Source organism: Coregonus clupeaformis, chromosome 29 (genome assembly GCF_020615455.1).
Source record: "Coregonus clupeaformis isolate EN_2021a chromosome 29, ASM2061545v1, whole genome shotgun sequence".
Taxonomy (NCBI): Eukaryota; Metazoa; Chordata; class Actinopteri; order Salmoniformes; family Salmonidae; genus Coregonus; species Coregonus clupeaformis.
In genome coordinates, this window is record NC_059220.1 from 44,861,952 (window position 1) to 45,006,130 (window position 144,179).

Below are 144,179 nucleotides of genomic sequence, written 5' to 3' on the forward strand. Positions count from 1 at the left end.
ATTCCACTGATTCCGCTCCAGCCATTACCACAAGCCCGTCCTCCCCAATGAAGGTGGCGCCAACCTCCTGTGGTGCAGGGGTACTGGAGTGGCTGGATGTCCTTTGCATGGTGGACCATTCTTGATACACACGGGAAACTGTTGAGTGTGAAAAACCTTGCAGCGTTCCAGTTCTTTACTAAAACCGGTGCGCTTGGCACCTACTATCATACCCCGTTCAAAAGCACTTCGTTTTTGTCTTGCCCATTCACCCTGTGAATGGCACACACAATCCATGTTTCAATTGTCTCAAGGCTTAAAAATATTTTTTTAAGCTGTCTCCTCCCCTTCATCTACACTGATTGAAGTGGATTTAACAAGTGACATCCATATGGGATCATAGCTTTCACCTGGATTCACCTGGTCAGTCTGTCATGGAAAGAGCAGGTGTTCTTAATGCTTTGTACACTGTGTTTACATGTAAACAGGAGTAATAGTGGATAAATAGATACTAATGGTAATGACAATCAATGGACAGCAGTGTAATGGAGTAATACATCTAATCAATAATCCTTTTAGCAGCAGCATGGGTTGTGTCTGAGTGAGTAGAGACATGTGGATGGGCCTAGAGTCAGTGTGGATAGTCTGTGGGAGAGGGAGAGCAGTAGCTTAGCCATAACAGTCTTATGGCCAGGGGAAGCTGTGTAGAAGTCTGTTTGTTCAGCCTTGATGCACCAGTGTCGCCTGCCAGATGAGAGCATGGAGAACAGTCCTGTCTTCAGGCCTTTCTCAGACACCGCCTGGCATGTAGGTATATCCCGGATCAACCTGGTCTCAGAGCATTTCGTATTATTCTGTACGTAAAACCGAGATACTATTTAGTATGATATGTTACGTTTCGTATGGTATGTATCGTGAATTAATCGTGAATAATGAGTGAGAAAGTTAGACGCACAAATATCGTACCCCCAAGACATGCTAACCTCTCACCATTACAATAACAGGGGAGGTTAGCATTTTTGGGGGGGTATGATATTTATGCCTCTAACTTTCTCAATCATCATTATTCCCGATTCATTCAGGATTATCCGTAACATTCTATTCTCATTTACAATAAAAGTGACTCCAAAATGACACAATACAATATATACCATTCATTTCTATTGGGCAAAAAATAATCTGAAACACAACCAAAACAAACAGCAAATGCATCCAACACATTTGTAGAGTCACAAGCTTAACGTAATGATTGTGTGATATGAATATGGGTCCAAATAACTTTTTACTACTTTAATACAAGTGAATTTGTCCCAATACTTTTGGTCCCCTAAAATGGAGGGGAGGGGGGGCTTTGTTAAACGGTTCACCTGATATGGATGAAAATACCCTCAAATTAAAGCTGCCCTCAAATCCAGAATACCCTCAAATCGATTAGTTACCGGAGTGTAACTCCGGTTCTATGAGCTCTGCTCCTAATGGTTTACCCTCTGCCCTAAGGCAGCAGCAGCCTGAGACAAAATTATGCACACACCTACAGCCAATAGGAGTACAGGTGTCCCTATAAGAGGGGGTGCCTCCCCTCAATCAGCCTCCCGAGATATTTTTCTTCAGCGAGACTAGAGAGGGTCAGCAGGGCCTTAAGTCCTATGGGGCTCCGCTCCACTCATAGAAATGGAGTTACACTCCGGTAACTAATTGTTCTATATCGTGGAGCTCCGCCCCATAGGGGAGCTCTGCTCCTAATGGTTTAAGGCGGAGCGTAGCGCTCCAAAATGTACTCCCTGCCGAGCCTAACACTTCCCATCGAAACGAGAAAGTCAAGCCTAGCAATGGCTGCAACCGAGTCCCGCAGTACTGCAACTAAAAACCCATACGGGCGTCACAATATACCGCGTCATCGGTTAAAAAACCCGCCCCACCTAGTCCAATGGCAATGCCAATGACTAGTGGGCAGATCACCAGAATAGAAGCCATACTAATCTGTACTAGCAGATAGATGTGCCTCAATATCCTGTGAAAACACTACCGACCACTAATGGAATGACATCAAGTGTCACTCTACATTATGAACGCGGTAGACCGCCTCACTCACTCAATGGAATCCCAGAGATTAGTGGGCAGGAACAAAAACATGAGTCATACTAACTGAACAAGCAGATAGATGACCTCATATTCTGTTAATCAACGCATGCCTCTACTGTACTGATCCTGTCAGTCAGGATTCATGTCACAAAATATGTTTTCTTATCCAAAGCGGACCTGATGGAAACCCAGTCCATATTCCTGCTTTTCCCTCTCTTCCTAGCTCCAGATCTCCCTTCAGCTATGCTGAGTACAGACCGAGCCAAAGAGTTAGAAAACACATCTGTCAAAAACACGTCTTCCTAACCAAAGCGGACCTGATGGAAACCTGTGTCCACAGTCCTGCTTCTCCTCTCTTTCTTGCTCAAGATCTCCCTTCAGCCACGCTGAGTACAGATCGAGCCAGAGAATTAGAAGACATATCTAAGAGATAGAAACGGATAAATGGAGATGGCGTCGACCAGGATGCTGCTCTACAGATATCCTCTACTCCTGTTCCTCTAAAAAGGGCAGTAGAAGCCGCTACTCCACGAGTGGAGTGAGCTCTGATACCCTGAGGCAATTGCCGCCCTGCTACCTCATAAGCTGTCTCAATGCCTTCACAAAGCCAGTGAGACAGCCTCTGTTTTGAAAGTGGTCTACCTAGTGCAGCCGCACCGTGACACACAAACAACTGAGGCGATTACCTAATCGCTGCTGTGCGCTCGACGTAACACGCCAAAGCGCGTACCGGGCACAGGCGATGGAGCTTCTCCTCACTCCTCTCTCTATGAGGAGGAGGAGAAAAAGCCCACAGCTCCACGGTCTGTGACCTATATGAACTCTTAATAACCTTAGGCACAAATGCCGGGTTAGGACGTAACACTGCTCTGGTCACCATTGATGGCCAGGCAGTCAGGTCTCGTCGAAAGAGCACACAAATCACTGACCCGCTTAGCTGTAGTCAAAGCGAGCAACAGTGCTGTCTTGATAGACAGCATCTTGAGGGGTATTTGATTCAATGGCTCGAACGGCGACTTACATAGCGCTTCGAGTACCAAAGCCAAATCCCACTGAGGAAGCGTGACTCTAGGTGTTGGCCTATGTCGCCGCGTTCCTAATAGGAAGCGTTTCACTAGAGGGTGACTAAAGACATTGTCTCTGCCAAAACCCTCATGACAAGCTGAAATCGCTGCTGCAAACACTCTAATCGTGGCAGGCGATTTTTGCTTATCAAACATGAGCTGCAGAAAAGAGAGAATACTCTTCACCTGACAGCTCATGGGGTCCACACCATGTGTGACACACCATCGTGAAAACACGTTCCATCTATTGGCATACATCTTAGAAGTGGAACTGGCACGTGAACCCTGTATGGTCCTGATCACTGCATCAGATAACCCACGGCGCTCTAGCCTGTCCCTCTCAGCAGCCAGGCCTTCAGTGGTTGGCCGATTATGGGCAATTTCCCTATCGTGCCAGCCGCCTGAGACAACGCGCCCCGTCGATGTGGAATTGGCCAAGGTGGCGCAATCAACATCTGACTCATCTCCGCAAACCACGGAGCCCCCGGGCGATCGGGCGCTATCAGTATCACTGACAGCCCCCCTGACCTCACCCTGGCTAGCAGTGGGAGAATGCAGGACAGCGGAGGAAATGCATACAGGAGAACTCTCGGCCACGGTTGGTGCGCAAAGGCGTCCCTTCCCAGTGGCGGTTCGTCCTGTTCCCTCAGAGAGAACCACAGAGGACATTGCGCGTTCACGCGTGACGCGAAATAGGTCCACCTCGGCTCTCCCGAATTGTTCCCAAATCTGGAGAACAATGTCTGGATGCAGACACCACTCGTCGTCTCGAGGACCCCCCTCTTGACATGAGGTCTGCTCCTACGTTCAAGTAGCCCGGAATGTGTGCTGCTCTCAATGAGCGAAGGTGCTCGTGAGCCCACAGCCACAATTCCTCTGACGCCCGATGGAGAGCAGGAGACCTGACTCCACCCTGGCGATTTATGTGGGCTACTGTGGTCCGGTTGTCTGACCAGACCAGCACATCGCGACCCCGAAGGGTAGACGCGAAGTGGGTCAGAACCAGTCGAACCGTTTCCAACTCCAGGAGGTTGATGTGACGACCTGATTGAGGCCACACACCTCCTATCGCTTGTGTCTGACATGTCCCTCCCCATCCCGTCAGGGACGCATCCGTGAATACTGGGATGTGAGAGGACACCTTTCTATCGGGACTCCGTGCGTGAGAACGCCGCAAGTTTCTCCAATAGTTTAGGTCTGCACTGAGCGAGAGGGGGAACCACCACCAACCGATGACGTTGACGCAATGGGTCTAGTCTTAGTTGGGCGAACCATCGCTGCGTCCCTGCGCATGTGCAGGAGTCCCAGCGGAACCACAGAGTGGGCTGACGACATGAGACCCAAAAGTGACATGATCGACAGCGCCGTCACCGTGTGATTCGGACGACACTTCCTTAGGGCTAGCAACAAGGCTACCCTTCGGGGGGTCCGAAATTCGAGCCCTCATCCTCACAGTGTCTAGCTGTATCCCCAGGTAGACAATCTGATGAGTGGGCCAGGGCGCGCTCTTTTTCAATTCACAGCGAACCCCAGACTTGTGAGATGCATCACTGTCTGTGTTGTGTGAGTGATCGCCAGCTCTGCTGACGGGCGAGAACCAGTAGGTCGTCCAGGTAGGCTAGTAGCCGTATTCCCTGACGACGCAACAGTTCCAATGCCGCCTCCACACACTTGGAAAATGTGCGAGGTGCCAGGGCGTACCCAAATGGCATCCTCGTGTATTCGTACGCCACCCCTTGAAAGGCGAACCGCAGAAACTTCCTGTGACGCGGCTGAACCGGCACATGAAAGTACGCGTCCTTTAGGTCTATGCTCGTACAAAAGTCCCCTCTCTGGACACATTCCAGCAGACGTTTTGTCGTTAGCATTCGGAAGGGCCGTTTGGTTATGCTCGTTGAGAATGCGTGAATCCAAAATCGGCCTCACTCCCCCCGTCTTTTTGGGCACTAGGAAATAAGGCGAATATAGCCCTTTGTTCCTTTGCTCCCGGGGAACTACTGTCACCGCCTCCTTCGCCAAAAGTTCCGTAATCTCTGTCATCAGAGCGGCCACTTTGTCTGGCGTTTTCATCACCCGTCTCCACCACTCCCCTGAACGGGGTGGGGTCCGGTGGAATTGGAGAGCATAACCCTTCTGCAACGTCTGTTCTAGCCAGCGTGAGAGGGTGCAGCTTCTTCGCCACTGCCAGCAATGCAGAGAAAGTGGCTGGGCGCGAAGCTGTGGTGCATCCAGTAGGAAGGACCTGTATTCCTCTATGGCCCTTACCGCCACTGTTCCCCAACATTGAAGTGGTGGAACAGCCCAAGGTGGGCCTCCCGTGAAAGGGAGAGGAAATGCGTTCTGAGAAAGAAAGAGGAGGAAGGACGTCGGTTAAACCCGTAACCGTCGTATTCCTGCCCTCCTTGAACGCATCGTGGGTCTGAATTGCGCTGACCGAGGCCACAGCCTGCGGCAGGGCACCATCCCCAGCAAGCGATTGCTTCATCTTAGGTGACTGCAATTCGCTATCAGAGCCCTTCACTACAGTACTCCTAGAAGTCTGTAGTATGAGGTCTCTATGAGGTAAAACAAGGCGGCGCCTTGATACCTTCTTAACTTTCACCTTCTGTGTGTGTTCAACTCTGCACCCCTGGTGGGTTGATTCACGCTCAGTGTGGTGAGTACTGGCTCGTTCTGTCAGGGGAGCTGATACTTTGTTTATACCCATAACGCTAGTAATCCTGCCCTCCGTGAACGTAGCATGGGTCTGAATCGCATTAACCGAGACCTTGGTCTGCGATAATGCGCCGTCCCCAGATAGCTGCTGTGTTACAATGCCTGGGGGCGCCGATACTCTGGGCACCTTGGTGACCGCGGTAATCGGGCCCTCCGTGAACGCAGCATGGGTCTCGCTCGTACTAGTGGAGACCTTAGTCTGTACTAGTGCGCCATCCCCAAATAGCGGCTGCATCCTCATGTCAGAATCTGACCGGGACTGCTGCCTTCTATGTAAAGCACTTCTTATACGTGAAGTGTGATGTGACGACCTGATTGAGGTCTTCTGGATACCTACTCTTAGTGCCTGTTCAGCAACGCACCCTCGGTGGGCTGAACGGCTCTTAGAGTGGTAAGGAAGAGAGGGTGAGATTTGAACGCTCTCGGACGTATTATGGAAAAGAGGCTATTTTTTGACAAAGTCAGGTGGAGCCAACTCTTTATTAAACACATCAACAAAAGCATTTACATCAGCACCCGTCCCTTCAACCGAAGGGTGGGGGGGAACAGTGGGCACGTTCGACACCATCAATGCGTCCTCCATCCTCTCCCCCGCGTCCCGTCACGTACGCCTCCTCTTGCCTCCCTTGGAGGGCCAGGTCGGCGTCCTCGTCACCTCCCTCGCCGGCTGTAGTGGGGCTACCGTAGCTGCTGGGAGGGCCGAGCCCACTCCCTTGCTGCTCGTGGCCGCCGGATGACGCCGATTACGCCGCCTCGTCGTAGACCCCGGTCTACTTAGAGGGGCGGAGGTAGATGGCCTTTGGGGAGGAGGGGGCCGAGTCGCCCTGCCAGCGGCAGGTGCTTGGCCAACTGCTTCTTCTCCTCCTCCAACTTCGAAAAACGCTCCGTCGCCTCTTTGACTGTGACCCCAAAGAGGCCGTCGCCAGAGAGGGGGCGTTCAAGAGAGACGTCCTGTCTGCCTCTTTCATGGAAGTCAAAGACAACCAGAGGTGTCGTTCCCCGACCACCGAAGTGGCCATGGATCTCCCCGCGCAGACTGCGGACGCCTGTGTAAGGTGGAGTATGGCGCCAGAAATTCTGGACGCCTCCTCCACCTCCTCCGGTGCCATCTCTGTCTTACCCGTGGTTAAACGGGACAGAGAGGCCGCCAAGAGGGCAATGTTGTTAGCTGCTGCTACAGCTTGGGCTCCCAACCCAAAAGACTTATCTAACAGCGACGCTGTGAGTCGGTCCTTCTGGGATGGCAACGTGGCCTTCTTGGAAGAGGGCCAAGGGCTCGAACCCGGTACGAGATACGCCGCCATGGCGCTCTCTAACCTGGGGATTCCCTGACCCTGAAGCCTTCCTTCCACTCTCGTGAATGGGAGATACGCTTTTACAGGTGAACGCGCCGCTAAAGGTGCCTCCCACGAGCCTCCAACGTACCTAGCCAAAGAAGGCATGGCAGGAGCCACTGGCTCTGCCGCCTTCCTTGGCCTGGAATAAGGACCGCCCTCCATCATATCAACCTCCGGTGCGGAGGGGAAGAGGGGGCAGCTTTATTGCCAGCCGTTGAGCAGCTCTCTCAATGAGACCCGGAAAATCCGCTCTCAGAGAGGCTGCAGCGAAAGAGAGAGCTTCTGATCTCTCAGAGCTCGTATCCCCTTCGCTATAGGGACTACAAGCCCTCTCGCTCTCCAAAGGAAAGGGGGGCTTGAAAGTATGAGGGACGGGGTCCGACTGTTCCATTGGAATGCCAGACCCTTCCTCAAAATCCCTATCTTCCCCCGAGTCTGCGCCGTCGGACGACGCCTCTGAAGCAGAGGCTAGTATCGACAACACATCCTCAAGGGGGGATGTCCTCCCTGAAAACGCCTAACGCTGCTTCCTCTCCTTTAAAGAAAGGAGGGCGCAGGAGGCGCAATCGGGGACTGCAGACGCCTTCCTTGGCATGCTGGGATCCCAAACACACGAAACATAAGTCGTGGTGGTCACCGGCCGCCATGGAAGCGCATCTGCACTGAGCTCTGAAAAGAGCTTTTGGGGGTGGAAAATCTCCCGGTGTGCTCATTTAGACGACGTTGATGACTGGAATATCAACGGTGTTTTCGTCCTGAGTCTTCGTGCTTCGTCTCTTCTTGGCTCTTCAGTCTAGTCATCCAGTCGCTGAAGAAAAAGGGAGGCTGATTGAGGGGAGGCACCCCCTCTTATAGGGACACCTGTACTCCTATTGGCTGTAGGTGTGTGCATAATTTTGTCTCAGGCTGCTGCTGCCTTAGGGCAGAGGGTAAACCATTAGGAGCAGAGCTCCCCTATGGGGCGGAGCTCCACGATATAGAACCAAAGTGCTGGAGTACAGAACCAAAACAAAAACAAAAAATGTCACTGTCCCAATACTTTTGGAGCTCACATGACTCACTACCATTGCAAAGGTGAGACACAAATAGGAAATAAGACAGCTGCTGTGAGGGACTTTATTCACAATATTGCAAGAAAAGTACTGTATGTCCTATATCAAACCAAACACTTGAGTTATGTGATGTGATGTGAGGTGACTTACAGCCACCCCAGTCCCCCAGCCAAGACTGGGTTCACGATCAAACCTCGCACACAGGCACCAGAAGTAGAGAACTAAACAATAACAGAAGATTCCAAACCACATTCAAATATGCCAAAAGTTTGCATTCACTTTTTTCTCCTTTTGCCAAGCTAATCGCTAATCAATTATTTACAAGTACAGTAAGGTCAGACCCTTGTTTATAAACAAGTGCATAAAAAAAAAAAAAAAAAACGAAATTGTGTCAAAAAGAAATGCAGAGAAATGTAACCTAAATTGTTAATTCCTCTGTTCGGTCACAGCCTAGGCAGCAGTATATACTAATAATTAATTGTTGGCCCATTCTCTGTACAAGCAATACATCCTATTGACACTTGATAATCAGGGAGCACAGTTTCTTTTTCAAACCCCTCTAAAAATGGATTGGACCGGGATCGTTACGCTACAGTACAATTTGAGGTTTTATGAGAAAACACTTGGAATGACAAATTCTTAGGGAAGTAAATAAAATTCAAATAAAACTGAGTAAGAAATAAAAACCTTGCCGAAATATAATGAGCAATCCTTGATAAATGTGACCTGTACTAGTGGCAAGTGCTTAAAATAACATTTTAGGGCAATTATTTATGCCCACAATGGTTTTGTGTTTATGACATCTGTTCCTTCATGTTTGCCTAGAATAAGCATAGACGAGATCTCTTCGTCTCACCAAAACCAAACCATTTTGGTATTGTTTAAGTTTGAAATTGAAAAAAGGAACCTAATGGTAAAGATAAAGGATAACAAAAACAAGGAAACAGCGAGAAAGATAGGGGTGGGGAGGACATCAGAGGGCCAGAAGTGGCTTGCGGAGGCCTTTGGGTAGAGGCAGCAGACGTGGCTCTCCCTTCGGGGCCCGTCAGTCCTGCTTCGTGCCTCCCAGGGCCCGTAGGCGCTCCAGAAGGGGAGGGTGGGAGTAGTGCCACATGGAGAAGAGCCAGTCGGCCACAGGGAAGCCCAGGTTGTCTTTGTTGAGCTTGATGAGGGCGGAGTAGAGCTCTGAGGCTCGGCCCATGCCCCGCGCAAAGGCATCCGCCTGGAACTCAAACCTGCGGCTCAGGACCGTCAGACAGAAGGACAGGACCTGGAGGTAAGAAGGGGAAACAATTTCAGTTTTCCTCAGTGAAGTGTCAGAGGTACTCTTAGCATCCCGTCCCCATTGTAACAACCTTTTCTGTTTAAAGCCGACTTAAAGGAGACCACCTGCTCTGATTCTCTGCACATATCAGAACTGCTGATTCCAGACTCTTATTATACTGCTAAATGTATACACTTCACCCCCCATCCCCAAAACACGTGTAAATATTGTACTATAAATAGTGCCTTCCTGTATACTTATACTCAAACATTTTTTCTATTCTACTGCCATTTACTTTAAGTTCGTATTCTTCTTTATTTACTATTTCTTTTTGTTGTTGCATTGTCGAGAAGGAACCTGCAAGTAAGCATTTTGTTGGACGATGTATACCATGTACATACAGTACAACTAATAAAACTTCAACTTTGCTTTTTTACAACCAAATATCTATTTTCTATGTAAATGTCATGTTTTTTTTATAAACTTACCCCAACCAGCGGTTCACTTCCTCATCCTTGTTGTGCAGTACGGGACTCGGAAAGAGCATGAACAAATGCTCCAAAACCATCAAAATTAGTCCTTTTAGAAATGGAAATGTTCTCAGTATAGTGATGCAGGTCTTTAGATGTTGTACACATGAAATTGTGTCATTCCAAACTTTATCCATAACGTTATACTCCATTTTTTGCCACTCCAGCTGTTTCCCCTATCCAGCTGTTCCATTCTCTGTATAGCCTGCTGCTAGAATGGATGGAGAGGTATCACTCGTGTCGCAAACAAAATGGAATATAACGGTGCGGATAACGTTTGGAATGACAATTTCATGTGTACAACATCTAAAGACCTGCATCACTATACTGAGCGCTTTTCCATTTCGAAAAGGTAGTGCTGAGCGATTAACCGAAATGTGTTATTTTCATTGGTTCAATTATTTGAATTCCCGAACTGTGCGATGTAGTTTCCAACAGACCATTATTCAACATAGTTTAGTGCAGAAAAATGTGGTAATGAACTACAATGACCATAATCCATTGCGCGCCTACTTGTCCTGTCTGTGTTTCTTTTACGCCTGCTACGTAAGAATATGTGATTGAGAGGGATAGAGAGCAGTTGGTTCGCGAGGTCTCTCTACCTGAAAGTACATGATCTAAGTGTTGAGAGTTGGTAATCAGCCGTCATAAAAGTATGCCTTACTTCCTTTGAACCACTAAAATTGTGATTTTGTTAGACAGCATAGCCAGCAGCTCTATAGAGATAAGATGACTAAGAAATGTAATATACACAACTGAAATATTTTATTAAAGTAAAGTAATGTGAATAAAGGATGGTTAATAAGTGATAAGCAGTAAATGGGCAGTCACTACCATCATGGGACTTTTATTAATTGTTTTATCTGTGTTGTTACAGCATTCAACCCACACAATACATAGTGCATAAACCGAAAACAGCCATTCTTTTTTAAATAATCAAACCGAAACAATCTCAAAAAGCACTCGGCATTACTAAAAGGACGTATTTGTGTGTTTTTGGGGCATTTGTAAAAACAAAAATAATTATCTGAGCCTTCCTTACTGCACAACGAGGATGAGAAAGTGAATCGCTTGTTCTCAAAAACAACAGAAATCGCTAAAAAGTGTCTCCATCAAAAATAGATTTGGTTGTACATAAAACATTTAATTGTTTTATCCTTTAATAGATACTCTATATTGTAGCTTTAGCTGTATATTTATTTTGATAATATTTACTACTGTGCCCAAGGTATTTTCGCAACAAACTCTGCACAACACTTGCAGTGCCAACAGCTAAGGCCTACATAAAAGTGTATTAAGATGTTAGATATAAATGCATTGTTTAGGCGATGGAGTCACTCACCTCATTATATGGGGAGAAGATGAACTGGAATATGATCATCAACCCAATCAACGTGGGCTGGCTGTCATAGAAACCAAAGGCCATGAACAGCTCCTTCCGTCCAATTAACACAGCAAAGAGGAAAAAGCACAAGAAGGAGTTCATCTGCAAGGACAGAGGCAGGGGAGATTTTTTTTTAACCATTACATAGGTTTCCATCCAATTGGCGACAGATTTTCATGCGAAAATATTCAACAAATCTGCATAAAGAGAATATCACACTCTCACCAGTGGTGTTTTTCCACCAATTATTATTATTTTTTATTTTATTTAACCTTTATTTAACCAGGTAGGCCAGTTGAGAACAAGTTCTTATTTACAACTGCGACCTGGCCAAGATAAAGCAAAGCAGTGTGATAAAAACAACAACAGAGTTACATATGGGGTAAAACAAAACAAAGTCAAAAATACAACAGAAAATATATATAGTGTGTGCAAATGTAGTAAGTTATGGAGGTAAGGCAATAAATAGGCCATAGTGCAAAATAATTACGTATTTAGTATTAACACTGGAGTGATAGATGTGCAGAAGATGATGTGCAAATAGAGATACTGTGGTGCAAATGAGCAAAATAAATAACAATATGGGGATGAGGTAGTTGGGTGGGCTAATTACAGATGGGCTGTGTACAGGTGCAGTGATCGGTAAGCTGATCTGACAACTGATGCTTAAAGTTAGTGAGGGAGATAAGAGTCTCCAGCTTCAGAGAATTTTGCAGTTCGTTCCAGTCATTGGCAGCAGAGAACTGGAAGGAATGGCGGCCAAAGGAGGTGTTGGCTTTGGGGATGACCAGTGAGATATACCTGCTGGAGCGCAGACTACGGGTGGGTGCTGCTATGGTGACCAATGAGCTAAGATAAGGCGGGGATTTGCCTAGCAGAGATTTATAGATGATGGACTTGTTGCGGATGGACTTGTAGTGCACACAAAATGTAATTTTTCGCTTAAGTTGTTATGTACCTAATAAAAATCTAAAGTTGAATGCGTGTCCATCGCATTTTCAAGTCTACTGATAGTTGTCACAAAAACTGTTGCGTTATATAGCAAATGTGCCCACTCTGGTCTTGGCACATGCGCTCTAGCCAACAGCTCGCAGATACAATGAGGGTTGGCTGTGAGGGTAGACTACCGGTAGTCTACATAATGAGATAATTATGGATAAGTGCGAGAATATTTGTATTTGTCAAATGGCAGTCAAGCATCGATCATCAGGTCACCAGAATAAGACCCTCGATATTTATTGGAAAGGAGCATCAAGATCACCGTTTACTTTCACTACAATTTATTTAATCTGTAGCCTAATAAACTGCATGGTTTCCCGAGTCATAGCGTGACTCCAAGTTTACTTTGTTATGGTTATTATATCATTATTTGCGCATAAAAACGTTTTCACCACCACTTCTCGCATAATTAATTTTACCGACACAAAAATATCCCACCATGTCGAACGAACACATTATCTGTCGGCATTTATAAAACTGTACCAAAACTTCCTGTTTCCAACACAGCTGTCGGGATTTATTTTAATTTTTTTACAGTATGACTTTACTCGCATAAAAACTGTGGATGGAAACATGGTTATTGACATTTCTACATCAACATGTGAATTTACAGGACCTGCTAGAGAGTGGCCTATGACATGCAAACACATATCAAGGGAATTCCCAAACAAACCTGACTGATGACAATGTTCTTCACAGTGTGGCCCAACTTCCAGTGGCCCAGCTCGTGGCCCAACACGGCCAAGACCTCTGGGTTGTTGCAGCCTTGCTTCTTGTTCTGAAAAGAGTTAGAACATCAATGGCTTGATTTTAAGGAATGATGTATGAAACACTGACTACAAATACTAGTACACCATCTTATAGGTTTCTATGATAGGACCACCTCAACAAATTAGATTCATAACATGAAAGTTGAAGTGTGCTTGCAGCGCTCTAACCAAGATTCCAAAAATATTCTGTCACGCTGAAGGCGTGCTCTGTAATACTGGACTGCTTTGAAGAAGAAGCTTGCTTCGAAATGCTTCAGCAATAAATATAATTGAAGGAAATCAAGTTGCTGTCCTGAACCTTCTTTCAGTATTTTAGATGAATAACATGTTGACACAGTTCTCTGTGTAAAGGAGTAAGTCTGACCTTGGGCTTGGCTTTGGCCTCGGTTGGTGTGTCAGTCTCCTCTGCTGGCACAGTCTCTGGCTCTCCGTCCTTGTTGAGGGGGGAGTAGTCCTCCATCAGGGTGTCGAACAACACTATGCGCTTGTTCTTGAAGAACCCATAGAAGTAAGCGTTACTGTGGGAGGAGCGCTTGGAACCTGGAAGAGTAGGTCAAAACAGATTAGGGCTGTCAGAGTAATAAATCAGTTAACCTTTTGAAATTTTAGTGCACAAAATCTTTTTTTTTTTCATCGTGATTAATCGCATTGTCTGAAAGCATTCAAAATACACTGAAAACATCCCAAATACATAATCTATAAAGCTAAAAACAATGCAATGTAAAAACAAGTTGATATTGAGGTTAAAGAAAGTGTGCTTTCTCAATTTACCTAACCGTTACTTTAGACAAATCAAGATGTCAATATTCTTGTAATGTTTTTTGTATGAAAAATCGTAGATTACAGCTTAATTTGAGCAAATTCGATTACATTGTTTTAGTGCTTGACAGCCCTAATTACAATACAACTTTATTGTCCATATATGTTACAGCGAAAATGTGTACCCCCCCCACTTATGCCTTGGTCTCCTCAGTGCCCATTATAACTTGGTCTCCTCTGATAAACAATTATAGATACAGTGGAAGCTGTCACATCTTTTGGACAAAACTAGTTGTTGAGTTCATGCATTGTGCCTTACCTTCTACTACATAGACCTTAGTGAGGGGGAAACTGATAGACTTGGACATGCTCTCAATCTCTTCCTTCAGCTCGCCCTCTGGCAAAGGGGTGAACTTGTCAAATAGGGGAGCAATGTAGTCAGCATAGATGGTCACCAGCACCTAAGAGAGGAAGAATGATCAGAATGAAATACATTAGACTAACTTGACTATAGCTTAACTCATTAAGCATCATTTAATCGCTTGAGCCTATAATACAACTGCTTTTTCAAGGTAGCCGCCACACCGGCGGTCACGAGTCATGACAGCAGTCAAATTCCACTTGACCGTTTAGTCACGGTAACTTGGTTTCTCCAAGCTCTGATGCTGCTGATGGTCATTAGGAGCCTACCAAACTTGCTAACTGCCTGGTACTCAGCACTCTATTGTCCCTCTAATCACTCTGACATCAATGCAAATGTTTTTGAAAATCAAATCAAACACTTAGTGAGAGCCCATGAGCTCTTGTTGCGCAACATTTCTATAGGCTATGCAATTGCATGAGAAAACATAGTTTTGATGGCCTCTATTAAAAGAGGATCCCATTAGCTTTCTATAGGCTAGGCCTACTATATTTATGTATCAACTTTCCTAATATTAAGCACATTGATTCGCTTTACAACAGGAGTATAACCTACCTGGCTGCCATGAAAATGAACCACGGGAAAAGCGTCCTCCATTCGCTATTTAAGTGCAATAGATTTCATGTATTTTATTTCCCCCATGCACCTGTTCCGAGACAGGTGCATGATAATGGTCAATTCTAAATCCAAACTAATTTCACAAATATATTATTTAGTATATGTAAAGACAACATTCAATTAAGAATCGTCTGATGGGTGACAATATTAGCCTATTACTTGTGAATGATATATTATCACTTGTGAATGATGCCCAGCGCGTGCAGTAAGGCAAGAAACAGCACGCCTTTTTTTGGCGACTTTTTCAAATCACAGTTGCACACATAATGTAGCCTAGCCCATAGGCCTATATGTATCATAACTAAAGTGGCCAAATAACTTTTAAAATTAAGCACATGAATCCGCTTTACAACCGATGTAGAGGCTAACTGGCATACATAGGCGGCACGTGAGTTTCAAGTTTGGGGAAGATCATTTTCACCATAAAAATGCACCTTTATAATAAAGCATTACATGCATAATCGCATTTGCGGTCACCTTTGAGAACAGTGTTTTCCCGCTATTTGATTGTATTTTGGAACAGTCGCTGTGTGTGCATTGCTGTGAAGAAATAGTTGATCAAATAGTTTATCAACATTTTAAGCTAAACATTCTGATCCAGTTGCATCAGCTTCATTGCTTTTTAAAGTTTGTTTTTTATGCGAGTGGTTGTATTAATTTGGGATCTATAGCATTCCACAACTGTCCCAGAGTATGTTTGGAATATTTATTAGAATAGGTACACTTTTGTATTATGGGGGATAGTAGATTGACATAGGCTAGTGCAGGGATCATCAACTAGATTCAGGCGCGGGCCGATTTGTACTTGAGTGGATGGTCGGGGGGCCGGAACATAATTACGTATAATTTGTAGACTGCAAATTGACCGCAAGAAGGCCAAACAGATATAATAATTTCAAACCTTGCTTATATTTGTATATGATCGTGTGTCTCTATTATGGTGGAAATAATTTACATGGGAACAGATTTCCTAAATTAAAACCACTTGGAGCTGATTCCTGGTGTTTTTACATTTTTTTTTTACGTCCAACAATGAAAATGCTCAGAAAACATGGGGGGCCAAATAAGGCCCACGGGCCGCCAGTTGGGGAACCGTGGGCTAGTGCTTTTGCTGTTCGTTAAGCCTACTCAGCTTGTTGGCTGACGAAAAGTATGCTAAATGTGGACAGTTCTTCTAACATCTTCAATATGCCCCTCGGAATTCGATACGAATCTTCACTTGTAGCCTACTTCTTAGCTGAGATGTCTGTGAGAAGGACCCGATCACATGATGGGCATTGGCTAATAAGAATTGAGATATCTGAGAGAGCCATGTGAGTGAGAGGTGCTTCGGAGCACGGCAGCCGGGAGAAGGGAATTATAATTATTATATTCAGCCCAAGTGCACAACAAGTGGCCGCAAAAGGCATACATTTTTACAGTACTCCTGAGTGGCGCAGTGGTCTAAGGCACTGCATCGCAGTGCTAACTGTGCCACTAGAGATCCTGGTTCGAATCCAGGCTCTGTCGCAGCCGGCCGCGACCGGGAGACTAATGGGCGGCGCACAATTGGCCCAGCGTCGTCCAGGGTAGGGGAGGGAATGGCCGGCAGGGATGTAGCTCAGTTGATAGAGCATGGCGTTTGCAACGCCAGGGTTGTGGGTTCGATTCCCACGGGTGGCCAGTATAAAAAAATATGTATTCACTAACTGTAAGTCGCTCTGGATAAGAGCGTCTGCTAAATTACTAAAATGTAAATGTAATTTTTTAGGGGGCATTATGGTCACACAAGGGGGCCTCCGCCGGGAAATTCAAGGCCTGGTGAGAAAATGATCAAGTGCTTGTCAAATTGTGAATGAGTGACTGATGAAGTGTGTTCAGCCTGCACAAGAAACAAATCATAGCTCATGCCTTTCATGCAACTTTTCTGTTCTTCTGAAATAGACTACATTTTCTTCATATCATGTTTCTTTAGACCAGTCTAAAATAAATAATGGATTTATTGTGATGGTGTAGGCTATATTAAAATGGATTTAGACTTTTTTTTAAATGTAGATGTTCCAAAGGTCTGCATCAGTGGCTTGTAGGCTATGCATGGAAGCCAGGAGATGCTAAACGTGTTTATGTTAATTAACGGTCAATTACCGTGAGACCGGCAGTTATTTGCTTGACAATCACCAGCTGACAAAATGTCATGACTGCCACAGCCCTAGGTAAAATGACTAACCAGAGAGACCCCCAGTGTGAAGAGCCAGGCGTAGATGAAGAAGAAGTCTCCACCAATCTTGATGATGTAGAGGAGCAGTGAGGTCACTGGCAACAAGATACACTGGGTCACAATAAACTTCTTCACAGCATCCTTCAGGAAGAACCCCAGCGTCTGGAAGGAGAACCATAGATGCCAACAAAAAGCATAGAGACTGGGTGTTTAAAACCATGCCAGTGAAAAAGTGTAATTGATTCAAACTACGAAACGTTTGTCTGTATAATAAGGATGTCGCCAGAGAGTTTGGACAATGTACCTGCTGGTTGAAGCCATGCTTCTCCTCAATGACAAAGGTGTTGTAGATACTCCAGGGAAGGCCAGTGAAGGCACTGAACAGAGTCGCAAGCATCAGAAACGAAAGAGACTGGAAGATCTAAAAGAAAAAGAACCATTGAAATATATGGAATGATTCAAGAAAATAAACATTTGTAATACTGGACCGATAATTTTAACCGTGGAGCATGCACACACTTCATACTCTGGACCCAATCCAAAACGAGCAGTCACAGTCCCAGCAACTTTCCAAAGAAAAGGGATTCCACCAAGGAGCAGGATCAGCTATGAGACAACACAACAGTGTTAAAAACACACAATTCACTCTGTGTGGTGATACGCTCTGTAAGCAGATAAATAGGAGGCAGCTACGTTCTAATATAACAAAGTAGGTCCTAACAAACCAATGGATCTTTTAGTTGTACCCACCGTCCCCTCAGTTTCTGAATACAGTCCAGACCAGAAACTGAAGTTGCTCTTGTCCAGTTGATAAAGACGTGACTTCTCAAAGGTGTCCGTGTCCATGATCTTCCCCAACTCTTGTGGCACGTGCATGGTCGACCTGTATATCCTCCGCTGTGTGGTTAGAAGACAACTTATCCATATTATTTTTCCATTCATATAGCTCATCCAAAAGGCAATTTCCATGTTACAGAATGACTCGTGGGGTCTCAAGTTGCAGTACAAAGATGAGATAGCCTCTACAAATCCAAGTGTGGATTGGACAAGCCTCCACTCCAGTCTCTAGCTTTTAGATAAAACAATTCCAAACAGTCCTTTACAAGCCAGAATGTTGACTAAACTGCAATTGAACTTACTCTGCCAATTGTCAGTGTGGTTGGTCCTTCAGCTGGTCGAAATTTGAGAAATATCAACAGGAAAGTATTATTAAACCGACTCAAAGACGCAGGTCTCTGTGGCTATCACGATTTACTTGCTCATCAACAAAGGCACGTGCACAAGACAGAAGGAAGTACATGCAAGCAAATTCTTGCAGGCACTTAACTACAATATTTTGCTAATATAATAGGTGATAGATATTTGGCAGTACCGGCGCTCTAAAAAGTTGGGTAAATAATACTTTCCTGTGGATATTTTGTCTCAAATTTCAACCAGCTGAAGGACCAACTGCACAGACAACCCGTAGAGTAGCTAAATTCAAATGTAATTGTATTCATCATTCTGGCTAGCAGTGCTTTGTTTCAGACTGTATATCAACAATTGGTATCACAGTCTGATTTATTAGGCAATCCCGAAGACAGCTTCGTTCTTGGCAAAATATTGAGACTGGCAAACACAGATTTTCATGCGAATATTCCAAAAAACGAAACGAAAATATGCACATTTTCCCACCAGTAGTGTTTCCACCAAAATGACTTGTTGTGGATAAAAATCACTTCGTGTTGATTTTTTCGCTTACGTTTTCATATACCGAATAAAAATCTAAAGTTCAATGTGTTTCCATCGCATTTTCAACTCTACCGATAGTTGTGTCACAAAAACTGTGTTAAATAGCAAATGTGCCTACTTTGGTCTTGGCACATGCACTCTAGCCAACAGCTTGCAAATACAGTGCGGGTAGTCTAGTCTACATGATTAGATTATTATGGATAGCCTAAGAGCGAGAATATTTGTATTTGTCAAACGGAAGTCAAGCATCGATTATCATGTCACTAAAATAAGGGCCTAGATATTTATTGAAAAAGAGCATCAAGATCACCGTGCACTTTCACCACCCTGTGAAGTTCATAACTTATTTCATCTGTAGCCTAATAAACTGCATGCTTTCCCGAGTCGTAGTGGGAGGACCACACACCATATCATTGCGTGACTCCAAGTTATTTCGATATGGTTATGATATCAAAGTTATTTCGATATGGTTATGATATCAATATTTCCGCATAAAGGTGTTTCCACCTCTATTTCTCACATAATACATTTTAGACACAAAAAGACCCCACCATGTCGAAGAAACAAATGATCTGTCAGCAATTTAAAAATAGTACCGACACTTCCCGTTTCTAGCACAGCTGGCCTGATTTTTTTTTTATATGGTATGACTTTACTCATAAAAACTGTGGACAGAAACGTGGTTATTTAAACAATATAAATGAAACTGAGTCAGCATGCTGCTATCTAGCTCTCGAAAACCCTTCTCAGTGTGTTGGGTTTTCAGCCATTACATTCGCCCACATTTGGCTCCTTGTAAACTACAACTCCGACACTGTAGTAGTTTTGCACAGATCCATACACTGTGTCTCCAGATGACAAACTACACTTCCTCCCCAGTTATCTTACACACAGCGGTGTTCAGAGCATGCTAGATAGCTAATTGGCAATGGTGGCGGCCTGTGTTCCATAATCAAGTGCTGTAACATGGAGATATGGCAGTGTGGGAACACTAACCCTAAAAAACCTAGCTAGTAATTTACCTTTTGTTTTTTTATTTAAGTATTTATGGCTGATAACAAAGACACGTTCCTTATGTTTCCAAAACAGTTCCGAGCAAAGCAATGCGTGTTAATGTTTAGAACAAGCGTCGGGGCTCTTAACAAACATCCCCGGTCAGAAGGTACTATTGTCAAGAGGCGCTAAAGTAGTTAGCTAGTAGCGTCTATGAATGGGCAGCGGCTAGCTAGCCAGCTGTGCAATGCAGTAATGGTAGCCTTGTGCGGTATAGACAGAGAGACAGTTACAAAACAAAGTAAACAATTACCTGTCTGTACGCAAGGTAGGCCTCCCATAGATAAACCGTCCACGAGAACACCAGAACAGCATAAAATATCTTATTTTCAATTGGTAGGTCAAGTATCGTTTCCATCTTTATTCTGGCCTGTCTCTATTTGAAGTTACCAAGGTAGCTAGTTTGACTGCCGCCCGTTGTTCATACGCCTTCCGGTCTTTATTCAGAAGATAATACTTTTTATATTTAAATAACTTAGTTATGTTTATATACGCAGTTTAAATTGACTAGCATTCACCAAACCACTCAAAATGATGGCTAGCTCATTCGCTTCCAAATTCCATTCATTCATGCAATGGTATGCTCAGTGCAGCAGTTCATTTTGTTCCCCGTAAAACAAATGGTTGCAATAACTAGTTCCATGCTTATAGTGAGCAATAGTAATAGCAAAGATTTCTATAACTAAACCAAGATAGACCACAGCCTGTCGTTTTAAATGTGAACAAAGAGTAAATGTGGGCAGAACAAGCAAGGAGGTTGGCAGAGCCAAGCACGAGCTAGTGAGATCATATTGGCTCGTTCTATAATATATTTGCATATTTGCGTTAGGGAACGCCTACTGTGTGCCCCTGTGCAATAACTAAATTCGCCCATTTTTAGATTTTACATTTTAGTCATTTAGCAGACGCTCTTATCCAGAGCGACTTACAGTTAGTGAATACATATATATATTTTTTAAATACTGGCCCCTCGTGGGAATCGAACCCACAACCCTGGCGTTGCAAACGCCATGCTCTATCAACTGAGCTACATCCCTGCCGGCCATTCCCTCCCGTCTCCCGGTCGCTGCGACAGAGCCTGGATTCGAACCAGGATCTCTAGTGGCACAGTTAGCACTGCGATGCAGTGCCTTAGACCACTGCGCCACTCAGGAGACCACTGCGCCCTTGCCACTGCGCCCTTGCACTCCTTCTAAACAAAACAATTTATTTTAAACTTTGGCAAAGGGTAAAATCGACCACTGCGCCCTTTCACTCCTTCTAAACAAAACAATTTATTTTAAACTTTGGCAAAGGGTAAAATCTACAAAACTTAGTCCACTCTGTTCCACTCATATTCTAGTTTTGGGAAAGGCAAACTGTACTGAGATCAAATGTTTCATCGATGAGAACATTTGCATAATGTTGGCCAAAATCAATCTCGCTCCATCTTCTCCCACTGCAGGCCACTGGGCTTCCTCTCATCACCATATGTGGTAGTGAGTAGAAACGCAAAACGGATGATTCACACTTATACATCTGGTGAAATATCTGCCACATTGTTCTATCTGTGCTACAAGTGTAGGTAGCTGCGTCCTGGACCAAGTATGTCTCGGAGTAGTGGGTGTGTCGAAAGGAGTGCGTGTGTCAAAAGCACTCTGCTATAGGTTAGACGCTCTTGATTGAACGGTGTTGTCTATGCCATTAAAAGTGTTCCCATTTGTCAATTCCAGACCGTTCTCTACCTGATGTTGCAAAGACTTCTGACAAGAAGGGGGTAGCTGCAGCTCAATATGGCGACCAGAGTATGGGTGAGTGGGTGTGTCGAAGGGCAAGTAGTGGGCGTGTGGAAAGGAGTGGGTTTGTCGACAGCGCTCTGCTATAGGTTAGGGTTAGGTGGTTTTGATTGAGCGTTGGTTTTTTTTTCTACCATTTCTTACCACGGAACTACACAACCATACCGCAAGTGTTTGGACTTCTGTTTTGAAGCCAGAGGATGAGTCTGAGTCATATTTCATTGTTAGTTTTACACAAATAATTGTACATTCTCAGTTATAAAACTGACAATTGTTTATTTTTTGACTAAAAAGTACTCATGATGGCTGGGTGTTGCTTCATGTGTTGTATGCGTGTGCTTATTGTGACTGTTACCAGGTAGATACAGTGGGGGGAAAAAGTATTTAGTCAGCCACCAATTGTGCAAGTTCTACCACTTAGAAAGATGAGAGAGGCCTGTAATTTTCATCATAGGTACACGCAGGGGCGGTGTGTTCATTAGGGCGATATGGGCGACGCACTGCCAAACGGGAAAAGGAAGGGATTTTTTTTCTAATCAATTATATCACGGCAACAGTAGTTATCAGTGTTCTAATCTAGACGTCTGATCTGCCACTAAATGTCCAATCAGGCTAAAGTCGTGCTTCAAATGGCCCCGCCCCTTTTGGGGCGATTTCAGTCAGGTTGAAAATCGCCCAGGGGTCTCTCATAGACTATCATGTAAAATCTTTTTTTTTCAAATATCAGAGCTTTCAATACAATCTCTATGGGTTTCTGAGGGCTTGCACTTACGCGCTTTCGTCATACGTAACATAACCATGAACGTAACTAAGAAAAGAGCGGGTAGCAGCGTCAATCAATTCACGTACTACTATCAACATGGCTAGCGTTCAGTGCAACTCAATTGTCTCTTTGAAAGAAGTTCACATCAAAGACTATTCAAAACGAGCTACTGGAGTGTATGCTAGCGGTCATGAGGGAACATATTGTGGAGGAGGTGAAGTCGGCGAACTTCGTAGCTATCCAAGCTGACGAGACCACGGACGTTTCTACACAGACACAGCTGGTGCTTGTGCTGAGGTACATAGATAGCAACCACAAAGTGCAGGAGCGCTTTTTTGAGTTCCTTCCCATCTCGGAATCAACCTCAGTCTCAATCGCCAGTGTGCTTTTGGAGAGACTGAACGGTCTTTTTGCCGACGACGTGAAAGTCAAACTGTGGTGCACTGGCACTGTACCAGGTTCTCATGAGCTACAACCTCCAGGAGACGTTCTCTGAGACTGTGACTCTGTTGAACATCCTCATAACTACTCCCATGACAACAGCTGAAGCTGAGAGATGTTTCTCAACTTTGACACGAGTTAAGACATTCCCTGCGAAATTCAATGGGCCAGGAACGTCTGAATGCACTGGCCATGCTTTCCATGGAGAGGGAACTAGTCCTCAGCATGCCTGATTTCAATGAGAAAGTCATTGACCGCTTTGCTGCATTGAAAGAGAGAAGAGAACAGTTTCAGTACAAGTAATGTAGCCTCTCTCTCTCTTTGTCCCTCCCTGTCGGTCTCTTTAACACACACACGCCCAAATCAGTTCACAGTTGATGTTGTTTAAAATAGTTATTTTTCATTTAAAAAAAAGTAAAAAAATAATAATAATCTGTTCATGTTCATTTTTACAAATCTATACAATTGGCCAGAATATGGTTGTTCATATTTACAAATCTATACAATTGGCCAGAATATGGTTGTTCATTTTTACAAAGCCATACAGATAGCTGTGTTTACCTTTTCTAGAAATTATTTTCAAATTCTGTTTTCAGGCAAAATGTCTATCACTGTTCATTTTCACAAATCTATACAAGAGGGCAGAATATGGAAGTCTATAAAAATGTCTTATTACCAATAACTTGCATCAATGTTTTCAGTAGCCTCTATCAAAAGCTCCTGCTTGCTTGTTGTGAATTATGCTCATGTGCACATATTTCCAATTCAACCATGAGGCAAAAAATGTGGTAAAAGCTCTTGTTGATCCTGCAATCTGAACAAATACCAAGATGCTGTATTTTCAGCTGATATTTCATTTGTTTATGGAAATGCATATTGTTTATGCAGTGTTGAGGAATGTGAAAGAACACCCTTGATTATTTTTACTGTGATAACTTATTTTGCTTTTGTAAGCCAACACTTTTGAGATCAGTCAATAAATGCTTCTGGCATTGACTTATATGCTGCCCCTGTCTTCATGTTGTTGCTGGACATATCTTTTTTTAAATGTGTGTAGGTCACCTAAATCATCAGAAAAATTGCCCCCCCTGAGAATTTTTTCAGGAGCCGCCACTGGGTACACGTCAACTATGACAGACAAAATGAGGAAAAAAAATCCAGAAAATCAAATTGTAGGATTTTTAATGAATTTATTTGCAAATTATGGTGGAAAATAAGTATTTGGTCAATAACAAAAGTTTCTCAATACTTTGTTATATACCCTTTGTTGGCAATGACACAGGTCAAACGTTTTCTGTAAGTCTTCACAAGGTTTTCACACACTGTTGCTGGTATTTTGGCCCATTCCTCCATGCAGATCTCCTCTAGAGCAGTGATGTTTTGGGGCTGTCGCTGGGCAACACGGACTTTCAACTCCCTCCAAAGATTTTCTATGGGGTTGAGATCTGGAGACTGGCTAGGCCACTCCAGGACCTTGAAATGCTTCTACGAAGCCACTCCTTCGTTGCCCGGGCGGTGTGTTTGGGATCATTGTCATGCTGAAAGACCCAGCCACGTTTCATCTTCAATGCCCTTGCTGATGGAAGGAGGTTTTCACTCAAAATCTCACGATACATGGCCCCATTCATTCTTTCCTTTACACGGATCAGTCGTCCTGGTCCCTTTGCAGAAAAACAGCCCCAAAGCATGATGTTTCCACCCCCCATGCTTCACAGTAGGTATGGTGTTCTTTGGATGCAACTCAGCATTCTTTGTCCTCCAAACACGACGAGTTGAGTTTTTACCAAAAAGTTCTATTTTGGTTTCATCTGACCATATGACATTCTCCCAATCCTCTTCTGGATCATCCAAATGCACTCTAGCAAACTTCAGACGGGCCTGGACATGTACTGGCTTAAGCAGGGGGACACGTCTGGCACTGCAGGATTTGAGTCCCTGACGGCGTAGTGTGTTACTGATGGTAGGCTTTGTTACTTTGGTCCCAGCTCTCTGCAGGTCATTCACTAGGTCCCCCCCATGTGGTTCTGGGATTTTTGCTCACTGTTCTTGTGATCATTTTGACCCCACGGGGTGAGATCTTGCGTGGAGCCCCAGATCGAGGGAGATTATCAGTGGTCTTGTATGTCTTCCATTTCCTAATAATTGCTCCCACAGTTGATTTCTTCAAACCAAGCTGCTTACCTATTGCAGATTCAGTCTTCCCAGCCTGGTGCATGTCTACAATTTTGTTTCTGGTGTCCTTTGACAGCTCTTTGGTCTTGGCCATAGTGGAGTTTGGAGTGTGACTGTTTGAGGTTGTGGACAGGTGTATTTTATACTGATAACAAGTTCAAACAGGTGCCATTAATACAGGTAACGAGTGGAGGACAGAGGAGCCTCTTAAAGAAGAAGCTACAGGTCTGTGAGAGCCAGAAATCTTGCTTGTTTGTAGGTGACCAAATACTTATTTTCCACCATAATTTGCAAATAAATTCATTAAAAATCCTACAATGTGATTTTCTGGATTTTCTTTTCTCATTTTGTCTGTCATAGTTGACGTGTACCTATGATGAAAATTACAGGCCTCTCTCATCTTTTTAAGTGGGAGAACTTGCACAATTGGTGGCTGACTACTTTTTCCCCCCACTGTATACTGTAGATACAATCATCACACTCTCACTCTAAAAAAAAGGGGTACAATGTGAAGGTACATTTCTGTTTCCCAGGGTACAAATGTATTTTGTGTACCCTCAATACCCTTAATACCCACCATAAGGTACAATTATTCATTTTTGTTACCTAAAACTAATGGCTTTATCACTGGGGTGGTACCCTAAAAAGGCACATTTGTAAGTGGGAGAACTTGCACAATTGGTGGCTGACTAAATACTTTTTTTCCACTGTATGTGTTGTGTTAATTGCGTTGTTTGCTCTATAACCTGTTAGTTCATATGCCTTGCGACCATGATATATACAGTTGAAGTCGGAAGTTTACATACATTTAGGTTGGAGTCATTAAAACTTGTTCTTCAACCACTCCACAAATTTCTTGTTAACTAACTATAGTTTTGGCAAGTCGGTTAGGACATCTACTTTGTGCATGACAAGTAATTTTTCCAACAATTGTTTACAGACAGATTATTTCACTTATAATTCACTGTATCACCATTCCAGTGACTCAGAAGTTTACATACACTAAGTTGACTGTGCCTTTAAACAGCTTGGAAAATTCCAGAAAATGATGTCATGGCTTTAGAAGCTTCTGGTAGGCTAATTGACATCATTTAAGTCAATTGGAGGTGTACCTGTGGATGTATTTCAAGGCCTACCTTCAAACTCAGTGCCTCTTTGCTTGACATCATGGGAAAATCAAAAGAAATCAGCCAAGACCTCAGAAAAACAATTTTAGACCTCCACAACTCTGGTTCATCCTTGGGAGCAATTTCCAAATGCCTGAAGGTACCACGTTCATCTGTACAAACAATAGTATGCAAGTATAAACACCATGGGACCACGCAGCCGTCATATCGCTCAGGAAGGAGACGTGTTCTGTCTCCTAGAGATGAACATACTTTTGTGTGAAAAGTGCAAATCAATTCCAGGTCAACAGCAAAGGACCTTGTGAAGATGCTGGAGGAAACAGGTACAAAAGTATCTATATCCACAGCAAAACAAGTCCTATATCGACATAACCTGAAAGGCCGCTCAGCAATGAAGAAGCAACTGCTCCAAAACCGCCATAAAAAAGCCAGACTACGGTTTGCAACTGCACATGGGGACAAAGATAATACTTTTTGGAGAAATGTCCTCTGGTCTGATGAAACAAAAATAGAACTGTTTGGCCATAATGACAATCGTTATGTTTGGAGGAAAAAGGGGAATGCTTGCAAGCCGAAGAACACCATCCCAACCGTGAAGCACGGGGGTGGCAGCATCATGCTGTGGGGGTGCTTTGCTGCAGGAGGGACTGGTGCACTTCACAAAATAGATGGCATCATGAGGAAGGAAAATTATGTGGATATATTGAAGCAACATCTCAAGACATCAGTCAGGAAGTTAAAGCTTGGTCGCAGATGGGTCTTCCAAATGGACAATGACCCCAAGCATACGTCCAAAGTTGTGGCAAAATGGCTTAAGGACAACAAAGGCAAGGTATTGGAGTGGCCATCACAAAGCCCTGACCTCAATCCTATAGAAAATATGTGGGCAGAAATGAAAAAGCGTGTGCGAGCAAGGAGGCCTACAAACCTGACTCAGTTACACCAGTTCTGTCAGGAGGAATGGGCCAAAATTCACCCAACTTATTGTGGGAAGCTTGTGGAAGGCTACCCGAAACGTTTGACCCAAGTTAAACAATTTAAAGGCAATGCTACCAAATACTACTTGAGTGTATGTAAACTTCTGACCCACTGGGACTGTGATGAAAGAAATAAAAGCTGAAATAAATCACTCTACTATTATTTTGACATTTCACATTCTTAACATAAAGTGGTGATCCTAACTGACCTAAGACAGGGAGTTTTTACTAGGATTAAATGTCAGGAATTGTGAAAAACTGAGTTTAAATGTATTTGGCTAAGGTGTATGTAAACTTCCGACTTGTAGGACTAAAGGCCGAGACACAGTGGCAGAATAAGTTCAACCACACCTTTGTTTCATCACAAAACCGGTGAAGTCCACAAAGCATATTGCATGTGACAAACACATGACCTACAGCATGATCAAACAAGTTAATGTTTCCGACATTTTCGGACTACTAAACAACTATTGATTTAGAACCACAGAGAGTTACCGCAAGTCACAAAGAAAACAGGAGCTTCCTTTACTATTCCAGCACCATTTCAACTTCAACATTTCAACATCAACAAATCACCTATGCTTAGTCTAATATAGTGACAACTAAATGATACCCAAAACTATTTAGTCCAATCAACGTAAGCTAAATATGATGTGTCTGTCCATTGTTCTGATTTCTCTGTGTGTGTGTGTGTGTGTGTGTGTGTGTGTGTGTGTGTGTGCGTGCGTGCGTGCGCATTCGTGCAAGTAATAAACACATGTTAAATCACCCTACTTGTAGAGAAACGCCAATGCCATCCTCCTCTCTCTCATGTTGACGAAATGGTCTATCACACTGTCATACAGTACACACTTTTATTTTTTTGTTGTCCTAGGCTACCTGGCTAAAATGCTTGCTAGACATTCATCCATATAATATAAATAATATAAATAAATAATCCATGTTTCTCAAACGTCAAATTTCGAAGTTGTTGCAAACGTAACTGTGATGAGGTGGTGTTGAAGGAGTCAGGCGCAGGAGGGTAAATCACAGAATAACAGGCTTTAATCTGCAAAATACAGGTTTACGCAGAAATGCGTCAAACACACTCCAGGGCACAAAACATGCGCACTGGAAAATACAAGGCACACAGGAAATACTCCCGTCGATACAAAATACACGAGCTCCACCAAGCTTCACTAACCTCCACAATAAACAATCACCCACACAGACAAGGAAGCAGAGGGAACACTTATACAATGACTAATGAGGGAATAAGGACCAGGTGTGTGTGATTTGAAGACAAGACAAATGGAGTGATGATAAATGGATCGGCAGTAGCTAGTAAGCCGGTGACGCCGAACGCCAAAACCTGCCCGAACAAGGAGGGAAGGCAGCCTCGGCGGAAGTCGTGACAGTATCCCCCCTTGACCGCGCGCCGACCCCGGCCTCGAGGACGGCCAGGAGGAAGCGGAGCAGGGCGAGCCGGATGGCGACGGTGGAAATCCCGTAACATGGAGGGATCGAAGATATCCCTCACCGGGACCCAGCACCGTTCCTCCGGACTGTACCCCTCCCACTCCACAAGGAACTGAAGACCCCCACCCGACGCCTCGATTCCAGGATGGAACGGACAGAGTACGCCGGGGCCCCCTCGATGTCCAGAGGAGGTGGAGGGACCTCCCGCACCTCAGGCTCCTGGAGTGGACCAGCTTCCACCGGCCTGAGGAGAGACACATGAAACGAGGTGTTAATACGGTAATCAGGGGGAAGTAATAACCTATAAGTGACCTCGTTGACTCTCCTCAGGACTTTGAACGGCCCCACAAACCGCAGGCTCAGCTTCCGGCAGGGCAGGCGGAGGGGCAGATTCCGGGTCGAGAGCCAGACCCGATCCCCTGGTACAAAGACGGGGGCCTCACTGCGGTGGCAGTCAGCGTTGGCCTTCTGACGACGCACAGCGCGTTGGAGGTGAACGCGGGCAGCATCCCACGTCTCCTCCGCGGGCCGAAACCAATCATCCACCGCAGGAGCCTCGGTCTGGCTCTGGTGCCACGGTGCCAGAACCGGTTGGTATCCTAGAACACACTGGAAAGGCGTTAGGTTATTGGAAGAGTGGCTGAGAAAGTTCTGGGCATATTCTGCCCATGGCAAGAACACCGACCACTCCCCCGGCCGGTCCTGGCATTAGGACCGCAGGAACCTACCCACGTCCTGATTTACCCGTTCCACCTGCCCATTACTTTCGGGGTGGAACCCAGAGGTCAGGCTGACCGAGACCCCCAGACGTTCCATGAACGCCTTCCAGACCTTGGACGTGAACTGGGGACCTCGGTCAGACACTATATCCTCTGGTACCCAGTAGTGCCGGAAGACGTGTGTAAACAGGGCCTCCGCAGTTTGCAGAGCCGTGGGGAGACCGGGCAGAGGAAGGAGGTGGCAGGCTTTAGAAAAGCGGTCCACAACGACCAGGATGGTGGTGTTACCTTGGGAGAGTGGAAGATCAGTTAGAAAATCAACACTTAGGTGAGACCATGGTCGTTGTGGAACTGGTAAAGGTTGTAACTTACCAGCTGGGAGGTGCCTAGGTGCCTTACTCTGGGCGCACACCGAGCAGGAGGAGACATACACCCTCACGTCCTTAGCCAAGGTAGGTCACCAGTATTTTCCGGTCAGGCAGCGCACTGTACGGCCGATACCTGGGTGACCAGAGGAGGGTGACGTGTGTGTGCCCAGTAGATCAGACGATCACAGATAAGAGCAGGCACGTACTGTAGCCCATCTGGACACTGAGGTGGAGAGGGATCCGTGCGTAATGCCTGCTCTATATCCACGTCCATCGCCCATACTACCAGCGCCACAATGCAGGAGGCCAGCAGTATGGGGGTGTTGTCGCTGGGCCTCTCCTCTGTGTCATACAGCCGGGACAGTGCGTCTGCCTTCACGTTCTTCGTACCCGGGATGTATGATAGAGTGAAGTCAAACGGGGTGAAGAATAGGGCCCACCTGGCCTGGTGAGGATTCAGCCTCCTCGCTGCCCGGATGTACTCCAGGTTACGGTGGTCCGTCCATACGAGGAAAGGGTGTTTCGCCCCATCGAGCCAATGCCTCCACACGGTCAAGGCTCGGACGACAGCCAACAGCTCCCGATCACCAACGCCGTAGTTCTGCTCCGCCAGGCTGAGCTTCTTCGAGAAGAACGCACAGGGGCGGAGCTTGCGTGGCGTACCCGAGTGTTGAGACAGGACAGCTCCTATCCCAATCTCAGATAGTAGTTGGCAAAGCCAAGGAAGCGCTGCACCTCCTTAACCGGGGTTGGAGTCGGCCAATTACGCACGGCTGAAATGCATTCTCCCTCCATCTCCACACCTGAGGTGGAAATGCGGTATCCAAGGAAGGAGACGGACTGCTGGAAAAACATATACTTCTCTGCCTTAGCATGAAGGTCATTTTCCAACAGTCGGGCCAGCACCTTGCGAACCAGGGACACATGCTCGGCGCGCGTAGCGGAATACCCCAGGATGTCATCGATGTAGACCCCTACACCGCGACCAAGCATGTCCCGAAACACAACGTTCACAAAGGACTGGAAAACTGAGGGAGCATTCATCAAACCATAGGGCATCACCAGGTATTCATAATGCCCGGTGAGGTGGTAACTTAGTCGCTTGCGTTTTAGAGAATGCTTGCACCAGATCTAGGTATTCAGGGGGAATGCGCACGGTGGAGGTACTGTCTGGACTTTCCACGTGGTTGCACCAACGGAAACACCTAGACACCTACCCTGACACTCTAGCGACCACCCCGTGAGAACCCTCTGCGGCCATGAGAAGGTGGGGTTGTGGAGTGCTAGCCAAGGGATACCTAATACCACAGGGAAAGCAGGAGACTCAATAATGGAAAAAGGAACCTGCTCACAATGAGTCTCCTGGGTAATCATGGTGACTGGTGCAGTAACTTCCTTAACCAACCCGGACCCTAATGGTCGACTATCAAGTGCTCTGATGGGGCGTGGAATGGATAGGGGAATCAATGGAATGCCTATACGGTGTGCGAATGCCCTGTCCGTAAAGTTCCCAGCTGCGCCTGAATCGACTAGCACCTTACACTGGGGAACTACCATGTGCTCAGGAAAGGAGATGTGTATTTTACAGTGCGCTGCAGAGGGCTCTGAACGAGTGTGGGTGTTCGATACCTGGGGTGAACTCCAGTGGTCGGGATATCTGTATCCCTCCGGGATGTAGGTGGCGGGATCCGGTTGGCCAGCTGGTCTCGACGGATCGGGCTCTCTCCTCACCAGGCGTTGGACGACCTAAAGAACCCAACCCATCGCTTCACCCAAGCTGGCAAGCATAGTTGAATGCTCCTGGACCCGTTCCACGACTCCAGGCATTCATGTCTCTCCCGCTGACTCCATAGCGGGTGGGTGATTCTGTGATGAGGTGGTGTTGAAGGAGTCAGGTGCAGGAGGGTAAATCACAGAATAACAGGCTTTAATCCGCAAAATACAGGTTTACGCCGAAATGCATCAAACACACCCCAGGGCACAAAACAGGCGCACTGGAAAATACAAGGCACACGGGAAATACTCCCGTCGATACAAAATACACGAGCTCCACCGAGCTTCACTAACCTCCACAATAAACAATCACCCACACAAAGGAAGCAGAGGGAACACTTATACAATGACTAATGAGGGAATAAGGACCAGGTGTGTGTGATTGAAGACAAGACAAATGGAGTGATGATAAATGGATCGGCAGTAGCTAGTAAGCCGGTGACGCCGAACGCCGAAACCTGCCCGAACAAGGAGGGGAGGCTGCCTCGGCGGAAGTCGTGACAGTAACATTTCAAAGTGTTTATTGTTAAGTTTACACTTTAACTACAAATGTTTAAGGTTAGGGTTAAGTTTAGGCATTAACTCCGAAATCTTAAGGTTAGGTATTAACTCTGAATAGTTTGGGATAGGTTTGAAACAAAAATCTCAAAACAGCTTTCTATCGCTGGATTCGAACTTGCAACCTTTCGATTCGCCCTAGCAAAACCGAAACCTACTTGAAGGTAACAGCGCTCACTGCTGCCCCTAGTGGCCGGTATGGTATGTTGACTTGGTTCTCATCTCGTGCCATAGCCTGAGATGTAAGTCGCTCTGGATAAGAGCGTCTGCTAAATGACTAAAAATGTAAATTAGGTCCATCTTTGAGACTTTTGTGTCCAGTCCACATTCCTTAGTAAGTTGTCTCACGAGCTCAACCTGTTAATGTACACGTGGCAAAAATATTCTGATATGAAATGTAATATATGCCATTTAGCCAAAGCAACGTACAGTACAGTGCGTCGACCCTACAACCTTATCGTTGCTAGCGCCATGCTCTACCAACTGAGCCACAGAGGACCACATGTGAGGTGTCCAGACATGTAGATTATGAGCTGGACCATAATGAAAAAAAGTCTAATGACGATAGCATTAACAATTAATTGCTTTCTAATTGTATTTCTTCTGAATAACACAACTATACAGTACCTTTTGTTTCATCAGGTAATTTGTGAGCCTGTCCTGTCACCTCTAGCTGTGATGTTTCTGTCTGATGTTCATGCCTGTCAGTGGGAACTTTACTCCATTCGGTGTTGAGGACTATGGTTGATTTACATGTGTTTGGGCCAATCCAGGGGGCCAAAGATGATAGTTTGGTTTGACTTTAAACTGATTTTGATCACCTCCTATGATCAAATGGTAACAACACATTTTGAAGGTTTCCATCCAATTGGCGACATATTTTCATGTGAATATTTAAGAATCTGCATAAAGAAAATATGCGCATTTTCCCACCAGTGGTGTGTTTCCACCAAACTGACTTGATGCAGATAAAAATCAGTGTGTGATGATGTAGTGTACACAAAATGTACTTTTTCGCTTAAGTTTTCATGTACCGAATAAAAATCAAATGTTCAATGCAACTCTACTGATATATATATATATACCTACTCTGGTCTTGGCACGTGTGCTCTAGCCAACAACTCGCAGATACAGTGTGGGTAGGCTGTGCGGGTTGCCTAGTCTACATGATGAGATTATGGATGAGAGAGAGAATGTTTTTATTTGTCAAAACGGCAGTCAAGTGTCAATCATCATGTCACCAGAATAAGACCCTCGACATTTATTGGAAAGGAGCATCAAGCTCATACCATGCACGTTCACCACCCTGTGAAGTTCATCATAACTTATTTCATCTGGAGCCTAATTTAAACTGCATGATTTCCCGATTAGTAATGGAAGGACCACACTACAAGGTCATTGCGTGACTCCAAGTTTACTTCGATATGATGGTTATTATATAAATATTTGCACATAAAGGCGTTTCCACCACCATTTCTCACATAATTAATTTTACAGACACAAAAAGAATGAAGAAATGATCTGTCAGCATTTATAAAATGGTACCGAAACTTCCTGTTTCCATCACAGCTGTCATTATGTTTTTTTATTTTTATGATAGGACTTTACTTGCATAAAAACTGTGGATGGAAACGTGGTTATAGTAACCTATTAACCAAATAGGTTAATGAAGCAAAGTTCACATATACTTACTTCAAATCAAACCACCTGCAACTCTTTCCAAAGACACAGATTTCCAAAAGTCCTCCACATTCACCTCTCTGTTGATGCTCTCTGGGGGTTCCTCGATTTCACTCACTGTGGAGAGACAATTGAGCAGCCAATACAGGCATTTAAAAAAAAAATAACAATGTTACATCCATACAGCACACTTAAAAATTCAATAATCCACAGTGGCATTAAATGTCAAAATATTTATTTATGACAGAGAGTGTATGGTGATAATTTTTATTTTGAGGACGAATAACACAGCTGCATGTGGACACAGTTGGTCAATTCAATACAACAGATTTCATGTTACAGTAAAAAAAGTAAGCACGTAAAACCCATTTTGTCTAGTTAAAAGCACCTACCTGGCATGTTAAACACCCCCTTTCTGTGAAGGTCCATAACCACTACTGGAGGATGTTGGCCACATTTATGGCATGAGAAGGAATAATCATTACTTGTAAGGGCCTCAAAATGGAGGTAACCCTGAAGCACTGTTGTTCCACATGGATACTTCACACCATTGGTCAATTCAAGTGCTCCTCCCACTCTCCCTACTGCAGTGTGAGTCTTGAAAAGGAAACAAAAAGCATGATGTTACTAACACCAGATGCAAAACAGTCTAATCCTAACAAATTACATTGTGAGATACAGTTTATAAATGTTCTATATAAATATATTTCATAAATGGTCTCAACAAGGATCTAACTACGATTACATTAGGGATTTGCATTGTAGTTATTTTCAGTCAATCTAGGAACCTTTGCTTTAGCAGTGATTAACAATGGTTTACCAAGTGGCACATATCCAAGCATTCTCTGCAAAAGATCTCCTCTGGCACTAGTTCTTTGGGGACTTCTATTTCCCTAAGATGGTCCAAAGCGTCTTCTGGCAGCACAGATGGTAATTTCTTATATTCATAAATATAGTGCACCATCCTTGTCAGACCTTCATTCCTGGGTGGGTATTCAGTGCTTGTTTGTTCAAAATTGTCTTCACAAATGTTGTCTTGACATACATCACGTGGCAAGTGCTGTTTAACATTCTCAGTGCTGGTCACTGTGTGAAAGAGGCCTCTATTCATTTCGTATGATACCATTTTCTGATCCAACTCTGGCCTTGGAGCAAGGGCAGTGCCACGTGTTTTCCTTTGAATTAAACCACCATTACTCTGCCTAATCAGCTGTTATAAGACACTTTTCCTCCAGAGATTGAGAGGTAGTGTGCATATCCTGGCCCTCCCAGCTCAACAAGCGCTGCTAATGTTGTTCCATGGTCATCTGCCTCCTTCTGTTGTTTGAGGCACTGTTTTTTTCTTTCTTCACATAACCATTTACATTTACATTTTAGTCATTTAGCAGACACTCTTATCCAGAGCGACTTACAGGAGCAATTAGGGTTAAGTGCCTTGCTCAAGGGCACATCGACAGATTTTTCACCTAGTCGGCTCGGGGATTAGAACCAGCGACCTTTCGGTTACTAGCACAACACTCTTACCCACTAAACTACCTGCCGCCCCCAATTGCAGTAATCAATTGAGCGTGTTTGGGGACATTGATTAAACTTAAACCCACTTCTTAAAATCTGCCTGAGTATTACAGACACACAATTCACAGGCAATCTTTTGTGTTTGACCCCAACGTTTTTTTTATTACATGTATTGGGACACATATCCTCCGGAAAGATTTGCAGAAATCCCTTTTTGCTGGTCTATCCATTGGCTCTTCTGATTGGATTGTGCTGTGATGTCCTTTACAACGGGTGAATGCTTTCTAAAGTTATGTCTATTTAGATCATTTTTGTTTAGCCATAAACTGCATTTAGGACATATGGTCTTTGGCTTGCCTAGAGGTGCCACTGTTGAATGAGCTGGTCCTGGGAGTCTCATGGCGGGACGGGCTGGTCCCAGGGGTCCTGTGGCGGGAAGGGATGGTTCCCGAGGTCCCATGGCTATCAAGGTTGTTATTCTGGGGACATGATGATCGATGCTTGGCTGCCGTTTGACAAATACAAATAATATTGCTCTTATCCATAATAATTTCATAATGTAGGTAGCCCATCTGCACTGTATCTGCGAGCTGTTGGCTAGAGCGCCTGTGCCAAGACCAGAGTGTGCACATTTGCTATATAACGCAACAGTTTTTGTGACAAAACCATCAGTAGAGTTGAAAATGCGAAGGAAACCTATTTAACTTGTATTTTTCATTTGGTACATGGGAATCTAGCAGTAAAAGTTATTTTATGTACACTATGTCATCAAGCACAGCCTTTCATCTGCAAAAAGTCAGTTTGATGAAAACATCTTTAGTGGGAAAATGCGCATATTGTTTTATGCAGATTTTTGAATATTTGTATGGAAATCTGTCGCAAATTGGATGGAAACCTAGCTACTGTTAGTTTTAATGCAAGGAGATAAAGCATAACATCATTAGTAATCAAGCTGAATGATTTCAAACACTATTTAAAACAATTAAATTTGACAAAAGCAGAAGCTGTATTATACAGTGGTACAGTACCATTCAGGGCTATACAGCGCAACCATTTTACTCGCATATGCGGCAAAATATTTAACTATATGACCAGAAATCTTTATTTAGGAGCCACAGAGCGCCTATAAAAAAGAAGGATTCTAGCTTTAATATCGAAAATATTTTTCATTATGCTCCTAAATGTATTTTTGTGCGCCAACATTATTAACTGACTGATATTATCTCATAGAACATAAAGTATAAAATCTCCTAAACCTGTGTTAATCCCAGACCTTATTTTCGGCGTTTATCCCAAAACCCCCATTCTTTCCCCATTAATTTTGCCCTTAGGAATAGCTGAACGAACCAGAGGTAACTCATTTCCATTTTTTAGGACTACAAGCTGGCGAGCTCTATTTTTCCCTGATATTGGCCCTGAAGCAAGATATACGTATGCATTGTGATTCATAAAATATACCATGAATGTGAGTATAAATTGCTTTAAAAGTAGTTTCCTTTTTAAACCAATTTATAAAGATCATCCTGATATGTACCCTAGAGGTCAAAGGTCAAAGTTATGTTGACCTGAAAATTCCCCAAAATGTGTCTGATGGATAGCTGTGAATCTAAACTTTCCAATCATACATGATTAAAGGGTATAAGTGAGCAATAACTTGTTGTATACTGACATTGTTTGTCATAGGGTAAATTAATTGGATGGAGGGATGATTAATAAGTGATGCTGCACTGCTTTCATACATCTTCCAACTCTAGGGACATGAATCATCTTCACCCTAGCTGAGCCTGACCGACCCCCCTGTCTCATGGACTATGTGGGGAAAGCATTGTGAGATTTAGCAGATGTATTACGTATGGCTGTATGACTGTTTACTTAGCCTTTTTAAGTAGTTCCTATTTTACATTTACATTTTAGTCATTTAGCAGACGTTCTTATCCAGAGCGACTTACAGTTAGTGAGTGCATACATTATTATATTTTTTAATACTGGCCCCCCGTGGGAATCAAACCCACAACCCTGGCGTTGCAAACGCCATGCTCTACCAACTGAGCTACATCCCTGCCGGCCATTCCCTCCCCTAACCTGGACGACGCTGGGCCAATTGTGCGCCGCCCCATGGGTCTCCCGGTCGCGGCCAGCTACGACAGAGCCTGGATTTTTGTTCTTTTGTTTTGTTATTCCAATAATTAACGACAGACACCAGAGATATTATTGAAAGAAAATATATTTAGAAAACAAGTGTTTTCTCATGCCAATGCAATTCTGTATCAACACAGGCACTCTACAGTCTAAACAACAGGGTCAATAAATGAATCATTTAAATGTCTCTATTGGAGTGCAGTCCATTTCATCTTCTAAGACTATGGCCTATGCAGCACTCTCCCAGTCTGAGTAGCTGCTGATGTGTACAGAGCCCTTGGTCTGGAGAACGTGCTGAGAGCAGTGTGGGGAGGAACAAGATGGGGAGGTTCGATGTGAACCGTGCTTCTCCAAGGCTCTCTTCATAGCAGTCAGTTTCAATTCCAGCCGCTTGACTTTGATCAGCAGAGGGTTTAACCGCCTTTTTCTGGACTTTTGCCGCTCCACCTTCTCCGCTGAGTTCTTCCATCTAGCTGGACATTTTATCACCCAACTCCAGGCAGCCTTAATGAAAAATATTAGATTGTATTACATCAGTAGCCTATAAAATGATAATGACTAAATGTTAAATTAACCCAATCAATGGTCAAAACAGGGACATGCAATTATGGAGGCTGAAGCAAAGATAATTGGTTATAGAAAATGGGTTTATGGCCTCATCATGATCATGTGATAGCTATCATTCACTAATGGCATTTTTTAAAATTTATTAAACACGGCAGGCAACAAGCTGCCTAGTGTACTGCCACTCTGATGATGATTGTGGTGATGATAGTTAAGACAGGAATCAGGACCAAACTTACTTGTGAAGCAAGCTCTATTCTGTCCCAGTAGATGTAGCACAGGTAAGCGAGAGAAGCCATAAATAAAGCTGTGAAGCATTTCCATCCTTCAAAGACAGTCTGGGGCGACGGGACAACTGTATTGAAAGTTGCATGTCTGACTCTGTTGCTGCCAGTAAAGCCGCTGTTGCTGCCTCTAAAGCCTGTCAATAATGCAGAACGCATTCTTGCCCATTCGGATTGGGGTTCAGCTCCTGGAATCCAATCCATTTCAATCAATGTTTTCGCATATTTTAATTGGGTTAGATGGATGTAATGTGCTGCTAAAATGTGTCTTCCACAATTTTATTGGTCCACATTCTAGAATCTAAATTCTAATTTAGATTCTAATTGTTCTACAGGCATGTCACAAACAATGCAGACAGTTATGACAGGGCCTAAAATAGGTGGCTTTTCCCACAACATTCCAACTATCCACCTCATTTTCGACCGCTTTTAAAACACGGAAGCCAAACGTGGAAACTATGGATACAACTTTCTCCGTGCTCGTGCATTATCATAATTAATTATTCATATTAATCATTCAAATGACATATTCACTGCAGTTTACAGCCTAGACTAGCGTGGCCTGCTAATTTAGTACCTTTCTGGACCTAAACTGTGGGGAATAGGCTCAAACTGATCCAAATGGTTGCATAATCAGGCCCAGGCTGTAGGCCAGTTATTTCGGCATGAAACAAAACAGAATGTTTGAGTCTACATCACTGCAGTTTACAGCCTATGGACAATAATTGTGTACTCATTTAATAACAATAATACATTCCTAATTGCACTGTGTTGTTGTAGCCCAGGTATAATAATTTTCTTGTCAAAAAACTTAAGCCTAGGCCCAGCAGCAATGCGTGGGTAAAATCACTGGGGAAGCCAGAAAAAAAAGCCATATTACAACCTATGTGTTGTGATAATTGCGTTGTTTGCTCTATAACCTGTTAGTTCATATACCTTGCGACAGTGATATATGGGCCTAAAGGCCGGGACAATAAGAAGACACAGTGGCAGAATAAATTCAACCATACCTTTGTTTCATCACAAAACCAGAGAGCAACCTCTGTCCGGTGAAGTCCACAAAACATATTGCATGTAACAAACAGTTACCTGACCTACAGCATTGTCAAGGAAGTTAATGTTTCCGACATTTTCGGACCACTAAACAACTATTGATTTAGGACCATGGAGAGTTACCAAAAGTGGCAAAGAAAACAGGAGGTGCCCCCACTATTCCAGCACCATTTCAACTTCAACATTTCAACATCAAATCACATATGCTTAGTCTAATACAGTGACAATTAAATGATACCAAAACAATTGAGCCCAATAAATGTAAGCTAAATATGATGTGGCTGTCCATGGTTGATTTCTGTGTGCGTGCGTGTGTGTGTGTGTGTGAATGTGTGTGCATTCGTGCAAGTAGGAAAAACATGTTGACTCACACTACTTGTAGAAAAACGCCAATGCCATCCTCCTCTCTTTCATGTTGACGAAACAGTCTGTCATACAGTCAGTGGCGACCCGTCATTCAGGGCAGGTGGGGCAGTTTTGCATGTTATTTTGGCATTAATTTGTGTTACATATCAGTTCGCAAACAATGAAAAAATAATAGTAATTTAGTCAATAAAGCCGCATACTCACTTTCTTGAGAAAGGCCGCTACAAAATGCAGGTGTTTCAGCCTTTCTGTGGTGGAGAGGCAGCCAGCGAAAGCACAGAGCGTAGGCGTTGGTAATGTTCTCTAGTTGCGCCGTGATTGGCTCAGTGTTCTGTCATTCATGGGGACACTACATCACTGCAGAATCCACAGGGAGAGCTTGGCAGTTCAAGCCACCTTGGGTGCTGCCATGGATTTACATTAGAAGTGCCCGTCCAAGAAGGCTCAAGGTCATTGGCCACAGATAAAATGACGTCAAATCACGTTATATCTACCGTAGCTTTGATTGGACTGATAATGTCAACGTCATACATTCAAAATCTTACCTAGCAAGCTAGCAAGCTAGCTAACTGGACAAGCAGTCATCATGTAGACAATCTACTGGCAAATCCTTTTCGATCCCTGTCATATGAAGAGCAATTATAGATAAAACGTATCGATGCTCATCGGCCATTGGACATAAACATTACACAACAAGTAGGAAATCGCAAATTCAACAATGAGGGGTTTGGAAGGAATCAGTGGCTAACTGCAAGCAGGGGAGAGGGTGTGATAATGGATTATAATGATGACAGAACTACAAGTTTGTATTTTGAATTTTGTGGTCTCACATTGAGATTTGTGGTTGCAAGTACGATTCGCAAATGTGTAATTTAATTTTGCAAGCTTGTATCAACAATGGTCGCAAACTTAGAACTTGACATATGAATACATTCAATAAGATTTGCAAGTATAATATATTTTCAGATTTATTTTCAGATTTTGAATTCTGTCACTGTTGTCATATTACCAAGAGATTCATAAACTTGTAAAACGTTTTTTAAGTTTGTTGAAAGAGATTTGGAAGTGAAAATGTGATTTGCGCTTGGGGGGCAGGACCTTTTACTCCTGACCAATCAGTTCCCTCTGCCAAAACCACAACCGCCTAACCATTGGCTGGATTGTTCCATCAATCAAATCTCAGGAAGTGGCCCAGCGTTGTCCAGGGTAGGGGAGGGAATGGCCGGTAGGGATGTTGCTCAGTTGGTAGAGCATGGCGTTTGCAACGCCAGGGTTGTGGGTTCGATTCCCACGGGGGGTATAAAAAAATAATGTATGCACTAACTGTAAGTCGCTCTGGATAAGAGCGTCTGCTAAATGACTAAAATGTAAATGTAAGTAGCTCCCCACATGAGCAAGAGAGGATGAGGTAAATGAAATGAAAATGATCTACTTGAAAGTAATCGTCTCTTTTATCTGTGTTCATAGATTTATTTTGTGAAATTGCATGACAGTAGTTTGCTTATCATGTGAAATATAATGGTACATTTCAGAAAAACTCCAGACCAGCCATTGCATTGACAGCTGCTATTGCGTTAGCTAGCTGGCCTCTGACATTCATCCTAGCTTTACTATAAACTGGCTAGCTTTATCAGGCAGCTTTAGATGCGAGGGGAAAACAAATATATTTGCTGGTTAGTTAACCATCTGATTGATGAAGTTGATTATAAATGCCATTAGCTAGCTAGATAGCTCAATTGAAACTGCTGGGGGAAAGCTATATACCTAGATAACTCCCACCATCATCACTGCAGTGTAGCTAATGTTAGCTTTCTAGAAAATTAAAAAATATATATTTGAAGCTATGTTTTAAAGACTTACTGACTTTTGAACACTTGTCAAACTACTTTATTTCACTGCCTGTTTATTGATTAACTGGTGACAGAAAAAGTTGGCAAGAAAAAGGCCCCTCTCAATTTCACTGCAAATAGATTAGCTAGCTAAAAGTAAACTGGTGACAACTTGATCAAGCTTATGTAAATATGTAAAACTGTTTACAAAATGATGGCACATTAAAGGTAGTTGGGGTTCTCCGCACATCCCTAACACCCAGACAGATCTAAAGAACTTGGAAACCTCCCAGTCACCAGGAAAATCATCTTGTTCTTGGAGTTTATTCACAAGGTTAGATAGAGAATAACATGTGTGGATCTATTTGTATCATGCAGAATTGTCGCTAAACTTGTAACTTGGGAAGCTCATTCAATAATACAGATGTGGGTGATTTCAGTCCCAGGGGACTGAACTGTGTGCAAGTTTCTGTTCAATTTAGACCACAATTAGTTGAATGAGGTGTTAGTGAAGTGCTAGAACAAAAACCTCTACACTCCTGTGTAAAGAACATATGGCTGTAAGGACTTCAATTGACTAAATACAGTTACCATTTTCTTTTGTTAATCTATGCAGGTGTGTCATATGATTTCAAGGAGCCTGGTGGAGATGGATACAACCATAATACAAACCAGGACATGGAGCACTCCATGTTAGCAAGTCATGCATATTTTATATGTATATATACTGTAGCTAATACTCCACTGATATGCAGAGTGGAGAAGCCCTATGCACCATAAACCTGTCTACTCTGGGAGTAACTCTCTGTCAGAGAGACTGTGATTAGAGGGTTTTGCAGGAGGCCCTGGCCAATGGGAGGTCAGGGGTGAGGGTTTAGGGGTCAGAGGGAGTGAGAGCGAAGTAACAGACATGAAGATACAACTTGAACCTTCAAACCAAAATGCATGAAGCCAACACAACTGTTAGGTGGGGGAAAACAATGTTTTATGTTTTATAAAAGTTTCTTAAAGTTTTTTTTAAATATTGAATATTAAAACCAACAATCTACTTGCAGTGAAGCCGCTCAACATTTACATCACATTCAGTCATCTAACAGACTCCCATCCAGAGCGACCCACAGAAGCAACCAGGGTCAACGCCCTGCTCAAGGGCACGTCGACAGATCTCCCACAAGGTCAAAAACGGGGACCCGAACCGCCAGGCCACCAGCCCTCCAAGATCCCCCCCCCCCACCATGGTTCCCCGAGAGCTGCCCCTCAACCATCCGAGTCCACCCCCCCCGAGAAAAAAAACATCATAATATAATAAAAGAAAATCATTCTCCACCCCCAAAACATTCCCCCCAAGCTACCGTCCCCCTTTGTACCAACAACCAGAAAAATGAATAAAAGAGGAAAAAATAGAAAAATAAAGGAAAACACCAATGCAAAAACAAAAGACATCAACGACAACAAAAATCATAACAGCAACCAGTTTTGATCCTTTATATTGGACAGACAGACCAGTTCCCTACCTCCTCCCGCTGCCACCTGCCTCCTCCATTTTTGGGGTAATGCTGTAATCAATTGGTTGTAATCTTGGATTGAGCAGACCTTCCCATACAATTCTGATAACTCTATGAAAGACATAACTCTACCATTCCAATTTACAATATCATTTAAAAACAAAATACCCTTTTCAAACATATTTTCCATAAATACAGGTATTTTATCAACCAGCACATTTCCTAACCTCAGATACAGAGACCTGTGAAAGCTGATAAACCCTGTCTGCGGATGGTCCCAAAGAAAGTCCCAAGTCCTGGAGAGACTGAAGGGTATATCGTCAATGGGTTGTATATGTTACTGGTTTACTGTTAGAATTTGTTGTAGAACTACAAAAATACTGTTAAAAGTAACAATGTATAGACCTAGAACATGCATGGCGAACCTTGCTCCTAGAAATCTAGGAGTGTGCAGGTTGTGGCTGTGCAGGTTTCTGTTCCAGCCCAGTCCTGACATTCTGCTTATTATTTGTATTAGACACTATTCATTTAATTATTCAATCATCTCTTGTTTTGGAGTAAGGTGAATGTCTAAACCCACTAACCATTTACATAGTTGTTCTTTGTATGATATTAAATAAGGTGTTGATTCTTTGAATTAAGTATAGTGCATTTTTTGGTATTGAACATTCACTTTTTGTCTGTTCTATTTGGTTGTCAACCACTCTCATTTTGTCTGATGATATTGCACAGATTTGCACCTGCAGCTGATGTCCTTGATCATTGGTGTGGGTGTAACAATCCCTGTATGGCTGACCTAGGATGCAACCCCTGTCCACAACAGTACTTCATACCCACAAAGCAGCGTCCATTATCACACCAAAACCATGATCTTGGTTGGGCTAGGATGACAGTACTTTAGGTCTCAGGGCGGGTGGCATCACCACACGATGGCTACTAGGGCTTTCTCACTTTGTCTTTCCTTGATTACTCACATCCTGTCTCCTCACCTGTATTGTACTGCAACTGTGTCGGAGGAGAAGGTACAAGGTTCCTCCCCTCTGACCTTCTTCTCCAATGGGTTTTAAGAAGGAGGCGAGGAGAGGAATCGAGGAAGGATGAATTGAGAAAGAGCCTAGCACTCACCTGTCAACTAGCTCACATGTGTAACACACTCACCCCTCTGCTACACTCACTGACATCCTCCTTATCTGCATCAACCTCAGCAGCCAGCAGAGCAGACTGTGTGAACGGAGTCAATCTAGCACCCGCAGAATACATTTTGTGGGTATTTAATTCTGCCACATTGTCTCAGAACACACAGCGGCTGAGTTATAGTGTCGGTGGTGTAGGAGGAGAAAGGGGTGTGACTGTAGCAGAGGTGAGCTGCAGTCCACTCGTGGGCATGTCCAATGCACTTGTACATGTGGCTTGTCATTTCTATACTGAACCAGGATTCGCAAATCCTCACACACTGTTTACATTTTGCTGAGATGTTTTCTTCATTTGAAATGATACTATTAGAAATAGGAAAAGCACTCACATCTGATAACTTGTGTGTGTTAATAATATTCTAATAACTTGAAAGAAAAGACTGATTGATACTGGCAAGATCAGTGTGTGGGTTTTTATTTTTTCATTAGAAAAATAATGAGGCTAACCATGTTGATGGATACCAGATGACTTCGACAGCTACTGTACATGCCATCATGAAACAGATTAGTGCAATCCCTAGCCTTGTAATGAAGGTAGGCGCTAAGGATGACACCCTCAGGAGAGAGACATTATTAGCAAATACATGATCAAAAGCATGTGGAAACCTGCTCATCGAACATCTCATTCCAAAATCATGGGCATTAATATAGAGTTGGTCCCCCCTTTGCTGCTATAACAGCCTCCCATCTTCTGGGAAGGCTTTCCACTAGATGTTGGAACATTGCTGTGGGGACTTGCTTCCATTCAGCCACAAGAGCATTAGTGAGGTCGGGCACTGAAATTGGTCAATTAGGACTGGCTCGCAGTCGGCGTTCGATGGGGTTGAGGTCAGGGCTCTGTGCAGGCCAGTCAAGTTCTTCCACACCGATCTTGACAAACCATTTTTGTATGGACCTCGCTTTGTGCATGGGGGCATTGTCATGCACAAAACAGGAAAAGGCTTTCCCCAAACTGTTGCAACAAAGTTGGAAGCACAGAATCATCTAAAATGTCATTGTATGCTGTAGCGTTAAGATTTCCCTTCACTGGAACTAAGGGGCCTAGCCCGAACCATGAAAAACAGCCCCAGACCATTATTCCTCCTCCACCAAACTTTACAGTTTGGAACTCGGTTGTGAGTGTTGCAACCGAGGACAGACAATTTTTACGCGCTACACGCTTCAGCGGTCCAGTTCTGTGAGCTTGTGTGGCCTACCACTTCGCGGCTGAGCCGTTGTTGCTCCTAGATGTTTCCACTTCATTACAACAGCACTTACAGTTGACTGGGGCAGCTCTAGCAAAGCAGAAATTTGATGAACTGACTTGTTGGAAAGGTGGCATCTTATGACAGTGCCACGTTAAGTCACTTAGCTCTTCAGTAAGGCCATTCTACTGCCAATGTTTGTTTATGGAGATTGCATGGCTGTGTGCTCAATTTTATACACCTGTCAGCAACGGGTGTGGCTGAAATAGCCAAATCCACTAATTTGAAGGGGTGTCCACACATATATTATATGTAAATAAAATATCACTATCATGAGGGTGTGCAGTTATTAATATTTTAAGGTTCATTTGATTTAATTTCAAAATACATGTTGCTTGAAATAAAGTTGCAATTTGTTCGCTTCATGTAATGTATCATCCTGGTGTAATTAATATGCAGTTGAACATTATCACCACAAGATGTCAGCGCTAGCATTTGTATTATAAGCTTTACTACATGTAAACAAACCACTAGCTTGGTCTCGTAAAGTGATGTCGATAATACATGCCTAGCCCAAACTTGCGGTTCATTAAAACTACAGTATTGTAGCGACCCGCACAGACAGCTGTGTGTTATGTGTTAGGCTAGTAGATGGTTGTGTTGTACCTACCAGTACCCAGTGTTCGCGGGGTCCGACATGTCATTCAACCTGCTATCTGCCAATCACGGGAATGCCTGGAATGTTCTGATGCCGGGCATCCTGGCGGTTGGCGGAGTGGCGTGGAGGGGGTTGGGCAGGGGATGGAGCATTGGAAGTTAAGACCAGGTTTAGCCTTTGTTCTCTCTCTCTTTACGTCTGGGCTTCACAAGAGAAGGTCACGATTGGCTTGTGGGTTATCTTTCATTTATTTGGCGTGGGCTACGGCTAACAGTAGCCTGTGTAAAGTTGGTTTAATAAACCGTCCATTCGTAAACTCAATCCTCTGTCTGGGCAGTTGTTCTTTTATGATCTAGTCAGGTCATCACATTGGTGTCAGAAGTAAAAACGTTGGGATAAAAAGTTAGCCAGCTAGCTAGCTGACTTCTGTGGCTAGCTACCGTAGGTGAGAACGGGGGTTGAAGATGCTTCGAGGGAATCCGAAAGGAAGGTGGAGGTAGGGGACGATTATGGCCAAGGAGGTGCGTGTGCATGGACGTCGGGGGGTTCTGGCTGAGGAGATCGCCAGGGCAGCGGAGCCCAGAGGCCGCTGAGGGAGGACGTTAGGAGTGATGGCGGCTGAAGGGCATGAGTGCTTCGTCGACTGTGTTTCGCGCGGATTCTGGTGGGCGGACCGAAGGGGGTGACGCCGACGCGGGCGGGACGAGGAATCTGGGGGCTCAGGATGTAAACAAACATGGCGCGCCCAGTTCCCGGCTGCGTCCGTATCCGTTAAGACCCGAAGTATTCCGGTAAGGCGGATTGGGAAGCTTTTCATGCTCAGTTTGAACTGTTAGCTCATTTTAGGGGGGGTGGTCGGATGAAGATAGGGCACTGCAGTTGGCTTTATGCCTCACGATGAAGCTCTGGCCTGTTTGATATTGATTAGCCCCGAGGACAGACGTGATTATGGTGCTTTAGTGGGAGCACTGAGGAGGCGCTATGGACAGTGTGTACAGCCCGGGCTACTGCGCCCCCCGAACTGAGTAATAGACGCAGGCAGCCTGGAGAGCCTCTACGGGTGCTAGCTAATGACATTGAGAGCCTCTCTCGGCGGGCATATGCTCACATGCCCCCCCCTCCGTGCAGAGCGAGCTAGCACGGGACCAGTTCATACAGGCGCTCTCTCCTATGGAGCTGCGCATACAGACCCAGCTGGCTCATCCTGAGTCATTGCAGGTAGCCTTGGAGATGGCTTTGGAGAGGGAGCTGGTGTGGGCTGGGGCTTCAGCTGGGGCTTTGGTGGGGGTGCAGGGAGACAGACCTCTGTAGCGAGCTGAGGAAGCAGCCCTGAGCCGGAAAAGCTTGCATGGGTGGCTGAAATGACAGAACTCATTCGTGCTGTGTCGCTACAGGCGGCACGAAACTCACGCCCTGGTCCCAGGGTCTGCTGGGGTTGTGGCCAGCCAGGCCATCTGCGCCGAGATTGCCCCATGTCCCCAGAGCTCAGGGAACGGCCTCGGGTCCGCATAGACCGGGTAGTGCGGACCCCTGGCTTTCTATCCCAACCACCATCTTCTTCAGGAGGAGCCCACCGCACAGACGGGGAAGCAAGGCTCCACTTCCCCCAGAAGCAGACGAGGCAAGCGGATGGAGCCTGTTGTTGTGGTGGGCTGACCTGTGTTGGGGACTTTTGTCATGTCCCTGTCACTGTGGAGGGGGTGCCCTGCTCCGCCCTGGTGGACACTGGGTCCACAGTAACCCTGGTGAGGCCAGATATTGTGCCAGGTTGGACTCAGTGTGAGCCTACAACTGTGCAGCTCCGCACAGTCACAGGTGAGCTGGCACCCATGAAAGGGAAGGGAATAATGACTCTGACAGTAGGGGGCAGGACTGTGCGTCATCCTGTGTGGGTGGCGGCTGTGCAGGACCCTTGTATCCTGGGGTTGGACTTTCTTAGGAGCACAGGCTGCCAGTTAGACCTAAATAGGGGCACACTGAGCTTCCAGGGAGGGCCGGAGGTCACCATGGCCCCTAATGTCACATCCACTCAACCCAACAAACCCTTTACTCCAACAGTTAAAGCAGCAGAGACTCATGGCTGCCCCCCTCCCCCACATCTGGGTGTGACTTTTCCCCAGCCCCCTGTCACCTACGGCGTTGCGTTACATTCCCCCAGCTACCTCCACGACACAGTCCTCGAGCCCGGGGGCCGCGCCCCCCAGCCCAGCTACCCCAGATGGGAGGGGAGAGGACACTGTCTGCAGTGAGGGAGATATGGGGGAGGAACTGTGTTGGTCTTGACCCCGAGCAGCAGGAACGGTTGAGGCAGGTTGCTGTTTGAATTCAGAGCAGCTTTGCGCTGAGTGAGGAAGAGTTGGGTCAGACTCATCTGGTGCAGCATGAGATCGACACAGGTGATGCTCGACCTATCAAGATGCGTCCCCGCCGTATCCCGCTGGCACGCCAGGAGCGGCAGACAAGGCTGTGTTGGAGATGCAGCGGGCAGACTTCATTGAGCCCTCAGACAGCCCTGGGCGGCGCCAGTCGTCATGGTTCCGAAGAAGTGGGGCAAGCTGAGGTTCTGTGCGGACTACAGGCGGCTGAATGAGGTAACCAGGAAGGACTCATACCCCATATCGATGAGTCGCTGGACCTGGTTAGGGGTCCTCCTGGTTCTCCTCACTAGACCTCCGCAGTGGCTACTGGCAGGTGTCCCTCTCCCCAGAGGCCAGAGCCAAAACTGCGTTCTCTACTAACAGAGGACACTGGCAGTTCAAGGTCCTGTGCTTTGGCCTGTGCAACGCTCCAGCTACTTTTGAGCGTTTGATGGACAGGGTGCTGGATGGTATCCCCCGACAGCAGTGTCTGGTATACCTCGATGACATCCTGGCCCATGGCAGCCTCCTTCCAGTCAGCCCTGGGGGCGCTACGGTGTGTGCTGGAGAGGGTGGCTGCCGCAGGTCTGAAGCTCCACCCGAGAAGTGCCACTTCATGAGGAGAGAGGTGTCCTTCTTGGGCCACCGAGTGGGGAAGGAGGGGATCAGCACCATGGAGGACAAGGTAGCGGCTGTCAGAGACTGGCCCACCCCCACCGACCAGCGTCAGCTGAAGAGCTTCCTGTGCCTGGCCTCGTACTACAGGAGGTTTGTACGGGGCTTCTCAGCGTTGCTGCTCCACTGAACCGCCTGCTGCCGAAGGACAAGGCTTTCACTTGGACAGTGGAGTGTGAGGAGGCGTTCAACACCCTCAAACGTGCACTGATCGAGGCCCCCGTGCTCGCCTCCTGACCTCACATTGCCCTTTATCCTGGACACAGACGCGAGCAATGTGGGCATGGGTGGGGGTGCTGGCCCAGGTGGGGGCCAGAGGGGGAGAGAGACGGTGGCGTACTTCAGCAAAACATTTGACAAACATGAGCGCCGCTACTGTGTCACCCGCGGGAGCTCTTGGCTGTTGTGGCTTCCGTCAAACACTTCAAGTACTACCTGGGTGGTCTGCCCTTTACTGTAAGGGACTGACCACTCTGCTCTCCAGTGGCTCATGTCTTTCAGAGAGCCAGAGGGGCAGGTGGCACGCTGGTTGGAGGAGCTTCAGCCGTATGACTTCACGGTGGTGCACAGGGCAGGGGCACGCCACTCCAACGCCGACGCCATGTCCCGTTCGGCCCCTGTACTGCAGACGGCTGCCGCCACTGTGAACGGAGAGAGGGACGGGAGAGAGAGCTGTGTGCAGAGGAGGGGGTCTGTGCCACAGTGTGTCGGGCGAGCGGGCCTGTCTGCTGTGAGCTGCAGACTGTCGACGTGGTGAATGGGGGCAGCAGCAGGGACGGGACACAGACCTACAGCCAGTGCTACAGTGGGTAGAGGGCAGGTGAGGCCACCATGGGAAGAGGTGACAGCGCTCTCACTCGCGACCAAAGGGTTGTGGTCAAAGTTTGAGCGACTGCGGCTGGCTGATGGCGTGTTACAGCGGGCATGGAAGGAGTCAGCTACGGGGAGGAGAGGTGGCAGGTGGTGGTCCCAAAAGCATTGTGGAGGCTGTGCTCCAGAGTACTCATGGGGGGTGGGGACTGGACACTTTGGGGTCACAAAAACACTGCGCCGCCTCCGTCAGGGCTTTTACTGGGGGCAGCACAAGAGGGATGTGGAAGACTTTTGCCGCCGCTGTGACAACTGCACAGCGAGAAAGGGCTCCCAGGCCGCTCTCATGCTCAGCTCCAACAGTTCCCAGTGGGGGCTCCCATGGAGAGGGTGGGAGTGGATGTAGTTGGCCCTTTCTCCACCACAGACAGTGGAAACCGCTGGGTGCTCACGGCCATGGACTATTTCACAAAATGGCCCGAGGGCCCTATGCTCTGCCTGACCAGGAGGCAGAGACCATCGTCGACGCCCTGACAGCGGGGATGTTCAGCAGGTTTGGAGCTGCAGAGTCCATCCACAGCGACCAAGGCAGAAACTTTGAGTCCCGTGTGTTCGCCACCATGTGTGAGAGGCTGGGTATGCACAAACCCGCACTTACTCCTCTCCATCCTCAAAGTGATGGCCTTGTGGAGCGCTTCAACAAAACGCTTGGACAGCAGCTGGCCATCGTCTCCTTTCCAAACACCAGCGTGACTGGGACAAGCACCTGCCTATGGTCCTCATGGCATGCCGCTCCGCTGTCCAAGACTCCACCTCCTGCACGCCTGCCCTCCTCATGCTGGGGAGAGAGTCCGTACACCGGAGATGGCGTTGGTCGGCCCCCTGGATAGCCCCTCATGTTTCCCGGGGCCGGAGTAGCCCGAGACTCCAGGACCGCCTGGAGACAGCCCACACCTTCGCCAGAGCAGCTGCTGAATGCAGGTGTGAGGCAGAAGAGGAACTATGACGTGCACACCCGGGAAGGCACTTTTGTGGCTGGGGAGCTGGTCTGGGTCTACAGCCCGCTAAGGAAAAAGGCAGATGCCCCAAGTTGGACAGTCACTGGGTGTGGACCCTGCAGTGTCCTGGAGAGGGTAGGGGAGGTTGTTTACCGGGTGCAGCCCCCAGGGGGAGAAAGGTGACACTGCACCGGGACAGGTTAGCCCCATATGAGGGGCCTCTTCTCCCCAAACCCCAGGAACCCCCACAATTCCCCTCTCTGGCAATGACATTCTCCAGGCACCCACCCCCAGGTGCCGCAGACAAGGCTCCAGACAGCCCACTCCCCTGTGTCACCGCGTGGTTCCCCAGAGCCACGGACTGTTGCTCTCCGCTTCTTGTCTCCCATGTCCTTGCCTTCATCCCCTGGTTCCCAGAGGGCACTCTGCGGCCATCACAGCCACGCAGGCAAAGGAGACCTCCGGGTCGCTTCAGAGACTTTGTTTGTTCCTCGGGGACGAGGGACTTGTGGTGGGGGGCTGTGTAGCACCCGCACAGACAGCTGTGTGTTATGTGTTAGGCTAGTAGATGGTTGTGTTGTACCTACCAGTACCCAGTGTTCGCGGTCCGACATGTCAATCAACCTGCTATCTGCCAATCACGGGAATGCCTGGAATGTTCTGATGCCGGGCATCCTGGCGGTTGGCGGAGTGGCGTGGACGGGGTTGGGCAGGGGGATGGAGCATTGGAAGTTAAGACCAGGTTTAGCCTTTGTTCTCTCTCTCTTTACGTCTGGGCTTCACAAGAGAAGGTCACGATTGGCTTGTGGGTTATCTTTCATTTATTTGGCGTGGGCTACGGCCTAACAGTAGCCTGTGTAAAGTTGGTTTAATAAACCGTCCATTCGTAAACTCAATCCTCTGTCTGGACAGTTGTTCTTTTATGATCTAGTCAGGTAATCACAGTATGTTTATTAATTTAAACTAAGTGGGCAATGCACCTGGGTAAAATATAGTTGCGTTTTGGAGGAAGCAGACGAAGAGCTAGGAGAGACAGATTAGTGAGGGGGGAGAGAGGTTAATAGTGAGGTAATTACTGCTGCAAGGTAACTTTTGATGTACAGTGCCTTCGGAAAGTATTCAGACCCCTTGACCTTTTCCACATTTTGTTACGTTACAGCCTTATTCTAAAATGAATCCAAAAATAATAATATCCTCAGCAATCTACACACAATACCCCATAATAACAAAGCGAAAACAGGTTTTTAGAATGTTTTGCAAATGTATTAAAAATAAAAATAAAGATACCTTTATACCGGGGAGGTATGCTGATCACTGGGATGACGGCCCAATTTGGGATGGGGAGGGGTTTTAGCGGGGGAATTAGTGGAGAACAATTGGAGGGTTATTTAGTAACATTGCAAATATCATGGTATACAGTGGGGGAAAAAAGTATTTAGTCAGCCACCAATTGTGCAAGTTCTCCCACTTAAAAAGATGAGAGAGGCCTGTAATTTTCATCATAGGTACACGTCAACTATGACATACAAATTGAGAAAAGAAAATCCAGAAAATCACATTGTAGGATTTTTAATGAATTTATTTGCAAATTATGGAGGAAAATAAGTATTTGGTCAATAACAAAAGTTTCTCAATACTTTGTTATATACCCTTTGTTGGCAATGACACAGGTCAAACGTTTTCTGTAAGTCTTCACAAGGTTTTCACACACTGTTGCTGGTATTTTGGCCCATTCCGCCATGCAGATCTCCTCTAGAGCAGTGATGTTTTGGGGCTGTCGCTGGGCAACACGGACTTTCAACTCCCTCCAAAGATTTTCTATGGGGTTGAGATCTGGAGACTCCAGGACCTTGAAATGCTTCTCACGAAGCCACTCCTTCGTTGCCCGGGCGGTGTGTTTGGGATCATTGTCATGCTGAAAGACCCAGCCACGTTTCTTCTTCAATGCCCTTGCTGATGGAAGGAGGTTTTCACTCAAAATCTCACGATACATGGCCCCATTCATTCTTTCCTTTACACGGATCAGTCGTCCTGGTCCCTTTGCAGAAAAACAGCCCCAAAGTATGATGTTTTCCACCCCATGCTTCACAGTAGGTATGGTGTTATTTGGATGCAACTCAGCATTCTTTGTCCTCCAAACACGACGAGTTGAGTTTTTACCAAAAAGTTATATTTTGGTTTCATCTGACCATATGACATTCTCCCAATCCTCTTCTGGATGCACTCTAGCAAACTTCAGACGGGCCTGGACATGTACTGGCTTAAGCAGGGGGACACGTCTAGCACTGCAGGATTTGAATCCCTGGCGGCGTAGTGTGTTACTGATGGTAGGCTTTGTTACTTTGGTCCCAGCTCTCTGCAGGTCATTCACTAGGTCCCCCGTGTGGTTCTGGGATTTTTGCTCACCGTTCTTGTGATCATTTTGACCCCACGGGTGAGATCTGCGTGGAGCCCCAGATCGAGGGAGATTATCAGTGGTCTTGTATGTCTTCCATTTCCTAATAATTGCTCCCACAGTTGATTTCTTCAAACCAAGCTGCTTACCTATTGCAGATTCAGTCTTCCCAGCCTGGTGCAGGTCTACAATTTTGTTTCTGGTGTCCTTTGACAGCTCTTTGGTCTTGGCCATAGTGGAGTTTGGAGTGTGACTGTTTGAGGTAGTGGACAGGTGTCTTTTATACTGATAACAAGTTCAAATAGGTGCCATTAATACAGGTAACGAGTGGAGGCCAGAGGAGCCTCTTAAAAAAGAAGTTACAGGTCTGTGAGAGCCAGAAATCTTGCTTGTTTGTAGGTGACCAAATACTTATTTTCCACCATAATTTGCAAATAAATTCATTAAAAATCCTACAATGTGATTTTCTGGATTTTCTTTTCTCAATTTGTATGTCATAGTTGACGTGTACCTATGATGAAAATTACAGGCCTCTCTCATCTTTTTAAGTGGGAGAACTTGCACAATTGGTGGCTGACTAAATACTTTTTGCCCCACTGTAGCTATATGGACACTCAATCACTATGGTATTTTCTATTGGTATTCAGAACCTTTGCTATGAGACTCAAAATTGAGCTCAGGTGCATCCTGTTTCCATTGATCATCCTTTATGTTTTTTATACTTGATTGGAGTCCACCTGTGGTAAATTCAATTGATTGGACATGATTTGGAAAGGCACACACCTGACTTCAGTGCCTTGCAAAAGTATTCATCCCCCTTGGCGTTTTTCCTACATTGTTGCATTACAAGCTGTAATTTAAATGGATTTTTATTTGGATTTCATGTAATGGACATACACAAAATAGTCCACATTGTTGAAGTGAAACGAAAAAAATTACTTGTTTCCAGAAATTCAAAAAAAATTAAATAACGTTTGGTGATCGCCAAAAGCCATGTGGGAGACTCCCCAAACATATGGAAGAAGGTACTCTGGTCAGATGAGACTAAAATTGAGCTTTTTGGCCATCAAGGAAAACGCTATGTCTGGCGCAAACCCAACACCTCTCATCACCCCGAGAACACCATCCCCACAGTGAAGCATGGTGGTGGCAGCATCATGCTATGGGGATGTTTTTCCATCGGCAGGGACTGGGAAACTGGTCAGAATTGAAGGAATGATGGATGGCGCTAAATACAGGGAAATTCTTGAGGGAAACCTATTTCAGTCTTCCAGAGATTTGAGACTGGGATGGAGGAATAGTTATGCATGCTCAAGTTCTGTTTTTTGGTCATATTTCTTGTTTGTTTCACCAGAAAAAAATATTTTGCATCTTCAAAGTGGTAGGCATGTTGTGTAAATCAAATGATACAACCCCCCCAAAAAATCCATTTTAATTCCAGGTTGTAAGGCAACAAAATAGGAAAAATGCCAAGGGGGGTGAATACTTTCGCAAGCCACCGTGTAAGGTCTCACAGTTGACAGTGCATGTCAGAGCAAAAACCAACCCATGAGGTCGAAGGAATTGTCCGTGAAGCTCCGAGACAGGATTGTGTCGAGGCACAGATCTGGGGAAGGGTACCAACAAATGTCTGCAGTATTGAAGGTACCCAAGAACACAGTGGCCTCCATCATTCTTAAATGGAAGATGTTTGGAACCACCCAGACTCATTTTAGAGCTGGTCGCCCAGCCAAACTGAGCAATCAGGGGAGAAGGGCCTTGGTCAGTGAGGTGACCAAGAACCCGATGGTCACGCTGACAGAGCTCTAGAGTTCCTCTGTGGAGATGGGAGAACCTTCCAGAAGGACAACCATCTCTGCAGCACTCCACCAATCAGGACTTTACGGTAGAGTGGCCAGACGGAAGCAACTCCTCAGTAAAAGGCACATGACAGCCCACTTGGAGTTTGCCAAAAGGCACCTAAAGACTCTCAGACCATGAGAAACAAGATCATAACCTGTCAAGAGACAAGATGGCGTATTGAATAGACAGCGGTACAAATCACCTCAAGATAAAAACATAATATTCAAAATCAGTAAGTTAGACTAAATATTAGCATTTCATATATTCGCAGTTAATAAAATTAAATCTGGATAATAACACAAAACAAATCACAAGGCTAGAGAAATACAGTGGGGAGAACAAGTATTTGATAACCTGCAAAATCGGCAGTGTTTCCTACTTACAAAGCATGTAGAGGTCTGTAATTTTTATCATAGGTACACTTCAACTGTGAGAGACGGAATCTAAAACAAAAATCCAGAAAATCACATTGTATGATTTTTAAGTAATTCATTTGCATTTTATTGCATGACATAAGTATTTGATCACCTACCAACCAGAAAGAATTCCGGCTCTCACAGACCTGTTAGTTTTTCTTTAAGAAGCCCTCCTGTTCTCCACTCATTACCTGTATTAACTGCACCTGTTTGAACTCGTTACCTGTATAAAAGACACCTGTCCACACACTCAATCAAACAGACTCCAACCTCTCCACAATGGCCAAGACCAGAGAGCTGTGTAAGGACATCAGGGATACAATTGTAGACCTGCACAAGGTTGGGATGGGCTACAGGACAATAGGCAAGCAGCTTGGTGAGAAGGCAACAACTGTTGGCGCAATTATTAGAAAATGGAAGAAGTTCAAGATGACGGTCAATCACCCTCGGTCTGGGGCTCCATGCAAGATCTCACCTCGTTGGGCATCAATGATCATGAGGAAGGTGAGGATCAGCCCAGAACTACACGGCAGGACCTGGTCAATGACCTGAAGAGAGCTGGGACCACAGTCTCAAAGAAAACCATTAGTAACACACTACGCCGTCATGGATTAAAATCCTGCAGAGCACGCAAGGTCCCCCTGCTCAAGCCAGCGCATGTCCAGGCCCGTCTGAAGTTTACCAATGACTCTGGATCTGGATGATCCAGAGGAGGAATGGGAGAAGGTCATGTGGTCTGATGAGACAAAAATATAGCTTTTTGGTCTAAACTCCACTCGCCGTGTTTGGAGGAGGAAGAAGGATGAGTACAACCCCAAGAACACCATCCCAACCGTGAAGCATGGAGGTGGAAACATCATTCTTTGGGGATGCTTTTCTGTAAAGGGGACAGGACGACTGCACCGTATTGAGGGGGAGGATGGATGGGGCCATGTATCGCGAGATCTTGGCCAACAGCCTCCTTCCCTCAGTAAGAGCATTGAAGATGGTCGTGGCTGGGTCTTCCAGCATGACAACGACCGAAACACACAGCCAGGGCAACTAAGGAGTGGCTCCGTAAGAAGCATCTCAAGGTCCCTGGAGTGGCCTAGCCAGTCTCCAGACCTGAACCCAATAGAAAATCTTTGGAGGGAGCTGAAAGTCCGTATTTCCCAGCGACAGCCCCCGAAACCTGAAGGATCTGGAGAAGGTCTGTATGGAGGAGTGGGCCAAAATCCCTGCTGCAGTGTGTGCAAACCTGGTCAAGACCTACAGGAAACGTATGATCTCTGTAATTGCAAACAAAGGTTTCTGTACCAAATATTAAGTTCTGCTTTTCTGATGTATCAAATACTTATGTCATGCAATAAAATGCTAATTAATTACTTAAAAATCATACAATGTGATTTTCTGGATTTTTGTTTTAGATTCCATCTCTCACAGTTGAAGTGTACCTATGATAAAAATTAGACCTCTACATGCTTTGTAAGTAAGAAAACCTGCAAAATCGGCAGTGTATCAAATACTTGTTCTCCCCACTGTATATGTATATATGCGAGAAAATAAAAACATATGGGGGATTGGAAGTGATGCAGACAATTATATTGATGGAAGTTACAATCTGCAATATTAAAGCTGATCTACCCCCTAAAAAATATATACGATTCTCTAGTCTGAAACCAAGACTTTACTCTTTGGCCTGAATGCTAAGCGTCACGTCTGGAGGAAACCTGGTACCATCCCTACGGTGAAGCATGATGGTGGCAGCATCATGCTTTCGGGATGTTTTCAGCGCCAGGGACTGGGAGACTAGTCAGGATCGAGGCAAAGATGAACAGAGCAAAGTACAGAGAGATTCTTGATAAAAACCTGCTCAGGACCTCAGACTGGGGCGAAGGTTCACCTTCCAACAGGACAACGACCCTAAGCACACAGCCAAGATAATGCAGGAGTGGCTTCGGGACAAGTTTCTTTATTTTAATTTTATTTTAATTTCACCTTTATTTAACCAGGTAAGCCAGTTGAGAACAAGTTCTCATTTACAACTGCGACCTGGCCAAGATAAAGCAAAGCAGTGCGATAAAAACAACAACACAGAGTTACATATGGGGTAAACAAAACAAAGAAAATATATATACAGTGTGTGCAAATGTAGTAAGTTATGGAGGTAAGGCAATAAATAGGCCATTGTGCAAAATAGTTACAATTTCGTATTAACACTGGAATGATAGATGTACAAAAGATGATGTGCAAATAGAGATACTGGGGTGCAAATTAGCAAAATAAATAACAATATGGGGATGAGGTAGTTGGGTGGGCTAATTTCAGAATGGCTGTGTACAGGTGCAGTGATCGGTAAGCTGCTCTGACAACTGATGCTTAAAGTTAGCGAGGGAGATAAGTGTCTCCAGCTTCAGAGATTTTTGCAGTTCGTTCCAGTCATTGGTAGCAGAGAACTGGAAGGAATGGCAGCCAAAGGAGGTGTTGGCTTTGTGGATGACCAGTGAGATATACCTGCTGGAGCGCAGACTACGGGTGGGTGATGCTATGGTGACCAGTGAGCTAAGATAAGACGGGGATTTGCCTAGCAGTGATTTATAGATGACCTGGAGCCAGTGGGTTTGGCGACTAATATGTAGTGAGGGCCAGCCAACAAGAGCGTACAGGTCACAAGGGTGGGTAGTATATGGGGCTTTGGTGACAAAACGGATGCCACTGTGATAGACATCCAATTGGCTGAGTAGAGTGTTGGAGGCTATTTTGTAAATGACATCGCCAAAGTCAAGGATCGGTAGGATAGTCAGTTTTACGAGGGCATGTTTGGCAGCATGAGTGAAGGAGGCTTTGTTGTGAAATAGGAAGCCGATTCTAGATGTAACTTTGGATTGGAGATTCTTAATGTGAGTCTGGAAGGAGAGTTTACAGTCTAACCAGACACCTAGGTATTTGTAGTTGTCCACATAATCTAGGTCAGACCCGTCGAGAGTAGTGATTCTAGTCGGGCGGGCGGGTGCAAGCAGCGTTCGATTGAAGAGCATGCATTTAGTTTTACTAGTGTTTAAGAGCAGTTGGAGGCTACTGAAGGAGTGTTGTATGGCATTGAAGCTCGTTTGGAGGTTTGTTAACACAGTGTCCAATGAAGGGCCAGATGTATAGAAAATGGTGTCGTCTGCGTAGAGGTCGATCTGAGAGTCACCAGCAGCAAGAGCGAACAGCGCCGGAGAAGATGGCTGCCGTTTTACAGCCTTCTAACCAATTGTACTATTATGTGTGTTTTTCCGCGTTATTTGTAATTTATTTTGTACATAATGTTTCTGCCATCGTCTCTTATAACCAAAAAGAGCTTCTGGATATCAGGACAGCGATTACTCACCTCGTATTGGACGAAGATTTTTTCTTCAACGAGGCGGCCGCGAAGGATATCATACAGACACCCGACAAGGCCCAAATCCCCGTCATTCGCGTGAGGAAGAGACAGAGATATCGTGGACGTAGATCGGGGTGCCTTGTAAGGATCCGACGGCGAGCGAGTAAACTGCCTCTTCCATCAATCCCCTATTAGCCAACGTTCAATCATTTGAAAATAAATTGGACGAGTTAAGATTACGGTTATCCTACCAACGGGACATTAAAAACTGTAATATCTTATGTTTCACCGAGTCGTGGCTGAACGACGACAATGATAATATTCAGCTAGCAGGCTATACGCTACATCGGCAGGACAGAACGGCTGACTCGGTAAGACAAGGGGTGGCGGTCTGTGTATATTTGTAAACAACAGCTGGTGCACAAAATCAAATACTAAGGAAGTCTCGAGGTTTTGCTCGCTTGAGGTAGAGTATCTTATGATAAGCTGTAGACCACACTATTTACCAAGAGAGTTTTCATCTATATTTTTCATAGCTGTCTATTTACCACCACAAACCAATGCTGGCATTAAGATTGCACTGAATGAGTTGTACAAGGCCATTAATCAACAGGAAAACGCTCATCCAGATGCAGCGCTCCTAGTGGCCGGGGACTTTAATGCAGGGAAACTTAAATCCGTTCTACCTAATTTCTACCAGCATGTTAAATGTGCAACCAGAGGAAAAAAAACTCTAGACCACCTTTACTCCACACACAGAGACGCATACAAAGCTCTCCCTCGCCCTCCATTTGGCAAATCTGACCATAACTCTATCCTCCTGATTCCTGCTTATAAGCAAAAACTAAAGCAGGAAGCACCAGTGACTCGGTTAATAAAAAAGTGGTCAGATGACGCAGATGCTAAGCTACAGGACTGTTTTGCTAGCACAGACTGGAACATGTTCCGGGATTCTTCAGACAGCATTGAGGAGTACACCACATCAGTCACTGGCTTCATCAATAAGTGCATCGATGATGTCGCCCCCACAGTGACCGTACGTACATACCCCAACCAGAAGCCATGGATTACAGGAAACATCCGCACTGAGCTAGAGGGTAGAGCTGCCGCTTTCAAGGAACGGGACTCTAACCCGGACGCTTATAAGAAATCCCGCTATGACCTCCGACGAACCATCAAACAGGCAAAGAGTCAATACAGGACTAAGATTGAATCGTACTACACTGGCTCTGACGCTGGTCGGATGTGGAAGGGCTTGAAAACTATTACAGACTACAAAGGGAAGCACAGCCGCGAGCTGCCCAGTGACACAAGCCTACCAGACGAGCTAAACCACTTCTATGCTCGCTTCGAGGCAAGCAACACTGAAGCATGCATGAGAGCACCAGCTGTTCCGGATGACTATGTGATCACGCTCTCCGTAGCCGATGTGAGTAAGACTTTTAAGCAGGTCAACATTCACAAGGCCGCAGGGCCAGACGGATTACCAGGACGTGTACTCCGAGCATGTGCTGACCAACTGGCAAGTGTCTTCACTGACATTTTCAACATGTCCCTGACTGAGTCTGTAATACCAACATGTTTCAAGCAGACCACCATAGTCCCCGTGCCCAAGGACTCTAAGATAACCTGCCTAAATGACTACCGACCCGTAGCACTGACGTCTGTAGCCATGAAGTGCTTTGAAAGGCTGGTCATGGCTCACATCAACAGCATTATCCCAGAAACCCTAGACCCACTCCAATTTGCATACCGCCCCAACAGATCCACAGATGATGCAATCTCTATTGCACTCCACACTGCCCTTTCCCACCTGGACAAGAGGAACACCTACGTGAGAATGCTATTCATTGACTACAGCTCAGCATTCAACACCATAGTGCCCTCTAAGCTCATCACTAAGCTAAGGATCCTGGGACTAAACACCTCCCTCTGCAACTGGATCCTGGACTTCCTGACGGGCCGCCCCCAGGTGGTAAGGGTAGGTAACAACACATCTGCCACACTGATCCTCAACCCGGGGGCCCTCAGGGGTGCGTGCTCAGTCCCCTCCTGTACTCTCTGTTCACCCATGACTGCATGGCCAGGCACGACTCCAACACCATCATTAAGTTTGCCAACGACACAACAGTGGTAGGCCTGATCACCGACAACGATGAGACAGCCTATAGGGAGGAGGTCAGAGATCTGGCCTTGTGGTGCCAGGACAACAACCTCTCCCTCAACGTGACCAAGACAAAGGAGATGATTGTGGACTACAGGAAAAAAAAAGAGGACTGAGCACGCCCCCATTCTCATCGACGGGCTGTAGTGGAACAGGTTGAGAGCTTCAAGTTCCTTGGTGTCCACATCACCAACGAACTATCATGGTCCAAACACACCAAGACAGTCGTGAAGAGGGCACGACAAAGCCTATTCCCCTCAGGAGACTAAAAAGATTTGGCATGGGTCCTCAGATCCTCAAAAAATTCTACAGCTGCACCATCGAGAGCATCCTGACTGGTTGCATCACCGCCTGGTATGGCAACTGCTTGGCCTCCGACCGCAAGGCACTACAGAGGGTAGTGCGTACGGCCCAGTACATCACTGGGGCAAAGCTTCCTGCCATCCAGGACCTCTATACTCAGGCGGTGTCAGAGGAAGGCCCTCAAAATTGTCAAAGACTCCAGCCACCCTAGTCATAGACTGTTCTCTCTGCTACCGCACGGCAAGCGGTACCGGAGTGCCAAGTCTAGGTCAAAAGACTTCTCAACAGCTTCTACCCCCAAGCCATAAGACTCCTGAACAACTAATCATGGCTACCCGGACTATTTGCACTGCCCCCCCACCCCCATCCTTTTTACGCTGCTGCTACTCTGTTAAGTATTTATGCATAGTCACTTTAACTCTACCCACATGTACATATTACCTCTACCTCAACTAGCCGGTGCCCCCCGCACATTGACTCTGCAACGGTACCCCCTGTATATATAGCCTCCTACTGTCACTTTATTTTACTTCTGCTCTTTTTCTTCTCAACAATTTTTTTTGTTGTTGTTTTATTTTTACTTTTTTTGTTTAAAATAAATGCACTGTTGGTTAAGGGCTGTAAGTAAGCATTTCACTGTAATGTCTGCACCTGTTGTATTCGGCGCATGTGACCAATAAAATTTGATTTGATTTGATTTGACATCATTGATATACACGGAGAAAAGAGTCGGCCCAAGAATTGAACCCTGTGGCACCCCCATAGAGACTGCCATAGGTCCAGACAACAGGCCCTCCGATTTGACACATTGAACTCTATCTGAGAAGTAGTTGGTGAAACAGGCGAGGCAGTCATTTGAGAAACCAAGGCTATTTAGTCTGCCAATAAGAATGCGGTGGTTGAGTCGAAAACCTTGGCCAGGTCGATGAAGACGGCTGCGCAGTACTGTCTTTTATCGATCGCGGTTATACTATCGTGTAGGACCTTGAGCGTGGCTGAGGTGCACCCATGACCAGCTCGGAAACCGGATTGCATAGCGGAGAAGGTACGGTGGGATTCGAAATGGTCGGGGATCTGTTTGTTAACTTGGCATTCAAATACTGCAGGACAGGATGGATATAGGTCTGTAACAGTTTGGATCTACAGTGTCACCCCCTTCGAAGAGAGGGATGACCGCGGCAGCTTTCCAATCTCTGGGGATCTCAGACGTTACGAAAGAGAGGTTGAACAGGCTAGTAATACCAGCCCAGCTGATTTGTAGGGTTTGTGTGAAGAAGAAGCGGGGGGGGGTTGTTCGATGCTAATGCAGTACGCCAGAGGATGTTTTTGTGCTGGTCAAGGGCAGTCAAGTCTGAGGAGAACCAGGGGCTATATCTGTTCTTAGTTCTGAATTTTTTGAATGGGGCATGCTTATTTAAGATTGAGAGAAAAGCACTTTTAAAGAACAACCAGGCATCCTCTACTGATGGAATGAGGTCAATATCAATCCAGGATACCCGGGCCAGGTCAATTAGAAAGGCCTGCTCGCTAAAGTGTTTTAGGGAGCGTTTGACAGTGATGAGGGGTCGTCGTTTGACCGCGGACCCATTACGGACGCAGGCAATAAGGCAGTGATCGCTGAGATCCTGGTTGAAGACCACGGAGGTGTATTTAGAGGGTACATTTGTCAGGATGATATCTATGAGGGTGCCCATGTTTACAGATTTAGGGTTGTACCTGGTAGGTTCGTTGATAATTTGTGTGAGATTGAGGGCATCTAGTTTAGATTGTAGGTTGGCCGGGGTGTTAAGCATATCCCAGTTTAGGTCACCAAGCAGTACGAACTCTGAGGATAGATGGGGGGCAATCAGTTCACATATAGTGTCCAGGGCACAGCTGTGGGCTGAGGGGGGTCTGTAGCAAGCGGCAACAGTGAGAGACTTATTTCTGGAAAGGTGGAATTTTAGAAGTAGAAGCTCAAACTGTTTGGGCACAGACCTGGATAGTATGATAGAGCTCTGCAGGCTATCTCTACAGTAGATTGCAACCCCACCCCCTTTGGCAGTTCTATCGAGACGGAAAATGTTGTAGTTGGGGACGGACATTTCTGCATTTTTGGTGGCATTCCTAAGCCAGGATTCAGACACTGCTAGAACATCAGGGTTGGCGGAGTGTGCTAACGCAGTGAATAACTCAAATTTAGGGAGGAGGCTTCTGATGTTAACGTGCAAGAAACCAAGGCTTTGATGGTTACAGAAGTCAACAAATGATAACGCCTGGGGAGTAGGAGTGATACTGGGGACTACAGGGGTTAACTTCTACATCACTAGAGGAACAGAGGAGGAGTAGAATAAGGATATGGCTAAAGGCTTTAAGAACTGGTCTTTTAGTGCGTTGGGTACAGAGAATAAAAGGGGCAGATTTCCGGGCGTTGTAGAATAGATTCAGGGCATTATGACAAGGATATGGAAAGATATGAGTACAGTGGAGGTAAACCTAAGCGTTGGGTAACGATGAAAGAGATAGCATCACTGGAGGCACCGATTGAGTCGGTCTCCACGTGTATGGGGGTGGGACAAAGGAGCTATCTAAGGCAGGTTGAGCTGGACTGGGGGCTCGACAGTGAAATAGTACAATAAGAAATAACCGAAACAGCAATAAGCAAGGGATATTAACATGGGAGAGAGGCATAAAGCAATCACAGGTGGTATTCGAGAGAGCTAAGACAACAGCTGGTAATGGCGATAAAGTTTGGGCTGAGGCTAAACAAACAGGATGCGGTACCGTATAAAGGAACAGCCCAGCAGGCATCAGCTGTATAGCTGAGTTATCATAAGGTCCAGTGAACAGCAATAGGAGAGTTGAGGTAGTTCGGGGGCTGCTACAGCACTGGCGAGCAAGAGGCACGGCTTGCGTGTGCTAGCGGGCCGGGGCTAGCAGATGGATCTTCGTGGTCGACGTCGTAATGGGAAGCATGTTGAAACCACATCAGACGATTTCGTCGGCAGACCAGTCGTGTTGGATCAGCGGGGCTCCGTGTCAACACTAGGAGGTCCCGTCCGGTTGACAGAGAGGTAGATAGCCAGGAGATGGGCCTGGCTCGAGGCTAGCTCAAGGCTAACTGGTGCTTGCTAAGGGGCAATGGTAATTAGCCAACGACAACAGCCATTCTGGTTGCAGCTAGCTAGTTGCGATGATCCGGCGCTAGGGTCCAGTGATTCCGGCAGAAAATCCGATATGCTCTGGGTCGATAGCACGCTGTGCAGACTGGCCGACAAATTGTCCAGGCTAGAGCTAGAGCTGGCTGGTGGGTAGTGCAGGCCACGGACAATGGTGAAGACGCTAACGGTGGCTAATAGCAAGTAGCTAGCTAGCTGGCTACCACAGCCATTCAGTTGCAGCTAGACTAGTGTCAGCTTAAGGTTCTTGATAAAAGTTATAAAGAAATAATAGAATCCTTTCCACGTTGGGTGAGGCGGGTTGCAGGAAAGTATATTTAGTTAAAGAATGAAAAGTAAAATTGAGAAATCTATACAAAATAGACAAAAAACTAAAAAAACTGGCTATTACACAAGGACACTACAGAAAACACGACCGCACTGCTACGCCATCTTGGATCTAGAATGTCCTTAAATGGCCCAGCCAGAGCCCGGACTTGAACCCGATCGAACATCTCTGGAGAGACCTGAAAATAGCTGTGCAGCAAAGCTCCCCATCCAACCTGACAGAGCTTGAGAGGATCTGCAGAGAAGAATGGAAGAAACTCCCCAAATACAGGTGTGCCAAGTTTGTAGCGTTATACCCAAGAAGACTCGATGCTGTAATCGCTGCCAAAGGTGGTTCAACAAAGTACTGAGTAAAGGGTCTGAATATTTATGTAAATGTGATATTACAGTTTTTGTTTTTAGCAAAAACAATAACCTATTTTTGCTTTGTCATTATGGGGTATTGTGTGTAGATTGATGAGGATATAAAATTAAATAAATCAATTTTAGAATAGGGCTGTAACGTAACAGTGGAAAAAGTCAAGGGGTCTGAATACTTTCCGAAGGCACTGTATGTAGCCGTCAAACATTGGACTCGCATGCTAGCTACATTTTGTTTAGTTATATTGTTGGCAATGTTAACTTGGTCGGTCACTTCACCCCCTTCTCTCTTTTTTCAGACTGCATTTGTCATTAATATTACTACAATCATAAAAGACGTAAGTATTTGGGCAACTGGTGATATCACTACAATCAATGATACAGCACTCTGTAAAAACAAGTTTCTTTGCGATACGTACTGTACCTGTACTGTAAGCTTCAATGTCAAATGTAATGCAAGGACTGGCTTTAGAAGGAAAAGATGCAATCTCTTTCTGGGTCTGACTGTTGACTAGCAGTGGCCTCTAGGGACCAAACGGAGAGGCAAGTAGAGGTGTGTGGGGGGGGGTGCAGAGACTTGAAGCCCTGTCTTTTTTAAGGCTCATACAAGACATGATGAGATAGACTGACAGAGATACAGCCCTCGACAGAGCACTCTCACTTTTAAGAAACTGTGATTGCATGAAATCACCCCCACGACATGAGTTTGCACTGACTTCCTTCGACTGCACAATTAGGGCCCTATAAAATCCACGGGGAACGCAGACGGTATCACGTAATCCAGACATTACATCGGAATTTAACAAAATAAAAATATATATTTGATTTATTCGAAAATGTATACATTTGCCCAAGATTATCGTAAGACATTAACAAAATGCATCAGTGATTTGTATTTTCCTTAAACTTTCTGAAGAGGCACTGCAGAATGCCCCTGTCTGTGTGTGCATGTTTGTCTACCAGTTTATGTAGCCGTTAGCGATGAAGTCTTCTGGTAGATGGAAAGGCTTTCCCAAAAACCTTCTCAATTAAATGTTAACTACGAAGTAGCCAATGCCTACCTGGCAGAATGATATTGTGATTATTTGCATCAATCTAGTGGTGATTTAAGCTAACTCTGCAGTCACATGTGCTACAGAAACACCACTAACCTAACAAGTCTCGTGTGCACTTGAATTAACCTCTTAAGGATCGGACCCTTTTTCTTTCAATTTTCGCCTAAAATGACATACCCAAATCTAACTGCCTGTAGCTCAGGATCTGAAGCAAGGATATGCATATTCTTGATACCATTTGAAATGAAACACTTTGAAGTTTGTGGAAATGTGAAATTAATGTAGGAGAATATAACACATTAGATCTGGTAAAAGATAATACAAACAAAAAAACATGCTTTTTAATTAAAATTTATTTTTTTGCAAGAGAAAGGCCACAATATAATATTGCAGTTTAGGCACATTTTAGATTTTGGCCACTAGATGGCAGCAGTGTGTGCAAAGTTTCAGATTGATCCAGTGAAGCATTGCAATACTGGACTATTTTGTATCAAGTCTGCCCAAATGTGCCGAATTGGTCAATTGATACATTTTCAAGTACATAACTATAAAGAACATACAAAAATGATATGGTAATACAAAATGGAAGTTTACACACTCCCAGGAATGTCATTCATGATGGATCATTAACTTATACACTAACTTTCACACATCTAGATGGCCGGGCGGGGTGGGTGTAGAGCCAGAGACAGCAGGGGTTCAAACTGTAGAACCCTGTTCCTACGTTTGAATATACAAATTGATTTTATCAAACAAAACTATGCTACATTTTATCTCTGGGACCTTTAGGATGACAAATCAGAGCAAGATTACTGAATGTAAGTACATTATTTACCTTACATTTACGTTGACATTTTAGTCATTTAGCAGACGCTCTTATCCAGAGCGACTTACAGTTAGTGAGTGCATACATTATTTTTTTATTTTTTCATACTGGCCCCCCGTGGGAATCGAACCCACAACCCTGGCGTTGCAAACGCCATGCTCCAACTGAGCTACATCCCTGCCGGCCATTCCCTCCCCTACCCTGGACGACGCTGGGCCAATTGTGCACCGCCCCATGGGTCTCCCGGTCGCGGCCGGCTACGACAGAGCCTGGATTCGAACCAGGATCTCTAGTGGCACAGCTAGCACTGCGATGCAGTGCCTTAGACCACTGCGCCACTCGGGAGGCGAATGTGAATGTATCAAACCTTTAAAAAAAAGTTTTTTGTTGTTGTGCACTCTCCTCAAACAATAGCATGGTATTGTTCCACTGTAATAGCTACTGTAAATTGGACAGTGCAGTTAGATTAACAAGAATTTAAGCTTTCTGCCCATATAAGACATGTCTATGTCTATGTCCTGGAAGGTTTGCCGTTACTTACAACAGTCATGCTAATCACATTAGCTCAACCGTCCCGTATATGGGACATCGATCCCGTAGAGAATAAAGCTCAGCAATAATGCAAAGTTTATATACTACTTATGCCTCTTTACATTAAAGTCTATAAAACTATTTTTTATAAAGTGTTAGCAGGCAAAATAAATAGATAATCATTTAAAAATAAGAATCATCCATTGATATTTGACTGGTATCTTCCTGTATACAACGGCAATACTGTGTTACTGTAGTGCACACTACAGTCGTGGTCAAAGGTTTTGAGAATGACACAAATATTACATTTTCACAAAGTCTGCTGCCTCAGTTTTTATGATGGCAATTTGCATATACTCCAGAATGTTATGAAGAGTGATGAGATGAATTACAATTCATTGCAAAGTCCCTCTTTGCCATAAAAATGAACTTAATCCCCCCAAAACATTTCCACTGCATTTCAGCCCTGCCACAAAAGGACCAGCTGACATCATGTCAGTGATTCTCTCGTTAACACAGGTGAGAGTGTTGACGAGGACAAGGCTGGAGATCACTCTGTCATGCTGATTGAGTTAGAATAACAGACTGGAAGTTTTAAAAGGAGGGTGGTGCTTGAAATCATTGTTCTTCCTCTGTTAACCATGGTTACCTGCAAGGAAACGCGCCGTCATCATTGCTTTGCACAAAAAGGGCTTCACAGGCAAGGATATTGCTGCTAGTAAGATTGCACATAAATCAACCATTTATCAGATTATCAAGAACTTCAAGGAGAGAGATTCAATTGTTGTGAAGAAGGCTTCAGGGCACCCAAGAAAGTCCAGCAAGCGCCAGGACCGTCTCCTAAAGTTGATTCAGCTGCGGGATCGGGGCACCACCAGTGCAGAGCTTGCTCAGGAATGGCAGCAGGCAGGTGTGAGTGCATCTGCACGCACAGTGAGGCAAAGATTTTTGGAGGATGGTCTGATGTCAAGAAGGGCAGCGAGGAAGCCACTTCTCTCCAGGAAAAACCTCAGGGACAGACTGATATTCTGCAAAAGGTACAGGGATTGGACTGCTGAGGACTGGGGTAAAGTCATTTTCTCTGATGAATCCCCTTTCCAATTGTTTGGGGCATCCGGTAAAAAGACAAGGTGAGCGCTACCATCAGTCCTGTGTCATGCCAACAGTAAAGCATCCTGAGACCATTCATGTGTGGGGTTGCTTCTCAGCCAAGGGAGTGGGCTCACTCACAATTTTGCCTAATAACACAGCCATGAATAAAGAATGGTACAAACACATCCTCCGAGAGCAACTTCTCCCAACCATCCAAGAACAGTTTGATGACGAACAATGCCTTTTCCAACATGATGGAGCACCTTGCCATAAGGCAAAAGTGATAACTAAGTGGCTCGGGGAACAAAACATCGACATTTTGGGTCCATGGCCAGGAAACTCCCCAGACCTTAATCCCATTGAGAACTTGTGGTCAATCCTCAAGAGGCGGGTGGACAAACAAAAACCCACAAATTCTGACAAACTCCAAGCATTGATTATGCAAGAATGGGCTGCCATCAGTCAGGATGTGGCCCAGAAGTTAATTGACAGCATGCCAGGGAGGATTGCAGAGGTCTTGAAAAAGAAGGGTCAACACTGCAAATATTGACTCTTTGCATAAACGTAATGTAATTGTCAATAAAAGCCTTTGACACATATGGAATGCTTGTAATTATACTTCCGTATACCATAGTAACATCTGACAAAAATATCTAAAAACACTGAAGCAGCAAACTTTGTGAAGACCAATACTTGTGTCATTCTCAAAACTTTTGACCACGACTGTACAAATAATTCTGAATATGAGGTTTTATGGACATTCAGAAAATGGAAAATGACATCCTGGGGGGTGGGGCAAACAGGAGCTAATGTAAAATTGGTATATTTTCATAGACTGAAAATATAGCCCACTGTCACTTTCATAAGAAATACTGACTAGTTTCCTGAAGAGTTTACAGGCTAATCAATGTAAGGAATGAAAAGGAAAAGAAAAATACACAATGCAATTTCATATTTTTGAAAGGTCCTATTCAAACATTTATTAATCTTATAAAGCATTACATGTCTGCCTACTGTATTGAAGAAATGGTGTCTTGATACTCAGAGGGGACAAAAATGGCAAATTAGATGTTTCTGTCCCATGAAAGCTATATTCAGACAAATTAATAGCATTGGAATGGGCAAATGAGCTAAATCGTTCTTCTAAATAATATTTGAAAATGTTTTATAAAAGTTAATTGTGTAGTGAGAAGATACATATCCATTGGAACGTTCATCATCTGACAGAAATGTAATACACACTGAAGAGGTTTTTCAAAAAATCAGGGGGCCGTTTTTCTTAGGTTGAAACATGTATGTAAATTAGGTACTTGAGCTGATCAGTTTGGCAACTTAAAAGAGACTGATAATATCAGAGTAGTAATAACATTAGGAAAATAACACTGAGAAAATCTTTATATTGGACACAAAAGGGCTGGGCTCAGTTCTACGAACCTTCGAGAATTAGCTTATCATTCGTTTTTGTGGGGAAGAGGTCAAGCAAGGAAGTGGAAAACCTTGGCCTCTCAAGAACCACCACGGGCCTGAGGTGATGCAGCTGCTTAATGGCTAGGTCACCACAACCTGTAAGAGCCTTGTCTAAGATGACGCGCAAGTTCTGGACTGATGTGTATTCCCCTGTCCTGGGAAGAGGCTTAAGTGGGGAAGACTGAGCCCGCCTGCTATGGGTAGTAGTGAGGCCCACCTGGCTGTTCTCCTTTACAGAACAGCTATGTCTGTAGGAATCCCGCTGTCGAGCTGACACCACAGTTGGATCAGGCCTGTGGTTGTTGCAGTGAGAAGCCTGGGGCCTCTCAGCATCCTTATCCTTGGAGTTCTCCTGTATGAACTTCAGGAAAGACGACTCGAATCCCATAGGTTTGTAAGTAGCCAGGTCAAATGTGTGAGGGGGAGGGATTTGAGGCTGGGGGTCCTTTGAAATGGGTGGGTGGTCAGAGAGCGCGTTCTTACGTTTAAGTGGCTGGCGGGTTTGAGGAGAGGACAAGGACACAATGTTTGTTGGTTTGCCTGAACTGTCCATGAAGCCCTCATCAACACTGAATCTGAGGGAGGATGGTGGAGAGAGATCAAGAGCAGGCGGGTTTGAGGATTTTCGCCTTGGCCTTGCCTCTTGGCTGTGGCTGTTCTGAGTAGCAGGGTCCTCCGTGTGCCCAGTAGGTTCTCCATAAAGCAAGTCATCTGCACCAACCAAAACATTCCTCTCCGCAGGTGGCTCCTCTTTGAACCCCAGTGGGTCATGGTCATCAAGGGTTTCTGCTTTGATGGAGTGCAGACTCATAGGCACAGATGGACCACCAGGGTTCTCTGGCTCTGCTTGATACTCCATCTTCAGAACTCCGTTAGGTGCCCTCGTCATATCAGGCCAAGCAGATAATACAGTATTCCTCTGTATCAGCTCCTCCAGTTGCTCTGCACTAAACACAAGCTTATTCTCATTCAATTCAAAAGCCTGATTGGTTAATTTGTGGCAATTCAAATAGTGACGGCGCATACTACGTATCAATTTGACTACAGAATCACAACCCTGCACCATGCATGGGTAGGCTTCACGTTGACAGCGATCTTGGCACATCTGCAAGGCCTCCTCATGGGAACGGAAGACCATATCTTCAAACTTGTGTTTTGATTTGGACTCTACAATACTTTGGTCAACATTCAACATTTCACCATCATCTTCATCATGCTCTTCACTAGTTTTTTCAGCCTTAACATCTTCGGGAGACTTTGGGCAGTGTCTCAGAGATTGCCTGAGAGGTAGCTTGGTTGCATCTTTCTGTAGCGTAGATGATGTGAAGATCAACTTCTTTTGGCAACCAGTGACTGAAGTGTCGTTGTGAGTATTCTGGAGACGCAATACGAGTGAATCATAGTAATGGAGGTGGCTAGAGAGTACATGTTTTTTCAGACTACTGCTTTGGGTGAACACTTGGGTACAGCCCTCGTACTTGCAGCACATGGCCGCCTGGTAAGGATGATAACTCTTTCTGTGATGCTTTAGGCTACTCTTCGCCTGGTAAGGATGCTCACTCTCCAAGTGACGCACCAAGCTACTGTTCAGGAGGTAAGAGGCATTACAGTTGGCGTAGCTGCACCTAAACTTCTGTAAAGCTGGGTCTTCTGAAAGCACGGAAGGATGTCCCTCCACATGTCGCCTCCACATTACTTTCTTTTTCTGGTACTTCTGCTGCCAGGAGGGGTGTTGCCAGGTGAGGGTCTGAGATTTGTGTATAAGGGAGACTGTGGGCTTGGTGGGTTCTGGGGGTTTACCCTCAACCCACTTTTTAGACCAGCTCATTTTCTCCACAACTGCCTCGCTAAGTCTATGAGTCTGAAGATAATGAACCCTCAAGTCTGTCTTCTCTCTATGGCATTTGAAGCAGAGGTGGCACTTAAATGGCTTAAATGTCAGTGATTTGAGAATCTTCATTCCTTTCACCTTCTCCTCTGAGAAATGATGCTTGTTCATGTAGTGGCGCCTCAGGGTAGTGCTCATCACACATCTAAAGTTGCAGCCATTAAGATAACAGAAGTATGGCTTAGTAGACTCTAAGTGTTGCTCTGAGGGTAGACCGTGGGCTACTGATGGTTCAGCGTTTGATGTCAATTTCATCCTCTCACCAACAGCGGGTGGTGCTCTCTTTTGCAATAACACAACTGGGGACATGGTGCCAAGACCCTGATTGCAGGATATCTTTGATGTGGTGGACTCTGACATTGGGTGGGAGGGCTCACAATATCCATTTGTAGAGTTGGAGGGAGTCAGACTAAGCTGGCTAAGCCCAATCAAAATCTCTCTCAAAGGGTCATTATCATTGGCCAGGCATGAGGGAGATGTTGTGTTGTTCTTAATAAGGGAAGGGCAAGCAATTCCCTGGTTTGATCCCTTCATTAGCAGACAAGCTGCATGTTCATGTTTGTTCTTGTCATCATTGTTCTGCTCTGTTTTGACCTTTAGACCTTTAGATTTCAAGCCCTTCTCTTTGTCAAGATTTTTGCGTTCCTTATTCTCTGCCTTGAAATGCTCTGGATGAAAACCCATCAGGTGCTTGTGAACATCTCTAGCTTTGGAGAAGGTCAATCCACACCTCTCAAAACCACAAGTGAACTTTTTTCCATCAAAGCACACAGCAACCGATGTCATTGTGCCTTTGGGCTCCTTGCAGCTCGACACATGTGAAGAGGAGGCTCTGCATGTAGAGGAAGTAGCATTATTTCCCCCATTGACTACCTCCTCCAGTACAGTCTTTGTTTCACAATACTTTTTGGGGCTGGCTATGTCCTCAGTTATGGAGTCAAGATGTTTTCTTATGGCCTTCCTCTGTGCCTCAAAGTCTTCCTGAGAGAAGGTAATGCCGTGTGACGCTAAATGCCTGCTGAATTCCTTTTTAGAAAAGTAGAACTTCTTGCATTCAAGGCTTGCGCAGCTGTATGCAGCATCACGAAAGTGCTGTGCTTCATGGTGGTATACCTGCCCCAAGTCACAGAAAGAAAGACTACATCCTTTGAGCTCACACTGGTAGCTAAGTTCATAGCCATGGCTATGCTTATGTGCGAGAAGCTCATTGGAGGTGCTGAAACGAGCACCACAACCTGTGACCATACACATGTAAGGCAGGTCACCGTAGTGCAAACGCTGATGTCTTCGGTGGTGATAGGCAGACATGAAGTGGCGCTGGCAGTAAGTGCACTTTTCCCTACGGTCTTTCATTTCAAAATAATGTTTCACGTTCTGGTCCCTAACATGTTCAGATTTTAAGTGCACACCCAAGTACTTGGAATGCTTAAAAGTCTTTGTACAGTGAGTGGCAGGGCATGTGTATATGTCACGATTCTGCAATTCAAAATGAAAGTTAATGTAATCAAATGTGACATTATCCTCATGTCCAGGCTTCCTGGGTGCAGATGAAGCTTGTTCTAAAATGTGCTCCAGAACATCAGGATCATGTGTGGACTGGTAGTACAGCATTAAGGATGGATCAAGGGCAATCTCACCAGGCTCAAAGTCATCCTCCTCCATTTCTTTATCCCAATCAATCCTCTGTTTGTCCTTTTTCTTCTGCCGAGTGCTTCTGGATGGCATTCGAAGGTGTAGTTTAGTATGTGGGATAAAATCTTTTCTGCTCTTAAACTTCTTCAGGCAGACAGGGCAGGTGAAAACACCGTTTTTTTCATGCCTATTCGAGTGAAGAAGGATTCGCGTTTCAGTAAAATGTTTCTTACAAATCTTGCAGAACAACTTGTATTTCTTTGGCAGTGAGCCCTGCACTGAGGTACCCTCAGCATCTGGCTTTAAAGGTGGTTTACTGTCCCTCTCATTTTCCTCATGTCCATCAATTCCAACACTTGTCCCATTTAAGTATTCTCTTGGCATATCAACAAATCCCCTCTCCACCTCCTCCTTTACATCCTGCCCAAGACTAACCTCCTCCTGCCCCCCCTCTTCCTCTTCTTCCTCATCCTCCTCTGGCTCAGGCTCAAGCCCCAGCAGCCTGACGCACTGATGCTTGAGTGTTTTCCAGTCCCAGAATTCGGGGTCGAAAGGCCAGTGGGCTTTAAGTGCCAGGAGCAGTTCACACCGCAGGGAGTTGGGGATGATGGCGTTTTCCTGGTCATACTTCTGATCGGTCCGCAGAGAGAGCTCTTCAAGGGAGCTGAAGGCCACAAGAGAGAGGCCTAAAAGAAACTCTGTCAGCTGGCAAGCTCGCAACACCTCAAGATCATCTGCTAGGAGGCAGGCTACAGTCTTGCACACAGAAATCCTCGTCTCTGTGTCCTCTTTGTTTGGGAGCTGTAGTGCTTTAACACATAACTCCACAGACGAAGCCAGACCTAGCTCCTCTGCCTGTAGAAGAAACAGGGGAATCAGTGGCCTACAAATGTAGATTTATTTTCAAAACTAATATTTCACTAAAATAACAATTCAAAACTGCTTAACAATTTATTGCAATGACATTCAAAATCAGAGGGAGAAAAAGCTGTATTCTTCTACCTCTGTCCGAATGACGTGCACAAGGAAGAGCAGATGGTAAACGGTCTTAGCAATGGCACCTAGCTGCAGGCAACGCTCCAGCAGTGATTCCAAAGATGGGTCAATCCTTCTCTGAAGCTTACTCCACAACAGTGTGAGCTCCCTAAAGATGAAGCAGCACAGAGAAATATACATTAGAAAGACCAAAAACTGCACACCAGCCCAGAACTAAGATTGGGCTACGATTATTCAGGGTCCCTCTGCAAATGAGATCATTCATGTGCATAACATTCATTCACTTCAATTTATCCATATGCTTCCCAAGATTTGACATTGACCACTAAAAAACTCACCAGGAGCAGTACAGGCTCTGCTGCTGCAGCTGTTGAGTTAGGAAGGTGGTACACAGGATGAAGGCTGTGTTTTCCTCCCCCTCTGTCTCCAAACTGCATGTAATATCCAGCACATCCTTACAGTCTAGTCTGGATATCTGTGGGATAAATAATAAAGGCCAAATCATGCATAGAACTACAGTATTGTGGACCATTTCACTTACATCTCAAGGGCGAATGAGTTCATACTCTACTTGTGAAGATTGCACAACACACAACTGTCAGATTCACTGTGCCATCACATTTCCTTTCAGCTTTCTCTGAACGCTACTTAAATAGCAGTATAAATAACATAACTGAGCTGAGTTAAAAGACAAATGATGCTGTTCTCACAACAACACACTGACAGACCTCCATGATGGCCTCCTCACCGGGCAGCAGGTGGCAGAGGAGAGCGACGTAGGTCTGCCGGAAGGTGGTTTGGTTGGAGACGAGGTTGCATTCAGCACAGGACTTAGCCAGCACCACAGCCTTCGCCACCTCCCCCACTTTCTCCAGGTGTTTGACCCGCATCTCCATGAAGCCCTCCCCCTCCAAGGCAATGTACGCCTCAACTGAAGGACAATGACAGAGCTGCAGTGGCTGGATGACTAATACCAATACTTCAAAATCACAAGATCAGCCTTATTAGTCACTGCTGCTTCCTTGTGCATCATTACCATGTCAATGCAGTAAGGTGGTGATACTGACCTTCCTCTGTGTTTGTGGGCTGACCGGTGAGAAGGGCGCTTAGGACAGGGTTACTCCATGCTCCCCCCTCTCCTGTGATCTGGAGCAAGGCTGCCAGGTCTGTGCTCCCATACTCCAACAAGGCATCATGGGCCACCTGCGAAATCCGCAAGAACACACACAAAGAAAGTGGTTGGGCCACAAATGTCCCTTCAGCTAAAAGTGACAGCAGGGTAAAGTAGTTCATGTAGCACAGCCCTCATATCAAGATTTGGATTGGAAATAAAATCACTTCTGCAACTTCTCTCAATTCTCCTGCTAATGTGCTCTCATGCTTTCACAACACATTTACTTATTATCAAACAGACCCCATCCTTTACCTGAACAGAACGGTAAAATTGAACCCAGGCCTCATAAGGGATTTCGTTTTCAGGCACAGACAGCAACAGTTCAAAACAGCTCCTGAAAGCAAAATAACAAAGAGACACAATGAGGAACAAGTGGCAACTTGTGAAACTTCATGACACAATGTTATCTATTTCTAACATGCAGCACAAACATTTTTAAGACGACAGGCTATGTATTGCAGCACACAGTAGAAAGTGTGGTACTGCTCAGGTAAAAAAAGAAGAAATGTATGTTGGTACAACCTTAACAGTTTCAAACACGTTTTTACTCTGAGTTGACTCACAATGCTAGTCTCTTTAACACGAGGGCCACATTATCAGAGTCTGCAGTGAGGTGTGGCCTTGCAGCAGCAAAGCAGTTGATGGACAGGCAGTAGACCTCCAGAAGGGGAAGACCATGCTCCACAGAATTCCTGCTCCCAGCATAGTGCATCAGTGTCTGCAAAGACAGTCATGTAATGACAAAACAGGCAGCTGGGTTAGTTCTGAAAAATATAAATATTATTTTTGCACTTTCATTTCAACTAAGGCAACAGCTACAGCTAACTTAACACCCAATAACCTTCCAATTAATGGTTCAGCAGCCATAATGAACCCAGTTTAGGGTTCTCTTTTTTGGTAAAATGGTCTCACACTCAACTATGATACTACAATTTCTGTTGAAAACAAAAAACAGTCTTAATTTCCTAATTTTGTCAGAGAGGAAGAGGCGAAGCAAGAGGATTAACCAAAATCTATGAGTGTCGAATTTGGTCAACAAAAAATGTAATTGCTAATTTGCTAAGTGAGGCTTATTTTGTAATGTTTAGGTTGTTACAGATGTACTGATATACAGTGTGTTCGGAAAGTATTCAGACCCCTTGACTTTTTCCACATTTTGTTACGTTATAGCCTTATTCTAAAATGGATTAAATACCCCATAATGACAAAGCGAACAGGTTTTTAGAATTTTATGCAAATTTATTAAAAATAAAAAACAGAACATTCATATTTACATAAGTACTCAGACTCTTTGCTATGAGACTCGAAATTGAGCTCAGGTGCATCCTGTTTCCATTGATCATCCTTGAGGTGTTTCTACAACTTGATTGGAGTCCACCTGTGGTAAATTCAATTGATTGGACATGATTTGGAAAAGCATACACCTAAAAAGGTCCCACAGTTGACAGTGCATGTCAGAGCAAAAACCAAGCCATAAGGTCGAAGGAATTGTCTGTAGAGCTCCGATACAGGATTGTGTCGAGGCACTCTGACAGAGCTCCAGAGTTTCTCTGTGGAAATAGAAGAACCTTCCAGACAGACAACCATCTCTGCAGCACTCCACCATTCAGGCCTTTATGGTAGTGGCCAGACGGAAGCCAACCCTCAGTAAAAGGCACATGACAGCCCGCTTGGAGTTTGCCAAAATGCACCTAAAGGACTCTGACCATGAGAAACAAGATTCTCTGGTCTGATGAAACCAAGATTTAACTCTTTGACCTGAATGCCAAGCGTCACATCTGGAGGAAACCAGGCACCGCTCATCACCTGGCCAATCACTACGGTGAAGCATGGTGGTGGCAGCATTATGCTGTGGGGATGTTTTTCAGCGGGAGTGGGAGACTAGTCAGGATCAAAGGAAAGATGAACAGAGCAGAGTACAGAGAGATCCTTGATGAAAACCTGCTCCAGAGCACTCAGGACCTCCGACTGGGGCAAAGGTTCACCTTCCAACAGGACAACGACCCTAAGCACACAGCCAAGACAACGCAGGAGTGGCTTCGGGACAAGTCTCTGAATGTCCTTGAGTGGTCCAGTCAGAGCTAGGACTTGAACCCGATCTAACATCTCTGGAGAGACTGAAAATAGCTCTGCAGCGACGCTGACAGGGCTTGAGAGGATCTGCAGAGAGTAAATGGGAGAAACTCCCCAAATACAGGTGTGCCAAGCTTGTAGCGTCATACCCAAGAAGACTGTAATCGCTGCCAAAGGTGCGTCAACAAATTACTGAGTAAAGGGTCTGAATACTTATCTAAATTTTAATACATTTGCAAAAAATTATAAAAAACCTGTTTTTGCTTTGTCATTATGGGGTATTGTGTGTAGATTTATGCGTGGGGGGGAACAATTGAATCCATTTTAGAATAAGGCTGGAACGTAACAAAATGTGGAAAAAGTCAAGGAATGAATACTTTCCGAATGCACTGTATATGGCATTCCGGAAACTTTGAGAAAAACGATTTTATATCGGAATTGTGTCTTTTTCACACGCGTATCTGACCTCTCATTGCCTAGAATGTTCCCACCTGATATCGCCTCCTCCCGCCTGCCTTCCGTCTTTGCAGACATTTATTTCCATTGTTAGAGCAGTCAGTTGACTATCTTGTCAATATTACATTTACATTACATTTACATTTTAGTCATTTAGCAGACGCTCTTATCCAGAGCGACTTACAGTTAGTGAGTGCATACATTCTTTTTTTTCTTTTTCATACTGGCACCCCGTGGAAATCGAACACACAACCCTGGCGTTGCAAACGTCATGCTCTACCAACTGAGCTACATCCCTGCTGGGCCAATTGTGCGCCGCCCCATGGGTCTCCCGGTCGCAGCCGGCTACGACAGAGCCTGGATTCGAACCAGGATCTCTAGTGGCCTTAGACCACTGCGCCACTCGGGAGATTATCTATACTTGCATATTGCATTTGACACAAATGTACCCATCAACTTAGCTTTATTATGTTAGTGTTAAAAAATATATATACATGGTTGAACCACTTTGTTGACATCAACTAGCTAGAAGGCATATGTTTTGTAGAGAGTGTGATAGGGTCAAATTAGCTTGTTACAGTAACTCGATTTTGAAACGAGCTGCTGTAGCTAGCTAGTTGTAATAAATAACATTTAGCTAATAAATGCACTAGCTGTGGCCTAGGTAGCTGCTTTTAGCAATGCTAGAATTTACACACTAGCGTTACTAGGAATTAGGCCTAGCTTGCAAAAAAACAGAATAGTCAGCCGGAAGTCAGACTGAAATGAAATACAATTTATATTTACTCTGCTGATTGTCCATAGGGTTGGTCGTTATGCAGGGAGGAAATTGAGAAAACAACAACAATAGAATGTATAATTAAATAGACTTTCCAAATGTGGGTCTGTTGTAAACCCATGCAGTTCCTCAGCGAGGTCAGTTCCTCTCGGCTTACCTCATGTCAAAATAAAAGTTCTGCATGCGTGCCATTCCTGCACAAAAAAATAAGCTAGAAATTGTGGGGGACTTTTAACATGAGGTAAGCAGAGAGGAACTGACCTCGCTGAGGAACTGCATAGGTCTACAACAGACCCACATTTGGAAATTGTTTAATTATACGTCCTATATTTTTTCTCTCAAATTCCCCCCACATAAGGACCAAGCCTACAGAAAATCAGAGTAAGTTGAAATTTAAGTTTTTTTGCAAGCTAATTACCAGCAACATTAGTGTCTAAATACTAGCGTTGCTAAAAGCAGCTATGCCCTAGGTTGTAGTGATGTATGGGACCACCCATACGTAAAAATTTATGCACGCATGACTGTAAGTCGCTTTGGATAAAAGCGTCTGCTAAATGGCATATTATTTATATTATTATTAAATATTGTGTGGATGAAGGGCGGGTGGGTGGCGGGTTGAATAAAGAAAATATAAATGTATCCTTCTTGTGCAATTTATATCTATCTATAGGCTGCAGTTAGGTTTTACTTTCATTATTCTAATCTATCTGGCATTAGTGCGCAAGCCTACGCTTTAGGGCTTAACTGTACGCATGACAAACAGCCTACACGCCAATCAGCAACTGCTTTTGGGAACGGGCAGAAGATGTTAAGTCGATCCACGGAGGCAAAAAGCTGCGAAATGGAGAGATGAAAATAAAGAGAAGGGAGGGCCAGAAAAGTAATGTTTGGGAAAGATTTGGTGAAGTGGTAAAAGAGGATGATAGCTGTTATGTGTGATGACTGAGGCACTATACAAATACGACAGTCACAAGACGGGGACTTCAAATAAGCTTATGGCACGTCAAGGGAACTGTAGTCTACTTTTCAGATGGGTTTAATGGAAACTGAAATCTGGACAGTGACCGTAGGTCAATAAACTCTCACATAGCCTTAATATTAACTTCTGCAGAGTTAAGCATTTCTTGCAGTAAAACGATACACCCAATGTAACCTCAATTTTGACTCAGCAAGAGCTAACAATTTTGATACGTTTTAAGTGCTATGGATTTATTGTTACAGGGAAACTTTGTTCATCGGACGGCGGATAGTTCAAAGAGAAGCGACACAGGGGTGCTCTCCTATCATTTAAATTGAGTTTATTAGATTAGAATCTGGGTGTGTTGTTCCTGTCTATTGTTTTTACATTTTTCATTCAGGTTGGGCGTGAGTTTCTGCTTAAATTTGGTTAAAAGGACAGTGAATTTGTTCATACTTTGAGATCTTGTTAGCAAGCTCCTGTGTGTATCACACACATATTTTTCTCTTAGAGATTATTCTGAATTGATGTACACTAATTGTTTGAGTGTTAATTCTATAAGTTGACTTGAGTGAATGCATTCCTCGTTTCACGGAGTAATTATTTTGATTGACTATTGATAGTTGTTATATACACTATACACATAGCATATGCTTTGGTACCACTTTGACATCCCGGATCTGTTTGCCTCAATACATTTATGCTAGAACAGTGGTTGACAGCATTAGCTATTTGTATCTAGCCTCTTAATAATTGCATAACGGTGCAAGTTAGACATGTTCGTTATGGTCATACTAAGTGGTGAGGCAAGGCTCGCTGCCTTGACCAGATCCTCTAGAGACCAGACCCCCCAAAAAAAAAAAACGTGTAAAGTGGTTATCCCACTGGCTATAGGGTGAATGCACCAATTTGTAAGTCACTCTGGATAAGAGCGTCTGCTAAATGACGTAAATGTAATGTAAATGTACAGGGCCTGTTGCATTTATTCACATAATATTGGGAGTCAGATTGATACAATGTAGTTTATTATTATATATTCAACATAATTTCTGCATAATGGTTGGATAATTTCCATCCAACTACACAGCTTTCTATTTCCTTACAACTGGTCAAGGTGATGTCATTTGGAAATTTAGCACAGAAAATCGTTCCCTTTTTTTTTTGTTATTGCATTTTCTCCTTGGTCCCTAAATGTCTTTGCTCTGTGAAAGAAGCAGGAGGTGACAGAACTTTACCGATGTCAACAAGATTGAAGCATTCATTCAAGAGGTTTGAGTGGGTCACAGGTGTCTGAGTAAAACAAGAAATGATTTTTTTTGTGTGAAAATTGTCAATGTGTTTTTTAAATGTAAAAATACTTCAGTCTGAATTTAAATTACTTAAACCAGGTAGAACGTGTGTAGAGGCCTCCCGAGTGGTGCAGCGGTCTAAGGCACTGCATCGCAGTGTTGCGGCGTCACTACAGCCTGGGGTTCGATCCCAGGCTGTGCCATTACCGGCCGTGACCGGGAGTCCCATAGGGCGGCGCACAATTGACCCAGCGTCGTCCAGGTTAGGTGAGGGTTTGGCCGGGGGGGGGGGCTTTACTTGGCTCATCGTGCTCTAGCGACTGCTTGTGGCGGGCCGGGCGACTGCTTGTGGCGGGCCGGGCGCCTGCAGGCTGACTTCAATCGTCAGTTTCCTCCGACACATTGGGGCTGGCTGGCTTCCGGGTTAAGCCAGCGGGTATTAAGAAGCGCGGTTTGGCGGGTCATGTTTTGGAGATCGCATGACTCCACCTTCGCCTCTCCCGAGCCCCATGGGTGTTGCAGCGATGAGACAAGATCGTAATCATGAAATTGGGGAGAAAAAGGGGGTCAAAATTACACACACTCAAAAAAAAGTGTGTAGAAATGATAATAAAATTGCATTTCTTCATTATTTTATCTCACAGTATTTTCAATATAGCGCTATTAGCAAGTTTCAAGTTAATGTCACATGCACAGGTACAGTGAAATGCCTTTCTTGCCAGCTCTAACCCCAACAATGCAGTAATCAATAACAATGTAATACTAAAAATAAAAAGGTAGAACAAAAACACACAAGATATAAAATAAGAAGAATACGATAAAGTAAGCAAGCATACTACATACAGGGTCAGTTCCAGTACCATATTTACAATGTGCAGGGATACTGGATCGATAGAAGTAGATATGTATAGGAGTAAGGTGACTAGGCATCAGGATATATGATAAACAGAGTAGCAGCAACGTACAGTGCCTTCTGAAAATATTCAGACCCCTTGACATTTTCCACATTTTATTAAGTTACAGCCTTATTCTAAAATTGTATTTTTATTTATTTATTTAATCTACACACAATACCCCATAATGACAAAGCAAAAACAGGTTAAGACATTTCTGCTAAAAACTGAAATATCACATTTACCTAAGTATTCAGACCCTTTACTCAGTACTTTGTTGAAAAACCTTTGGCAGCATTTACAGCCTCGAGTCCTCTTGGGTATGACGCTACAAGCTTTGCACACCTGTATTTGGGGAGTTTCTCCCATTCTTCTCTGCAGATCCTCTCAAGCTCTGTCAGGTTGGATGGGAGCGTTGCTGCACAGCTATTTTCAGGTCTCTCGAGAGATGTTCGATCGGGTTCAAGTCCGAGCTCTGGCTGGGCCACTCAAGGACATTCAGAGACTTGTCCCGAAGCCACTCCTGCATTATCTTGGCTGTGTGTTTAGGGTCGTTGTCCTGTTGGATGGTGAACCGTCGCCCCAATGTTTTGGTACCCTTCTCCAGATCTGTGCCTCAACACAATCCTGTCTCGGAGCTCTACGGACAATTCCTTCGACCTCATGGCTTGGTTTTTGCCCTAACATGCACTGTCAACTGTGGGACCTTATATAGACAGGTGTGTGCCTTTCCAAATCATGTCCAATCAATTGAATTTACCACAGGTGGACTCCAATCAAGTAGTGGATGGCAGGGAGCTCGGCCCCAGTGATGTACTGGGCTGTCCGCACCACCCTCTGTAGCGCCATGCGGTCGAGGGCGGTGCTATTGCCATACCGAGCAGTGATGTAGCCAGTCAAGATGCTTTCAAATGGTACAGCTGTAGAACTTTGAGGATTTGAGGGCCTATGCAAAACCTTTTCAACCTCCTGAGGGGGAAAAGGTGCTGTCATGCCTAAGGTGCTGTCGTGCCTTCTTCATGACTGTGGGCGTGTGGAGCATTTTAAGTTCTTAGTGATTTGGACACAGAGGAACTTGAAACACTCGAACCACTCCACTGCAGCCCCATTGATGTGGATGGGGTGTGATCCCACCCCCTATCCTGTAGTTTACAATCAGCTCCTTGGTCTTACTGATATTGAGGGAGAGGTTGTTGTTCCGGCCCCACACTGTCAGGTCACTGACCTCCTCCCTGTAGGCTCTCTCATCGTCGCCGATGATCAGGCCTACCACCGTCGTGTCGTCAGCAAACTTGATGATGGCGTTTGAGTCGTGCGTGGCCACGCAGTCGTGGTGAACAGGGAGTCACAGGAGGGGACTAAGCACACACCCTTGTGGGGCCCCGTGTTGAGGTGATGTTGCCTACCCTCACCACCTGGGTTCGGCCCGTCAGGAAGTCTAGGATCCAGTTGCAGAGGAAGGTGTTCAGACCCAGAGTCATAAGCTTAGTGACGAGCTTGGAGGGACAATGGTGTTGAACGCTGAGCTGTAGTCAAAGAACAGCATTCTCACATAGGTATTCCTCTTATCTAGGTTGGTGAGGGCAGTGTGGAGTGCAATTGAGATTGCATCGTCTATGGATCTGTTGGGGCGGTATGGGAATTGGAGTTGGTCTAGGGTGTCTGGGACGATGGAGTTCATGTGTGCCATAACCAGCCTCTCAAAGCACTTCATGATTAATAATATAATTACAGAAGTGAGTGCTACAGGGCAGTAGTCATTGTGGCATGAAGTCAGAGTTCTTGGGAACAGGATTGATGGTTGTCATCTTAAAACATGTGGGGATTATAGACTGGGACAAGGAGAGGTTGAAAATGAAAGTGAATATATCTGCCAGCTGCCAGCACTATTTTGGTGGATTTTGTCATTTCAAGCCAGTGAGTTTAACATTCTTCATCAAGAACATGGGCAAAATTGTATTATTCACAATGAAAGAGGTGGGAATGTTGTTCCCTTGTCATATAATTGCTACATTTACTATCAATATAGCATTACAAATCGTTTCCAGATTGTATTTTGGCGATTATTTTTCGCGATGTGAATATTGGGTCGCTACTGAGACAACCTGGTTCAGTTTGGGTCCCAAGGCAAAACCAGTTGAGAACTACTGGTCTACGGCACACTTGCTTACGGCGTCGGCATAGGATCGAATCCGGCCTATTGCCCCTTTGACACAACCTCTCTCTATCTTTCCCCACTGTCATCCTCTCTCTCTGTTCAATAAAGTCAGAAAATATACTTTAACAAATAAACGATAAATGCACTAGCTAGGATAGCTAATTGTTGCCTGGCTACCCCTCCACATCGCTCCGGCCAACTGACGTTTCTTCTCCACAAGGAGTCTGGATTTGCCTCCCTCCCTAACGTTTTCTAGAATGCCAACACATTCTGACCGTTCTGATTGGTCAGAGAAACTGATTGGTTGGGCAAGAGCCGGCTTATAAGATGACGTTATCAATTTTGATACTCTGATTGGTTAAAGACTATCCAATTGCTGATTAATTTGTTTTGTACAACGCCCCTCATTTTGAAGTCACACAAACGACTTCTAGGGTAGTGTTGTCACGATACCAAAATGTTGACTTTGATACCAATACCAGGTTTAGTATCACAATACTCAATACTAAAATGATACCACAGCAAAAAAAGATGTCATATTAGCCAAAGTCACAGAATGGCACTTGATCCACACAGATCTTTTATTATTATACAACCATACAATCAATTTGACTTTTTTTAACCACTAACTACATAACATCATAATGGCAATCATTTTTTCGAATGGTAAATCTCTAGTCTACTGATAAACTGGGTAAATCAAGATGTAGCCTAGGCCTTTTCACAATACAGGTAAATGCATATTCAATAGGCGTGTGCGCATGCATTGAGTTATTGAGCTCATTTAGGCTGATTTCATGGGGCTTCAGATTAAAAAACGATCTGTTTCCCTTCCATTTGGGACTTATTTTATTGTACTGATCAACACTATTTGCATAGAAAAAGCAATCTCCTCTTTTATAAATGTGTGCTATCTCTTTAAGACCCATTAAGTAATTCACACACCTTCAGTTCGAGGCTGGAGCAAATATGATATTGACTGGGAGATAATTATTAATTTTTTTGGTGACAATCAGCTTTGAAATCACCAATATTTCGTGTTATGGTTTACATAAACAAGGTAATAGGGTAGTGAATTGACGTTAGCTGTAAACTAGCAATGAAAGTTAACCCACAAAGCAGGAAGCTACCGCTATCTTCTTGCATTGTACAAAGTGTTCTAATCTGTATAGGATATTGTTTTGCGAACAGTCATTAACAGTCAACATTTCTACATGCCGTGTTGCATTATTCAAGTGTGTTAACTTCTGTGCAGCATGAGTGGTGATGCAGCCCAAGACTCTCAGTGATTGCAGTGGTTTCTTAGGACACGCTAGCGCTAGCAATGAGTAAGTGGAGCAGGCACAGTGCTCTCGCACTATAAGGGGACATCGGCTGCGCTGAGAGACAGACTTGGTCCTCTCTCAATCAGTAGACGACGTGATTCGAAAGAAGTACCTAAAGTAATATCTGTTCTAGAATCTAAAAAGCACCTAAGTTTCAGTATACCATGCAACACTATTCTAGGGTGGCATTTTCTGACTGAATGTATGTAGCGATCGATAGAGCAGCGGAATTACATTCAGGGTGAGTCGTCAGGCAAAGCTTTTTGATAAGTAAGTAATGAAGAACTCTTGCCCTGAAGGCCGGTCGTCACTAGTTACCACAGCCACAGAGTCATAATTATGCTAAACCCTGCCTATTTGTACAATTTCTCTTATTAAAATCTGATTTTAAACCTAACCACACTGATAACCTTACGCCTAAACTTAAACTAAGACCAACAATCGAATTGTTGTGTTCATGAATTTTTACAATAGACAATTTTGACTGTGACTGTAGTAACTAGTGACAACCCTGAGCGCCAATTTTCACTTCGTGACTGTGGTAACTACTGACAACCCTGCAGGCCTATTCACATGCATGCCAGCAAGTGCCTGATTGCCAGCTAGTGCCTGATAAACAAAACGTGGTGCAGCCCACCTCAGCTTTTACTGTAAACATTTAAACGTTGCAAAGGGCAACAAGAAACTTGCTACTAGTTTGTATGTACTGGATTTAGCAAATACAATATTTGTGCAAGCCTTGTCATCCTGGACTGTCTCCCTCTCTAACTAACCCTTGATCATGACTTAGTTTCGTTAAGAGGGCGACGCTCCGGCGACGCTCCGTCTGAACAACAACGCGCATCGCTTACCATATGGTTTTGGAAGCATGAAGGACCTTATCTTTCATATCGGCATGATTTTTTTGTAAACAAAAGTTTAAATTGATACACCTTTATAGGGTTTGGCTTCCCACATGGTCATATTTCAATGTTACAACACTTGTTTCCGAAAACAAATTGAAGATAGCTAATTAGTACAGGTAGTCTACTCTGTGTCGCTGAACACCTGTGTGTAAACGGAAGTCAGAAACCACAAACACACGAAAAATGAAAAATACTGTAGGCTGCAACTGTGTCAAAACAGTGTATAGTAAGTGTGTATTTTGCCTTTGTGAAATAATGTGTGATATTTAAGTAGAGGGATTTGTGTTTCTAGAACTGTACTGCAAATTATAATCGATTTTCGTTTAGATGGAGTACTTGGCTGTTTTGGCTTCCAGAACATGGAAGCTCCTTTAGTCCAATATTGGGCTACCTCAAGCGTGCAGAACAACCATGACAACATTGTTAACTAGCTAGCTAGAGTTAGAACCACTGACGATAGCATGGTGTCTTTTGCACATCATTGGATGGCATGTCATGCAGCTGTTATACTTTGCGTTGATTGTTTATAGTCGTGCATGAATGTAGATTGTTCGCTTATCCTGGTAAAATGTTCTAGCTAGCTAGCAGCTAAAGGCCATATTGGCGATGGCGCATACAGCCAACATCGTTCCTTTTCCTTTCAGTTTTGCGTGCACGCTAGCTACCTGGCAGAAGTTGTCGCAATATTCGGTGGAAGATATTTCCGAAATGTCTTGTTGCCTGAGCGTTGCTTCCAGCGCTCTCAAGGTAGTCAGCAAGCATTCCATGGCGACGAGAGTGTCCTCGGCAGTGTTAGACAGCGGATTACTCCAGTCGGGTTCTTGTTCAACATCACTATCCGCCATCTTCACTCCCCGCCACCGCGCGTATGCAACCCGTCATGTGATCGGCGTGCACTCGCCACTGCTCCAGGTAGTGATATTTGGTTGCGCCAAAGATTATGGGAACTATACCTTTTATCTGTTGTTCCATTATATTTGCATAGGAATTTAACTTATTGTAAACGACTATAGCTCCTAGACAGGTTCAATCACATACTGCTGGAAAAAATACCCTCAAATAGTAAATATAGTCCACTCCCAGAGACGTTGCAGTTCTGCACAGTAGGAGTATAGTCTCAAAACCTACTGTACTACAGGTAGAGAACATCCTTGCGGAGATTTAGATTTTGACAATGAATGACAATCAGGATAATGTTTGTTCAATGAAGCGGGTTAAATAATGTGTATGTGCCCCTTGCAATTCTGTAAATTGAAACTAGTTGTTTATTATTCATCACCAAGGGCCGTAATAACTTTTACACAGATGTACTCATATAATGTTAGTCTGTGCTCCTAAAAACCAATAAGGAGATGGGAGATGCGGGACTTGCAGCGCGTCAAGTGTCACAAATAGAACAAAGTTATATTTTTTGCACCTGGCTAAACAAGACACTTGTTGACGTGTGCGAGCAGTGTGGGTGCAATGATTGAATAACGTGTATGTGTATATTTATTTTGCAACGCTCGCGCATGCGACGCGGGCGGTGTGGTCAGCAAGGTTTGGTAAAATAGAGCCCAAGGTGTCATATCATAGCTGACACCCCATTCTTTCTGCAGCCATCTTTGAATCTTAATTCAGAATAAATATTTAAGAGTTTTTGGAAAACTTTGTCACAAACCGAGGGAGATTTTACTGTCACTCTGTCACAACTTTACATGTGCACTGTTCTTCAATAACATGCGTTTTTGTAAAATTGTCAGTGGAAATTGTTGGAAGTAGTCCTTGTGCATAGAGTTGTATGATTTGTTTAACATTGCAATCAATGGTTTTTGTTTGGCATACATTTTAAGGTGAAGAATCAGAGGCTCAGCGTCATTCTGTCACCTTGGAATTGCCCGAAACTAATCCCCTCATTTCCTTGCCATGTTTACTTTCAACTCCCAGTACACTACTTTGGTACATTTTGATAAACTGATACATTGTAGCTGCTAGAGTGCAATATTTATTTACCCAAAACAATGTTTTCATAATTGTAGAGAAGTTGGGGTTTAAAAAATGCACTCTGATCTGTCCCAGACATATTGTGTGGAGCATCAAATTGAATGTCACTGGAGCATGAGAAATGACACAATAAGACACAATAAGGAGCTCTTATTGTGTGTTCCTCCAACCGGAAGTGGCCGAGAAAGCACTGGGCGCAGATGGCCTCTTTCTCTTCTCCTCCTTGGACAAAGACCATGACCTGTTCCTCAGTCCTGAGTTCAAACCCATCGCAGAAAAACTCACAGGTTCACCACCAGCCTTCTTATGCGTCCTAACACGTTCAAATCCAAAATGCTTAATGTCTCTGGTTCTCTGTAGCTCAGTTAGTAGAGCATGGCGCTTGTGACGCCAGGATAGTGAGTGTGATTCCCGGGACCACCCATACGTGGTCCCAGGAATGCATGCATGACAAAGTTGCTTTGGATAAAAGTGTCAGCTAAATGGCATTTATTATTATTATTATTAAACCCAACACACACACAGGCATGCTATGGCATACCAACACTTGATTCAATGTAATGTGACATAGTAGGTTGTGTCATATTTGCTGTATGATCTCTGTGTGTCCTCAGATGGAGCTGCAGGACGTCGGTCCCGTCCACGCCCTCCTTTATCCAGGATGAGGAAGGGAACATTATCGACAGCTGACGGGGAGGCAGCGACCCCATCCAGTTTGTCTTCGAGGACATCCACTGGATGTCCGAGATCAGCAGCGAGGAGGCCGCTCACCGCCTCAAGGTCACCTCCTACCCTTTCAAGAAGGTACGGCTCAATACGCCTGCTCAGTTTTGTCCGATCTACGTAGGGGCTTGTTCTAGTCACCTTTGAACTTCGATCACGACTGGGTATACCTAAGCTCTCTCAAAAATAACTTGACAACTGTTCACTTGTTTATGTGAATCTGAACCATTGTGACGATATAAACTGAGTGTACAAAACATTAGAGAACACCTTCCTCAGAACAGCCTCAACTCCCCTTTTTTCCCTCAGATCAACCTCAATTCGTCAGGGCATGGTCTCTACAACGTGTCAAGCGTTCCACAGGGATGCTGGCCCATGTTGACTGGATGTCCTTTGGGTGGTGGACCATTCTTGATACACACGAGAAACTGTTGAGTGTGAAAAACACAGCAGCGTTGCAGTTTGACACAAACCGGTGCGCCTGGCACCTACTACCATACCCTGTTCAAAGGCACTTACATATTTTGTCTTGCACATTCATGAATGGCACACATATACAATCCATGTCTCAATTTTCTCAAGGCTTAAAAATCCTTCTTTAACCTGTCTCCTCCCCTTCATCTACACTGATTGAAGTGGATTTAACATGTGACGTCAATAAGGGATCATAGCTTTCACATGGATTCACCTGGTCAGTCTGTCATGGAAAGAGCAGGTGTTCTTAATGTTTTGTATACTCAGTGTATGTCTCTTCTTCCATTGTCCACAGGTGTCATACCTGCCCTTCTCAAAGGCCTTTGAGCGAGCACAGGCAGAGAGCAAGCTCGTGCACTCCATCCTCCTCTGGGGGGCACTAGACGACCAATCCTGCTGAGGTGAGACTGTTCACCTGTGACTGCTCTATGGAGAGCCCTGATAGTAATCAGCCTCTTAGTGCTCACCTAGTTTAGGAGAGTCAGAGATATTAAAAGGAAATTCCGCTACTTTTCAACCTCATATTCATTATCTCTAGCACCATACCAGTGTCTACATATGTGAAAATGGCCAATTTCTATGATCCATGGTTTAAAAATGCTTCTCTTTGACATCACAGGGTAGGATTAAAAGTAAGAAAAGGAGGGTGTTTTCTTTCTGCCCATATCAACACAAATCTCAGTGTTTAAAAATCACCGTTTTTAAAATGTTTTAACTTTTGATGACGTCATCAGGTAGAACTTTTAACTTCAATTCTTTTCTACAAAATGTGCTGTTTTCACATATGTAGATACTGGTATTGTGCTGGAGATAATGATAATGAAAAGACAACCTGTAAAAGCAGCATAGCCTAACCTTTTCAAGCACTGAATATTAAAATGGAAATTCTATATGTTGTGTCTTTTAGCTTGGTATCTGACCTTTTTGTTTCCTCCAAACACATTGTCACAGGTTCTGGGCGGACTCTTCGGGAGACAGTGCTGGAAAGCTTGCCCATCCTGGCCCTTCTCAACCAGAGCTTCGTCAGCATCTGGTCCCTGGTCAAAGAGTGGCTGTGACTTGCTATATAAAGAAGGCAGGCAGGCATCAAGGCATTCAGTTACTGTTTGATTGAATGTTAGAATGGGCAAAACGAGTGACCTAAGCAACTTTGAACGTGGTATGATCGTTGGTGCCAGGTGCGTCGGTTCCAGTATCTCAGAAACGTCCGGCCTCTTGGGTTTTCACACACGATAGTGTCTAGGGTTTACTGAGAATGGTGCGACAAACAAAAACATCCAGTCATCGGCAGTCCTGTGGGCAACAACAGCTCGTTGATGAGAGAGGTCGAAGGAGAATGGCAAGAATCGTGCAAGCTAACAGGCAGGCCACAAACAGGCAAATAACGGCACAGTACAACAGTGGTGTGCAAAACTGCATCTCTGAATGCACAACTCGTCGGTCCTTGTCAAGCATGGGCTATTGCAGCAGATGACCACACCGGGTTACACTCCTATCAGCTAAAAACAAGAAGCGGCTCCAGTGGGCACGCAATCACCAACACTGGACAATTGAGGAGTGGAAAAACATTGCCTGGTCCGACAAATCTGGTTCCTGTTGTGTCATGCTGATGGCAGAGTCAGGATTTGGCGTAAGCAGAATGCGTCCATGGCTTCATCCTGCGCCTGGTGTCAACGGTACAGGCTGGTGGCGGTGGTGTAATGGTGTGGAGAATCTTTTCCTCCCACACGTTAGGCCCCTTGATACTATTTGAGCAACGTTTGAATGCCACACCTTGTAGAATCCATTCCCCGAAGAATTCAAGCTGTTCTGGAGGCAAAGGGGGGTCCGACCCGGTACTACATGAGTGAACCTAATAAACTGGTCACGTGTATTTTAACCCAATAATGGTTGAATTGAAGACGTTTAAGCTGCCTATCAATCATTGTTTTTGCGACCAGTGGACAGCCAGTGAAAAATGTGCTCTTGCAACAGCTGCAGATCCCAGCCTATGGAATAAAAGTTTGAGGGAGTTCCTACCTTCTAAACTACTCTGTGGTAATGCGCTCCATACTGTCAAAAACGAGTTTAAATTAATTAGAACATGCTCAAACTCAAGCACTTTTGATAGACTCAAAGGGGAAATCTGTAGTTGCTACATCCAATTATTATTTAAAAAATTGTACTTTTTACCCCTTTTTCTCCCCAATTTCGTGATATCCAATTGGTAGTATTGTCCCATCACTTCAACTCCCGTACGGACTCAGGAGAGGTGAAGGTAGAGAGCCATCCGTCCTCTGTAACACGACCCCACCAAGCCGCACTGCTTGCTTAACCCAGAAGCCAGCTGCACCAATGTGTCGGAGGAAACAATAGACCTATAGCAAATGCAGCATATGGCATTCATTTTTCAGTAGTGCTCAAAGCATTCCATTCCATAAGGGCAGCATTTATTTTTCATCTCGAAGCAATGAGCCCAATCAGTCCTCCATGACAACAAAATCATAAACAACAGAGGAGGGCTGGCTAATAAGTCCTTCATTTTGGGGTTATGTTCAGGTGTAACAATTTGGCAAATCTATACTTCCATATTTCCAAGTCAAATTCTTGAAGATCAAGGGGTATTAAATTAATTGTAATGACTGTAAATCTGACAGACTTTGTAAAGATAATCTAATTGTATTATTATCTGTAGTAGAAAGCAATGGGTTAGAAGAAGCCTACATAACGAACTCAAAGTACAATGCAACATCCATTTATGGCCAGCTATGTAAACTAACATTGATTTATCCTGCAATAGATGTCGTTCAATTTGTAATACATTTTTGTCTTCTAATGCCTCAAGGGGAAATTAATGTAAAAGTAATCAGATTAAGTTACCGATTACAATTTCAGAGGTAACTAACGGATTACAATTAGAAAGTAACCTACCCAACCCTGCCTGCAAATCTGTATGTGCGACCAATAAACTTTGATTTGGATACTTAACTTTGTTGATTCTGGATGTTGCTAAATAACCAGCGAACACATTTTTTACTGGTTTGGAGGAAACGACAACAGCCTAGGGATGTCGAAAATAAGGTAAAACTTCAAAACTGAACCATCACTTTAAGGGAATGTAATTGGTGCCTGTGCCAGACCCAGGTATAATAATAAAAAAAACTCAAGGTTGTGTGAAAATGACTTGAATCTCTCTCTGACCTACATTATTCTCTAATGACTCTAGGTCCACCACATCAATGCTAATTACTTCCTGGACGAGACGTCCGTGAAGCCTGAGGAGGAAGCCGACACATTTAGCTTCTCTGGTGGGTTCGAGGACCCCGCCACTGCTATGTACATCAACTTTCTTAAAGAGGGGCTGGAGAAAGCCAAGGAATACCAGGCACAGTAAAGACTGGCAGCGGTCAATATTATGTTTGTGTCTAGAAATGAGGGTAATTCCTCTGAAGGAGCTAAACGTCCAACGTCTGTGTAGGGATCCGATTCCTTCGGTGCTGGCAACTTTTCAGGTTGTTTCATTAGCATCCAACATGATCAGTATTACAAGAACCTCTTCAAAGGACAGTGGCAGCTATACCAGTTGAGCCCTTCTGAAGACATATGCTTTAGACTTTTTTTTATAACTAAACTCAATACTCAGTTGCTAGATGTTCTTCAAGTAAACATACTTCTCATCCATCAGAACAGTAGCCAGGTTTCAAACGTCTCTCTGCCAGTATTGGCTAATTCATTTTTACTTCTTATAACAGTGAGTTCAAATTTGCTTTACTCACTTAACATTCTCAACATCTTCACACCAAAACAAGCAGACTGCACCATAATGCATTGTTCTAATTCTTGTTTTTCTTAATCTCTGTTGTGCAATATGTAAAGAACCATAGATTTGTAATACTTCTGTCATTGTTGGAAGAGTTGGAGTTGGAGTGGCAGAGCAGGTCAAGTCGTTCCCTCTAGAGTTTTAGCAGTTTGTGACGGCCTTGCCTGAAAGTCCAAAGTTGGCTAGCCAAGGCCTGACGTCATTGCTAAAACCTCTGCAGGCAACACCCCTGCTCTGTTCCCGAGGTTGCCAACAGCTGTCATGGAAACACAAAACAAAGTTGGATGGTGGCACAATGTTTAATGTAATTGCTTTTTGTTATCTTTCCTATGAAGCCAAACATTGCTGTACATCTCATTTTAATTAACCTGTAGTTTCAGAACACCTTGCCCATGAGATCAGAATTCACGGTGTGACTACACCAAAGATTATCTAACAAAATGAACCGTTATCAAGGGCAAGATGAAATGGACTTAGTGAGTACATTTGAATCAGGTAATATCTTAGCAAAATGTTATTTCTCCATCCTCTTGTTAAAGGAAAGATTCACCTATTTTGAATGTTATATCGTATGTGCATCTCTGTTCTATCAATTCCCGGGGTCATTTCATGTGTATCTGAGCTAGTCGCTGTTCAAGCAGGCTGTATTTTTGCCTGCTTGAACAGCGAATCGCTCAGATAAACATGAAATGACCCCGGGAATCGATAGAACATCGCTCAGAGATGCACAAATATGATATAACGTTCAAAATGAATGAATCGTTCCTTTTAAATCGCAGCAATGTATGCACATGTTAGCATTGCATCCCCTTGAAATAACCTTTGACTAAAATGGGTCTTTGCTAAAAGGAGTCTTGATTGATATTTTGTCCCCAAGCTTGCATTGACCACTGGATGAGCTCGATGTTTCTCAAAAATATCAGATAAAGACATGTTATAATAACATTAGCCCTATTTTAAACATTTTGTTGATTTTGTCTACTTGTTGTATTATGGGAACATAGATCTAACTTCTGATCAGTGACAGCAACTTTCAGGTATTGTTTGATGGATAGTGGGTAGCATTAAACATTTTTAAAGACAGTTAGGTTAGACTGCGTCCTCTTTTTGTTCAAGTTAACTAAATTTGTACATCAGTTCATATAATTTGGTCCATATGCAAAAAGGGGCATCTTAAGCCCCTATTTCTTCAAATTTCAGTTCCTCCATTTTACAAAAGAGACAGCCACCTTCAGGTTAGCGATTCACAAGAGGCAAACAGATGTACAACAAAAAGATGATGCCAGAATAACAGTGCCAATTGTGCTGGGGTGGAAATGCAGGCTTGCACATGCAGGTAGGTCTTCAGATGGAGATCATTGCTAGAAGGAGATGTGAATTCCACCACAGAACTACAGTATCCACAATGCACAGTCAGTTGAAAGTGAGGACCATACCAACCTGCAAAAGGAGTGGGGGGGTTGCAACAGGGCAAGTCTTCCAATGGAGTGAGGCTTCAACCTCAGTCCCAAACCACCAACACCCCTCCTCCACCTAATGGTTTGGTCCACATTCAGAGCTAGGGTTCAGAATAATCACAGTTCAGATTGCAGCCCAAATCCACAGAATTAAGTCAAAACAGGTACCTCCAACAACTCATTGTTCTAGAAGAGATGGGTTCTAGAGTCTTGTTTAAAGCAGTCATTGGATGGCCAGACAGAGTGAGTGGGTGTTGCTAGGCGAGCTGAAGAGGGCAGGCCTTCACCAGAACGTCCACACCTCCAGGTCTATGACGTGGAAGTCGTCTCTTTCCGAGAGGCAGCAGTTGTTGAAGGTGTAACATGGGCTACTCCTGCCCAGGTACAGAGTCTCATCTAGCCACAGGCCAAAGTGACCACTGCGGAAGAGAAAGAGAGAGAGAAACTCAGTTAAATTGTTTTAGAGTAAAGTAGTGTGTTCTCCTAAACATATTGACACATACTGTACCACAAAGCAACAGACTAAGTGTCAAGCAAACAGAAATAACATTAGCATCAAGAAAACCATAACGTAACACATTTGTATGACTGGGAGTGGCCCTACCTTCCTCCTCCGATAGCAAAAGAGTCCAGGTCTCCCTTTATGAAGAAGGAGTTTTCTCCGGTCCATCTGAAACACTGTGGGAGGTGACAAGAGTCAGTCAAGGACACCAACACAGGGGTACCTCAGGTTCCTATCTGATTAATGCATTCCTTCTCTGACAGCCCTTTTCGCATTGCAGACCAGGTGAATTGCAGACCAATGAACTTGCCCTTTGTAATGCTCTGCATATACAGTACACTACTGATAGCACAGGAGGCTGCTGAGGGGAGGACGGCTCATAATAATGACTGGAACGGCGCGAATGGAATGGCATCAAACACATGGAAACCATGTGTTTGATGTATTTGATACCATTCCACTTATTCGCCTCCAGCCATTATCATGAGCCCGTCCTCCCCAATTAAGGTGCCACCAACCTCGTGATTAATAGCAACGAGTGACCTTTCATAATCCAGTCATGTATTAAAATCGATCATGTGATGTTGCTGTCCCGTGTAGCTCAGTTAGTAGAGCATGGCGCTTGCAACACCAGGGTTGTGGGTTCGATTCCCACGGGGGACCAGCATGAAAATGTATGCACTCACTAATTGTAAGTCGCTCTGGATAAGAGCGTCTGCTAAATGACTAAAATGTAAATGTTGGTAGAGACCTTTATGTGAATAGTAATTTGGTTGCTATGGAAACTCATGCCCTATTACATCAGCAAGATTTGCAACACAAACAGTATTGTCTTTTCACTTAGGATGGCAAAACAACAATCCTGTGCCGATACCTTAAAAAGCCACATTTCAGATTAGAACATGTAGGAGAGAATTGTTTGGCAATGGTTGTGTAAGTGTAGTGTATGCATCATAGTGTGTGTCATGTATGACCTTGAATCGAGGACGCAGCATGAAGAGAAATGTCTCTCCTGTGCCGTAGAAGGTCTCGCTCGGCCTCAGTGGGTGAGAGAGAAAGCTCCCAAACACCTGGGGCACAGAGAAACAAAAACACAACCCTCTGGTAACCAAACAAGACCGAGCTCATACAATGAGGGTCTTCATAGGTAACCATAAGTCCACAATGAACTTGTGACTCCTGGCAAATCAACCCCACCATAGTCTCTGGAACAGTTGAGTGTCTGAAGTCAATAGTGCAAATGCCATGAAAAGCATGTGGTCTATGGTACGTGCTTCTGTGTTTAATCTCTAAAGCAGATAGATAGTCAAAAATGTTGAGGGTGGTGCATGGAACATTGGGGAGCTGTTTGTAACTTTTAAATAAAACAAATCTGAGTACATAAAAAGGTCACCTGATTGAGCGAGTCCTTAATGACCATGAGTACAGGCGAGTCGCTGCCGTTCAGCTTCCGGTAGAGGGACTTGAGGCTGGAGCCGTGAAGAGACGTGCTGTAGGCCAGATGCCACATGTGGCCCACTGTCCTGGGAGGCAACTCGGCTGAGAGCTGGAGAGAGAGGGAAGGATTGAGAAGGAGAAAGAGTTGTGTGAGGGTTGGAGAGAAGGGGCACAAAGATGGGAGAATAGATACTTATTAAAAGATTAAGATTAGCTCAACAGAGGAAAAGATTAGTTAAAGAAAAGGGAAATAATTGGTATCCAACAAGTGAATGAGCCTGGACATAATGAAACACTTGAAGAGCTGACCTGCAGGGCTCCATAGCTAATGTATTGGTTCAAAGTGCTCACAGCACTGCTCTGCTTAAATCTCTCCACAGGAGTTCACTACCAGCGTTCTACCTTATACATCCTGTGACGTCACGAGAGGCTACACAGCTTTCAGCGGGATTGCTCAAGTAGTGCAAGGAGACAAGGTTCAAACCAAACAAGGATTTTATTATAGGTCTTGGGAAATTAACGAAAATATAACAAAATTCTGTTCTCTTGTGGCTCTTTAAGGGTTAACAGTTCAGGGATGTCTCTTCCACATCCAAAATCATAATTCTCACTCGCTCAGATAACTTTTCCACAGCCTTACTGTAGTCCACGTTGCAGCTAGTGGCCAACCCAGCAAAAAGTCCTTCCAAATGTCTCTCACGTATTTCCACAGGTGCATATATCCAAAGGTGAGTATTTCCCAAAGGTAAGTATCTCCAAATCCTTATATTCCTCATGGAAGTGGACGTGCAGCACTCTTGTCCTCCAGAGAGCCCAGGTTGGAGACTGAGTCTCTTCCCTTCCCAAACCTTCAGCTCATCAGCTCCTCATTTGTTTCAGCTGCGTGGGAAGATTGGCCATAGAGGGGTGGAGTTCCCGACCATACCAGCAGATGGAGCCATAGCTGTCTGGGTTTGCAGCCACCTCAGGGGGATGTAACGTCCCTCCAGGACACAGCCTCTCGTGACATCACACATCCCCCTCTTCGGGACCGACGTCCTCGTCGGGGTAAAGGCAGCGAAGAAGGCATCACGCCGGGAGAGGGCGTCCGCATTGCCGTGGTGCTTGCCAGACGGCTCTCTCTTCAACTCCTCCAACTCTAGGACCAGGGACTCAGCCTCCTGTTGTCTCTCCTTGAGTTTCTTACTGAACGCATCAGCCTTGGTTTTAGCAGAGTTTAGCTTCTGTTGAGCAGCTTTCAGTTCCTTCTCTCTCTCTGCCTCCGCATTCTTCATCTTGTTCTCCAACACCTTGTACTTCTCCTCTGCCTTCTTCTGGACCTCCTTACTACTGCGCAGGGTCTCCTCACACTCCTCGATGGTCCTGCGCAGCCTCTCCAGCTCCTCCTGTTGCTTAGGGAAGGAGCTCTGTTGGAGTTTAGCCTGGAGGATATCTAACTCTTCTGTCTTCATGTCTAACTGTTGCTTTAACAAACGATACCTCTCAGCGGTCCCCTTCAGACCAGACAGTTCTTTGTCCAGATTCTGTAGCTCCGTCTCTGTGTCGGTCTGGGCACCTGCCATCCCTATCAGAGCCCGGGCGGGAGTGAGTAACTCGGAGGATTGCACCGGAGCCTTCCCAGGATGAGTCTTGCCTCTCCGTTTCCGAGGTACTCGGGTTATCCTCTCCTGAGACTCTCTCCAGAGTGGGTAAAAGGCTGGGCAGTCTCGTCCAATTAGGACAGGGAGGGAATCAACCACCCCCGCCGTCGTGTGTATGGTTCCCCGTGTGCTGGTCATTGTAAGTTCAGTAATGGGGTATTCTCTGGTGTCCCCATGGACACAGGAAACTGGGAGGACTTTCCCCGGGGGTCAGACACGTTGGGCCCACCAAATCCTTACGCACCAGGGTGGCCCGGCTACCAGAATCCAGTAAGGCCTCCACATCATGGTGATTCACAGTTACCGGGCAGGTGGGGGTCGATCTGGGCCGCCATCTACGACTCCCAAGAGCGAGGCAAAACGGTGTGTGGGTGCTGAGCTGGAGGACTCCGCAGTGGGCATAGGTTCATCGGCTGGTTTCCCACACTGCCAGGAGATATGTCCCATCTCCCCACACCGGTAACACTGTCGAGTTTCCCCCCTCCTGGTGTACTCTTCTTGGACCCGCCTGGTTTCTGGCTCCCCCTGGAGCCGGGATAAGTCCTGACGTGGCTGGGTTCGAGACCTTGGGGTCCTTTGGACGGGTTCTTCCCATTTGTGGTGGGGCCGCACTCCTGGGGTCTTTTCGGGAAGCATTCAGCATCTCCGCTGTGGCCTGGTACTTTTCCACAGCTTCCACGGTCAGATCAGCCGTGGTCAAGGCCTGTTGACTGATGAACCGTTTTGCCTCATAAGGCAGGGCGCGTAGGTAACGATCCACCACAACGGCCTCCACCACCGCCGCTGCTGTATTCCTCTGCGGATCCAGCCATTTCCTTGCGATTCGGACAAGTTCATGCATCTGCGCCCGAGGAGGTTGGTCTGGTTGGAAGGTCCAGCTGTGAAAGCGCTGGGCCATACCAAACTTTGTGAGTCCATATCTGCTGAGGATCTCAGACTTCAGGGCATCATAGTCAGTAACCTGGTCAGGGCCCAGGTCCCGGACAGCATTCAGCGATTCCCCGGTTAGAAAGGGGGGCTAACAGACCAACCCACTGTTGCTTGGGCCAGGCTTCCCTAGTGGCCGTGGCCTCAAATGCATGCAGGTATGCCTCAATGTCATCGGTAGCTCCCATCTTAGATATAAAGTCACTTGCCTTTATTGGGCGGGTATTTTGGACCACCCTCTGTCTCTGCAACTGCAATTCCTCTGCCTTCAGAAGGTTGGCTTTCTTTTGCTCCTCCAAGAGAGCCACGTTTGCTTGCATCTGGGCTTGCTGGCCAGCAACAAGGGCTTTCAATATGTCCTCCATTTCAGTCGGCGGGGAGCCTACGGCCAACTTGGAAAACTGGGTGATCAAACCTTCGGTATCCTCCTCTGACATGCACTATTAACGCTTGAGCGTGCCCGTATTCTCCACCATCTGTGCCGTCACGAGAGGCTACACAGCTTTCAGCGGGATTGCTCAAGTAGTGCAAGGAGACAAGGTTCAAACCAAACAAGGATTTTATTATAGGTCTTGGGAAATTAACGAAAATATAACAAAATTCTGTTCTCTTGTGGCTCTTTAAGGGTTAACAGTTCAGGGATGTCTCTTCCACATCCAAAATCATAATTCTCACTCGCTCAGATAACTTTTCCACAGCCTTACTGTAGTCCACGTTGCAGCTAGTGGCCAACCCAGCAAAAAAGTCCTTCCAAATGTCTCTCACGTATTTCCACAGGTGCATATATCCAAAGGTGAGTATTTCCCAAAGGTAAGTATCTCCAAATCCTTATATTCCTCATGGAAGTGGACGTGCAGCACTCTTGTCCTCCAGAGAGCCCAGGTTGGAGACTGTGTCTCTTCCCTTCCCAAACCTTCAGCTCATCAGCTCCTCATTTGTTTCAGCTGCGTGGGAAGATTGGCCATAGAGGGGTGGAGTTCCCGACCATACCAGCAGATGGAGCCATAGCTGTCTGGGTTTGCAGCCACCTCAGGGGGATGTAACGTCCCTCCAGGACACAGCCTCTCGTGACATCACAATCCATAGTAGGGGTTTTGCGAATTGTCAGTAATCTACTCAGCACGAAGGTTCAGTTATGAATGGCACTGTGTGTATGACTGAAGACCAATGCTGCTTGAGGGAGACTGAGGCAGAAGCAGAAAAGTCAGGTTTAGTCGCAGACTCTGGATTTATCTTTAACCCCAGACCAGTCAATGAATGCTGAACTTGTAATGCATTTGTGGAACTAGAGGCAAGAAAAGGAATGTGTGCAATTTCTTCTATATGTGTGGTGCTGGCCAGTGACATGTCATGAGAGGCTTTAATTAATTTCCCCTTGGGGATTAATGAAGTCATTATCTCTCTTTCTTATCCAAGAATGGATGAGAACAATCTTCCATTGTGAATTTGTGCATGTGTGATTAGATCAGACAGTGTTTTGTGAAGACCTGACATACATGTGTCTATGGTTGGGTGCTCACCTCTCTGACAAGCGTTGCATCCAAGATGCGACTCTGCTCTACGATCTCACACAGTCCCTCTGGATCTTTGTCCATGACCAGAGGTAGTCTCCCACCACCGTCCTCCACTGACACCATCTGCAAGACAAGACACACAACCTAGTTATAAACCCATTAACATCACACTCTCACTCAAACTTGACACACACGTCACACTCAAACAACAACCACGGACCCCACCCCACCTAAACACTGCTCAAACTTTCAAACAGTTGCTCAAACTTCCCCAGGGCAAGATGTGCACAAGATGCATTGTCACCACTGACTCTCTAGTCAAAGTAAATAGAAATAGCCATTTTTGTTGTCAGCCACTATAGACTTTCTTTAGGACTCTCCTCAATGACATTAATATACAAACTTACCTCCCAGTCCTCCCCAGTCCGTCCGTGGTTCTTGGACACCTCTTCCTCCTCTTCTCTGTCGTTGACCAGTACAAACTCGTCTTTGTCGCCCTCCCCCTCCTCCTCCTCCTCCTCCTCCTCCTCCTCCTCCTCCTCCTCCGACCCTCCCTCCAGTATGCGCAGGTCTGGCCTCCAGTGGCTCAGATAGGCGTAGAGCTCGTCTGAGCTACAGACAAGACCATGAGAGCAGAAAGATTTAGTGTTAAAGACCTTTGACTTACTTCTAGTGAGAAATGTCTTTGAACTTGAAGTCTCTATATTCCTCAGCAAGGGAGGTCATTGAAATTGCTGCACAAGACATGTAAACATTATGTTAATGTGGTCCTCTGTAGCTCAATTGGTAGAGCATGGCGCTTGTAACGCCAGGGTAGTGGGTTCGAACCCCGGGACCACCCATACGTAAAAATGTATGCACGCATGACTAAGTCGCTTTGGATAAAAGCGTCTGCTAAATGGCATATTATTATTATTAATAATAATAATAATAATAATAATAATAATAATGTTAGACATTGTCAGTGTGAGGTGCTAATGTTCACAGAATGTAAGTGGAGTGTAAATGCTAAACTAAAACAGTCTTTCTGTGGCTCCAGACTGCAGACTGTTACCTCTCCTGGGAGAAGGCGAACCAGGCATCCCACCGGGGCAAGGTTTTGGTTGTCCCCAGCTGCAGGCCTGCAGCCAAACCCTTCTTCCCAGCGGACCGCTGGAGCCGCAGCCTGACGAACATGAGACATCCAAAAGTCCCTGAAGAAGGTCTAGAGGGGCCTGGAGAAGAGGTAGAGAAGTAGGGGGGAGGAAGAAAGAGAGGGAGGGGGGAAAGAGGGCGAGAGTGGGAAAAGGGGAGAGAAAGAAAAGGGGAGAGGGGGGAGGATGGAGAAAAAGAGTGAGGGGATAGCAAAACAAAGAAAGAAAAAGAGACTGAGTGGGAAGCATTTGTTATGATAAAATCTTCCTACAAACTTATCAAGCAGACCTAAACCACACAGTGCTGCTTGGGATAAAACAATGAGATAAACCTATCGACTTGATTCCTTTCCTTACCTGGCGTCCGATTCCTCACAGACTGCTCCTTCTCCGTCCCCTCTCTGTCCACCAGCTCCATTCTCACTAGATTCCCCGTCCCTGCTGCCTCTTGTCCTCCACAACAGAAGGTGGCAGCACTGCTCAGCACAGCCACTCCCAGAGCCCCGGATGACTGCACAACCAGCTCTTCCAGTGGACTCCCGTTCCCCTCCAGCTGCTTCTCTGCCTCAGTCATGTCACTGCTACTCTCCTCCTCAGCGACCCCCTGGACCAGGCTCAGAGCCAGGGCAGACCTCAGCTCCGACGTAGCAGCAGAGACCAGCGCTGGGATAGTCTCCCCCTTGTGCTGTGGGCTCCTGCTGCTTCGCCTCCCACCCTGCTGGAGCGTCTTGCCAGTTTTGGAGCCAGTTTTCTGTGTCTTTTTAGTTCCTTTCCACCTAGTTACAGAAAAACAACCCCCTATGTATGTTGCATGTTCTGCAATATGTAACCCGGCAAACGCTCCTTGATGGTGGTCCTGGCGCCGACGAAGATGGCGGCCTCGCGACTAGCTCTTAGGAAACTTTGCAGTATTTTGTTTTTTTATGTATTATTTTTTACATTATTAGCTCAGAAAGTGTTTTGCGTCATTACATACAGCCAGGAAAAACTATTGGATATCAGAGCGGCGGTAACTCACCAGCATTACGACCAGGAATACGACTTTCCCGAAGCAGATCCTTTGTTTGCTCTCCCCAGGGCAACTGAACTGATTCCAGCGGCTGACCCAAAACATTGCCGGCGGAGGAGAGGCACTCGGAGCGGCCTGCTGGTTCGACTTAGGAGGCGCGCACACCACCCACCGCTTCCAAGTATTCTACTCGCTAATCTTCAATCTTAGGTTAACAAAGTCGACGAACTACGGGCAAGGATTTATTTCCAGAGAGACATCAAGGCCTGTAACATACTCTGTTTCACGGAAACATGGCTCTCTTGGGATATTCTGTCGAAATCGGTCCAGCCAGATGGGTTCTCAGTTCATCGCGCAGACATAAATATCTCTCCGGGAAGCAGAAGGGCGGAGGTGTATGTTTCATGATTAACGACTCGTGGTGTAATTGTAGTAACAGAGGAACTCGAGTCCTTCTGTTCACCCGACCTAGAATTTTTCACAATCAAATGCCGACCGTATTATCTCCTAAGAGAATTCTCTTCGGTTATAGTCACGGCCGTGTATATCCCCCCTCAAGCCGATACCACGACGGCCCTCAAAGAACTTCACTGGACCTTATGCAAACTGGAAACCACATATTCTGAGGCTGCATTTATTTTAGCCGGGGATTTTAACAAAGCAAGTTTGAGGACTAGGCTGCCGAAGTTCTATCAACATATCGACTGTTGTACTCGCACTGCTAAAATCCTCGACCATTGCTATTCAAACTTCCGGGATGGTTATAAGGCCCTCCCCCGCCCTCCTTTCAGCAAATCTGACCACGACTCCATTTTGCTTCTCCCTTCCTATAGGCAGAAACTCAAAACAGGAAGTACCCGTGCTAAGGACTATTCAACGCTGGTCTGACCAATCGGAATCCATGCTTCAAGATTGTTTTGATCACGCGGACTGGGATATGTTCTGGGTAGCTTCAGAAAATAATTTAGACATATACACTGAAACAGTGACAGAGTTTATCAGGAAGTGTATAGGTGATGTTGTGCCCACTGTGACTATTAAAACCTACCCTAACCAGAAACCGTGGATAGACGGCAGCATTCGCGCAATTCTGAAAGCGCGAACTACCGCATTCAACCACGGCAAGGTGACTGGGAATATGGCAGAATACAAACAGTGTAGCTACTCACTCCGCAAGGCAATTAAACTGGCAAAACATCAGTATAGAGACAAAGTGGAGTCGCAATTCAACGGCTCAGACACGAGACGTATGTGGCAGGGTCTACAGACAATCACGGACTACAAAAAGAAAACCAGCCACGTTGCCGACACCGACGTCTCGCTTCCAGACAAGCTAAACACATGTTCATGGACATATTCAATCTCTCCCTTTCCCAGTCTGCTGTTCCCACATGCTTCAAGATGGCTACCATTGTTCCAGTACCCAAGAAAGCAAAGGTAACTGAACTAAATGACTATCGCCCTGTAGCACTCACCTCTGTCATCATGAAGTGCTTTGAGAGACTAGTCAAGGATCATTTCACCTCTACCTTACCTGTCACCCTAGACCCACTTCAATTTACTTACCGCACCAATAGATCCAAAGACGATGCAATTGCCATCACACTGCCCTATCCCATCTGGACAAGAGGAATACCTATGTAAGAATGCTGTTCATTGACTATAGCTCAGCATTCAACACCATAGTACCCTCCAAGCTCATCATTAAGCTCGAGGGTCTGAACCCCGCCCTGTGCAACTGGGTCCTGGACTTCCTGACGGGCCTCCCGCAGGTGGTGAAGGTAGGAAACAACATCTCCACTTCGCTGATCCTCAACACTGGGGCCCCACAAGGGTGCGTGCTCAGCCCCCTCCTGTACTCCCTGTTCACCCATGACTGCGTGGCCAAGCACGCCTCCAACTCAATCATCAAGTTTGCAGACGACACAACAGTAGTATGCTTGATTACCAACAATGACGAGACCGCCTACAGGGGAGGAGGTGAGGGCTCTGGGAGTGTGGTACCAGGAAAATAACCTCTCACTCAACATCAACAAAACAAAGGAGATGATCGTGGACTTCAGGAAACAGCAGAGGGTGCACCCCCCTATCCACATCGACGGGACCGCAGTGGAGAAGATGGAAAGCTTCAAGTTCCTTGGCGTACACATCACCGACAAACTGAAATGGTCCACCCACGCAGACAGTGTGGTGAAGAAGGTGCAACAGAACCTCTTCAACCTCAGGAGGCTGAAGAAATGTGGCTTATCACCTAAAACCCTCAAACTTTTACAGATGCACAATTGAGAGCATCCTGTCGGGCTGCATCACCGCCTGGTACGGCAACTGCACCGCCCACAACCGCAGGGCTCTCCAGAGGGTGGTGCTGTCTGCCGAACGCATTATCGGGGGCAAACTACCCGCCCTCCAAGACACATACAGCACCCGATGTCACAGGAAGGCCAAAAAGATCATCAAGGACATCAACCACCCGAGCCACTGCCTGTTCACCCCGCTATCATCCAGAAGGCGAGGTCAGTACAGGTGCATCAAAGCTGGGACCGAGAGAATGAAAAACAGCTTCTATCTCAAGGCCATCAGACTGTTAAATAACCATCACTAGCACATTAGAGGCTACTGCTGCCTATTGAAATCACTGGCCACTTTAAGAAATGGAACACTAGTCACTTTAATAATGTTTACATATGTTGCACTACTCATCTCATATGTATATACTGCATTCTATAATATTCTTCTGTCTCTTAGTCCATGCCGCTCTGTCATTGCTTGTCCATATATGTATATATTCTTAAATCCCATTCCTTACTTAGATTTGTGTGTATATGTTGTGCAATTGTTAGATATTACTGCACTGTCGGAGCTAGAAGCATAAGCATTTCGCTACACCCGCTATAACATCTGCTAAACACGTGTATGTGACAAATAAAATTTGATACCATAGAAATCCTTGGACCAATTTAATTGGCTATACTCCATTTGCACTGCTAGATATCACAGAGAACATACAGTATTTAAGGTCACTGTTGCTACCTGTGGATATGTCAGACTCACCCACACTGATCCAGTCATAGTACGTATTCGAGATACACCGATTTGACAGGTCTGCCCAGAATATAGGATTATTTTAGTGACCTCATAGGTTAAACGCCTTCCAGGCAATGTGAAGACACAGTATGTTGATCTGTGCAGAGCTGCACCGAATCTGTGTGTCTCAATCGTGCACAGTCATTCAATGCTGACCTGTGTGTGGAGGAGTTGAAGTGCACGTGGGAGATGTCCGAGTAGAAGGAGACCGAGGCCAGGCTGTCCACTGAGCAGGACAGCAGGTACTCCTCACAGCCGTGCTCCATTACCAACGGGTGGGTCTTACACGGGTCAAAGAAGATCTTATTGGACGTCACTAGCAAGATTCCAGAAACCACACCCTAGATAGATATATATATATAGAGAGAGAGAGATAGAGAGGTGAGAAAGGTAAGCGGGTGGTGAGAGAGGGGTGAGCAAGAAGTGCGAGAGCGAGGTGCGTGAGAGGTGAACGAGAGCGGCGCTAGTCTCCACCCACCTTGCGGTCAGTGATGTAGCGGCAGAACAACTTGAGATACGGCATGGCGGCTTGCCCTTCACCTTGGGAGCACTCGGGAGGGAGGGCCAGTAGGCAGCGCTGTCCGTCAGGCATTGGCACTGCCTCCACATCCTGGGAGAATCAAAACACAGCCGTAGCCCAGTAATATGCACTTCTCCCCTTGACTTACTAGTGTCTAAAGCAGGCATTAGCCACTCGTTAAAACAGTGCTTTATATACACAGAGCTGACTAAGCAGGTTTGAAAAGAACAGTTCTCACAGAAACAATCAATCATTGCCATTAGCGAGTTAGCTACGTTTTTCCAGTCCTGCATTGGCTCTTATTCTTTCGAACAATTTAAGCTTAATTTAAGCTATTTTGGCCTCTCCTGACAAGAACAGTCAACTCTACCACCGGAAAAGCAAGAACACACTCCATTAAAGGCCTGACAGGAGCCAGATAATCATGGTTAAATAATGTAAAAACATTGTCAAATGTACTTCCTCTTCTGTATGATTTGTGGAATAAATGCATTCACATTGTCCTTACCAGTAGTTTGTCATACTCTGCATCTGGTGATGGGGAGTGAGGGCTGGCAGATGGGGCCAGAAAAAGCCCGAGCCCCAGGTCAGTGTCCAACTCTGGCTCCAGCCTGAGGTTGGGGTCAAGGTGCATCACCGCGGGAGATGAGCCTTGGTCAAAGCCTTTACTCTTGGGAACGCGGAGGTTCTTCGAAATGAAAGTGCGGAGAAACATCACAACACACATTTGTGCGCTGCTGTAAATAAAACTCTGCCCAGTTTAAGACCTCCCACTTCCTCTTTCTAATGTACTGTGAACTCTACATCTGCTTTACTGTGGTCTTATCTGTAGCCTACTGGAGTGGAGGGGTGGAGGATTGATTTGGTAACAATGCAAAATACAGGTAACTGCTCAAATTAAGGAAACACTTGAGTAAATGAGGGATACAAAGTATATTGAAAGCAGGTGCTTCCACACAGGTGTGGTCCCAGAGTTAATTAATCAATTAACATCGTATCATGCTGAGAGCCATGTATAAAAATGCAGAGTTGGCCATTATTTTGGCTACCATGGCCAAAAGAGATCTCAGTGACTTTGAAAGAGGGGTCTCAAAGGAGCATAGGTGTGTGTGTGTCAGTCACCAGATCTCAACCCAATTGAACACTTATGGATGATTCTGGAGCGGCGCCTGAGACAACGTTTTCCACCACCATCAACTAAACACCAAATTATGGAATTCCTTGTGGAAGAATGGAGTTACATCCCTCCAATAGTTAGACACGTGAATAATATATTCCAAGATGCATTGAAGCTGTTCTGGCAGTTAAATGGTGGCCCAACGCCCTATTAAGACACTATATTGGTGTTTCCTTTTTTTTGCCAGTTACCTGTAGGTTCTCTGAAGACCATGTGGTGACGACTACGTAGTCTTTCACTCACTTTGCATGCCAAATCCATGGTGGAAAGTACAAGCAAAACAACATACTATATATACACAAATGTATGTGGACACCCCTTCAAATTAGTGGATTCGGCTATTTCAGCCACACCCTTTGCTGACAGGTGTAGACAAATTGAGCACACAGCCATGAAATCTCCATAGAAAAACGTTGGCAGTAGAATGGTCTTACTGAAGAGCTCAGTGACTTTCAACGTGGCACCGTCATAGGATGCCACCTTTCCAACAGGTCAACTGTAAGTGCTGTTATTGTGAAGTGGAAACGTCTAGGAGCAACAAAGGCTCAGCCGCAAAGTGGTAGGCCACCCAAAATCACAGAACAGGACCGCCGAGTGCTGACGCGTGTAGCACGTAAAAATCGTCTGTCCTCGGTTGCAACATTCACTATGTTCCAAACTGCCTCTGGAAGTAACGTCAGCACAAGAACTGTTCGTCGGGAGCGTCATGAAATGGGTTTCCAAGGCCGAGCAGCTGTACACAAGCCTAAGATCACCATGCGCAATGCCAAGCGTCGGCTGGAGTGGTGTAAAGCTCACCGCCATTGGACTCTGGAGCAGTGGAAACGCGTTCTCTGGAGTGATGAATTACGCTTCACCATCTGGCAGTCCGACGGATGAATCTGGGTTTTGCGGATGCCAGGAGAACACTACCTGCCCGAATCCATGGTGCCAACTGTAACGTTTGGTGGAGGAGAAATAATGGTCTGGGGCTGTTTCATGGTTCGGGCTAAGCCCCTTAGTTCCAGTGAAGGGAAATCTTAATGCTACAGCATACAATGACTTTCTAGCTGATACTGTGCTTCTAACTTTGTGGCAACAGTTTGGGGAAGGCCCTTTCCTGTTTCAGCATGACAATGCCCCCATGCATAGTGTGTCACGTTTGTTTTCCTGTGACATTTCAAGGTGTCACATGTTGAGTGAGGAGAAGGTACAGAATGCAGAAACAAAAGATACCAGTCATTATATATAAATAAATGTTGGCTCTGGAAGATACAGTATGTATGCATACATGCATGTGTACAGGATGTAGCATCTGATAAGGGTGTCTCTTTCTTACCTGCCGGGAGATGAGGGAGGAAGAGATGAAGGAGGTGGAGAGCTGCCTGTTCAGCTTAGTCTGATCTGCCAGGCTACTGCACTTGGAGGAGACACTGAACACAGTGTCTTCATGGCCAGCCTGTGAGTACACATAGTGCAGAAATCCACTTCAGGTAGTACTCCAATATTAAAAGAAATCAGACCAAATAATTAATATTTTCCCTTCATTTGAGACGCCACAGCCCTCTGACAAGCCCAATAATATCATGTGAACCCTCCAGCCGCTCCTACACAACACAGGATTCAGCTATTGACAGATAGGTTCATGGACCTAAATTACGTTCCCGACTTTTGAGACTCCATGTCTGCGGGCATTATTACCAGGTTTCAAAACTGGTCATTCAACTGAGACTGCTCTTCTGTGTCACGGAGGCTCTCCGCACTGCTAAAGCTAACTCTCTCTCCTCTGCTCTCGTCCTCCTATCTGCTGCCTTTGACACTGTGAACCATCAGATCCTCCTCTCAGAGTTGGGCATCTCCGGCGCGGCTCACTCTTGGATTGCGTCCTACCTGACAGGTCGCTCCTACCAGGTGGCGTGGCGATAATCTGTCTCCGCACCACGTGCTCTCACCACTGGTGTCCCCCAGGGCTCAGTTCTAGGCCCTCTCCTATTCTCGCTATACACCAAGTCACTTGGCTCTGTCATATCCTCACATGGCCTCTCCTATCATTGCTATGCAGACGACACACAATTAATCTTCTCCTTTCCCCCTTCTGATAACCAGGTGGCGAATCGCATCTCTGCATGTCTGGCAGACATATCAGTGTGGATGACGGATCACCACCTCAAGCTGAACCTCTGCAAGACGGAGCTGCTCTTCCTCCTGGGGAAGGACTGCCCATTCCATGATCTCGCCATCACGGTTGACAACTCCGTTGTGTCCTCCACCCAGAGTGCAAAGAGCCTTGGCGTGACCCTGGACAACACCCTGTCGTTCTCCGCTAACATCAAGGCGGTGACCCGATCCTGTAGGTTCATGCTCTACAACATTCGCAGAGTACGACCCTGCCTTACACAGGAAGCGACACAGGTCCTAATCCAGACACTTGTCATCTCCCGTCTGGACTACTGCAACTCGCTGTTGGCTGGGCTCCCTGCCTGTGCCATTAAACCCCTACAACTCATCCAGAACGCCGCAGCCCGTCTGGTGTTCAAACTTCCCAAGTTCTCTCACGTCATCCCGCTCCTCCGCACACTCCACTGGCTTCCAGTTGAAGCTCGCATCTGCTACAAGACTATGGTGCTTGCCTACGGAGCTGTGAGGGGAATGGCACCTCCGTACCTTCAGGCTCTGATCAGTCCCTACACCCAAACGAGGGCATTGCGTTTATCCACCTCTGGCCTGCTGGCTCCCCTACCTCTGCGGAAGCACAGTTCCCGCTCAGCCCAGTCAAAACTGTTCGCTGCTCTGGCACCCCAATGGTGGAACAAGCTCCCTCACGACGCCAGGACAGCGGAGTCACTCACCACCTTCCGGAGACACTTGCAACCCCACCTCTTTAAGGAATACCTGGGATAGGATCAAGTAATCCTTCTACCCCCCCCCCAAAAAAAAAAAAAAAAGTGTAAAGTGGTTGTCCCACTGGCTATCATAAAGGTGAATGCACCAATTTGTAAGTCGCTCTGGATAAGAGCGTCTGCTAAATGACGAAAATGTAAATGTAATTATTCACACTCAGCTACTGTATGTGTGTGTGGGTATGAGAGGGTGTGTGTGTTTGAACTATAGACTGGTGGGAACATGCCTAATTGCTTGTGTGTGTTAAAACATTTTTAAACAAGCCATTGTGATACAGGCTACCAGTTTGGCATTATTTGAATACTGTTTTTTTTACAGTAGTTCCACATTTCAATTTCCCCTTTACGAAATACATGATCTGATAACGTTTGATCTGATAACGTTTGAAAGCTGCAGTAATAGAAGCGTCTACATCTGCCTGTGATATAATTACGAACATTTATTTTCAACACATACTTTGCAATACACTGTCCTTCCATTATAACTGTTCTAGAGCCTCTGAATATACCCTTGGATACCCATTGAAATAAGGAATATCTGTGACTGATCTGTGACCACTGTTTCACTGAAATACAGCTTGTCTGACCTTTTAACACTCATTATCAGAATCTATCAATACCATATATTATGCACTGTATTGGTTATCAAATGTGAGGGTGCAGCAGGTCTTTAAGGTCCTTGACATAGGAGTAGGTCTACATGAGATTGTGACTCATCATAGTGTCTACCTTGTCAGCTGACAGGTGATCTCTGTCCGTGGACTTGGCTGTGGTTCCCTCCGTTCCCCATGTAGCCTCTATGAAGGCAAGATGTAAAAACATGTTGAGAAGCGACAACTCTTTCCACCAGTACTCTCTTCTTTCTGCTGCTGACTTAGTTGTTTGTGGTACTGTTTATAGTTTAATTCATGCAAAACAACTCCCCCGACTCCCTCTGGCCCTGTGTGTGGGCTCCTTTGTGGATCTCTGAGGTACATGTAATACATTATACATGTTTCTGAGGTTTATTAAGGTACTGAGTTTTCTCTTTGAGAGCCTCAGGTGTGCAACAAGGCAGCACTGTTGTCTTTGACACACCGACATTGAAATGTCAGATCTTTGGCTCAATGTCATGTGTCAGCAAACTAGATCACTCCTCCAGCAGGCTTTCAATTTGATCCAATAAGGAGTTTGAAGTACTTCTGTAAAAATGTCAACATTGACAGGGGCAGATCTGTGGTTCTGGGTACAGTGCCTTCAGAAAGTATTTATACCCCTTTCCACATTTTGTTATGTTAGAGTCAACGGGTATTTTGTCTGTCAGAAGTTCCCAAGCATTCCTTGCTGCAGTGTTGCAATTCCTCAAAAGTTTAATAAATGCTACATCTAGAGAGAGGAATTCTCCTTACCAACCTTCCCTTGTGTGTGTTATCTGTCAGGCTCTAGAATGGTTTGTAACGAAAATACACAACACATTTATAAATACCATATGAATAATTGGAGATGGAACTACTGCAGCTACCAAGCCCCTACTAAGGCAAACAAACCAGAGATATTTACATAACCTTGTTGAGAGATACCTCACCTTGGAGGTAATACTGTCGCAGTCTGGGGTTCCGGATGTGGGGGACGTGGTCAAGGGGACGCCCCACGGCACGGTGGCCCGGACCGCTGTCCCTGGCCTCCTTGGTTGGGCTGGTCTGAGGCCTTGTCTCCAAGGGTCCGGCAATGAATCTGGGGGGCTGGGTGGCCCCAGCAGGGAGCTTGGACCCCAGTCTGTAGGGGAGAAAGAACAGAGGGATACTGGTGGTAGCGAAAACTACTGGGATGTTTATTGTTTACCATATAATATGGTTAGGAAAGCCTTCTGACTCCATCTACAGTATATGAGCATGTAAGGGTAGAAATAGTTGATAACCCATCCGAGGCAATCATCTATGATTCTTTATGATTTTGCCTGGCTATTTTGGTAGTCACATTTGTGATTCATGTAAGATAGTGGGAGTTAGGGATATATAGGCTGTTGCTGTTTCTGGCAAGCACCTGCACTCCTCTCGCCCACATAATGCCCTTTTACTGTTTGTGTTCCTTTATTCAAACGAGAAGTAAATTCACAAGAGTGACTATATCAAAGAAGGTGTTGAAGTTCTACTGCTTTGTGCTGCTGCGCTCCCTTCACCTCAACACAACATGTAGGGAGAGCAACACAACATGTAGGGAGAGCAACACAACATGTAGGGAGAGCAACACAACATGTAGGGAGAGCAACACAACATGTAGGGAGAGCAACACAACATGTAGGGAGAGCAACACAACATGTAGGGAGAGCAACACAACATGTAGGGAGAGCAACACAACATGTAGGAGAGCAACACAACATGTAGGGAGAGCAACACAACATGTAGGGAGAGCAACACAACATGTAGGGAGAGCAACACAACATGTAGGGAGAGCAACACAACATGTAGGGAGAGCAACACAACATGTAGGGAGAGCAACACAACATGTAGGGAGAGCAACACAACATGTAGGGAGAGCAACACAACATGTAGGGAGAGCAACACAAAAAAGAATAGGCTGACACATTCTGGGATTAAGTAAACAACGTCACAACAAGTCTAAGCAGTGCTTTTCCTCATTTTTTGCCAAGAAATCAGTTAAATTGCAGACCTGGTCTTGACGTTGCCAAAGTAGCTGGGCCTGTTTTTGTCCCTCTGTTGTATTTTGTGTTCCATGGCTCAGAGGGTTTGCAAGAAGGACTTCTCATGGGCCTATCTGAGAATACTGGGATGTTGACAACAGCGATGGTCTGGTGAGTTGAGGGACTTAGCTGGCATCCGTCCTCCTCCAGTCGGTCTCCATGCTTATTAGGCCCCCATAATCATATCTACAGGAGAGTGGGTTAGTGCACATATAGAAGAATGTGAGAGTGAGACAGTGCATATACTCCAAGTAATGGAGTCAGGCCTTTCAGGAGAATCAATGATGCAATCTGAGCATTTTAGCAGGCGTATAACCTTGCGCTGGAAAAATCAAATAAACAAAAAAAATAACATTTTGTATTGAGAAAATGCTCTCAAAGACTCTAAACAAGACAAATGCCAGGGGAGAGAAGCCAGGAAGTAGATGCATGTACACTATATATACAAAAGTATGTGCACACCCCTTCAAATTAGTGGATACGGCTATTTCAGCCACACCCATTGCTGACAGGTGTATAAAATCGAGCACACAGCCATGCAATCTCCAAAGACAAACATTGGCAGTAGAATGGCCTTACTGAAGAGCTCAGTGACTTTCAACATGGCTACTGAGTTCCAAACTACATCTGGAAGCAATGTCAGCACTTTAACTGTTTGTCGGGAGCCTCATGAAATGGGTTTCCATGGCCGAGCAGCCACACACAAGCCTAAGATCACCATGCACAATGCCAAGCGTTGGCTGGAGTGGTGTAAAGCTCGCCACCATTGGACTCTGGAGCAGTGGAAATGCGTTCTCTGGCGTGATAATCACGCTTCACCATCTGGTAGTCCGAAGGACAAATCTGCATTTGGCGGCTGCCAGGAGAACGCTCCCTGCCCGACTACATAGTGCCAACTGTATAGTTTGGTGGAGGGGCAATAATGGTCTGGGGCTGTTTTTTATGGTTCGGGCTAGGCCCCTTAGTTCCAGTGAAGGTAAATATTTCTGCTACAGCATACAATGACATTCTAGATGATTCTGTGCTTCCAACTCTGTGGCAACACTTTGGGGAAGGCCCTTTCCTGTTTCAGCATGACAATGCCCCTATGCACAAAGCGAGGTCCATGGTTTGTCGAGATCGGTGTGGAAGAACTTGACTGGCCTGCACAGAGCCCTGACCTCAACCCCATCGAACACCTTTGGGACGAATTGAAACGCCGACTGCGAGCCAGGCCTAATCGTCCAACATCAGTGCCCAACCTCACTAATGCTCGTGGCTGAATGGAAGCAGCAATGTTCCAACATTTAGTGGAAAGCCTTCCCAGAAGAGTGGAGGCTGTTATATATTAATGCCCATGATTGTTGAATGATATGTTCGACGAGCAGGTGTCCACATACTTTTGGGAATGTAGTGTATATTGAATAATACTGTATATTGAATGGAATTTTTGGTGCTTTAATTCTTGACAAGGAGACATACATCTTTGTATTTGCAAAGTCAAATTCCTTAGGGCCTGATCGAGTTCTGATGCAATGAATGTGATTTATGTAATCTATTTTCCCTTTTCTTTCTAGCACCTTCAGTCAGAAGAGATCTGTTTCTCCACTTAGCTCAAGTTCATAATGAATAGGGGTTCTACGTGCAATACTGTATGAAGCATGCCGACAAATCATTATGCCGTGGAGAAGATTGCAATAGATTACTGTGGTCTTCATTTGCATTTACATTTTAGTCATTTAGCAGACGCTCTTATCCAGAGGAATGATTACCACTTCCATATCTAAAATCCGGGGGATGCGGCAATAAAACGTAGGGGTGGGGTACCCTGAATTCAGCAACATATTACAAGCATTTGGGGACTGACCTGTCACAAAGACTGCCGGAATGTTGATCGAGAGCGGGTGGTTTCGGCAGACTTCATACCGCTGTGTTACTGTAGATTTTGTGATATCACTGCAGAGACAACAGTAACAAGTTGAGTATGTATGCTCCGCCCATTTCCCTCATCCTCCATCCTTTTTAAAGGGCCCGTGATTGAGCAGAATAATTGCATGGCTGGAATAATAGTTTACTCACTGTTATAATCAATCCAACCACCATATTTTTATGTTCCCCATACAAACGCCTTAAAATACTGTAATGACCCTGGGTTTATAAGCGCGGATATCGACTCTGCAACGCGAGTATGCTTTTGGGGTACAGTCGATGGCGCGCTGGACTTCAGGCTAGAAGGTTGAGGGTTCGAAACCTGCGCCCTACCTGTTTCATTACAATACCATAGATTACAATGGTAACTTTTCAAAAATCCTTTGGTTTGTTGCACTTGTAGTAGTGTGATGTTGTTCCCCTAGATTATGGACAGTTCAAGTAGGCCAGGTCAAGAGGGGATGTTAATAAGTTAATAATAATTCAATGTGTTTTCTTTATTTAATTACAGCTGCATAGCTAACGTTATTTTTTGGTGTACAAACATTGTTATACATCTATATTGTAAATACACCTAAGTGTAAAAGTTGTGTATATTTTGGTTTGGTCCATCGCGGGTTATCTGTACTTACGTACCCTCTTATTGTTCTCTTTTACCTGACCTTCAATTAGCAAAGCATGTTGTCCTTGGCGCCGTAATTTGTCAATATAAAACTGTGGTAACGTTACGTTACACAAAGTGCTGTTACGCAACTATAGGTTTTGTTACAATGTGGACAATATAAAGATTTATGTTAACAACTTTCACCGAGCTCGCTAATTATGGACCTATTGTAACTCGGGAGTATTTGGGACAGTGTATGAGTGAGTTTCTATGTGCTCACGCAGGTGCCCGAGAGCAGTGACTGCACCAAGGGCTAACATATTGTGTGTTGTCTCTTCGTGTGCAGGTCGAATAAAAATGATCCAACCATCAGAATTCCAGTTGTGGCAGTGTCCTAAGTAAAAGTACACAACGCAGAACGAACCACGCTACAAACTGGTGCTGTGACCTGCCGACTGGTCAGCTCAAGCCGACTGCAGGAGCTGTGGATGAGGTACACGACCTGCGCATGCGCATTTGTTGATGGTTTGCTGTAAGCTAATATATACTGTAAATAGTGAAAGTGAATGTAGCATATTCATTAGATACAGGTATTTGTGTTTATTTGTATGTTTTGGATGAATTTGTTTATTGCAAAAAAAAAATGTGTTTGAATGCAGTAAATTACATTATATTTTAGTGCTCTGTTGAGCCATGGAAGATTCTCAAGTCCATAAGATGTGTTATGCTGGGGATTTTAGTGTGGGTAGAGGGAGGGGTGTCCTTCCATTTACACCAATTGTACAGTCAGCTCCTGGGAGTAGAGTGTTTGCTAGTCCTGAGTTTGCAAGCACTGGGAGGGGTAGGCTGTTTATTCCACCTGACCAGGGTATCCCACCTCTGTCTTTTGATGTACCATCATCCACAGTACTCGGTGATAATGGGACGCCTCCGAGTCAGCTTAGTGACCTTATTAAGCAGATTGGTTCAGAGATAGGAGAATCTATCAGAGCGAGTTTACTGCAGCCTGGGGTTTCAAGTCTTTCTCCTGCCTGTCCCCCTCACCAACCCCAGCACTTTCCCCTGCCTGAGCAGTGTGGGTCAACCTTTATTGATGCGTCCAAGCTAAATCTGGTTGTGAAGTTTTTTTTTTTTACATATTGGTAGCCCGAGTCGTTCAAGGAATTCGGGACATGGGTGACTAGTTAACGTTAGCTTGGCTCTCTCTGTGTGTTCGTGCCGTGAAAGGAGGGGTTCTTCTTTGTCTGAAAGCAATGGCTAGCTAGCTTGCTAACTATTCTAGCTAACTAACTGGCTGAATAAGTTGACGACGGACTCGCTCAAGCTGTCAGGACTAACCCACAACGTTAGACACGGACACGAACGATCTGCTTGCGTGTTGATACACTGGTGGTTTGTTGTGGCCGAGTATTGGCGCTAAACCGTGTTGTTGGAGTCCGGCATGCTAGCTGGCTGTGGCGTCTTATGACTAGGTGCCCGGACGATTTTCATGGAATAATACTGTACCTAGTTAGCTAGCTAAATAAACTAAGTTAGTCTATTCCTAGAAAACATTGAACCGCTGTAGTTTACAACAATTATAGTTTCTGAGGTGGAAGTTGGGAGAGTTATATTTGGGAGTTGTGGTGAGGGAGGCCCCGCTCTCTCCTTTCCCAGATGTTTAGTTCATTTCATTCTGATCTCCTCTTTATTATTGTATCCATTTGCTGCAGCCTGTCAACTATGCCTCTGCCTATCCCTGTTCTCTCCTCTCCGCACAGGCTATACAAACGCCTCACACCGCGTGGCTGCTGCCTCTCTAACCTGGTGGTCCCTGCACGCACCACCCACGTGAAGTTCCAGGTCTCAGGCAGCCTCTGGAACTGCCGTTCTGCTGCCAACAAGGCAGAGTTCATCTCAGCCTATGCTACCCTCCAGTCCCTCGACTTCTTGGCGCTGATGGAAACATGGATTACCACTGAAAACACTGCTACTCCTACTGCTCTCTCCTCGTCTGACCATGTGTTCTCGCATACCCCGAGAGCATCTGGTCAGCGGGGTGGTGGCACAGGAATCCTCATCTCTCCCAAGTGGACATTCTCAATTTTTCCCCCTGACCCATCTGTCTATCTCCTCATTTGAATTCCATGCTGTCACAGTCACTAGCCCATTTAAGCTTAATATCCTTGTCATCTATCGCCCTCCAGGTTCCCTTGGAGAGTTCATCAATGAGCTTGACGCCTTGATAAGTTCCTTTCCTGAGGATGGCTCACCCCTCACAGTTCTGGGGGATTTCAACCTCCCTACGTCTACATTTGACTCATTTCTCTCTGCCTCCTTCTTTCCACTCCTCTCCTCTTTTGACCTCACCCTCTCACCGTCCCCCCCTACTCACAAGGCAGGCAATACGCTTGACCTCATCTTTACTAGATGCTGTTGTTCTACTAATCTCACTGCAACTCCCCTCCATGTCTCCGACCACTACTTTTTATCCTTTTCTCTCTCGCTCTCCTCCAACACTACTCACTCTGCCCCTACACAGATGGTAATGCGCCGTCGCAACCTTCGCTCTCTCTCTCCCGCTACTCTCTCCTCTTCCATCCTATCATCTCTTCCCTCTGCTCAATCCTTCTCCCTCCAATCTCCTGATTCTGCCTCCTCAACCCTCCTCTCCTCCCTTTCTGCATCCTTTGACTCTCTATGTCCCCTATCCTCCCGGCCGGCTCGGTCCTCCCCTCCAGCTCCGTGGCTTGATGACTCATTGCGAGCTCACAGAACAGAGCTCCGAGCAGCTGAGCGGAAATTGAAGAAAACTAGACTCCCTGCGGACCTGGCATCTTTTCACTCCCTCCTCTCTACATTTTCTTCATCTGTTTCTGCTGCTAAGGCCACTTTCTACCACTCTAAATTCCAAGCATCTGCCTCTAACCCTAGGAAGCTCTTTGCCACATTCTCCTCCCTGCTGAATCCTCCACAGAAGGGTTGCCTGGATTGGAGATCTGTAAATAACAAAAACGATACTGAAAGTGAAACAGTCACAGTGCACTGTTTTTTTTTTATTTTGTTTTTTTGATGTTTCAGTTTGTTCAATATAGGCCTACTGCAAAAGCAATAGGATTTCAAACTGAATAAACTAGGAATTCAGGTGAGGACTCATTCAGTCACATAGGCCCACATTTGGTTTGACAAACTGGTGTAAAATTCCTTTTCAATGGTTTCACCGTTGCTTTCAGTTAAATTATGGCATGAAATTGTATAAATTCAGAAATACTTGCTTACTGTCTGATTCACTGGTGGGAGATGGCCTTGGAGGATAAGAAGCTGTTGATATAGGGCCCTGGTCAGTGTCCAGTTGCTCCGCTGATGGCACACCAGAGTGCCTTCTCACCAATAATGTCCCTGATGCGATGATATATGCAGATAACTCGGGGCCTGCATACCCCCCTCCAGTGGTCAGCATATGTCTCTTATGTTTGGCAATGGATTTTTTGGTCTGATTTTAAGTCAAGCCATTTTATTTTTTACATCTTCAATTGAGCGACGTTGTCCAGAAACAGAGTTCACGGAATCCGTGATCTCCTTCCATGCCTCCGTTTTGTTGGTGGCTTTAAAACCACTGGAAACACTACTAAATATTATGTCTCGTTTGGCAGTTACCTGTTGCAGTAGAATTTCTATTTCAGAATTACTGAAGTTCCTTTTTCATTTGGTGATCGGTGGACCACCACCGTCTGTGAGTCTTTTGGACATTCTCCAACTTTTCTTGCACACTGCCCTGAAGTGTCATGTCCTTATATGGGAATTTGCGGGGCGTTTTCTTATGCTAATTAGGAACAACTGGCACACGCTTTCAATTACGAAGACGTGGGATTCATCAATCCTAAGAACACAGGTGCGAACAATTATGTTGTTTAAGAACATGTCATGAATCCGACGTAGACTTTTCTTAGGGAGTTTATTAAGAACAAAGTTTAGAAAATTCTTAGGTAGATATTGGTAAATGAGGCCCATTGTCCTGTTGGAAGGTGAACCTCCGTCCCAGTCTCAAATCTCTGGAAGACTGAAACAGGTTTCCCTCAAGAATTTCCCTGTATGTAGCGCCATCCATCATTCCTTAAATTCTGACCAGTTTCCCAGTCCCTGCCGATGGAAAAACATCCCCATAGCATGATGCTGCCACCACCATGCTTCACTGTGGGGATGGTGTTCTCGGGGTGATGAGAGGTGTTGGGTTTGCGCCAGACATAGCGTTTTCCTTGATGGCCAAAACGCTTAATTTTAGTCTCATCTGACCAGAGTACCTTCTTCCATATGTTTGGGGAGTCTCCCACATGCCTTTTGGCAAACACCAAACGTGTTTGCTTATTTTTTTCTTTAAGCAATGACTTTTTTCTGGCCACTCTTCCGTAAAGACCAGCTCTGTGGAGTGTACGGCTTAAAGTGGTCCTATGGACAAACACTCCAATCTCCACTGTGGAGCTTTGCAGCTCCTTCAGGGTTATCTTTTGTCTCTTTGTTGCTTCTCTGATTAATGCCCTCCTTGCCTGGTCTGTGAGTTTTGGTGGGCGGCCTTCTCTTGGCAGGTTTGTTGTGGTGCCATATTCTTTCATTTTTTTAATAATGGATTTAATGGTGCTCCGTGGGATGTTCAACGTTTCTGATATTTTTTATAACCCAACCCTGTTCTGTACTTCTCCACAACTTTGTCCCTGACCTGTTTGGAGAGCTCCTTGGACTTCATGGTGCCGCTTGCTTGGTGGTGCACCTTGCTTAGTGGTGTTGCAGACTCTGGGGCCTTTCAGAACAGGTGTATATATACTGAGATCATGTGACAGATCATATGACACTTAGATTGCACACAGGTGGACTTTATTTAACTAATTATGTGACTTCTGAAGGTAATTGGTTGCACCAGATCTTATTTAGGGGCTTCATAACAAAGGGGGTGAATACAAATGCACGCACCACTTTTCCGTTATTTATTTTGTAGAATTTTTTTTATGTCACTTCACCAATTGGGACTATTTTGTGTATGTCCATTACATGAAATCCAAATAAAAATCAATTTAAATTACAGGTTGTGATGCAACAAAATAGGAAAAACGCCAAGGGGGATGAATACTTTTGCGAGGCATTGTATTTTCACTTGTGAATGATGCGCAGCATAAGAAACAGCCTTTTTTTGGCCGACTTTTTCGAATCATAGTCGCACACCTCATGTAGCCTAGTCCATAGGCCTATATGTTTTGATAAGGTTTGTATCACAACTTAAGTGGCCAAAAAACGTCTTAAAAGTAAGCACATTAATCAGCTTTACAAGGGGTTTAGAGCCTAACTGGCATACATAAGCAGCACGTGAGGTTCAAGTTTGGGGAAGATAATTTTCGTATCTGCGGTCACTTTTGATAATGGTGTTTTCCCACTAATGGAACATTCCCGCTTATAGCCTACTGCCATGTGAGCATTGCTGCGCTTATAATGTGAAGAAATAGCCTAATAGTTTATCAACATTTTAAGCTAAACATTCTGATCTGTTGTGTCAGCCACATTACGTAAAAACGTTTTTGTGACGCTAGTGGTTGTATTAATTTGGGATCTATTGCATCCCAGAACTGTCACAGACTATGTTTGGAATATTTATTTCTCGCACAGAATACAAAACGTCGACTTTTGTACTATGGGGATAGTAGATTGAAATAGGCTAGTGCTTTTGCTGTTCGTTAGACCTACTCATCTTGTTGGCTGACGAAAAGTAAATGTGGACAGTTCTTCCAATATCTTCAATATGCACCTCGGAATTGGATAAGGACGCGCGATGTGTCTGTCTTCACTTGTAGCCTGTGAGAAAGTCCCGATCATGTGATGGAGAGCGTGCAGCACTCAGTGAGTGCTTCGGAGCGTGCACTCAGGGAGAAGGGCACAACAAAGGCCTGGATTGTTTTAGGGTACATTATGGCTCAAGGGATGCTGCTGTGAAATTCGAGGCATTATCAAGTGCTTGTCAAATTGTGAATGAGAGACTAATGAAGTATGTGCAGCCTTCGCAAAAAAACAAAGCAGAGATCATGCCTTTCAAGCAACTTTTTTCAAATCATCATTAGAGTCGCATCATGCAGCCTTAAAATGTATTACAAATCAAAACATATAGTCCAACATTTGTAGAACAACTAAAGTTACATTAATAACTCTAAATTAAGCATATAGGAGTACCTATTTCTTTGTTAACCGCTCAACACAGAATAGCAGCATGTGCGCACTCCCTCAAATCGTTTGGAGAAAATATTTTGTTCAATTGTATTCTTCTGACTATTAAATAATGCCACGGAATTCTAAGCAAATCTTGTCTGCTAAATGAACTAGTGTAGCCCACAGCCATTTGGCATAGCCACATCAGGACCAAACATAAGGACAACTCAGAGTATGCGATCCTGTTCTTTCTTCATATCATGCTTCTTTAGACCTGTCTAAAATAAATAATGGATTTATTGTGAAGGTGTAGGCTATATTACATGGTTTATTAGAGTATTTTTACAGTGCCATATCCCCCCCCTCCCCCCCAAGAAAAGAATCGCAGCACCCACACCCCCAGACTACTTCCTGTGGCTATGAAGCAAACGCGTTAGCTGACTAAAAAGCTGCAGAGCTTAGAGAGCCAGTCATGCTGCTAGCTAGTGATCATTAGTTACCTTAGCTATCTACCGCTAGCTAAAGCCTTTTATAACGTCCAGATGTTTGTGTGTCAATAAGCTTCCTGTTCTGTTAATGCAAGAGTGTTTTCTTATGGTCCATTGTGTTTTCTCAGGAGCGACTCACGCCCGCTGAAACACGAGTGGCGGCCCATGTCTCTCCTGGTTATGCAAAGGAACTCCTCTGTGCCCAACTTCCGCCGTGACGTCAAGAAGGTGGAGACGCTGAGGAAGCCCGCAGTGACCGCTATGAACTGCACCACCTTCCTGCAGGACGAGCTCAGCAGACTCCGCTCCCAGATCGCCAAGATCGTTGCCACAGAGTCTGGTAGAGAATATGTAAAGGAATTGTTTCATTAAGTTCAATTCCCCAGTGAAAGGGGCTCTTTCTCTGGCTAAGTTAGCTATATTAGGCCTATTCATGGGTTGCACCTCCGTCACTCTGTTGCGTAGTTGCCATTGTTATGAACGTTCTACAGACGCAGCAGCCATATTGTTGCCCAAACGTCCAGTGATTCACAGTAATTCGGAAAGGGGGCTAATGACTGTTTTGTCTAAAATACACTGTAGTGATCTGGAAATGCGATGGCATTGCTAAAATAAGCAAATATTTAGTAGGAATCAACTTTGCCATTATTATCATGTTGTCAAATTTGCTTTAGACAGCTGGTCCTCTGTAGCTCAGCTGGTAGAGCACGGCGCTTGTAACGTCAAGGTAGTGGGTTCAATCCCCGGGACCACCCATACACAAAAATGTATGCACGCATGACTGTAAGTCGCTTTGGATAAAAGCGTCTGCTAAATGGCATATTATTATTATTTATTAGCTAGCAAAGTTTGTCCAAAATAGCTAGCAATGCTAATGTTAGCTAACTAAAATCCGGTGGTCTCCCCTCAATCTTAGCTAGTTAGCTATCGTTATACTGCTTCTAAAGTCAATCTGGTGACATCACAATGATGAAAAAAGGTTTTCCTAGTAATTATTTACATTCTTTAGAAATGGCATTGTATTTCCAAGCCTCTATAAAGCACCTTTGATGAAATCTTCATAAGCGCCAATTGACAATGCATTTAGTAGAACCCTCAGTCGGGCATCAGTCCTAAAACGAATGTTCAAAACAATATTGTGACAAAACGTGCAACCCATGAATATACAGTGCATTCGGAAAGTATTCAGTATTCAAATTTTGTTACGTTATAGCCTTATTCTAAAATGGATTACATCAAAAATTTTCCTCATCAATCTACACACAATACCCCATAATGACAAAGAGAAAACGGGTCGAGAAATGTTTGCTAATTTATAATAACAAATAAAAAACAGAAATACCTTATTTACATAAGTATTCAGACCCTTTGCTATGAGACTCGAAATTGAGCTCAGGTGCATCCTGTTTCCATTGATCATCCTTGATGTTTCTACAACTTGATTGGAGTCCACCTGTGGTAAATTCAATTGACTGGACATGATTTGGAAAGGCACACACCTCTCTATATAAGGTCCCACAGTTTTATAGTGCATGTCAGAGCAAAAACCAAGCCATGAGGTCGAAGGAATTGTCTGTAGAGCTCTGAGACAGGATTGTGTCGAGGTACAGATCTGGGGAAGGATACCAAAACATTTCTGCAGCATTGAAGGTCCTCAAGAAAACAGTGGCCGCCATCATTCTTAAATGGAAGAATTTTGGAACCACCCAGACTCTTCCTAGAGCTGGCCGCCCGGCCAAACTGAGCAATTGGGGGAGAAGGGCCTTGGTCAGGGAGGTGACCAAGAACCCGATGGTCACTCTGACAGTGCTCCAGAGTTCCTCTGTGGAGATGGAAGAACCTTCCAGAAGGACAACCATCTCTGCAGCACTCCACCAATCAGGCCTTTATGGTAGTGGCCAGACGGAAGCCACTCCTCAGTAAATGGCACACGACAGCCCGCTTGGAGTTTGCCAAAAGGCACCTAAAGGACTCTCAGATTCTGTGGTCTGATAAAACCAAGATTGAACTCTTTGGCCTGAATGCCAAGCGTCACGTCTCGAGGAAACCAGGCACCGGCCATCACCTGGCCAATACCATCCCTACAGTGAAGCATCATGCTGTGGGGATGTTTTTCATTGGCAGGGGAGACTAGTCATGATCGAGGGAAAGATGAACGGAGCAAAGTACAGAGAGATCCTTGATGAAAACCTGCTCCAGAGCGCTCAGGACCTCAGACTGGGGCGAAGGTTTACCTTCCAACAGGACAACGACCCTAACAACACAGCCAAGACAACGCAGGAGTGGCTTCAGGATAAGTAAAAAATGTCTTAGCCAGTTTTTGGTTTGTCATTATGGGCTATTGTGTGTGTGTGTGTGTGTGTGTGTAGATTGATGAGGGGAACACACTAAGGTTAGCAGCTAACGTAGCTAGCAGGCTAAAAACACAACCCAACACTTACCTATCAGTCCATGAGAACAGTGGCCATTTCAGTGTCACTCTACCTTTCAAAATTAATTCCAATGTTTATCCGGTTTCTGGATTGATCATGAGGAGTATTTTTCTCGCTTATTTTTCTCCTTTTGGGGTGAAGTTGATTCAAGAACCGAGAATGATGCTTGTTTCTTTTGTCCCTGCTACAAGGACCGTTTATCTTCAAACAAGTTAGCTAGCTTTGTTGGCTTTGTGTTTTTTTCTGGTGGCTGTTAGCTTGCAAGTGGCTTTCATTTCCGCTGCTGGGCCATGGCAGCAGGGTCATTCAAGTAGGTGGGATTTAACGCAAAAATACACCTTGCCCAGAAGGCCAGCCCAAGGCTCAACCCCCTTGTTTTCGTTCAAAGTGAAAACACTACACAAGAAGTGGGGCGGCGTAGGTCCACGACCTGTGGATTCCTGCTTTAAGGTGTGTCATCACCTTCAATATGGCTTTAGCGCAATGCTGATGTGTTATATTAGCCTCCTGTAATAATCAACCTCTGTTACTGTGTTTATGTTTTGTAGGCTCGTCTATTGGTCATTATGATTGTATGTCTTTCTGCATGGATATGCACAGGAACTCTCTGGCATAAAGTCATGTCATTGTTGCAGGGATTATGATGACCAGTTTCACATGCTATAGCCATGCGCTGTTCGATGACTATGGAGTTCTTATCAGGCAGATAACCTGCTTTTCCTAGACAAGCATAGGGCTGGTCTTCTGAAAGTGATGGGCTTTAGGATTGAAACTGAAAGCACACTGACCCGCGCATGCCTCAGAAACTCATAAAGGACATTGTATTAAAAATAGCCTGACCATGTGGCTAATGTTCCCTCAAATTCTTTTCAGCACTGAGCAAATTTCAGGTCAGCTGAGCGCAAACTTGAACGTTGTGAAAATTCTGTGCAACTTCCAGCGTGCGTTTACTGTGAACACCGACATGCTGACTAGACCAGGCATGTGCGTGCGTGCGCCATTGCGCGCATCTTGATTTTGTCCATCCACACCAGACGCGATCAGGACACGCAGGTTGAAATATCAAAACGAACTATGAACCAACTATATTAATTTGGGGACAGGTCGAAATGCATGAAACATTCATGGCCATTTAGCTAGCTAGCTTGCTGTCGCTAGCTAATTTGTCCTGGGATATAAACATTGGGTTGTTATTTTACCTGAAATGCACAAGGCCGTCTTTTATTCCGACAATTAATCCACAGATAAAAGGGTAAACCTAGTTAGTTTCTAGCAATCTCTCCTCCTTCAGTCTTCTTCTTTTTCTTCTTCATCTTCTTTGGACTTTATATGGCGGTGGGCAACCAACTTTAAGGTGCATTACCACCACCAACTGGACTGGAGTGTGGACCTCAGTTCAGCTTTCAATCACCCATGTGGGTATATGCTCCTAAAAACCAATGAGGAGATGGGAGAGGCGGGACTTGCAGCGCGTCAAGGGTAAAAAATAGAACCAAGTTCTATTTTAACGCCTGCTACGTAGACGCTCGTTGACGCAACGCGAGCGGTGTGGTCAGCATGTGAGGCTGTACCCACTTTAAGTTACAGTTTTAAATGGCCAAGTAGGCTACTGTGGGTATTTTATACTAATGTAGGCCTAGCAGAGTGGCTTACCATCAACAACAATGGAGAAAATGCATCCCTTAACATTTTTACATGTTCTATCATTCCGCCTACAGTAGCAGCCAATGTGTGGTGTTCAATGTAGGCCTACATTCCATGACACAAAAAAAATTAAAATAACGCAGGGCTTGACATTAACCTGTTTATCCACTTGTCCTTCAGACAATGAGGTGACTGAAAATGTTGTTGTATGATGCAAGAAACCACTTCACAAAATAAAATTGATTATTATTCCCAGACCATTATTACAGAGAATCAGACAAATTATGCTACCTTCTGCCTATTGGCTACTTAGCTTATTCAAGCCTGCCTCAAAATACAACACTGCCCCTTTTAAGACAAGAAAAAGCTCTTTACCTGACTCGCTTTTCAAAGATGTGTAGAAATGTACACGTTTTGTGCTCTTGTAGGAAGCAATCACTCCCCTATTGCTGACTACAAATGATCTATAACTGGGCTAATAACTCACTAACTAGCAAAGGATATGAACAAAATGTGCACACGTGGCAACAAGCGCATCTACTCACGACCGCTCATGCTGTAAACACAGTTCAGTTAAAAGTAAATGGCACAGATCCATATATGGCAATGGTCTATTAGCATATAGGTCTACTGCAGCCCTTATTTGGTTATGCCGCACCGGCCTGTGTAGAGTACGGGCTGAGTGTCACGATCGTCTGAGGAAACGGACCAATACGCAGCGCGTGGAGTGAACATGATGACTTTATTTAAATAAAAGCAACCACGAAAACAACAAACAAATGACGAATGTGAAGTCCTACGGTACACTGACCAAAAGGAACAAAAACCCACAATACCCACGAGAAAACACACAGTATAAATATGGCTCCCAATCAGAGATAACGAGCCGACAGCTGACACTCGTTACCTCCGATTGGGAGTCAATGACCAAACGTGACAGAAATGCAACCATAGAAAATCACCCAAAACCCAACAAAACACAATACACCCTGGCTCAAATATAAAAGTCCCGGAGCCAGAGTGTCACAGTACCCCCCCCTAAAGGTGCGAACCCCGGGCGCACCAACATAAGGACTAGGGGAGGGTCTGGGTGGGCGTCTGTCCACGGTGGCGGCTCTGGCCCCGGTCGTGATCCCCACCCCACCACAGTCACAACCTGCTTCAGTAGCCTCCTCCCAATGACCACCCTCCAACTAACCCCACCTGGACTAAGGGGCAACACCGGACTAAGGGGCAGCACCGGACTAAGGGGCAGCACCGGGATAAGGGGCAGCACCGGGATAAGGGGCAGCACCGGGATAAGGGGCAGCACCGGACTAAGGGGCAGCACCGGACTAAGGGACAGTACCTGACTAAGGGGCAGCACCGGACTGAGGGGCAGCTCCGGACTGACTGGCGGATCCTGGCTGGCTGGCTCTGGCGGATCCTGGCTGGCTGGCGGATCCGGGCTGGACGGCTCTGGCGGATCCTGGCTGGACGGCTCTTGGCTGGCTGACGGATCTGGCTGCTCATGGCTGGCTGACGGATCTGGCTGCTCATGGCTGGCTGACGGATCTGGCTGCTCGCGGCTGGCTGACGGATCTGGCTGCTCGTGGCTGGCTGACGGATCTGGCTGCTCATGGCTGGCTGACGGATCTGGCTGCTCATGGCTGGCGGAAGGCTCTGGCTGATCCTGTCTGGCGGACGGCTCTGGCTGATCCTGTCTGGCGGAAGGCTCTGGCTGATCCTGTCTGGCGGAAGGCTCTGGCTGATCCTGTCTGGCGGAAGGCTCTGGCTGATCCTGTCTGGCGGAAGGCTCTGGCTGCTCCTGTCTGGCGGAGAGCTCTAGCGGCTCCGGTCTGGCGGACGGCTCTGAAGGCTCATGGCAGACGGGCGGCTTTGCAGGCTCAGTACAGACGGGCAGTTCCTGCGGCGCTTGGCAGACGGACAGTTCAGACGGCGTTGGGCAGACGGGCAGTTCAGACGGCGTTGGGCAGACGGACAGTTCAGGCCCCGTTGGGCAGACGGACAGTTCAGGCCCCGTTGGGCAGACGGGCAGTTCAGACGGCGTTGGGCAGACGGACAGTTCAGGCCCCGTTGGGCAGACAGCAGACTCTGGCTGTCTGAGGCGCATCGTAGGCCTGGTGCGTGGTGCCGGAACAGGAGGTACCGGGCCGAGGACACGCATCTCAGGGCTAGTGCGGGGAGAAGCAACAGGGCATGCTGGACCCTGGGGACGCACCGTAGGCCTGATGCGTGGTGCCGGAACTGGAGGTACCGGGCTGAGGACACGCATCTCAGGGCTAGTGCGGAGAGAAGCAACAGGGCATGCTGGACCCTGGGGACGCACCATAGGCCTGATGCGTGGTGCCGGAACTGGAGGTACCGGGCTGAGGACACGCATCTCAGGGCTAGTGCGGGAAGCAGGAACAGGACGCACAGGACTCGGGGAACACACAGGAGGCTTAGTGCGTGGTGTAGGCACTGGTGGTACTGGACTGGAGACAGGAGGTGGTGCCGGAAATACCGGACCGTGCAGGCGTACTGGCTCCCTTGAGCACTGAGCCTGACCAACCTTACCTGGTTGTATGCTCCCCGTCGCCTGACCAGTACAGGGAGGTGGAATAACCCGCACCGGGCTATGTAGGCGAACCGGGGACACCATGCGTAAGGCTGGTGCCATGTAAGCCGGCCCGAGGAGACGCACTGGTGACCGGATGCGTGGGGCCGGCCTCATGACATCTGGCTCAATGCTCAGTCTAGCCCGGCCGATACGTGGAGCCGGAATGTACCGAACCGGGCTATGCCTGCGTACAGGAGACACCATGCGCTCTTCTGCGTAACACGGTGTCTGCCCGTACTCTCGCTCTCCACGGTCAGTCCAGGGAGTAGGCGCAGGTCTCCTACCTGACTTCGCCACACTCCCTTCTAGCCCCCCCCCAATAAATTTTTGGGTAGTACTCTCGGGCTTCCAGCCTTGCCTCCGTGCTGCCTCCTCATATCGCCGCCTCTCGGCTTTAGCTGCCTCCCGCTCTTCACGAGGACGGCGATATTCTCCCGGTTGATCCCAAGGCCCCTCACCATCCAGAATCTCCTCCCATGTCCATGAATCCTTTATGGGAGTCCATAAATCCTGTGTAGGTAGGTCCTGTTGCCGCTTGACACGCTGCTTGGTCTTTTTGTGGTGGGTTTTTCTGTCACGATCGTCTGAGGAAACGGACCAATACGCAGCGCGTGGAGTGAACATGATGACTTTATTTAAATAAAAGCAACCACGAAAACAACAAACAAATGACGAATGTGAAGTCCTACGGTACACTGACCAAAAGGAACAAAAACCCACAATACCCACGAGAAAACACACAGTATAAATATGGCTCCCAATCAGAGATAACGAGCCGACAGCTGACACTCGTTACCTCCGATTGGGAGTCAATGACCAAACCTAGAAATAAACGTGACAGAAATGCAACCATAGAAAATCACCCAAAACCCAACAAAACACAATACACCCTGGCTCAAATATAAAAGTCCCGGAGCCAGAGTGTCACACTGAGTCAAGTGTGTCAATGCTCTAGAATCCTTCTCCGATGCGTTCTGCCTACAACAAAATATTTTGCACAGTTTTGTTTCGGTATGTTGCATTGAAAGTGGCTAATATTGCGCTGATTTGATCACAATTACCACAGTAAAGGGAAATGTTGATAGTGTTAACTAACAGGGAAAACTCTAGAAAGTTGAGTAAAGTTCAATCTCGTGCTTCTCTCAGTGGGCTGATATTTATTCTGCTTGGCAGTTTTGGGGGAGCTACCGCCCGCGCGCAGCTTAGAGGGAACATTGCATGTCACCACAGTGCAGGAGATGAGTTGATTGCCAATCTGTGTCCCTTTTTTAAGGCTCTGTCTGTCCCAATGTTTATTAAGGGGAAAAGGATGGTATCTAAATTAACTCTGACAAGTTGGATAATTTGCCTGTCACTGCTCTGCTCTGTTTGCGCCTCTCAGGCTCCAACCCCTTGACACCTGACCTCCTGTCCCCCGACGACACCAGCATGAGCTTTTCAATGGCGCCCTTCGAGACGGCGCCCTACCAGCCCGCCGCCTCTGCCTCCTTCGTCATCAGCAACGTGACGGAAGAGGATGAGGAGAAAGATGAGAAGGACGTGGTGTCCGTAGTATCGGAGCTGATGCCGGACCCCCTGCCACTTGCGAGCATGTCGGCCTCCATGACCTACTTGAGTCAGGCCACACATAAGGTAGTCCATCTCGACAGACATTCATACACAATACGGCTCGCAAGATTAGACAGAAACATAAATAAACATTTCGATTCATTTGAATCTGTTTGGGTCTTATCTATGAAGCTTTACTTTTAAAATGTTCAATTGCCAGTGGACATTCCTATGTGTGTAGCATGCCAGGATTTTACTCTTGGTCCACAGAGGATTGTGTTTCATTGGTTCCGTATCTCTCTCTTCTGTTGCCATGCCTGTGCCTAAGGACGGCTAAACAACACGTCTGGAAAAACAAGCAACCACCTCCTAGCAGGCCAAGTGGATCTGAACCAAACCAAATCAAAACCATACCCCAATGTCCCGCACGACGTCTCCTGTAATCAATCAACACTCCCTGTACACTCACTATCTGGGCCCACACACCTCCCCAAAAGGAGTATTCCTTATCCCATTGGTTCAAGAGCAACGTCATAGCAACTTCATTTTCTGGGTGCTGTACAACATCCCCTTCAGATTTCACCTACTTTGATGTCTCTTGCTCACCATCAGACTGACTCCAGTGCTGCCTAGTAACCTTTTTCTCTCCGGTATAGTGCCTATCCTGGTACCATGAGAGAAACCATTCCCTATTTTATTCCTGACAAGTTTAGACTTTCAACAGAAGAGTTATGGATGAACGCATTTCTTGGAGTGGGATAGTTATTGTTAATGATGTGTGGTCTTTGGACTTGTCTGATACAAGGACAGCTTGGAAGACTTGCAAATCTACTGTATAATTTAAATTTAAGTGTTCTCCTTCCTTGTGTGCTGTTGTGCTATATCTGCCTGTTAAGACACCAGCGATAAACTGTAAAACATTTTTATGTAGATACAGAATTACAGAATGTGACAATGTGCATGTGTGCTGTCACAATATACTAAAGATATGAGTATGAGTGTTTTGAAAACAAATTATACTGTTCACGCCTTACTACGAAACCTATTGCCTCTATCAATATGACAGTTTTTCCTTTTATTCATTGGTTGGTGTGCCTTGACTTTGCTTGTTTTAAAAAAATCAGCCCATCCCCATTTCTTTCCACTGTTTTGGCTTTTTCCTGTTTACACCGCCTCTGTAGCCCATAAACTTGTATGCAACCACCACACTTTTGATGACATTTGCATAAATCAAGTGACTGACTGCTTCAGGAGCCAATCATGTGTCATTTCTTCATCTTTGTCATGAAACCCCTACCCCTTCACAGAATAAATGCTGCTCTCCACTTATTTTGAGCTCATATCAGAATAGGATGTTAGATAATTCTATTACTGTTCTCTTTGTTGAGATGTGTGAATAGCAACTTGCGTCTAGGAAGGGGAACTAGTTTAGTTTGCAGTGAAAGGGAAGTCCCACAAAGGTACACTTTCCAAAAGTATGCGGACACCTGCTCATCGAACATCTCATGCCATAATCATGGGCATTAATATGGAGTTTGTCCCCCCTTTGCTGCTATAACAGCCTCCACTCTTCTGGGAAGACTTTCCACTAGATGTTGCAACATTGCTGCGGGGACTTGCTTCCATTCAGCCACGAGCATTAGTGAGCATTAGTGAGGTCGCCAACTGCGATTAGGCCTGGCTCGCAGTCGGTGTTCCAATTCATCCCAAAGGTGCTCGATGGGGTTGAGGTCAGGGCTCTGTGCAGGCCAGTCAAGTTCTTCCACACCAATCTTGACAAACCATTTCTGTATGGACCTCGCTTTTTGCACAGGGGCATTGTCATGCTAAGGGTACTAGCCCGAACCATGAAGAACATATTCTTCCTCCACCGAACCCAGATTCATTCGTCGGATTGCCAGATGGTGAAGCGTGATTCATCACTCCAGAGAACGCGTTTCCACTGCTCCAGAGTCCACCACTCTAGCCGACGCTTGGCATTGTGTGTGGCTGCTTGGCCATGGAAACCCATTTAATGAAGCTCAAAGTTATTGTGCTGACGTTGCTTCCAGAGGAAGTTTGGAACTCTGTAGTGAGTGTTGCAACCGAGGACAGATTATTTTTACTCGGCGGTCCCGTTCTATGAACTTGTGTGGCCTACCACTTCGCGGCAGAGCCGTTGTTGCTCCTAGACGTTTCCACTTCACACTGACCGGGGCAGCTCTAGCAGGGCAGACATTTGATGAACTGACTTGCTCGAAAAGGTGGCATCCTATGACGGTGATACGTTGAAAGTTACTGGGCTCTTTAGTAAGGCCAATGTTTGTCTATGGAGATTGCATGGATGTGTGGTCGATTTTATACACCTGTCAGCAACGGGTGTGGCTGAAATAGCCGAATCCACTAATTTGAAGGGGTGTCCACATACTTTTGTATATATAGTGTATCTATCAGGTGAATAAGGATTTGCCCAGCTGTCTGTTACTGTCTGAGTTATTTTCAGTGTCTGACTTGCCAAATAGGCCATTTTTGGTGTGCAGAATTGAGACAATCAAAGCAGAGCATTTCACAAAGAAGTACAGTGCATTAGGAAAGTGTTCAGACCCCTTGACTTTTTCCACATTTTGTTACGTTACAGCCTTATTCTAAAATGGATTAAATCGTTTTTTTCCCTCATTAATCTACACACAATACCCCATAATGACAAAGCAAAAACAGGTTTTTAGACATTTTTGCTAATTTATTAATTATAAATTGAAATATCACATTTACATAAGTATTCAGACCCTTTACTCAGTACTTGTTCCTTTAGGTGCGTTTGGCAAACTCTGAGGAACTCTGGAGCTCTGTCAGTGATCATCGGGTTCTTGGTCATCTCCCTGACCAAGGCCCTTCTCCCCCGATTGCTCAGTTTGGCCTGGCGGCCAGCTCTAGGAAGAGTCTTGGTGGTTCCAAAATTCTTCCATTTAAGAATAATGTATGCCATTGTATTCTTGGGGACCTTCAATACTGCAGACCTTTTTTGGTACCCTTCCCCTGATCTGTGCCTCGACACAATCCTGTCTCGGAGCTCTACAGACAATTCCTTTGACCTCATAGCTTGGTTTTTGCTCTGACATGCACTGTCAACTATGGGACCTTATCTAGTCAGATATGTGCCTTTCCAAATCATGTCCAATGAATTGAATTTACCACAGGTGGACTCTAATCCAGTTGTAGAAACATCTCAAGGATGATCAATGAAAACAGGATGCACCTGAGCTCAATTTCGAGTCTCATAGCAAAGGGTCTGAATACTTATATAAATAACGTCTTAATGTTTTAAAAAAAATACATTTATGGGGTATTGTGTGTAGATTGATGAGGAAAAAAATACATGTAATTGTTTTTAGAATAAAGCTGTAACGTAACAAAATGTGGAAGAAGTCAAGGGGTCTGACTACTTTCCGAATGCACTGTATGTTTCAGAATTGTTGTTTTTTAAAAAGGTTTGGCATTGCTCATATCTAGTCAAGAGTCTATTGGCTTTACAGGTGTTTATGTGAACCCAATAGGTAACGGAATCAGTGCAGTTATCACTATTCTTGGTGCACCACATTCTCATTGATAAAAAGGGGTCTTTATTGACATTTCAGTCACCAGCTTTGTGTTTGTATTCTATTTTGCCACAATTTATGTTTTGGCTAACTAGTGACCATGCCATTTAATGGTCTCTGATTAAATGCCTGCCATATGTCTGTATTCTGCCAAATGGAAGAAAGAACTGTCTTTTTCTGTTTTGTGTTGAAACGTAAATAAAGATTGGCTGGTGATTTAAACTCCAGACTCATTCTTTATCATCCCTGTTTGATAATAGACCATTTTTTAAAAACTCTGTTACTGACTTTCACAATGTTGTAATATAAATCCATACAAGTTGTCATTGCTGTAAATAGTGTCAACAGTTGATGGTATGATTGGCTATATTTTGATTGTAAACACAGAACAGGCAAAAATTACCACCATTAGGTAGTTGTGCATTTCCATAGAGTGACACTAGATCACCACTGGGTGGCAGTGTAGATTCACTATTGACTGAATTGTTATACTGTATCAAGAATTACATCAGTAAATTGCTTTACATTTTATGCATATGTAGCCAAGTGGTAGAGCACATTCTTTGTATTATAATGTATGACCCCTTTTTCCTCATGAATGTGTAGGCATTTTATAATGTTATACACAATGCTTCATTTCAAAATAGTGACAGTAGTACCATTCTACAGTGCCTTGCAAAAGTATTCATCCCCCTTGGCGTTTTTCCTATTTTGTTGCATTACAACCTGTAATTTAAATGGATTTTTATTTGGTTTCATGTAATACACAACAAATTTGGTGAAGTGAAATGAAAAAAATAACTTGTTCGATAAATAATGGAAAAGTGGTGCGTGCATATGTATTCACCCCCTTTGCTATGAAGCCCCTGAATAAGATCTCGTGCAACCAATTACCTTCAGAAGTCACATAATTAGTTAAATAAATTCCACCTGTGTGCAATCTAAGTGTCACATGATCTGTCACATGATCTCAGTATATATACACCTGTTCTGAAAGGCCCCAGAGTCTGCAACACCACTAAGCAAGCGGCACCACCAAGCAAGGTGCACCACCAAGCAAGCGGCACCATGAAGACCAAGGAGCTCTCCAAACAGGTCAGGGACAAAGTTGTGGAGAAGTACTGATCAAGGTTGGGTTATAAAAATATATCAGAAACTTTGAACATCCCACGGAGCCCCATTAAATCCATTATTAAAAAATGGAAAGAATATGGCACCACAACAAACCTGCCAAGAGAGGGCTGCCCACCAAAACTCACGGACCAGGTAAGGAGGGCATTAATCAGAGAGGCAACAAAGAGACCAAAGATAAGCCTGAAGGAGCTGCAAAGCTCCACAGCGGAGATTGGAGTGTCTGTCCATTGGACCACTTTAAGCCGTACACTCCACAGAGCTGGGCTTTACGGAAGAGTGGCCAGAAAAAAGCCATTGCATAAAGAGAAAAATAAGCAAACACATTTGGTGTTCACCAAAAGGCATGTGGGAGACTCCCCAAACATATGGAAGAAGGTACTCTGGTCAGTTGAGACTAGTTTTTTGGCCATCAAGGAAAACGCTATGTCTGGCGCAAACCCAACACCTCTCATCACCCCGAGAACACCATCCCCACAGTGAAGCATGGTGGTGGCAGCATCATGCTGTGGGGATGTTTTTGGAATGGCCTAGTCAAAGCCCAGACCTCAATCCAATTGAGAATCTGTGGTATGACTTAAAGATTGCTGTACACCAGCGGAACCCATCCAACTTGAAGGAGCTGGAGCAGTTTTGCCTTGAAGAATGGGCAAAAATCCCAGTGGCTAGATGTGCCAAGCTTATAGAGACATACCCCAAGAGACTTGCAGCTGTAATTGCTGCAAAAGGTGGCTCTACAAAGTATTGACTTTGGGGGGATGAATAGTTATGCACGCTCAAGTCTTCAGTTTTTTTGTCTCATTTCTTGTTTGTTTCACAAAAACAATTATTTTGCATATTCAAAGGGGTAGGCATGTTGTGTAAATCAAATTATACAAACCCCCCAAAAAATCCATTTTAATTCCACATTATAAGGCAACAAAATAGGAAAAATGCCAAGGGGGGTGAATACTTTCGCATCCTCCAGACTTATTCTGAAATAGCAGGGTCCCAAGCAAAAATTTATCCTTTAGTTTCTGTTCATGCTACAGTAGCACACTAGAGGAAAAGCACAAATAAAAAACATTTTAAAAAGTTGTCATTTGCTCAGATCTGTCAAAGGGGTCACCTGCCCTGGCCCTATCCACCATGATACCTTCAGTTCTTTCAAAATCTTTAAAAGCTCCCCTCTCTCCTTCATTCCCTTGGGAGGCTAATAACTTTGAAGATTCTAGTTAACCTCATTCTTTTTTTTCTTACTACTCTCTTTCTCGAAGGCCCAAGATGATCCAGGCCAGTCTGTTTTCCGTGCGAGTCCTTGGCATACTTTGTCTCTTACTTCCACCAAGAGCTTCCTGCCTATTTTAGATGCTGGGAGATGTCTGTGGAGAGTTCATCAAATAGAGCTCAGTGTCACGACGTGGCATTGTTAACTGTTAATATAGACCTTAGGGTGACATTGAGACAGTTTCGTAATCCAAGATAGAATCACTTTAACTCTGCCCACATGTACATATTACTTCAACTACCTCAACTAGCCGGTGCCCCCGCACATTGACTCTGCACCGGTACCCTCCTGTATATATAGCCTCCCTACTGTTATTTTATTTTACTTCTGCTCTTTTTTTCTCAACACTTTTTTTGTTGTTTTATTTTTACTTTTTTGTTAAAATTAAATGCACTGTTGGTTAAGGGCTGTAAGTAAGCATTTCACTGTAATGTCTGCACCTGTTGTATTCGGCGCATGTGGCCAATAACATTTGATTTGATTTGATATACGTAAAGCTCCTCAAAACAGGTTACTGTGCTTCTAAGAGCAAATAAGCGGACCATGACATGAGAAGCCCCATGAGAGATTGTGTCTGCAAAAGTAAACTTCTTTCCCTTGGCCTAAGTAACATTTCCACAATAAGTGGATGCAATAATGTGACATGGAGTTTTGGCCCTTTTGAATTCTCCCTTACAAATGCCTGCCACAACTTGTCCTATAAAGGGTTAATTCGATATTGCTCAAGATCAAATACTTGGATGCATGACCTGTATTGTTGCCATATAATCCTCTCAGATAATCCATGTTTAGGTCCTTTAACATCTTAACCTGACTCATGTCTCTCAGCCTCATCCATATATAACAATTTTGTCAAAATGACTGTAGATCCCACTTCTGACACCATGTTATATACAGGATACAAAGTCATTTTGATAAATTATTAGAGTTCCTACACTCCCTTTGCCATTTCAACTAGGCTGCTAGCTACCACAAAGGGTTTCCTGAATAGAGTGCTCCTATTTGTCATATAGGCTTGACCAACAGGGTTTTTCAACTTGTCGAGCTACTGTGCTTTTCATCAATGCCTCTTTTGTTTGCCGGAAACTCTTTATAAACAGACAAGTAATTAAGCACAGAAACTTCCCAATGCTCTTGAAGTTCTCCTCACTTCCCAGACATTGCCATGACCATTTATAACTTTTAAATTCGTCTCTGTCACAGACTATGACTGTTAGTGTTGTTATTTCGTTGTCAGTCTTCAAAGGGCCCCAGGAACAAGACACTTCGACAGCAAAGTGATGAAGTTTTGCTTTGGGGAAAATGTGGCAACTAGCCTCAATTAATCTTTCTGAGAAATGTGTAGAGAGTTGAGGCATGGCACTGCACTCTTAGAAAAACAAGTTCCAAAAGGGTTCTTTGGCTGTCCCCATAAGAGAACCCTTTTTGGTTCTAGATAGAACCCTTTTTGGTTCCAGGTAGAACTCTTTTGGGTTCCATGTAGAACCCTCTGTGTAAAGGGTTCTATATGTCACTCAAAAGTTCTACCTGGAACCAAAAGGGTTCTACCTGGAACCAAAAATGATTCTTCAAATGGTTCTCCTATGGGGACAGCTGAATAACCCTTTTAGGTTCTAGATAGCACTTTCTCAAATTGTGCAGGAGACTGAGCAGAGAGGTAATTCTGAGGCCTGGCTAGGCTTGGTTGAGGTGAAGAGCGATTTGCTCTACGTCTCAGCTCCAACCAGGGGAAGAGAGATTGATGACCTAACAGACATCAGTCTCATAAAACTGCAAGCTGCAGGGCGGGTGTCGCAGGGAATGTGTCAAAGTGGGTGTCATTTAGGCAGATTTACACCCTCTTTTGGCTGTCAGGGAGGTCACTTCAGCACAGCGGAATGTCCTCATCCATGGTTCATACCCATTCTATGGAAATAAGCGGAAACTAACTGCACAATGTTTGTATTAATGTACACTAGCTCTGTATTTGTGTAAATGAAAGTTGTATTGTATGAGATGTAGTCATTGTTTGTGTGCGTCTATACTTTTCTACATGGAGTGGATAATTATTTTTGCTGAAAAAAATGAAATATTATTATACAAATTAAAAAGAAGAATGTTGTATTGTATTTTATCACAGTCATTCTCCTTTGAAAAATCCCCCATAATCTCAAGACAATCACAATACACTATATATACAAAAGTATTTCAGCCACACCTTTTGCTGACAAGTGTATAGAATCGAACACACTGCCATGCAATCTCCATAGACAAATATTGGCAGTAGAATGGCCTTACTGAAGAGCTCAGTGACTTTCAACGTGGCACCGTCATAGGATGCCACCTTTCCAACAAGTCAGTTCGTCATATTTCCACCCTGCTAGAGCTGCCCCGGTCAACTGTAAGTGCTGTTATTGTGAAGTGGAAACGTCTAGGAGCAACAATGGCCTAGCCGCGAAGTGGTAGGCCACACAAGCTCACAGAACAGGACATCCGAGTGCTGAAGCGCGTAAAAATCATCTGTCCTCGGTTGCATCACTCACTACCAAGTTCCAAACTGCCTCTGGAAGCAACATCAGCACAAGAACTGTTCATCAAGAGCTTCTTGAAATGGGTTGCCCAACATCAGTGCCCGACCTCACTAATGCTCGTGGCGGAATGGAAGCAAGTCCCCGCAGCAATGTTCCAACATCTAGTGGAAAGCCTTCCCAGAAGAGTGGAGGCTGTTATAGCAGCAAAGGGGGGACCAACTCCATATTAATGCCCATGATTTTGGAATGAGATGTTCGACGAGCAAGTGTCCACATACTTTTGGTCATGTAGTGTATCTGTTGCCATAGGATCCAAAACTGTCCAGATGAGTATGAATGACTTGCCAATTTGAAAATAACAGAAGCTGAGAGCACACAGCCGACAGCTTAATGAGCATTACAGTGCCTGAACTCTATCTCAACCATACCCATAGCAACAGATTAGCAGGAGAACATTACCTTTAGGAACGCACCCTACGCCAGTATTTCATAATAATTACATTCTCTGACAGCACCTTGCTCCTGCCCTCTGTCTTATTATGATTGCTTTATGGGGCCCAACTGTCTACTAAATGGTTAGATGGAGGCGCAGGAATATACAGTGCTATCATTCATAGGTTTTATGAAGTAATCAATCACTTAACAATATCTAAACTACCAGAACTACAACTAAAACTATGCAATCCCTCAAAGGGGTTCAGACAACTTTTAGATTGTTATAATGACAAGAATATACAATAAGGACACTGGTTTGAATCTAGATCACCTCCGCATTTGCTTCAAACGAATACACAAAAACGTGCTATCTAGAACCTAAAAGGGTTCTTCGGCTGTCCCCATAGGAGAACCCTTTGAAGAACCCTTTTTGGTTCCAGGTAGAACCCTTTTGGTTCTACCTGGAATCTGAAATGGTTCTACCTGGAACCAAAAAGGGTTTTACCTGGAACCAAAAAGGGTTCTCCTATGGGGATAGCCGAAGAACCCCTTTGGAACCCTTTTTTCTAAGAGTGCAGGCTTACATGACTTAGTCAAAGCTGTGCGTGATGAGGTCTGTTGCAGTGCAATAAAGGGTTCCCAGGATGAGTATAAAAAGTTGGAAATCATTTTTGCGTCTACTCTGGGAGTCATTTCTTGCCTCCTGACATCACGCATCGGAAGGTATTGTAGCAACAGCCAATTAGATGTTGTTAAACTAAATGGAGGACAAGAGTCTTGGGGAACATCCCCACCACCCTCACCACCCGCCTCAGTCGATGATTCACAGGCAAGACAAGAAAGTCTCAACAACAAAGAGAGTCTCCTTACTGGATGTAATGTATATTCATTTGGATCTATTTTCAGCGTTCTGTTTTCTCTTGCTTTTGAAAATGGGTTTGGTCTCTCCTCTTGATGCTTTGTAATGGAAAATAAGTGTGTCCTTAATGGTACTCAGATAGCACTCAGGAAATGAAGGAGGACTCACACTAGGGAACTATCACGCAATATTGCTTTGTAGTTCAACAGTAATGTTGTTGACCTTCCAACTACCTATTGTGACTCAGTCTTGGCTGAAAGCTGCCTCGCTTACTCATTGATTGTTTTTTCTTCAGAGCTCCACTAATCTCATTACATGTTAATTGAGATGAATTATCAGAAATTAACAGTGTTTTCTTCACTACATAGTCTTATGGCTTTTCTCATTTGAAAGTATTTTGAACATGTATTCCATACTTGTATTTTCTGTACAGGTGAGAAATCATTCCAAGTTATTCTGGACATGGCATCCCATCATATTGGAGTGTGATTAAATTCCTGAAATGAATGAGATCGAGATGAAATTGACCCCAACTGCATAAAATTAGATTCACAAATGTGTTCATGATGCTTGATTTGGTCTTTGTATGGATTAGGGACTGTTGGACAGGTTGAGAGGGGCTGAGGATCAGTCGTGTTTGAAAACAATACAAACCCAGATATTTTTGGGATGCTCAAAAGCATCAGTTGCACCGTTAATTGGAGCATGCCATCACCATGGTCCTGTTCGAGGCAGCCGTCTTCTTGTGGGGGGCGTTTGGAGTTAATCTGACACCTTTGTAGCAAAGGCTATGATTTGGGGCCCAGTTCATTCATCCTGGTCTGCTCCCAGCCTGCCTCCGCCGCCAGCTGCCTCCAATAGCTGATAAAAGGGAGAAGAGATGGGGGAGAGAGAGAAACAGAGAAAAACAGAGAGAGAGAGAGAGAGAGAGAGAGGGGAGGGAGAATGGGAGTAATTGTGCAGTCTTTTCCCCTTCCTCAGCTCAGGGTTAAGTTTTGATTAGAAATTGATGTGAGGCAGTTGTCTTCCACAGATGGTACTCTGATAACAAGGCTTCTGTGTTAGAAGTCCGTATCGGAGACATGTTATGTTGCCGTAACACTAAAGGCCAAATGAAGAAACCGATCACATTTATGGGGGGAAATATGAGAATGAGCTGATATTCTTGAAGTTTCTCTCCATTTCTCTATTAAAGAGTTCCTTTATAGGGTATAATTGAAGTGTTATTGGGGATCATTACCAAAATAATGTGTTTCATGTCACTGAGTTTCTTTTTGTGTCAGATAGGAATAACCCATTCTTTCAAAACAATAATGAGATTCCTATGGTAAGAAATTACTTGGGTGGAGAATTGATGCTACCTAGAAACAAGAAATGAGAGTAAAGTGAGCTAATGAAGAAACAATTACAGAAGCAAAATGGAATTATTTGTGCTGCTTTCTTCAGCAACCCAACACATTTTAGCAGAGTGCCTGTTGATTCAGTCATAGCCTCTGGAGTCATACCCACAAATAAACCCATTTAGTCTAATATAAATACACTACATGACCCAAAGTATGTGGACACCTGCTCGTCGAACCTCTCATTCCAAAATCATGGGCATTAATATGGAGTTGGTCCCCCCTTTGCTGCTATAACAGCCTCCACTCTTCTGGGAAGGCTTTCCACTAGATGTTGGAACATTGTTGTGGGGACTTGCTTCCATTCCGCCACAAGAGCATTAGTGAGGTCGGGCACTAATGTTGGGCGATTAGGCCTCGCTCGCAGTCGACGTTCCAATTCGTCCCAAATGTGTTTCATGGGGTTGAGGTCAGGGCTCTGTGCAGGCCAGTCAAGTTCTTCCACACCGATCTCAACAAACCATTTCTGTATGGACCTCGCTTTGTGCACGGGGGCATTGTCATGCTGAAACAGGAAAAGGCCTTCCCCAAACTGTTGCCACAAAGTTGGAAGCACAGAATCGTCTAGAATGTCATTGTATGCTAACATGGTTTCATAGAACATCCTCTTAATACTGGTACTGTATACCAATGCTCTTTTGGTCACACTTTATAATAATGTTCAGTAATAAACCATTTATAAGTATTTTGCTAACAGTTTGCTTAGCATTTATTAATCATTACTCCCACATTTGTAAATGTTAGTAAGCTAGTTATTCACACATTTATAAACAACTTTATTTTCTGTCAAATGTAGGGCTTTGGATAAATCTCTGTTTACATATGAAACATCTTATCTGAGCTCTCCCCATATAGATCAAAGGTAAATTCAAGTATAAAAGCAATGCTTTTGTATGTGATGGTTATCTTGAAAGATATATGAGTTGAAACTGAGTTATCGGCTGCCATAACAAAATATCTTAACATTTATGAGAATATCTAAAAGAGAATGGTTTACCATCACAGTTAACAACTGAGGAAAGGTATGACAGATAGTAGCATAATATAACAATGCCTTTCAGCCTTTTCATATACATTCAGCATGTATGACATATGTCTTTAGTGCTGCCTGTGAGACCTTGTGCCAACATTACGCTAACTAATAACCACATACCTCATTAGGTAGGTAGAGGTTATGGGAGCGATATGAGAGCGTTCCCCCTGGCACTCAGTTTAAAGCACACAGCCACAGAGTCCGCCAAAAACCAGGGGCCACACATTGTGCTATTTAGAGCCATATTCCAATATGTCAGGTTCAGACATCCATGATTGAGATCTCCTGTACAGTACAGTAAGAAAAACTTTTCATGAAAGTTGAGCAACTGACAGCTTCTTCTAACGTGGTGTCATTTTCTCTTAGGTATGAGCATGTTGCTTTTAGATGAAAATGTTGTTCAGCACAGCTGCATATGTTGAAGAAACTGTATTATCCTTGTAGGTGCCTACTCACAGGTGGCAGGTGTTATTTTGCTGCACTCATAATACCTTCTGACAATTAGCACTTATATAGAGGAATCACCTCAGCTAAGAATGAGCAATGTGTGGATTGAGGGAATGAGAGGAATATGTGCTCTAAAAAAAATTAAGGGGAAAAATACAACTCTGGGGTTCTCCAGGTTGCAAGTTGTCAATGGCCTCACTACCAGACCATCTTCATTGTGTGGGGCCCTCAATGTGTGTTGCATCTCTCCCTGGGGTTAGGCAGCCTTTGCCACAGTGCCACTCTAGGAGAGAGATGCTTTCAGTGAGGCAGGGGGCTGCTGGTACTGTTGCGTGCTGTTTTTAGCCCAAGTCTGCAGCCTCATTAACGCTGGCTGGTGAACACAGAGACGGAGTGACCAACTGGAGACCAGCATCGTGGTGTTAGGGGTTCAGTTGTTTGCGTCACTGGATGAAATACAGAGGATGAAAAGTTCTAAACATGACACTCG

General features: G+C 45.0%; 3 protein-coding genes, 1 long non-coding RNA gene and 1 pseudogene across 5 annotated transcripts; 1 reads left to right on the plus strand and 4 right to left on the minus strand.

Moving 5' to 3' along the window:
- Positions 1-8,279: 8,279 nt before the first annotated feature.
- On the minus strand, positions 8,280-20,663 carry LOC121545118 (CAAX prenyl protease 1 homolog). Its single transcript, XM_041855520.2, has 10 exons — positions 20,209-20,663; positions 17,922-18,068; positions 17,691-17,777; positions 17,476-17,592; positions 17,181-17,333; positions 14,255-14,396; positions 13,541-13,716; positions 13,080-13,184; positions 11,366-11,509; positions 8,280-9,499 (listed from the first exon to the last, which is right to left on the minus strand). The coding sequence occupies exons 1-10, from the start codon at positions 20,311-20,313 to the stop codon at positions 9,275-9,277; spliced, it is 1,401 nt and encodes a 466-aa protein (XP_041711454.1). The 5' UTR covers positions 20,314-20,663; the 3' UTR covers positions 8,280-9,274.
- Positions 20,664-37,487: 16,824 nt separating this feature from the next.
- On the minus strand, positions 37,488-38,529 carry LOC121544420. Its single transcript, XR_005996105.2, has 2 exons — positions 38,224-38,529; positions 37,488-37,924 (listed from the first exon to the last, which is right to left on the minus strand). It is a non-coding gene; the product is annotated as an uncharacterized LOC121544420 (long non-coding RNA).
- Positions 38,530-69,435: 30,906 nt separating this feature from the next.
- rlf (RLF zinc finger) lies at positions 69,436-87,579 on the minus strand. 2 transcript variants are annotated; one of them, XM_041855518.2, is made up of 8 exons: positions 87,369-87,579; positions 76,432-76,586; positions 76,121-76,202; positions 75,762-75,897; positions 75,423-75,625; positions 75,033-75,169; positions 74,701-74,842; positions 69,436-74,553 (listed from the first exon to the last, which is right to left on the minus strand). In XM_041855518.2, the coding sequence occupies exons 1-8, from the start codon at positions 87,546-87,548 to the stop codon at positions 70,138-70,140; spliced, it is 5,451 nt and encodes a 1,816-aa protein (XP_041711452.2). In that variant the 5' UTR covers positions 87,549-87,579; the 3' UTR covers positions 69,436-70,137. The 2 variants fall into 2 exon arrangements, with proteins under 2 accessions (XP_041711452.2, XP_041711453.1); XM_041855519.2 differs by lacking the exons at positions 69,436-74,553; positions 74,701-74,842 and having other exon boundaries at positions 75,052-75,169; positions 75,443-75,625.
- Positions 87,580-88,214: 635 nt separating this feature from the next.
- LOC121544494 lies at positions 88,215-93,256 on the plus strand (annotated as a pseudogene).
- Positions 93,257-93,965: 709 nt separating this feature from the next.
- LOC121544493 (TLD domain-containing protein 2) lies at positions 93,966-101,656 on the minus strand. The gene is made up of 6 exons (XM_041854417.2): positions 101,567-101,656; positions 101,166-101,282; positions 97,035-97,187; positions 96,616-96,711; positions 95,744-95,817; positions 93,966-95,558 (listed from the first exon to the last, which is right to left on the minus strand). The coding sequence occupies exons 2-6, from the start codon at positions 101,280-101,282 to the stop codon at positions 95,423-95,425; spliced, it is 576 nt and encodes a 191-aa protein (XP_041710351.2). The 5' UTR covers positions 101,567-101,656; the 3' UTR covers positions 93,966-95,422.
- Positions 101,657-144,179: the final 42,523 nt, after the last annotated feature.

Excerpts from the sequence above, each read along its gene's own strand:
- LOC121545118 (XM_041855520.2), bottom strand. The coding sequence starts at position 20,313 with ATGGAAACGATACTTGACCTACCAATTGAAAATAAGATATTTTATGCT. Across the intron at positions 17,593-17,690 it reads GATTGGGTCCAGAGTATGAA|ATCTTCCAGTCTCTTTCGTT; the intron begins GTGTGTGCATGC and ends TTTTTCTTTTAG. Across the intron at positions 14,397-17,180 it reads TCACACTGGGGGTCTCTCTG|GTGCTGGTGACCATCTATGC; the intron begins GTTAGTCATTTT and ends TTCCTCTCTTAG.
- rlf (XM_041855518.2), bottom strand. The coding sequence starts at position 87,548 with ATGGCGGATAGTGATGTTGAACAAGAACCCGACTGGAGTAATCCGCTG. Across the intron at positions 75,898-76,120 it reads AATTTTACCGTTCTGTTCAG|GTGGCCCATGATGCCTTGTT; the intron begins GTAAAGGATGGG and ends CGGATTTCGCAG. Across the intron at positions 74,843-75,032 it reads CAGAGCCTGTACTGCTCCTG|GGAGCTCACACTGTTGTGGA; the intron begins GTGAGTTTTTTA and ends CTTCATCTTTAG.
- LOC121544493 (XM_041854417.2), bottom strand. The coding sequence starts at position 101,282 with ATGGTGTCAGTGGAGGACGGTGGTGGGAGACTACCTCTGGTCATGGAC. Across the intron at positions 97,188-101,165 it reads ATGCAACGCTTGTCAGAGAG|CTCTCAGCCGAGTTGCCTCC; the intron begins GTGAGCACCCAA and ends CTCTCTCTCCAG. Across the intron at positions 95,818-96,615 it reads TGCTGCGTCCTCGATTCAAG|TGTTTCAGATGGACCGGAGA; the intron begins GTCATACATGAC and ends CACCTCCCACAG.